The 144,179-nt window shown below is 37.4% G+C and overlaps 7 protein-coding genes across 9 annotated transcripts; 3 read left to right on the top strand and 4 right to left on the bottom strand.

The window, feature by feature from the left end:
- Nucleotides 1–7,903: 7,903 nt before the first annotated feature.
- LOC113066503 (fibrous sheath CABYR-binding protein-like) lies at nucleotides 7,904–13,469 on the bottom strand. Its single transcript, XM_026238371.1, has 4 exons — nucleotides 11,772–13,469; nucleotides 11,468–11,596; nucleotides 11,105–11,238; nucleotides 7,904–8,057 (listed from the first exon to the last, which is right to left on the bottom strand). The coding sequence occupies exons 1-4, from the start codon at nucleotides 13,374–13,376 to the stop codon at nucleotides 7,904–7,906; spliced, it is 2,022 nt and encodes a 673-aa protein (XP_026094156.1). The 5' UTR covers nucleotides 13,377–13,469.
- Nucleotides 13,470–26,648: 13,179 nt separating this feature from the next.
- LOC113066502 (fibrous sheath CABYR-binding protein-like) lies at nucleotides 26,649–32,692 on the bottom strand. The gene is made up of 6 exons (XM_026238370.1): nucleotides 31,026–32,692; nucleotides 30,697–30,825; nucleotides 30,352–30,469; nucleotides 27,474–27,545; nucleotides 26,917–27,154; nucleotides 26,649–26,769 (listed from the first exon to the last, which is right to left on the bottom strand). Exons 1-6 carry the CDS (start codon nucleotides 32,667–32,669, stop codon nucleotides 26,649–26,651), a joined length of 2,322 nt encoding a protein of 773 aa, XP_026094155.1. The 5' UTR covers nucleotides 32,670–32,692.
- Nucleotides 32,693–34,631: 1,939 nt separating this feature from the next.
- Nucleotides 34,632–40,302, bottom strand: lrrc56 (leucine rich repeat containing 56). 3 transcript variants are annotated; one of them, XM_026239704.1, is made up of 13 exons: nucleotides 39,912–40,302; nucleotides 39,636–39,783; nucleotides 39,478–39,565; nucleotides 39,220–39,280; nucleotides 38,769–38,865; nucleotides 38,428–38,625; nucleotides 37,969–38,320; nucleotides 36,980–37,044; nucleotides 36,747–36,889; nucleotides 35,652–35,821; nucleotides 35,322–35,571; nucleotides 35,101–35,234; nucleotides 34,632–35,003 (listed from the first exon to the last, which is right to left on the bottom strand). In XM_026239704.1, exons 2-12 carry the CDS (start codon nucleotides 39,759–39,761, stop codon nucleotides 35,111–35,113), a joined length of 1,674 nt encoding a protein of 557 aa, XP_026095489.1. In that variant the 5' UTR covers nucleotides 39,762–39,783; nucleotides 39,912–40,302; the 3' UTR covers nucleotides 34,632–35,003; nucleotides 35,101–35,110. The 3 variants fall into 3 exon arrangements, with proteins under 3 accessions (XP_026095489.1, XP_026095490.1, XP_026095488.1); XM_026239705.1 differs by having other exon boundaries at nucleotides 35,105–35,234; XM_026239703.1 differs by having other exon boundaries at nucleotides 34,632–35,234.
- A 1,353-nt stretch (nucleotides 40,303–41,655) lies between these two features.
- hrasa (HRas proto-oncogene, GTPase a) lies at nucleotides 41,656–66,457 on the top strand. Its single transcript, XM_026239702.1, has 6 exons — nucleotides 41,656–41,806; nucleotides 55,801–55,942; nucleotides 58,535–58,713; nucleotides 62,195–62,354; nucleotides 64,557–64,681; nucleotides 65,763–66,457. Exons 2-5 carry the CDS (start codon nucleotides 55,832–55,834, stop codon nucleotides 64,674–64,676), a joined length of 570 nt encoding a protein of 189 aa, XP_026095487.1. The 5' UTR covers nucleotides 41,656–41,806; nucleotides 55,801–55,831; the 3' UTR covers nucleotides 64,677–64,681; nucleotides 65,763–66,457.
- Nucleotides 66,458–67,305: 848 nt separating this feature from the next.
- Nucleotides 67,306–70,543, top strand: zgc:123278 (UEV domain-containing protein). The gene is made up of 6 exons (XM_026239701.1): nucleotides 67,306–67,874; nucleotides 67,996–68,083; nucleotides 69,113–69,178; nucleotides 69,301–69,464; nucleotides 69,579–69,669; nucleotides 70,023–70,543. Exons 1-6 carry the CDS (start codon nucleotides 67,830–67,832, stop codon nucleotides 70,121–70,123), a joined length of 555 nt encoding a protein of 184 aa, XP_026095486.1. The 5' UTR covers nucleotides 67,306–67,829; the 3' UTR covers nucleotides 70,124–70,543.
- A 77-nt stretch (nucleotides 70,544–70,620) lies between these two features.
- On the top strand, nucleotides 70,621–77,447 carry LOC113067300 (tumor susceptibility gene 101 protein-like). Its single transcript, XM_026239699.1, has 10 exons — nucleotides 70,621–70,932; nucleotides 71,798–71,885; nucleotides 71,964–72,029; nucleotides 72,107–72,270; nucleotides 72,428–72,554; nucleotides 73,725–73,782; nucleotides 73,941–74,035; nucleotides 76,735–76,937; nucleotides 77,011–77,250; nucleotides 77,358–77,447. The coding sequence occupies exons 1-10, from the start codon at nucleotides 70,891–70,893 to the stop codon at nucleotides 77,445–77,447; spliced, it is 1,173 nt and encodes a 390-aa protein (XP_026095484.1). The 5' UTR covers nucleotides 70,621–70,890.
- An 831-nt stretch (nucleotides 77,448–78,278) lies between these two features.
- On the bottom strand, nucleotides 78,279–85,568 carry LOC113067301 (L-lactate dehydrogenase A chain-like). Its single transcript, XM_026239700.1, has 8 exons — nucleotides 85,420–85,568; nucleotides 83,934–84,068; nucleotides 83,619–83,736; nucleotides 82,144–82,317; nucleotides 81,875–82,048; nucleotides 81,672–81,789; nucleotides 81,313–81,436; nucleotides 78,279–80,568 (listed from the first exon to the last, which is right to left on the bottom strand). Exons 2-8 carry the CDS (start codon nucleotides 84,060–84,062, stop codon nucleotides 80,404–80,406), a joined length of 1,002 nt encoding a protein of 333 aa, XP_026095485.1. The 5' UTR covers nucleotides 84,063–84,068; nucleotides 85,420–85,568; the 3' UTR covers nucleotides 78,279–80,403.
- Between the last annotated feature and the right edge of the window lie 58,611 nt (nucleotides 85,569–144,179).

The following is a 144,179-nucleotide window of genomic DNA, read 5'->3' as shown; positions in this document are numbered from 1 at the left end:
GACGTTACAAAACTTAACTCAGAACACGAAACTCTCAAACGGAAAAGAAAAGAAATAAAGTTTGACGAGACTAGGTTGTGTTCCTTCTCATAGTAGCAGCAGGCAGGCACGCTGGAACCGCGCTCAAAGAACCATGATGACTAACCACATGGCTAGATGCTACAAGCTAAAGCTAGGTAGCAAAGCTACAAGCTAAGAGCAGGCATGACTGATAGCACGAGCAAGGCTGGAACTAAAAGCAGACTAAAAGCAAGGCATGACTAAAAGCAAAATTTCATGGGGTCCAAAGTATTTAAAACTTCCTTGTTGGCCACCCCTCAAATGTTGCCTTGACCAATCAGATATGTTCTTTGGGTGGGTATCATAAATCATTTGTTTATCTTACCAAGCATGTGGTTCTTGCCTCACAGGGTCTAATTTTGGACATGATTCCTATAACATGATTATGATATATTTTACAAATAAATGATTGTCAGGACAATATCAAGCAAGAAAATGCGATTATTTGAATACTAGACATGACTAGGTATCCTATAGTTATCAAAAGACATACACAATAAGTGATTATACATGATAGTCAAATGTGTGGGTTACACGTAAATGAATATGGAGTTAAGCAATGGAATGATTCATTCATAAGTCTTTTTTGAGTTCATTCTGGTCCATATATAATGTATAAAAAGGGTTTCTTTGCCATTCTCTGGCAAAGGGACTTTTCTGTGAAGACAAAGGTTTAAAGCCCTTCCCCCTTAGGAATTTCAGTCTGGTTTCACTGGCTGGGGGGGGAAGTCAATGCAAGTATTTAACTTGATCTCCTGGGTTTACATGTGATGTCCAGCGTTGCATTCCAATCACGAACAATAAATTTGACAATCTCTTCTTCGAATTAAAATTGTCAATAATTGTTCTATTGGTGTTAATGTTGAAAGCTGTTGTGTGAACAAGTTGGTTGGTTGGTTATCTTGCTTGGTTCCTGTGGCACTAGAACTGATTTATGACTTCCTTGAGGAATTCAGCTCATGTTTCAATGCACACAGCTCTGATAGACTCTTTGATTTGTCTGATTTGACTCATTTCTGCTACAATTAACTGTACAGAAAGCAGCACGAGACAACTGTCAATGGCTGGAACATTAAGACAAACCTCAACAGACTGTGAACGTGGATCTGGCTTTATGATAATAGGTTAGATTGACATATGAAAGACAGTTTTTGGTTCATCACCTCTTTAAGGGCTGCTGGTATTTTCTTCTGCTTTCTGAAGGGATAGACGCCAGGCGACCTGCCAGTGGACGACAGAGGTGTATTACTGGGTAATTGGTCATCTAATATTAATAAACACACACACACACAAGAGTGTATCAATCAGAAACATACACATTCAACTCTATGGATTACATTATGTGGGCCTGGAGCAATATGAGGCTCGGAAAATTATGATAATTTAAATTTACAATTTTTGGGTTGAACTATCCCTTTAAGGATTAATGAATAGATAGGACAAAAATGAGCACCACATCCTATAAACTTAATATTATGGCATCTTACGGAAAGATTCTCTCCTGGCAGATAAAATAAAAGATGGTTCAACACTCTCAATGTTTAGCTCGTTCTGATACGCCTCCTGACTAGGTTTACTGACCTGAGGATAATACAGACAACGATAGAAAAGAAGACATTTTGAAATGTATGTAAATATGCAAAAATATGTTTAAAATGGAAAAACAAGCAGCTGTGACAATTTGAGCAATAAAAATCTCACCTCCATCTCAGCCAATGACAGTATGTTGTTCTGTTTGAAATTCCCCGCTGCTACTGGCATGGTATACAGAAGACTATCAGTCAACTGTTCACAAAGAAATAAGAAATACATTTTTCTCAAGCAAGAGAAACAAAAGGATATGTGAGGGTGGGTTTAAGTCAGAAAAGTCACTTATTTTAGGCTCAATATTAGGTTAAAACATAAAAACTAAAAACTAACAAATGTCACCATAGATTCAACAAACTAAAGAAATCAAACAAAAGCCAACATCACCATAAAATTTAAGAAATCTGAAAGTCAACATTGAAAAAACAATAAACATAAAATAAAACAACAAAACCAGACATAAAATCAACAAACAACCAAACAATAAACATTGAAAAAATCAACATAATAGGACCCATAGGAAAGAAAAATCAAAAGTGAGATCTCTTTAACATCTCAAATATTCAGACAGAAATGAGGTCAGCTTAAGATTGAATGGAGAGATGGAGTCTCCTACTTCTCAAACGTGCCTCCTGAGACAATAACTCTTTTAACAATCTCACATTTGTCTCATTTAAAGATTTAGAAGAGATCTCAACAACATCACACAGTGATCAGGTTTTTCTCCAACACTAAAGACTCAAGAGCTCTCACATTTGTCTCATTTGTCTCTCAACAAGTTTACAAAGTGTGCAAATGTTTCTTCCACCACATTCTCAGTTTTTAATCTTTTTTTTTCTAGAATATTTCTTAAGTCTCATTTGTGTCTACTTCAATTTCTCCCGAGGAATTTTAGGAGAAACATCTGAAATACTGTTGATACTGAAATGAGAAGTCTCTTGAGCTTAAGAAGAGTACTGAGCAATACTTTTTTCCCTATGGGAACAAATAAAACAAACAAACAAAACCAACAAGTCAACATAAAATCAACAAACAAAACAAAACCAAACAAAAATCAAACAAAAGCCAACATAAAACCATCAAAAAAACAAACACTAAACATAAAAACAAACAACAAAAGTCAACATAAAATCAACAAACAACAAAGACAATAAACAGTCAACAAACAAAGTCAACAAGTCAACATAAAAATCTATAAATAAAAAAGCAACAAAATCAAACAAACCCAACAAAAGTTAATTAAAAAAATAGTCAAATAAACCAAAAACAAACAGAAATCAAACAAAAGATATTATTTATATATCATGCAAAAGAAGACTGAGATTTACTGTGTGCATAATAACAAAAGATTCAAAACCATTTATATTTTTTACCTTCTGCATCTTTATAAGTCTGCCGATTCTTCATCTAGATTTTTCAAATAACCTAAAGAAAAATGATAAAGGCGTATATAAAAAAATCTGAATACTTATCGCTCGTCTGCAGATGTTTGGATGTTACTTGTCACTGAAAGTGTGTGAAAGTATGGCCGAGTATCAGTGATTTCCTGATTCGATTCTGATTCACAAGCTCACAGTTTTGATTCAAAGTCTGATTCACAAGCTCACACTTGCTTATGATATAAAGTCTTGCCCTCCCCTAGCAGCTCTATGGCAATGTGCTCAACCATCCAAGCCACCTTTATGAAAACACTGATTTTCTTCATGAACTCATGAGTGAATCCTCACTGGTCAGGAGAAGCTGATACTGAGGAATCCTCTGGATGGGTTTCAGCATGTCATGTTTCACTGCCAGGTTTGCACAGCATGGATGGCTCTGGATCATTGAGAAAGAGAAGAGAAAGACAGATGATGGCCAGAGGGGCATTTTTAGGGGAGATTTAAGAATGTAAAAATAAAACAAAAAACACCCCAACCCAAAATACTGTTCACATCACTGCAAAGGTTGTCATACACAAACGGGAGCATCTAGGTTACTACTGTAAAAAAAACAGGTTGGAGTGGTTCTGTTACGTCTTAAACTCTTGGACGGCTTTTGCAAACGCTGAGTTTTTTGAGTTCTTCTAGAAGGGCCACATTCTTGTCGAACTCACGAATGTACGTGGAGTACATTTTAAGATACGGGCCCTTCTTCACAAATATGTCCGCTACACTGCAGTGCTCATTCCTGTTTGAACAAAAGAACATAAAAATGCTCTCCGGTATCATTTATTTGCCTTCATGTTGTTCCAAAAGCTGCATGACGTTCTTTCATCCGTGGAACACATAAGAAGAGATTTAGAAGAATGAGCAGGTTGCTCTTTTCCAGAAACCGATCAGTTCAATTTGTGAAAGAATCGTAAAATTCAAGTCATCTGATTCACTGAAAAGACTCAAAAGAACAGTGAGGATGTCAAGATTTACAGTGAATAACGAGAAATTTCAGTATGTTTTTCCTTCAAAGCTATGATAATCCTTTAGAAATTAGGAAAACAGTGCAAGATTCATATGGAGTATTTTTGTGATATTTCATTTCGCATTTTGTTCCTTTTCGAAGTGTGAAAGCTGCAGTCTCTATCATTGTAACTGCAAGGAAAGGAGCGACTAGCACATTCTAGCAAGTGTCTTATTTTGTGTCAGAAGAAGGTCATACAAATGTGGAATGACGTGGCCGAGTAGATGTTAAAAGAATATTGATTTTTTAATATTTACATTATCAAACTCTCGAAGTGTTCAATCATAATGACTGGTCATATCTAGATTTCTGACCACTTGTGGAGAAAATGATGGATACAACTTTCCCCAAATATTATATTGGTCAATGATGTGATGTTTATATTTTGTACCATGTATTAAATTATTTTTAAAATGCAATTCAAACATATATTGACTCAAAACACCTGTTCTATAAAGACATTATTTTATTATTATTTAATAATAAAGTTTTTTTATTAAATAATTTATTTTTCATTTTACTTCGATACATTGATTTATTTATTTAAAATTTATATCTTTTTTTATGTTTACACCACATCACATTTATTACATTTAATATTTATATTTATAAAATATTTTCTTAAATATGGTAAATTGTTTCTAGAATATTTCCTTGAGTTTTCTTGAATATGAGCCAACATTAGTACAAAGATTACGGTTCTAAAACTTGACACATTTGTTTTAAGATGGATTTGTTGTCACTCTTAAATGTCACTGACAAATAAAGCAAATGTATTTGTCTAGCTTAGCAACTGCATTAGTATCAAACATAATTTTTCTATAGTTCTACAGTGGCATTTTCCCAAAAATTGTGACAGACCTACAAATGCACTGTAGCTACTGTTTTTCCAGTGTTTCAATATCAATAAGAAGGCATGCAGGCATCCAGTGAGCAACCCGTTCCTCCAGCTCTCTCAGCAGGTCACAGTTGAGCTCGTCCATTACTGGTTACCCCGTCTGACAGGAGGCCTTCAGCACCGTGTCACGGAAATCCTGCAGGGTAAAAGGAAGAGATATTAAAATATAGAAAACAAAACCATTATATTGGATGTTAATACAAAGACGTTTTACCATCAGTCACAGCAAAAGCTCTGATAATAACCTATGTCTTTGTTACTTAACACAATAATAGTATCATAATAGTTCAAATTAACTGGAGTTCAACAGACCCAGTTCCCTTTTTTTTTCTTAATGAATGGCCAGAATCTTCCGTATTAGTTCCCCTCACGCAGGAAAATCAAATGGGATTGGAACGACATGAAGGTGAGTAAATAAGGGTGAAGTCTTCCTTCATGAAAACAAACGGCTAAACTGGTTTTATTTCCTGCAAGTAAATATCCGTCAAGCTTTCCAACTCCAAAAATGCAACACAACGAAATGCATCATTCAAAATATGGGTAAACTGTGAATAATTAATTCCTTTATATTTACACACTGCATTTTCCCCTTTTTCTACACTTTTTCTAGAGTGTATATTTACATATATTTATAAGTTTTTTATTTGAATTCAGTGTTTATATTTTAAAATGTCCTTTCTTACAGTGTCACATGATCCTGTGAAGCTGATTTGCTTCTTATCATCTCATGTTAAATCACTTTTGATGTGTATTCATTTTCTAAAAACCATGGTTTTTAAATGTTTTGATTTTTTTCATGGTTCCTGGACGAATAGTTTATTATCTGAAAATGTATTCAGAGCATTTATTTGTAAAGCTTTTACTGTCACTTTTCATCGAGTTAATGTGTCGGTCCTAAAAAAAAATGATTTAACTATTTAAAAATAAAAATCTCTTTCCTAATGATCCCAAACAGTAAAGTGTGTTCATATAAACATAAGATATACATTTCATTGTAGCAGTTGTGTAGTAGTCAGAACGATAAAACTAAATGAAAAGCTAACTGAAAAAAGCAGCTTGCTACTTTGATGCTACCAAATTGCTATTTGATTTTTTAAAATGGCGACACAAATACTGAGAAACTAATAGATTCACTGCTACTGGCCAACACTATGAGCGTTTCCATTACAAATTAGCCCAAAACCTTGATAATATTTTATAATGTTTTTGCGATATATGGGCGTTTTTGCAAAATTGATGCGTTTCCATTGGACGTATTTTCAATTCGCAATTTCAATTTGCGCAATTTGAAGGATAATGGAAACACGACTGCCAACAAGTCTGATTTCATTATTAATGTATAAGAAGCAGATGAAGCATAAAAAAGCAGATTAAAAAAAAAGCCCATGTGTCTGATTTACTCACATTTCATGAAAAACCAGGGCTTTACATGAGACATTACGTAACAGCCCGCCTACAATAACCTGACTGTATCTGAATGAGCTCAAAAAGTCGTAGTGAACACTTACTACATGGAGGAGCTTCAGAACGCTCACAAATCTGGAATTAAACACAGAAGAACATTAAAGACAAATATAAAATACAAATATCAAAAATAATTATTTATCTGAACAAAACTAACATTTTCTCAGAAGACAAGATCTCATTAACAATGTGCGCAGCCTTGGTCTTCTTCGCTTCAGTCTAGTAAAAAATAAAATGTTACCATCAAAAATAACCATTTAGCTCTAATTTAAAAAAGCAGCTTTAGTATTGAAAGTGTTTTATATATATATAAAAAAAAATGTATATACTGATCTGTAATATTTCATTTGGGTTTTTTTTTTTTTTTGATAATTTAAGAGGTATTTCTAATAAAGTGCTCTTAACATTTCTTAACATCCTCTAAATGTGAATCGAGTACCTGTTTTTCTCTATTGATGGTGTTATCCTCGTCTTCTGAGCTGCCTTCATCTTCTTCTGAATGCGTTTCATCCACTTCCTGCACTTCTTCCAACACATTCCTGAAAAATTGCTAAATTTATGCATTTAGCAGACGCTTTTATTCAAAGCGACTTATATTGCATTGATGCTGACAATTTTTCCTAACTTGTTCCCTGGGATTCGAACCCCCAACCTTGCGCTTGTTAATGCAATGCTCTACCACTTGAGCTACAGGAACACTATAATGAGATCAAAAGGCCTCTCAGATCTCAAAGGTACGTGAGAGGAACCGAAAAGCTCCCATGAAATCTCTCTTCTTCCAGTCGTAACAGCTACAGAAGAAGAAGAGTCAATAGTAATGACTCAGAATCTGTAGTGTGAATTAGATGTAGGTCAAATGGGAAATCATTGTATTTTTACGTTTGTATATCAAACTAAAGTTTTGTTGGAGCTTTTAGACAGCAAGTATCTAATTATTGCAGTGTAAACAAGAAAAAGAGTCCTAAACCGAATTGGAGCGCCTGTCAAATTAACGTCCAGTCTTGATCAAATATGTTTCTTATTGATATTGTGGAAATGCCTTTTAAAAAACATTTTAGGATTTTTTATTTACATTTTTTCAGTTTCTAGTCTGTTTTCACAAAATACAGAATTTTGGCTCTAAGTTCAAACATGAATATAATTATGGGTTGATCTGCATTGGAAAATTTTGTATTATTGCATCCTAACCTTTCAAGAAACGGCTGCTCTTTGGCATCTCCTTAGTGTTCAGGGAACACATGAGCAACTTCATAAATACCTTCGTCCTCATATTTTGAAGACTGGCATTGGTATTTATTGGCATCCTGTGCCACAGCAGTGCTAAAAGGAGGCAGGTTTTCATATTGTGGGATATCTTCATATACATGTTCAGATTCACCAACATCTTCATCTCCATTCTGCTCGACTCCTAACATGTTCCCATTCACTGCTTGCCTCAGACATCAGTGCATCTGGACGTCCTCAGTGCAGTGGCAGTGGTTTCTGAGAGCAGATTTTGCTCTGGCTGTCCTCCGTGTCCACCAGCTGCTCATTCATAACTGGAGTGAAATCGACAGCTTGTCCACTCTTGACGGATAACTTGGGCTCCTTTTTGACACGGTCAAGGTCCATGATCCTGAGAAAGGAGGTCTTCTTGAGGCCATGGGGTTAATGATGAATTAACAGATGAATTAACATTAGACACAATGCAGTTTTGGTGTTTCCTAGTCGTTTGCATCTCAGAACCACTCTGATGTGTCTTCAGTGTGTTCTGGATGTTTTCTGAGGTTCTTCAGTTGGATGGGAATGATCACTATTGGATGAACTGTGTTCAGGGACACACTTTGAGGAATTAGGTGTCACTAAATCCTTCTGTTCTTCTGGTGTTCTCCACAGAGGTTTGGATGGGTTCCTTTGGGGTCCTTCGGTTTCGCCTGCCTTATAGTTATCAGGACTTTATTGACGAACATTTGGGCTGTTGTCCTTTGGTGAGCAATCGGCACAGTTTCGGTCAGTGTGTACACAGATGGGAATGATGTAATCCCACTCCAGCTTGTTGTTACCAGTGTGCACTTCATTTCTGAAATTTAGAGCTCCGACGTGCTTTGTGATGTCAGATTTTTGTTGTAAAACAGCTTGAAGTTTGGAGGGACATGGTTTTGGTGCCACATCAGGCTTCACTTTGCATCTAACAGCCGCTGAGGAAGGCTGGTACACACAGTTTTGAAGCAGGTGGATGTTCTGTGTGTTCGCCAAAGAACATTTCATTGAACAATTCTGAAATTAACCACTTCTTCTTAGCGTGAAGAACCTTTTGTGGAATGAAAATGCACTCATATATTTAAGAGTGCATCAATAATAAAATTATAGAATTAAAATCCAGTACAAGATTTAACATATGTTAAAAATATAGATGGAATATACTTTGGAAAGAATATACATTTTTAAATGAAGAATATATTTTTTGGAAGGATGATTTTTATCTAAGAGAGTAATGAAGATTATTAGTTTGACCACAGCGAGAATAAACAACTGCACTCAACAGTGCAAAGCGATCAGGAAATCTAGTTTGCCATTCATGTGTTTTTTTATTATTTATTTTTTATCTGAAACATAATGTTATATTTTGGCAGTGTTAGGGAAACTTACTTTTAAAAGTAATGCATTGCAATACCGTGATGCTTCATGAAAAAAGGAACTAATTGTGATACTTTTTTATGAAAGGAAATGCAAGTTATTTTCGCATTACCTTTCGTCAACTGGTCTGGGCTTGTTTATTTGTTTATGTTTTTTTAATAACAAAAAATTATTATAATAATAATTTTGCCAACTATAAGTGCCCTTTATTAACACCAAAAGTTAAATAAACAAGCTTTTGGTGCCTTTGCACCTCACTCCCATAAAATTAACTCATAAAATTAGGAATCATCGTAACATTAAACATTAAGAAGCTGATGAGGACTTGAACGTTGTTTTTTAAGCACCTTTAAGATGCTGTCATCTTCAGCTTCTGCTCTGATCTCTAACTACTGTACATGAAAAGTCCCCAGCTTTAATAAAACTAAGCAATATTCATATTGCATATTCTACTATTTAACTCTGTAAAAGTAAAAAAAAAAAAACATTTTAAAGATCCATCAAAAAATATTTAGTGATAAATAATTACAGCTATGATTTCTAAACTCTTACATCCATATCCACACTCCATAATCTCCGAAGCAGTGCTCGATCTGTGAATGAATCATCAGAGGATCTCAACTAATCGATTTTTACATTCAGATTCACAAACGGACTGCAAGATTCAATTATGTAAATAGACTCCTTGAATCAGCAACTCATGATTCATTGAACTGTCTCATGTTTAGTTCATAAAGAGTCTATCAGGAACCGACGACGAGAGTGAACATTTAGTGTTTAAAGCAAACCTGATGTGTGCTCTATTGTGATTTATTTGGCGGTTTAGATCATGAACACGGATGTCTGGTATCGGCTAGTGTTGTTTGTGAACGAATCATCTGAATCAAATAAAGGCCTAAATGCGTATAAGGCTATGGCCGTTGGCCGTTTAGATGTGTCCTCTATATTTAAAAACACTCATATCAGTTTGGACACTGATGATATAAACGCCCTTTTTTAATCTACAACAGAAATAGATGCATGTTACTGATGAATAAATTAAACGGTGGCGTCATCTAGTGACTGAGAAATGCAATGTCAGTTTCAACAAATGTCGAAAGTCTGTCATCAGAACATTTATATACCTGTACTGAAGTTTTTGTGCTATACATTTGGTATAGAAATACACACACACACACACACACACACACACACACACACACATAATAAACAAAATTTGTTCTCTTTGCACCATCCAAAAATATAAAAATGTTAAACCCGTGTTCTCACATGTACGGTTTAAGAAAGCCACCTCTTTAACTGTCTAAAACACTCTAAATCAGCAGTGATGTATGACCTACATAATTATGATAGTTAAAAATATATAGCCAGAATGCACTGTAAGTCGCTTTGGATAAAAGAGTCTGCTAAATGCATAAATTTAATTTAATTTAATTTAATAATTAACGTACATTTAATAAACAAATAAGTTATTATGTATCAGTTACCTTATGTAGCCACCAACAACCAAACCCTGAGCTCTAAAATATTAATCTTTTTCATCATATAAGATTATGTTCAAAACATTACTGTCATATGCTAAAAATATTAACATAAAGATTTCACAGGGCCTATTGTAAATCAGATGAAAGAGGTCTCTGTCAGCATCAAGCAGCAGAAACCAAAAAACCTGAAGCTGAACAAATGAAGGATCCGGGTCAAAGTTCAACATCCTTTCAAGAGAGAAGCTCTAAGAGCAGCTCTAAATCAAGCAGCTTTGAACAGACAAACTCAAAAGAGGAGATTTTACAAATGTTCCTGTGGGGTTTTGTGCATACAGTTTGCTGACTGAACAAACAGATTGTAAGTTTATTTTATAGTGTAATCTATAAAAAAAAAATAATAATAAATACATATTTAGAGACATATTGGCTTCAAGTGTTAATAGATGTGCTAAATCAATCAATCAATCAATCAATAATACAAAGTTTATAAGTTTATTTTTATTATGCATACAATCGTATTAAATATGCACAAACACAATATATTCAAATAATAAATAATTACAAATATTCCATTAAACATATGAATATGCCACATAAATGCTTTAAGCGGCTTGGTCCCAACTGCTGGCCTTTGATTTCGTTTGCCATGCGCTGCTTTTTTTCTGGAGGTGACTGCCGACCCACAGCTGCATGATCCTGTTGAAGAAACAGACATGATGATGAAACACTGAGCAGATTTAATGAGCCATTCTTAGAGAAAGTCTAAAGATATATTGCTTCTGTCATGAGGGGGGTTTATGAATCGAAAAGATATAATACTCATCCTAGATTAACTTACATATTGAAATATATGTTTAGAAAACTTTATCTTTAGCGTTTCAGTTTTTAAATATGTCTAAGTAAAAGAGAGAGAGAAGGGACTAACCATCATCAGGGTGAGCTGGGACCTGGGCTTTGGGGCTTGATGGTTCCCCAGTTTGAGCTTCAGCTGTACCTTTTCCATTTCCACACCCAGCTTTTTTTGTGGAGGCGGCTCACACACTTCGCCGTTGTTCTGTTGAAGGAACAGACATAGACATAATCATGTAAAGCTGGGCAGGTTTGAGGAATACTTCTTAAATATAACTATAACTAAATCTTTTTACAACATAGTATCTTAGGTGAAGGAAGAGTTTATATTTTAGAATAAATCTGAAAATAAGTAAAAACGAGAGATGGAAGGGACTTACTGCTGCTTTCTGCTGCCTCCGCTGTCTCTGCTGCTGTCTCCACTGCTCCCTGCGCTTCTTCTTCTGCTGCTCAGTCATTCTGGGATTTGATCCCTGTTGTGGGGAACTTTTGGTCACAAGTGCTCCCTGTAGGGTCCCAGAATGCACAGGCACCACGCTTGAGGTTCTGGAGGACATGGGTAATGCCTGGGTGGCAGAGACAGGAATGCTGTGATGCTCAGCAATTCTCCGTTTTCTTGTCTTCGTGGTTCTGGAGGGAACTGTCTCTACTTTCGGAGGCTCAGCGGGCACTGCCTCTGCCGGTGGAGACCTGGCAAACACTCCTGCTCCCTGTGGGGTCCCAACATAAACAGGGCTCCTGTCAGGTAAAGGTGCTTCCTGAGGGGACTTGAAAGGCATGGGATCACCCTGTACAGGACAGGCTTGAGGCTTCTGCTGCAGAAACTCCTTCCTCAGACGCTCAGGTATCTTGAGCCTTTGTCTCTCCGGGGTCTTGTTGGGTCCAGGTGCTCCCTTCTCAGAAGAGGCACAAGACGAAACCTGCAGCAGCTCCTGCCTCAGCGACTGAGGGGGTTTAAGGTTTTGTCTCTCTGGGGTCTTGTTGGGTGCAGGTGCTCCTTGAACAGAAGAGGCTCGAGCCGCCAGCTGCAGCAGCTCCTGTCTCAGCGGCTCAGGTATCTTCAGCCTTTGCTTCTCTTGGATCTTGTTGGGCTTCTGCTGCAGAAGCTCCTGTCTCAGCGGCTCAGGTATCTTTGGTTTTGGCACCTCTGGGGCAGGCATAGCTTCTCTCTGTAGAGACTTGGTGTGCATGGCTGTGTTTTGAGGAGACACTGTGGGCACTGGTGCTCTCTGTGGGGATCTAGCAGACACAGGTGATTCCAGTTCAGAAGCAGCCTTTAGCAGATGTTGCCTCAGATTCTCGGGGATCATGAGCTTTCCTCTTCGCTGAGAGCCAGTGGTCACAGGTGGTCTTTGCGGGGACCCAGCAGGTTCAGGTGCTACCTGAGGCTTCATCTCGGTCCACTTTCTTTGCTGTTGCTTCCCCTGCTTAGTGGTCTTCAGTATTTCATTAGTGAACTCAGATCCAGCAAACACAGGTGCTCCCTGAGGCTTCTTCTGCCTCCACAGCTCCTTGGTCTTCAGTGCTGCATCTGTAAAGCCTGAGCGTGGAGACTCAGCCTTCTTAGATTCATAGTTGAAGACCAGGGATGAGTTGTGGTCCCTCTTCTTGGTATTTGTAGGCACAGATGCACAGTGTTGGGACCTGGGAGGCACCGGTGCACCCTGTGTCTTCTTCTTCCTCCACAGCTCTTTGGTCTTCAGTGTTGCAGCTGGGAAGCTTGAGTGCAGGGACTCAGTCTTCTCACATTCATCACTGAAGACCACAGACTTGGGGCACAAAGTTTCTCCTGCCTCCATTGTTCCCCGCCACTGCACTGAGGTGAGGTCTCCATACTCAGGCTCTTCAGATATAGGAGAAGAAACCTCCATTATTGCCCACCAGCGGCCTGCGGCGAGGGCAGCGGTGAGCTCATCTGAGAGTTCAGGAGATGAGGACTGCACTGCGCTCTCGGAAAAACTGGGGAGGATGGTTGACAAACTCATGTTGATGTTCGATGTGAAGGTAAAAGATCCAAATATGTGAACAACACAATGACTTTGTCTTTCTATCTGTAAAATATGTGACAGAAAACAGAAAGGAAACAGTTGAGTTGAGTAAACATATAAGAGCCTGCAAGCTGGTTGTCTTGAGTGTTTTTTTTTTTTAAAGTGTATGTCCATCAGCTGAGTTTTTATCAATTTACCAACTAATGTGCATAACTCAAATGTTTATAATGAAAAAGCATATACCTTTTTTACATGCATATCTAATCATTGTAAGAGGTAATATTAAACTATCAAAGCTTTCAGTATCAGCTTTCAGAAATAATAGTAATCAAAGAGTGGTGGTAGGAGACTCTATATTTAATAGTAAATCAAGAATATTTGAGAATAGCATCTGTGTATAATTATCAACAATTCAATCATAAATTTAAAAATGCTGAAATCAGTTATTGCTTTGATCATTACTAATTTACATATCTGAAACTTTCCACACAGTCCTCCTCTGTGTCACATTCCCGTTTATTTAAACTCAGTGATTTTTCTCCAAGTTTTGAAAATATTGATAAAACTTTTGATGTCCAAATTATAAAGAGGATACTCACATCACTCGCCACAACTCGCTACAGAATGCCTGATTCGTCTGCACTCATATTTATAGAGGACTCACCGAACGTTCTAATGGAATGCAGCGATCATTATGACGTAAACAATGGACCATCCACTGATCTCATTGGTGGAAAATTGCCTTAAAACAACACATCTGCTTTAAATATTATTATTACCACACACACACACACAAAAGATACAATTTAAAATAGTCGCTAAAATTATTAACTGAATTTAAATATAAATATAATATTCATGCACCTTTATGAGCAGCAGCCAGTGAAGTTGTCATAGCAACCATTTTGATGGCCCCCTAAATCCCTCTGAAAGAAATATGTACGAAATACTGTTTATTTGTATAAAACATGATCAGATTTCAGTTCTCACTCATTTGTGTGCATTTCACAATCATTGCGTTCAGAACCATAGATTTAGGTTCAGATTTAAATCTGGTAATATCTTCAATCTAATATCTGTAATTTAATTATACATAAAATACTATATAAATCAAAATAGATATAAAATGTAACTAATGTTCAAAAGTTGTGTACTGATTTTTTTTTACTAACTCTTTTATGTTTATGCTGCCATTTTATACAATTTAATGCATCCTTGCAGAATAAAAGCATTATTTTTTATTTTGTTTTAATATTAATGGCTTCAAACTTTAAAATATATTATTCTTTATTATGACATAGAATATTCCAGATTACATAATTTGTATTACAATGTAATACTTGGCAAAAATGCCAACTTTAGTGGAAAACATCTGCTGTAAAGAAAAACAGAAGGTAGTGTAATAAGCTAGTACCAAAATTATGCATAATGTGTTAATAGTTCTGTATAAACCTTTTTTCATATTTAAAAGACAAACATAGGTTAATTGTAGAGTATGTTCTCATTGTCTTACATTACTGTTTATGTTTTAAAACGAAAGATGGAGGTTCCGGACCCTCCTACATGTATGGTTGAGCATCCAGGTTTTGAACCAAACTGCTTAAATCCATATACTTTACAAAATATCAATAATGTTTACAAAGACGATTATGGACCAGTGAGGCGCAGAACTGAAGAGGAGTGAGTATTTATTAAATTTTATTAAATTATGTTGTGTAAAATAATATAAATAAAAGACACACACACATATACACATATACATATACATATACATATACATATACATATACATATACATATACATATACATATACATATACACATACACATAAGACATGTTATTCAAAGACAAAAACTATCAATATATCAATTTTTATCAAACATATGTACACATCACATATACATGTTTCCAATACACCATTGGTTTTATTTACAATACTGAGGTTTTCTATTCCTGCCATAGGCGTTTCCGTTATCTGGCCTATCACAGTTTTGTCAGCTGGTGCTGGGGCTACCTAGGACGTAGTGTGAGGGTCGTCATCCCATCATGTGTTGTTAGCCGGATCCTCCTACAGTTTCCTGATCCAGCTGGACAGTATGTTGGGTTCTGGCCACCCCTCGACTCAATCGTGACACACGGTGGGCAATCACCTCTTGTTTGGAGGGTTTCTCAAACTGTGATGACAGAGAAGGTGGAATGGGGATTGTGTGCAGCTCTTCCGCATATGGTTTGGGTTCCACAAAGAGTTCATATCAGAAGACTCATAAATCATCGACATAAAAAAACAGAATACAGAGTCACTATGGTTTTACACTGATAATCTACCTGTGTTTTATAATTTACATTTGTGTAACATTCATGAATATCTTTTGTAAGCTTATATTTGATTATAGCTATTTATTTTTATATTATTGTTAATAAAATATTTTACAACTTACAGTGTGTTGGTTCTATTTTCACTGGCTTTGCTGTGCATTCCCCTTTTTTGGACTTTGGGAAAATGAACTTATACACATCCTGTCCTTCAGTTGTTGTTGCCTGCTCATGGTTAGCATTTCATTATAGTGCATTGCTGCAAGATACAGCCTGTAATCATTGCACAATCCATAAAATATGAAAAGATAAGTAGACTGTATTGTGGCAAATAAACAAACAAACAATTCTGAATAAGAGACAAATGTTCAATCAATGATTATAATGTTTTTTTTTCTTGCAAGAAAGGCTCACAGTCGCACAGTCAGTCAAGAGAATGTGGGAGGATCTCGATCTCTTTATATCTCTGCTTCTCTTGACATAGATAACATTGGGCCACAGGCAAGGCTCCGAACCAATTGAACCTTTTTCTGCCTTATTAGGAAAGAACATTATTTATTATAGGGAAAGATCATTAATGTTAATAAAATATTGACTAAAAAAAACAATTTCTAAACTATTGTTAGAAACAATGTTCATAAATATTACTGAATGTGAATATTACCTGCACAACATTCCTATGAAAGGGAAAATCACGTTCTTTGGGGCAAAACGCCATGCCTCCAGTGATGACGTCAACAGCTAAACCATTAGACTCCAGCTTATTGAGACAGCGCTTTAGTCCCTCCTTTTCCATATGATAACTGCCACCAACCTCGTTGCTCTGTTGTTGCTTACACAACATTTCAAATGTAAGAGTATAAACAATAACAGATTAAAGAAAGTGTAACAATTTTTTTAAAATGCTTGAATTACTTACCTGAACTAGTTGAAGATCAAGAATGTTGTTGATTTCCATGAGCATAATGGTGTAGCTGCCAAATTTTGCTGAGTGTCATTGGAAACATCATAACATATATAGAACATTACTGAGAACATCAGTATCATAATACTATAGGAAAACTCAAAAACTCTCAAATAAACCAGCGTCATTTTTTTAATACTCTAAACGTGTCAGCACACATTTCTCCAGCCACAGCAACATTTCCTCCCTCTTGCAGTCGTCTCATAAGATTAGGTTGATCTCGGTTCCACTTGTGTATTTTGGTAGGCTCAATGAAATTCCTGGCATGAATCCTAAAAGTTACGAAATGTATCATCTGGAGCTTCATGGCCTTGAAAATCTATGAACATAGAAATAACATTGCAGTACTGTAACAATGTTCTTTCATAGGAAGGAGTTGGGAACCGACAACCGACATGAATTTAATAAAATAAACACAAAACAGCGAAGTAGCCCCTCACGGATGACTGCCGCGCACAAACAAATCAAAACACAAAATAAAACCCAGACCTGTCCTCTCTCGTCCTTCGCTGTCGTCGCTCCTGTTTTATATCCCTCCATCTCCTCCGTGGGACTCGAGACCGGTGGGTCGAGCAGGTGTCACTCATTTCCAAATCTCTCCACCGGCCTCGCTGTGTTCCCACAGCTCTTGGCCCCGCCCCATTCGTCACAAGTACATACATACTGAACAACACAGTACTTTTTAGTGAATTTTATTGTAAATATAACACCTTCTCTAGTTGTTTAAAATATCCACCGGTAAAATACGTTGCAGCAGACAATAGCAGGTTTCCAAGTGGGGTACTTCCTACAATGGGCTGGCTCTGCCACTGTCTGTGGTAGTTACACTTTTCACAAAGCTGGGTGAATGCAACAAAAGTCCACCTTCTTCTGCTATGGACAACACAATTTGTCTTACAAATTTTACTGGACACAAACTCTCAAAGACAGCTTTCAAAAACTATGTATTTGTTATCAATGTGGTCGGGCTGTGGATCTATCCTAATGCAATATAAAAAGAATAAATATTAGGAAGTTGCTTTCATGTTTCATATATATATATATATATATATATATATATATATATATACATACATAATGTCTGTATTTCATACCTTTGCTCCTAGGGTTAGTTCACCCAAAAAGGAAAATTATGTCATTAATAACTCTAATGTTGTTCCAAACCAGTAAGACCTCCATTTATCTTCTGAACACAGTTTAAGATATTTTAGATTTAGTCCGAGAGCTTTCTGTCCCTCCATTGAAGCTGTGTGTACGGTCTACTGTCCATGTCCAGAAAGGTAAGAAAAACATCATCAAAGTAGTCCATGTGACATCAGAGGGTCAGTTAGAATATTATGAAGCATCGAAAATACACTTTGGTCCAAAAATAGCAAAAACTATGACTTTATTCAGCATTGTCTTCTCTTCCGGGTCTGTTTTGAGCGTGTTCACTGCAGTTTAGTGAATTCCGGTTCGCGAACGAATCATTCGATGTAACCGGATCTTTTTGAACCAGTTCACCAAATCGAACTGAATCGTTTTAAACGGTTCGCGTCTCCAATACGCATTAATCCACAAATGACTTAAGCTGTTAACTTTTTCCATGTCGGTAAAAGGAAATAAATCTGATACTCATCATCTACTCACAAATAAAGACATTTTCAATCAGACCAACATTATATTTCTGTCCCCTAGTTTTCAAAATCTAGGCTAAATGTGAAAAAATATTTAGTGATAAATAATTCCAGATATGATTTCCAAACTCTTACATCCATATCCCCACTCCACACTCCTCATCAGAGGATCTCAACTAATCGATTTTTACATTCAGATTCACAAACGGACTGCAAGATTCAATTATGTAAATAGACTCCTTGAATCAGCAACTTATGCTTCATTGAACTGTCTCATGTTTAGTTCATAAAGAGTCTATCAGGAACCGACGACGAGATGCAAATCTGATGTGAATGTGCTCTATTGTGATTTATTTGGAGGTTTAGATCACGAACACGGATGTCTGGTAGCCTATCGGCTATTGTTGTTTGTGAACGAATCATCTGAATCAAATAAATGCCTAAATGCATAAGGCTATGTGGCATTTTCAAACCTTGGGCATTTAGAGGTTGGCCTCTATATTTAAAGTCCGCATGAACCGGAAGTTGCAAACGACTTTTCTCCAGTGTTGTGACGTATTTTCAGAGAGAAACGGAATACTAAATGAGGAAAAATAGTGGGCGTGGCTTTATTTTCCAACTAGCACATGATTGGATCTAGAAAAGTAGGTGATTAATGACAGATACTGTATCTAATCTCACAAAACCCTTTTCGTGTTCTGTCCAATTTTTTAAGCATTCACGCGTGAAGTGCTTCGAGCACATCCGTGATCTCTCTCTCCTTCCTCAAAATGTAAAAATTCAAGCCATCTGGACCGTAACGAGGGAATATTAGGGAATGGAAAAAGTGTTTTGTGAGTGCCACAACCAAAAATGCACCTCCTCGCCATCTCAAACCTTTGTCATCAGGGAAGGGAGGGGAGGGGCATTTTCAGATTTTGATTAAATATTATGAAGTAAAAATTGTTGTTTTTTTTGACTTGCAAGGATCAATTTTTATTTCAGTTGGACTTTAAAAACGCTCATATCGGGTTGGACACTGATAATATAAAAGCCCTTTTTTATTCTACAACAGACATAGATGCAGCATCGATCCCCACCATAGACAGTAAAAGAAATGGACACAGCGACCCCATTGGAACTCAACTGAGACAATTGAAGCCCATTTTTAGCGTTTTTTAGCACTTCCGTTTCTGACACGCAGACTCAAACGAAGCTTGACGACGTCAGCAACCTGTCTGACAGATGTAAATGTTCTAGTAGCTGTGCGTGTAAACTGCCATCGTTAATCTTGCAGAGACGGCGAGCTTGAGCGGGGAGTTCTTTGTCGTGAGTGAGCAGGAGTAAGTATTCTGATTAATTATTTTGTATAGTATTTTAAAATGTAACGCCAGTACGCCATATTAAGTTAATTGCCTGCGAGCTTCTCCTCCTGTCTGTACGGTAATGCGACAGAGAGTCGAGTGGTTATTTACAAAAACTGTTTCTACGGGGCCATAATGTAACATAGAAGGTAATGGAGCCCTTTATACATTGTCGTGTTTCGTATAAGTGAAGTTCTGCTACAAGATGGCGACACGCAGCCGACTTCAACTTCCGGTCGACATCCTTGCTGCCTGATCCCCACCTAATGAATATTTTCTTGGTGATCCGTTTCAAAAGTTCAGAGTCGCTGAATCAATCTAAAATCCCTTTACTGAAGTTCCAACCTTAACCTGCTGAATCGTTTGAATCAGACATTTGGAAACAATCCATTTGAATAAAAAGATTCACGAAATGAATCTGGCTCTGTAACAATGTAAAGGAAGCACATGTGTTTGCCGTATCTTGAGGAAATCACAAAACATCTGTATTTGTTTCATGTGGTATTGGGTTTTTTCAGTGGAGTTTCAGGTTACATCATTACGCCAAAAGATGGTGACTGTCTTTATGAGCCAATGGGGAGTTACTGATGAATAAATTAAACTGTTGCGTCATCTAGTGACAGAGAAATGCAATGTCAGTTTCAGCAAAGGTACAAAGTGTATATATATATATATATATATATATATATATATACACTCACCTAAAGGATTATTAGGAACACCATACTAATACTGTGTTTGACCCCCTTTCGCCTTCAGAACTGCCTTAATTCTACGTGGCATTGATTCAACAAGTGCTGAAAGCATTATTTAGAAATGTTGGCCCATATTGATAGGATAGCATCTTGCAGTTGATGGAGATTTGTGGGATGCACATCCAGGACACGAAGCTCCCGTTCCACCACATCCCAAAGATGCTCTATTGGGTTGAGATCTGGTGACTGTGGGGGCCATCTGAGTAAAGTGAACTCATTGTCATGTTCAAGAAACCAGTCTGAAATGATTAGAGCTTTGTGACATGGTGCATTATCCTGCTGGAAGTAGCCATCATAGGATGGGTACATGGTGGTCATAAAGGGATGGACATGGTCAGTGTTGGGTAAGTTACTTCAAAAAAGTAATTAATAATTACATCTTCAATATTGTATTTAAAATACTTTTCTAATTTCTAAAAAAATACATATACTTCACATTATACAAGAGTATGACAGATAATGTTAAAAAGGATTTAAAACCAAAAATCTAGCAATTTGTATAAATATCAGATTACCTGAACAATGACATCAGGGAAAGATGCTGTCATCCTAAGCTCATTCTGCAGTGCCAGTGTCCTGGAATCTCGAGAGTTCTCCTTGCAGTATGTCTAGCGCTAGAGTGACTGGCTTCAGCACAATACAATATTCCTTTAAGAACAGATACTCCCGATCATTGAAGCATTTTTGTTACGTAACACAGAGACAGGATGTAATCGCAAGGCGTGTTTATTGACAAAAGCTCAAAAAGTCAGAAAGTATGACCAGTTCACAGGGTAACACAGGGGCGGACACAAGGCTGATGGCACGGTGACACAGGGACCTCGGTGGGCAACGGATGATGGTGCTTTCTTCAGTGATGATCCCTCGAATCCCGGTGAGTGTGCAGTCCTCGTGATGGTGAACGGTAATCCAGTGCTAGGTGAAGATCCAGGAACAACGACAACACAGGAAGACTCAGGCAGGAACTAGGAACACAGGAAACAGGTACGGGAGCACACCGGGGGGAAACAATGATCTGACAACATGAAACACCAGTTACTGAACTTATATAGGAGGCAAACAATTGAAACCAGCTGGCGCTGCTGATCATCGCTGATCAGTGACCACGCCCATAGACACACACATAACAACATGTTAGACGAGAGAGAGAGAGTGAATTCATGAACCGTGACAGTACCCCCTCCCCTACGAACGCCTCTTGGCGTTCCCTGACTGTCTTACCTGACGATTGTAATCATCGATCAGAGAGTGTTCCAGAATGTCTCTAGCAGGAACCCAACTTCTCTCCTCCGGACCGTAACCCTCCCAGTCCACCAGGTACTGAAATCCGCGTCCCCTCCTTCTCGAGTCCAGAATACGGTTAACCAAATAAGTGGGTTCCCCATCTACGAGACGGGGCGGGGGAGGAACCAGGACAGGCGGATTAATAGGTGCCCAAAACACGGGTTTGATCTTTGATACATGGAAGGCGGGGTGAATTCTCCTGTACGTGGGAGGAAGTTTGAGGCGGACTGCTACCGGACTAATGATCTTAGTGACAGGAAACAGGCCAATAAATTTGGGAGCAAGCTTATTAGAGACGGAGCGGAGAGGAATGTTCTTAGTAAAAAGCCACACTTTTTGACCAACAATGTATACGGGAGGCTTTGACCGGTGGCGATCGGCCTTGGCCTTGGTGCGCGCCCCCACTTGGAGAAGAGTCTCATGGGCTCTAGTCCAAGTGTGGTGACACCTCTGGACGAAGGCGTGAGCGGAGGGGACCACAACTTCGGATTCCGTACTGGCAAAAACTGGTGGCTGGTAACCTAAACTGCACTCAAATGGAGTAAGGCCCGTAGCTGACACTGGTAATGAGTTGTGTGCGTACTCCACCATAGAAAGTTGTTGGCTCCAAGAGGAAGGATTCTTGGAAACCAAACATCGCAATACTCTCTCCAGATCTTGGTTTGCCCTCTCTGATTGACCATTGCTTTGGTGATGAAACCCCGAAGAGAGACTAACCGTTGCCCCTAATAATCTACAGAACTTTTGCCAAAATTTGGACAGAAATTGGGGACCCCTGTCAGAGACCACATCCATCGGGAGGCCATGTAAACGAAAGACGTGATCTATGACAGCAACCGCTGTCTCCTTGGCTGAAGGTAATTTGGGCAAGGCGATAAAATGAGCCGACTTCGAGAACCGGTCCACGACCGCCAAAACGACAGTCTTGCCCTGGGAGGGCAGGAGGGCGGTAACAAAATCTAGAGCGATGTGTGACCAGGGTCTCGAAGGGACTGACAGCGGTTGTAGTAACACATCAGGGGGTCGGTTGGACGTCTTACCAGTGGCACAAACAGAGCAAGCCAAAACAAAACTACGAATATCACGAGCCATTAACAGCCACCAGAATCGTTGCTTAACCAAAAAACTGGTACGATTAACTCCTGGATGACAAGCTATACTGGAGCAATGACCCCACTGAATGACTTCAGACCGATACTCCTCAGGCACAAATAACCGGTTCGGTGGGCAATCGGGCGGAGGCGTTACCCCTTCTAAGGCCTTCATGACCTTTGATTCGAACTCCCATCTGAGAGTGGAGACCACTAATGTCTCGGGTAAAAGACACTCGGGAGTGGACGGGCGTTCAGAATGGTCAAAAACACGAGATAAAGAATCGGGTTTGATGTTTTTGGAACCCGGGCGGTACGAAAGAGAAAAGTCAAAACGGCCGAAAAAAAGTGCCCACCGAGCCTGCCTAGAGTTGAGTCTTTTAGCAGTTCTAATATATTCTAGGTTCTTATGATCGGTCCAAACAATAAAAGGTACCCCTGACCCTTCTAACCAGTGCTGCCATTCCTCCAGTGCTAACTTGACTGCCAACAACTCTCTGTTACCAATGTCATAATTGCGTTCGGCAGGTGATAAACGATGTGAAAAGAATACGCAAGGGTGAATCTTATAATCTGTGGAAGAACGTCGGGAAAGAACTGCTCCTACCCCCACCTCTGATGCATCGACCTCCACCACGAACTGACATGATGGATCAGGGGCAACGAGGATGGGAGCCAAAATGAAGCGACTCTTAAGTTTGGTAAATACAGCCTCCGCTGTATCGGACCAACTGAACGTCGTTCTGGGGGAGGTCAAGGCGGTCAGAGGAGCGACTAGTTGGCTGAAGTTACGAATAAAATGTCGATAAAAATTGGCGAATCCCAGAAACCTCTGTAGGGCCTTACGGGAATCTGGACTTGGCCAATCTATCACAGCCTTAACTTTGTCAGGATCCATACGCACTCCCTCAGACGAGACGATGTACCCTAAAAAGGGAACGGACTGTGCATGAAAAACTCATTTCTCCACCTTGACAAAAAGCCCATTCTCTAGCAACCTCTGAAGCACTCGTCTGACATGCTGAACGTGTTCCTGGAGAGAAGAGGAAAAGATCAATATGTCATCCAGGTAAACACATATGAATTGATCAACCATATCTCTCAGCACGTCATTAACGAGTGCTTGTAAGACCGCGGGCGAGTTGGATAGCCCGAGAGGCATAACCAAGTATTCAAAGTGCCCTCTGGGGGTATTAAATGCGGTCTTCCATTCATCTCCCTTCCTTATGCGAACCAAATGATAAGCGTTACGTGAATCCAATTTTGTGAAGATGGATACTCCCTGCAACCGTTCGAAAGCTGAAGACATCGACGGCAAAGGATAAGTATTCTTTATGGTGATGTTGTTCAACCCTTGATAATCAATGCACGGTCGCAGAGACCCATCCTTCTTCCCCACAAAAAAGAACCCCGCCCCTGCTGGAGATGAGGAAGGTCTAATGAATTTGGATGCTAGACAATCAGAAATATATTTCTCCATAACCTCCCTCTCTGGAACAGAAAGTGAATATAACTTGCCCTTAGGCGGAGACTCACCTGGAACTAAATCTATGGCACAGTCATAGGGACGATGAGGAGGAAGAGAAGCAGTGCGAGACTTACTGAACACTTCTCTCAGGTCCTGGTACTCTTTGGGCACGTTAGACAAATTCACCACCTCCTCACCTCCTGAACACAGACACAGGTACAGACGAACACGCAGACACTAGACATGACTTATGACAATTGTTACTCCACATGGAGATGGAATTGTGCCCCCAATCAACTCTGGGGTTGTCACGTGTGAACCAAGGATGTCCCAGAACAATGGGTGCCAGAGGTGAATGCATGAGATGAAATGTTATAGTTTCCGTGTGGTTGCCAGACGTGATGAGGGTGATGGGTTCAGTAGTATGTGTGATGTTAGGAAGCTGTTGTCCATTAAGAGCACTGACAGAAATCTGGTGTGTAAGGGGGGTGATAGGAACGTGGAGGTGGTGAGCCAATTCAACATCAATAAAATTACCTTCCACCCCTGAATCCAATAAGGCCCGGGTGTCATGAGTGTTGGTTGCCCACCTTAGTCTTACTGGAAGGAGAGTTGCTGATGATGGTGAGGATGAGGTCTTCCCGGTGGAGATCCCACCCGATAGTAGCCTCATTGTTACTACCGGGCTTGTTACAAAAAAATTAACTGACCCCGCTATTGTTGGGTTAATAACTTAGTACTCAGAAGCTAGATTTTAAACTATATTTATTGAATAAACTAGGGCTGTGCGATATGGACAAAAAAAAAAAAAAAAACTATCGCGATTTTTTTGATCAATTTTGCAATTGTGCTTTTACAGTAATAAATGCATTCAGGATTAATTTGAAACATATTTCCAAAAGAAAACCAATCAGAGCTTTATCAAAAAGTTGTAACATCTCTAGAACAGACATAAGTCAAAATTATCACTATAGTGAAGATGTAAAAAAATGTATAGACTTGTATACAGGGACTTTTTTTTCTTTTTTGCCATGCATTGTTCATAGAGCTCATTAATTGTAGCGGTGCCTCAGGTGTTTGCAGTGTGTATACAGTATGTGTATGCGGTCAGCAGTGAGAGCGCATAAATATAACGTGAAAGCACATTAAAATAATGCACGAGTGCGAATCTCTCTGTTCGCAGCAGATTTCCTTTGCTCTGTCACAAAACCGGTCGTGCTTGCTCAGATACACGCTGCTTTGCGAGGAGAGAGTGTGCACACTTAAAACGTGTCTCCTCTCACTAAAACTGCATCCTGTTCACTAACAAATTCACTCTATGCTCATGTGTTAGGCATGAATTATTTTCCACGTTTTTATTTCTAGCCTTTTACCGCAGTGCGAACGCTCTGATCCGTCAACATTGGCTCAGAGAAAAGGCGCATCACAGACAGTGTGTGAACCTGGAGTTAGGCATATGCGCACGCTCAAATCGTGATTTTAGGACGTTTTCTTTTAATCGCACAGCCCTAGAATGGACTGGAAATGAACAGAAAATAATTGGCGGCCCACCTGCAATACCACAGGTTGAAAACCACTGCTCTACATCTCTTCGGAGAGTGCCTGGAATGAGGCGCAGCATGGGTCTTGGTTCTCCCACACCGCCGTTCCCCAGAGAGCCGCCCTACCAGATAATAGCATCAGCATAAACGCCACCTTGGATAGCTCTTGGTTGAACATCTGAGGCTGTAGAGCAAAGTGCATAGAACATCGGGTAAGAAATCCTCTGCAAAATTCTGGTTCACCTGAATAACCTTTTGGTGTAGGCAGTATTTGTTCTCGCCGTGGCTGCGGCTCTGGAGGGGGGGTGGAATCGGCGGTGTGGGTGGCGCAGTGGAGACTCGTAGCTGTTGAATCTGCTGGGTGAGCTCGGACACCTGTGTCACAAGCGCTTGGACCGCCCTCCCTGTGACCGAGATGTTTTCCTCCTGAGTGTCCATTCTAGCGATACTTTGAGCCGCAAACTCGTTCCACGTGGAAGCGCCTGCTACATCCATGATGGTCAGTGAAGGCGCCAATCTCCGTAGATTGGGTTTCCCCTTGATAGAAGATCCGCGACTCTGTTTAGAAGGCCCAGAACATGAGTCGCGCGTAACGACAGGAAAACCCGTCTGCCCCACACTAAAATCTTGTAAGCTAGAGCGTGAAGTTTTGACGAGCGCACGCCGCCCTGACGGTTGATATAAGCTACTGTCATGGTATTGTTGCAGCGTATGAGCACATGATGTCCCTGCAGGCGAGGCAGAAAATGAGTCAGAGCTTTCCACACAACCATAAGCTCTAAATAATTTATGTGCGCTGAACGTAGTCTGCTCGGCCACAGACCGTTCACCGTTCTGCCCTCCTGAGTGGCGCCCCAGCCTGTTGAGGACACATCTGTCTGTCTTTCTGTCTTTCATATCATAACTGTCCCCAGAGGGGTTCCCTGTGCGTAAAAGTCTGTGATCTTCCAGTGGCGCAAGGCTGCCGAGCAGGCGCACATCACCATTACAGAGTGGCAAAGATCGCACGTCGGGCTGAAATGTAGTAACAAAACCTATTTCATGAACGCTCTCATTCTCAGGAGTCCCAGCGGTACAATCTGGATAGATGAAGCAATAGGACCCTGCAGCCTGAGGCATGTGCGATATTGTACTTGCGATATTGTACTTGCGATATTGTACCTCTCCTGGTCAGTGGCACTCTGTGGAGCTGGCCACTCAATGTTGAGGCGAGCGGCCGCTCGCTCACAAACTTCCAGGTGGATGGACTGAGGCAGGGCTGTGTGGCCGCTAGCCTGGGCAACCCCAGAGGGTGGGATGGCCTCCTCGTCCTCTGAGACCCCAAGAAAGGCCGCATCATCCTCACTGCCGGAACCGACTAGTTCGTTGTCGAGCATGAGGTTGCCGGCGAAGATGTCCTCTTCAGGGAATGCGGTATTGGGCTGGTCAGCCCAAACAAGTGAGGAGGAGCCCCGGGAGTCCCCCGGTAGCGCGTCGTCGACACAGTGCCCAGATCTGAGTCAGAAAAGGCGAGCTCGGCGCACTGGGTGGCTGCAACTTTAAGACGGCGTCGTAAAAACTTTTTGGGCAGCATGTGGCAATGACTGCAATTTTAAGGCCCAAGCAAACCACGCAGAACGAGTGAAGGTCTTTAGCAGCGATGAGTGCTCCACACGCGGCCGGGCAGGCCCATGATAGGCTATTCCTCGGAGAAGCGTTAGGTATAGAAAGCGACATACCGTAGAAGAAATCTGAAAAATCCGTGGTGGGCAGCCATGGGAGCAGGTGAAAAGACGAGAGCGTGGGCGGCCCTGAATACAGAACACAGCAGAAGGCTGAGAAGATGACAGTCACGTCTGGCGGAGGCTGATCAATCAATATGTCCTCCTGAAGACACGAAGTGAGCAGCGTAATCCAACCGAACTGTGTCAATGCAGAGATTGCAAGAAGCGAATGTCAACTGGGGAATAGCACTGCAGCCATTATTATACCCCTAGGTAAGGGGGCGGGGCCTTACCTGGCATTGGCTGTGCGCTTCTGTCTGTCTAGCCAGACTTGGTGCAATTGGATGCTTCTGCAGAGGTCAGGTACGGATGCCCTTCCCATAGGTGGATCTCGAACACGAGATGATGAAAGAGAACTTTTGTTATGGCTTGTCCAAATGTCGGCAGTCATGGAAATATATTCCAAACTCTCAAATGTGCTTTTTAGCTCAATTTACATGTCAGTTTAACACTTATCTAAGTGAGATGGAAGCACCGATAGTTTTTCCCCCCCTGGACATACTGTAGCTTACATTGTATCATAAATGTTCTTGTCTACCTGTGTCAAAAAATTTAAATAATTGGAATATTTCCATTTACTAAAACAGCCACTCACTTCTGCCGACATCTTCCACTTGAGACAACGTAACCAACTAACGTTAGCACGCCGCGAACTCGTCACGCGCAACTGCACCACAGCTAACGATTTTTAAGAGGCAGCGTTCACTTTTACCTTTGACAAAACATTTAGATTTTAAATTCAATATTGATTTATGCAAACCAAACTAATTTACAGTATGTAACGCAAGTACATTATAAGTAACTGTAATTAAATTACCGGTACCTTAAAATGAGAAGTAATTCCTTACTTTACCTTTTCAGTGGATAAGTATTTTAAATACAGTAACGCATTACTTTGTAACGCATTACACCCAACACTTGGTCAGAAACAATGCTCAGGAAGGCCGTGGCATTTAAACGATGCCCAATTGGCACTAAGAGGCCTAAAGTGTGCCAAGAAAACATCCCCCACACCATTACACCACCACCACCAGCCTGCACAGTGGTAACAAGGCATGATGGATCCATGTTCTCATTCTGTTTACGCCAAATTCTGACTCTACCATCTGAATGTCTCAACAGAAATCCAGACTCATCAGACCAGGCAACATTTTTCCAATCTTCAACTGTCCAATTTTGGAGAGGTTGTGCAAATTGTAGCCTCTTTTTCCTATTTGTAGTGGAGATGAGTGGTACCCGGCGGGGTCTTCTGCTGTTGTAGCCCATCCGCCTCAAGGTTGTGCGTGTGGTGGCTTCACAAATGCTCTGCTGCATACCTCGGTTGTAACGAGTGGTTATTTCAGTCAAAGTTGCTCTTCTATCAGCTTGAATCAGTCGGCCCATTCTCCTCTGACCTCTAGTATCAACAAGGCATTTTCGCCCACAGGACCACTGCATACTGGATGTTTTTCACTTTTCACACCATTCTTTATAAACCCTAGAAATGGTTGTGCGTGAAAATCCCAGTAACTGAGCAGATTGTGAAATACTCAGACCAGCCCGTCTGGCACCAATAACCATGCCACGCTCAAAATTGCTTAAATCACCTTTCTTTCCCATTCTGACATTCAGTTTGGAGATCAGGAGATTGTCTTGACCAGGAGCACACCCCTAATGCATTGAAGCAACTGCCATGTGATTGGTTGATTAGATAATTGCATTGATGAGAAATTGAACGTGTTTTCCTAATAATCCTTTAGGTGAGTGTGTGTATATCTATCTATCTATATATATAATAAACAAAATGAGTTCTCTTTGCACCATCCATAAATATGAAAATGTTCAACCCTTGTTCTCATATGTACTGTTTAGGAAAGCCACCTCTTTAAATGTCTAAAACACTCTAAATCAGCAGTGAAGATGTATGACCTACATAATTAACATGTACATATAATAAACAAATAAGTTATTATGTAGCAGTTACCTTATGTAGCCACCAACAACCAAACCCAGAGCTCTAAAATATGAATCTTTTTCAGAATATGCTCAAAATATTAACACAAAAATTTGACTGGGCCTATTGTAAATCAGATGAAAGAGGTCTCTGTCGCCATCAAGCAGCAGAAACCAAAAAAACTGAAGCTGAACAAATGAAGGATCCGGGTCAAAGTTCAACATCCTTTCAAGAGAGAAGCTCTAAGAGCAGCTCTATATCAAGCAGCTTTGAACAGACAAACTCAAAAGAGGAGATTTTACAAATGTTCCTGTGTTTTTTTTATGCATACAGTGGAAGCCAGTAGACAACAGGAGAGTTTGCTGATCGAACAAACAGATTGTAAGTAGGGGTGCATGATAAATATCGTCTGATTATTAATCCTTTGTGGATTCGCGGCTCTGTGTAAAAGCTGCTCTGTGAAATCAAGCACCTGATTCAATTCATGCGTATTAATTATTGGCCAATATTTATCGTGCACCCCTAACTGTAAGTTTATTTTTTAGTGTAATCTGTAAAAAAATATATATTAATAAATAATACATATTTACAGATTTATTTTAACTTTATGGTATATTGCATTATAATTATCCAAAGCAAATGACAAATCCAGTGAGAATTATATTAAAGACAAGTTTTGTTTTTTTGGATACTAAAGTCCCACTGATGGAAGTAAGGTAGAAAATGTCCCAGACATCCAAACATGTGATTTATATTAGCTTAAGGTGTTAGACGTGTGCTGTCTTTGAAAGATAGATGGATAGTTTATATTTTATTATATTTTTATTATGCATACAATCATTAAATATGCACAAACACAATATATTCAAATAATAAATATTTACAAATATTCCATTAAACATATGAATATGCTACATAAATGCTTTAAGCGGCTTGGTCCCAACTGCTGGCCTCTGATTTCGTTTGCCATGCGCTGCTTTTTTTCTGGAGGTGACTGCCGACCCACAGCTGCATGATCCTGTTGAAGAAACAGACATGATGATGAAACACTGAGCAGATTTAATGAGCCATTCTTAGAGAAAGTCTAAAGATATATTGCTTCTGTCATGAGCGGGGTTTATGAATGGAAAATATATAATACTCATCCCAGATTAACTTACATATTGAAATATATGTTTAGTTTATATATATGTTACGTTCAGTTTTTAAATATGTCTAAGTAAAAGAGAGAGAGAAGGGACTAACCATCATCAGGGTGAGCTGGGACCTGGGCTTTGGGGCTTGATGGTTCCCCAGTTTGAGCTTCAGCTGCACCTTTTCCATTTCCACACCCAGCTTTTTTTGTGGAGGCGGCTCACACACTTCAACGTTGTTCTGTTGAAGGAACAGACATAATCATGTAAAGCTGGGCAGGTTTGAGGAGTACTTTCTTAAATCTTTTTATCATTTTGAAATATAATGTAATACAAGTTCAGATAGAAGACATTGACAACATAGTATCTTAGGTGAAGGAAGGGTTTATATTTTAGAATAAATCTGAAAATAAGTAAAAACGAGAGATGGAAGGGACTTACTGCTGCTTTCTGCTGCCTCCGCTGTCTCTGCTGCTGTCTCCACTGCTCCCTGCGCTTCTTCTTCTGCTGCTCAGTCATTCTGGGATTTGATCCCTGTTGTGGGGAACTTTTGGTCACAAGTGCTCCCTGTAGGGTCCCAGAATGCACAGGCACCACGCTTGAGGTCCTGGAGGACATGGGTAATGCCTGGGTGGCAGAGACAGGAATGCTCTGATGCTCAGCAATTCTCCGTTTTCTTGTCTTCGTGGTTCTGGAGGGAACTGTCTCTACTTTCGGAGGCTCAGCGGGCACTGCCTCTGCCGGTGGAGACCTGGCAAACACTCCTGCTCCCTGTGGGGTCCCAACATAAACAGGGCTCCTGTCAGGTAAAGGTGCTTCCTGAGGGGACTTGAAAGGCATGGGATCACCCTGTACAGGACAGGCTTGAGGCTTCTGCTGCAGAAACTCCTTCCTCAGATGCTCAGGTATCTTGAGCTTTTGTCTCTCTGGGGTCTTGTTGGGTGCAGGTGCTCCTTGAACAGAAGAGGCTCGAGTCGACAGCTGCAGCAGCTCCTGTCTCAGCGGCTCAGGTATCTTCAGCCTTTGCTTCTCTTGGATCTTGTTGGGCTTCTGCTGCAGAAGCTCCTGTCTCAGCGGCTCAGGTATCTTCAGCCTTTGCTTCTCTTGGATCTTGTTGGGCTTCTGCTGCAGAAGCTCCTGTCTCAGCGGCTCAGGTATCTTCAGCCTTTGCTTCTCTTGGATCTTGTTGGGCTTCTGCTGCAGCAGCTCCTGTCTCAGCGGCTCAGGTATCTTTGGTTTTGGCACCTCTGGGGCAGGCATAGCTTCTCTCTGTAGAGACTTGGTGTGCATGGCTGTGTTTTGAGGAGATGCTGTGGGCACTGGTGCTCTCTGTGGGGATCTAGCAGACACAGGTGATTCCAGTTCAGAAGCAGCCTTTAGCAGATGTTGCCTCAGATTCTCGGGGATCATGAGCTTTCCTCTTTGCTGAGAGCCAGTGGTCACAGGTGGTCTTTGTGGGGACCCAGCAGGCTCAGGTGCTACCTGAGGCTTCATCTCGGTCCACTTTCTTTGCTGTTGCCTCCCCTGCTTAGTGGTCTTCAGTATTTCATTAGTGAACTCAGATCCAGCAAACACAGGTGCTCCCTGAGGCTTCTTCTGCCTCCAGAGCTCCTTGGTCTTCAGTGCTGCATCTGTAAAGCCTGAGCGCGGAGACTCAGCCTTCTTAGATTCATAGTTGAAGACCAGGGATGAGTTGTGGTCCCTCTTCTTGGTATTTGTAGGCACAGGTGCACCGTGTTGGGACCTGGGAGGCATCGGTGCACCCTGTGTCTTCTTCTTCCTCCACAGCTCTTTGGTCTTCAGTGTTGCAGCTGGGAAGCTTGAGTGCAGGGACTCAGTCTTCTCACATTCATCACTGAAGACCACAGACTTGGGGCACAAAGTTTCTCCTGCCTCCATTGTTCCCCGCCACTGCACTGAGGTGAGGTCTCCATACTCAGGCTCTTCAGATATAGGAGAAGAAACCTCCATTATTGCCCACCAGCGGCCTGCGGCGAGGGCAGCCGTGAGCTCATCTGAGAGTTCAGGAGATGAGGACTGCACTGCGCTCTCGGAAAAACTGGGGAGGAAGCTTGACAAACTCATGTTGATGTTCGATGTGAAGGTAAAAGAAGATCCACATATGTGAACAATACACTGACTTTGTCTTTCTATCTGTAAAATATGTGACAGAAAACAGAAAGGAAACAGTTGAGTTGAGTAAACATATAAGATTTTTTTTAAGTGTATGTCCAGAGGGGTTCCATCAGCTCAGTTTTTAATCAATTTGCCAACTAATGTGCATAACTCATATTCTTGTAATGTGTAAAAGTATATTCCCTTTTACATGCATATCTAATCATTGTAAGAGGTAAACTATCAAAGCTTTCAGTATCAGTTTTCAGAAATAATCATAATCAAAGAGTGGTGGAAAGAGACTGTATTTAATAGTAAATGTATAAAATGGATTTAGTCTGTATTTGGCAGCGCAAGATTTGTTCTGTTAATATAATATAGCCTACTGAAAATATTGTTGATGGAGATATTATATTATGTATGATTATCAACAATTCAATCATAAATTAAAAATGCTGAAATCAATTATTGCTTTGATCATTACTAATTTACATATCTGAAACTTTCCACACGGTCCTCCTCTGTGTAACATTCCCGTTTATTTATCTCGAGTGATTTTTCTCCAAGTTTTGAAAATATTGATAACTTTTGATGTCCAAATTATAAAGAGGATACTCACATCACTCGCCACAACTCGCTACAGAATGCCTGATTCGTCTGCACTCATATTTATAGAGGATCACCGAACGTTCTAATGGAATGCAGCGATCATTATGACGTAAACAATGGACCATCCACTGATCTCATTGGCGGAAAATTGTCTTAAAACAACACATCTGCTTTAAATATTACAATTACCACACACACACAAAATATACAATTTAAAATAGTAGTTAAAATTATTAACTGAATGTAAATATAAATATAATATTTATGCACCTTTATGAGCAGCAGCCAGAGCGTGAAGTTGTCATAGCAACCATTTTGATGGCCAGCTGAATCCCTTTGAAAGAAATATGTACTAAATAATGTTTATTTGTACAAAACATTATACGATTTCAGTTCTCACTCATTTGTGTGCATTTTACAATCATTATGTTCAGAACCATATATTTGGGTTCAGATTTCAATTTTTGCTTGCAATAAAACAATTTTTATCTGTTAATGACATACTCACTGTCATTAACACACTCAGTATGTCTTGTTAATCTTGTTAATCGTGTTGTTCGTTATCCGTAATCATATAATTATTTTATTTTAATGAAATGCACGTACCGTATTGTTTTTTCTTTAATATTTTGTACTTCAAATTATTCACATGTATATCAAAAAGCAAATAATTATACAAACACAAAACATGTTTTATACTTTTTTTGAATTATTGCAGCAGTTAATTGAGCAAAAGTACTTAAAATCCACTGATATGGAGCAGATTATAAAATCATATGTAATGTAGCCACTAGCTGCCTGTACAGACTGATGCCTGTTTGAACATATACAGGACTGTGTGATTACTGACTTTTATTAGGTTTTGCATTTTTATACACAGTATATTCAGAATTATCAAAGGGTGGTTTTTTTGCGAAAGTTAACACACACACACACACACACACAGAGAGATTTTATTTACAATTTTAAGACTGAGAAACGTATAATATCTCCAATCAAATATCTGTAATTTAATTATATATGAAATACTATATAAATCAAAATAAATATAAAATCTAACTAATGTTCAAAAGTTGGGGTCTGAATTGCATTTCTTTTTTTTTTTACTAACTCTTTTATGTTAAGGCTGCAATTTAATGCATCCTTGCATAATAAAAGCATTATTATTATTATTTTGTTTTAATATTAATGGCTTCAAACTTTTAAATATAGTGTAAATGTGATCTTTATTATGATATAAAATATTCCAGATTACATAATTTGTAAATATTACTTGTTGATGAAGTTTAAGATTCATTAAATATGCAAAAAAAAAAAAAACTGTTTTTCATCTCCACTTGACTTTATTAACAATTTTCCATCCTCCATTTGCCAAATATTAACAACATAAATCTGGATATGCACAGAAAGGTTAACAGACTCAATGATGTGGTGTTTGTCAGAACAACACTGTTATCAGACTCTCATCTGTGGAAGATCTTTCAGAGACGTGTGGAATAACAGTCCTGCACCTGCGTCTGCAAACACTGAACCTGTGAGAGCAGACATGATCCGTCACAGATGAAGCTGCGCTGCTGGAGATCCACCGCAGGAGAACAGAGTTCACCTGCGCCTGACATTATCATCAGTCTGTGTCAGTGATCACATGATCACATCTGTGCTGAGACTCTCCTGTCAATCAAACCTGAACTACTTCTGAAATAAAGCCGAGACAAACAGTGATTCAGTGACAACTTTAAAGTGTTTCTGAAAGTGTGTGGACCTGCAGTGAAGATGTATGATCTATTCTGACCCACAATGCATCACTTCAGAAGTCTCTGCAGTGCAGCTCTGGCTGTTTGTGGACGTCTGGGCGTCAGTTTTTCAGAGACTATTACTGGTTTATGTTGGGTGTCTGAGTGCTGAGGATCCTCAGAGGCTTCTGACCTGAATTAGGAGAATATTCTGTAGTTAGAAATGTGTTTAAGTAATAATTCACCCCAAATCAGCTTTGACAGGAAGGACAGGACGCACCATTGTGCTCTAAGAGGACTGCTGGAGGGTCTGTGAGGTTTGTGGATGATTTGAGGACACGCAGTCTGAGATCTTACAGTCATGATGCTCTCAGTCCCATGAGTCTCCTCTGATGCTCTGGCTTTATGAGCTCTGAGTCTCCGAGAGCGGATCTGTGTGATCCTCCGGCCAGCAGGGGGCGCTGCTGCGGCTCTGGGTGGAGGAGAGGGAGACATCGAACAGCCTGATGAAGAGCTGAGTCTCAGCGTCTCTGATAGAGAGAAGCACAAGATTCAATCATGAAGACACTCACGAGCATCATTTATAGACGAGAGAAAGAACCTGACGCACCTGTGGAGGGACACTGAACGGACCAATCAGGAGAGCTCGTGTCTCTAGTGATGTCATCGCTGCTGAAACTTTGGCTGTGACTGCCTTCATCATCATCTTCATCATCATCATCATCGCTGTGGTGGATCTTCATCACCTGAGACTGCTGCTCCTCAATCACCAGCAGACGTCTGTCAGAAGAAAAGCATGTGTTAACCGGAAGTGTGTGTGTGTGTGTGTGTGTGTATGTGTGTGTGTGTGTGTGTGTGTGTGTGTGCGCGTGTTTGAGATAGAGAGTATGTGAGTGTTTATGTGTTTGAGAGTGTCTGTGTGTATGTGTGTGTGTGAGTGTTTTATGTGTGTGTGTGTGTGTGTGTGTGTGAGTGTCTGTGTGTGTATGTGAATGTTTGAGTGTGTGTGTGTGTGAGCGTCTGTGTTTGTTTGTTTGTGTGAGTGTGTGTGTGTGTGTGTGTGTATATGTGTGTTTGAGAGACTGTGTGTGTGTGTGTGTGTGTGTGTGTGTGTGTGTGTGTGTGTGTGTGTTCGAGTGTGTGTGTTTGTGTGTGTGTGAGAGAGAGTGTGCTCTTGTTTTTGTGTCATATCAGGACACAACTGTGTATAATGACATGAGTATGACACAGGTATTACAAGGAGAGGGTGACTTATGAGGACATAACCCATGTCCCCATTTTTCAAAACACTTATAAATCATACAGAATTAGTTTTTTTGAGAAAGTAAAAATGCACAAAGTTTCCTGTGAGGGTTAGGGTTAGGGTTAGGTGTAGGGTTGGTGAATGGCGATAGAATACAGAGTTTGTACAGTATAAAAACCATTACGCCTATGGGATGAACCCACTTTTCACAAAAACAAACATGTGCGTGTGTGTGTGTTTGTGTGTGTGTGTGTGTGTGTGTGTGAGCGTCTGTGTTTGTTTGTGTGAGTGTGTGTGTGTTTGAGAGTGTGTGTGTGTGTGTGTGTGTGTGTGTGTGAGAGAGAGAGCGTCTGTGTTTGTTTGTGTGAGTGTGTGTGTGTGTGTGTGTGTGTGTGTGTGTGTGTGTGTCTGTGTGTGTGTGTGTGTGTGTGTGTGTGTGATATATGAGAGGGGGTTCAGTACTTGTTGTGTTCAATCCTCCAGCTTCTGAGTTGAGTAAAAACATCTCTGTGCTCGCGGCTGCTGCTCTCTTCAAGCTCAAGCGTGTGTTCAGGAGTGAAGCTGCTCCGTGTGCTGGGACGAGTTTGAGACACAGAGTTTTGGAGCTGGACAGATGGAAAGATTTTGTTTTCATGGGGTGATATATAATATAATATAGTAATATTTTTGATTCGGATCAGTTTGATGAGATTCACCTTTATCTTCTGTCTTCGAGCTCGAGCAGCTTGTAGTGGATTTCCACAGAGAACTCGACCGACACCTGAGCAGACGTCACACATTACTCCCCGACACACACAAACCACTAAAGATCTGATATTACTCTTAATACTGTCGTTATATATTTATACATTATTAATTATATTGATAACTGTAATGATTACTCATTTAAAATATAATAAAAATGATAATAATAATAATAGTAATGATAATGATACTGTAAATTATTAATAAAAACAAATCAAATCAATTCATTAATAATAACAATAATACATATTATTTTATTATTACTTTTTAAAAACTTGAAAAAAAAAAATTAGTTTTACTATTATATTATAAATGTCTTATCATAAGTAGTAATTATACACACACACACACACACACACACACACACACATATATATATATATATATATATATATATATATATATATATATATATATATATATATATAAAATTTCATACTAGGGGTATAACGGTTCACAAAATTTATGGTTCGGTTCGATACGATACACTGATGTCACGGTACGGTTCAGTACGTTTTAGATTCAGCAAAATGTAAAAACATCTCAACTTTTCAGAATGCCGCAAGCGCATATCATTATATATATATATATATATATATATATATATATATATATAATTAATTAGTCCAACGGACCGTTCGGTACATAATGCGTACCGCGTACTGAACCGAAAGCCTCGTACCAAACGGTTCAATACGAATATGCGTATCGTTACACCCCTATTTCATACTTATCTATAATTTCATTGTAAAAATGTGTATGTAATAAAAATTACAAATAATAATTTCATTTGTTCAGTTCAACTGTCGAATCATACTAATATTTATGGCTTTCTTTACTGCTTCATCTTTAAATCTCACTAAGTGATGTATTCTGTCTTCATTAGTGTGGAAGTGTCAGAACAGAAGTGCGTCTCGATCAGCAGAGGGCAGGAGTTTACCGTTCGTCAGATCACTGGCCTCGTGGTTCAGGACGGCGATGTCGGAGCGGGTCGATGCTGGTCTTGATCCGCTGCAGGAAGTGAGAGGTCTGGAGAGACTCGTGGAGGAGACCCTCAGATCTCCAGGTCTCTGCTTCTGAAACACCTCGAGTGCTGCTGAGTCCGTCTCCAGACGCTGCTGTCTGTCTGCATCTGTGAGCGAAGCGTCTCTGATGGATTCTCTGAGAAGAGTCCAGTCCTGCAGTGAAGCTCTGCAGCGTGGAGCTGTGTCCTCTTCAACAGGAACATCATCGAGGAAGATCAGCTGCGGGATCAGCTCTCGCACCGCGGCCCTGAAGCTGGAGCCCGAGTCCTGCAACAAACCACACGTGAGGAATCCATCTGAGTATGACTGTGTGTAACAAACCAAACTCATCATTAAAGAAGAAAAACAGAAGAAAGATGGTGATCTTCATGTACCTCAGAGGCTCCTGGAGCGCGGCGGGTGCACACAGGGTTTCCTTCCAGTGAAAGTGTCCTGAGCTTCACACAGCGGCCCAAATACCACAACTGAGCTGGATCTTCAACCTCGTTCTCCTCCAGATCCAGCAGCTCCAGATCCTCCAGCAAACTGACTGGACTCAGGTCCGAGACGCTGTTGAACGCCGCATACAGCTCCTGAGGAAGAAAACACTCATTCACTTTATTTAGACACTCTGTAGTTCATGAGGAGTGATAGAGAAATCTGTCTGATTTGAAAACACTTTGACATCAGGAAAACACCAGAGTTTGATCGGTTCAGTCGAAATGTTGTTGGACACCTTTAAGGAGGAAAGAGCAGAGATGCCCTCCAGGTCGGTCAGACCACATCGAGCCACACATAAGACCTGCAGGAGAGAGAGACTGGTTCCCAGATCCCTGAGGACACACGGACATCTGTCTGTTATTAGATTCAAAGCATCTTCTGTCAAATGTGTTCAGTAATCGATTCTGTTTGTTCTTGAGGTCTGCAACACAAGCTGTTCATGATGGCACCTGCGTAATTTGACTTTTATGAATTTGGATTGAAAATAATTTTGCTTTTTTTAAATCATGAGATATAAGTCCCCGTCCACTATCACTGAACAGAAAAGAGCAGCATTAATATTACACTAAATATCTTCTGTCGTGGTCCACAGAAGAGGGTTTGGAGCGAGTGACTGATCACACCTGTTCATTTTCGGGTGAACTATTATCTCTTTATGGATGTAATAAAGGTAAAGGAGCTCGTACCGCACAGATGAGAGCAGACTGTTGTTCATCTTCAGCTGTGTGAGTTTGGGCAAGTAGATTCCTGTGAGACGAGACAGAAAACACTTTTATGATTAATCATATTTCTGATGGAGATATCTCAGTCATAATCCAAACCACTTCAAATCACATCACTGTTCCTCACAATCAGAAAGTTACAGTTTAATGACACGCAAACATTTGGTTCTCTCAAATTAAACGAATATGAAGTGAATAAAGAGTAACTGTATTAAATCTGACCGAAGTTGTCCAGAGTCTCCTCTCGGGTGTCCACACACATCTCCAGTGACGTCACTTCGTGTAGATCCTCTGCTCCTGAGATGATTTTCTGCAGAAGAAAGAGAAACACTGTTTATCTGAGATGTGTGTGAAGATGTGCATGTGTTCGGGTCTCGTACCAGTTTCTCCGGAGACAGACTCTGATCGAGCAGCAGCTCTTCAGCAGCAGGTTTGGGGTTTAATAAAGCAGATCCATTGAACTCAGCTGAGCCCGCTCTCTTCTTCAGCGAGGACTCACGAGACATCTGCGAACTTCAATGAAAAACCCTGGAATAAAAGTTAACCGTTTTTGGAGTAATCGGCAAATTAAATAAATTTAATAGCCTAAGTAAGCTGTTCAAATGATATACTATATATTTACATTGTATCTGCGTACAGTTTCGTTCATTTATTACCTTTCGAAGCCAAATAACGTGATATTCAGTGTAGCATTTATCTTTTGCCTCATCGGTCAGCAAGCGGGACAGTTTGCATAGCAACGGAATCTACTTCCTGGATACTAAATACGGGGCCACCTGGGATTTGTAGTCCATTACAATAAGTGACGTTGTTTAAAATCATAAACATGTCTGTAGTAGACTAATGTTACATTCACGGTTACATTAGGACGTAAACAAGCGAAACATGTAAAGAATAGATTATTATTATTATTTATTTTTTTTATTTTTTTACATAAGTGTTCTTTATGTATTGTTTTGGCACCCTAAATAGTATACTGTGGAAACACCATGTAACAGTCTCTCCCTAAACAGTGCACATAAGCAACATCTGCAGAAAGAAAAAAAGCCTGGTCAGGAGACTTACTAATATTTGCTGATAGAATTTGATGATATGATAATGATGTGATCACATCATTAAGACTTGATTACTTGGATGTTTTAAAAACGCATCTGACTGTAATAACTAAATAAATGTATTTTTAATGGTTTGTTTTTTGAAGTGTTAGGGTCAGGGGACTCAACAGGCCCGTCTGCATTAATTTTGTGGCCAGCGTCATGCTGAAAGTTAATGTAGGCTATTTTTATTATTATAAAATGCTCAAAAGCATATCGCAAATAGGGATTGTGATTGTGTTTGTCATTTAAATGCAGTTGATACCACTGACACTCTTAACAGCATGAGAAACAAACTTTTATTCAAACTGTGCATGGGTTAAAACAAGCGAAAAGGGCTCCCACACATTGACTGAACCCGTTATCACGTCCGAGAACTCATGGAGTAAACCTTGATTAGCATTGGATGATATATATACTGTATTATTATGAAAACACCAGAGATGGCTTGTAGCACACAAATAAACCTTTAAAATATTGATTTAAAATCTTTAAATCAATAAAACTGCAAATATTGTATAAAATAATATCCTATGAAGCAAATTGTAATTTGTGGCCCTTCATGTTTTATGTGGTTTAAATGTGCCCCCCTTGGCCTCTGGACTTGAGTACCCTTGGGTTAGGCTTAAATTAAAAATTACTAAAATAAAAAAATAAATTAAAAACAAACAAAATTGCATTGAAATGGGCCAGCCTAAATATGCAACTTAAAACATAAATTAAATATATACGTTTAAAAAAAAAAAAAACGAATATATGAATATACCTGTAACAATAATACAAGTACCAAAATGTTAATGGATAGCAGTTTCCATGTGTTTAAAAGCAACATTTTAAATAATTCTACTTTTTTATTTAGATTTTTATTTATTTATTTAAAAAATAGGCCATAAGGACTCAGAAAACAGTAAAAAAAATAAATAAAAAATAATACATTTGAGACCCAGTTTAGTCATAAACTCCATTATGAGGTTTGCACTCCAAAAATAAATATTTTTTTACGTAACAAAATTTTTTCCAGAACGTTTAAATTGCTGTGTGCAATGCTGCAAAGATAAGGATCCGTGTTCTAGCGGTGTTGATCGTCCAATCCGATTGGTTGTTGTGTTTTAGTAGTTGGGACGAAGCCTTGTGATTGGCTGTCGATCAGACTCTCAGGCGCTAAACGAGCCACTTTTCTGGAATCGGCGAAAGATACCGAGCAACGTCACCAGGATCTACTTAATATTTATAAGCTGAGCTTCTGCCGCAGTAGGATTGGTGATTGGGATGAAGGGGCGTGGCTGCGGTGATGTGGGGCTGGGCGTAGGCTGTACTGCGCGCGCGCACACACACACATACACACTACAGCGGAGCACATTGTTCACCCTGGACTGTCTTCTACATCTAATGCAATTCAGGGAAATCTCGAAAGAATCGAAATCTCCTGAAGAGTGACTGTATCCGGGGAATCAGAGGTGAAGTGATATTTTTTTTGTTATTAAAGCATAAATCGTTTGATTGCAATGTAATATCGTAAGGATACCAAGTGGAGCGACTCATAGTTGAAAGTATTGCTCACCTAAAACACATATTTATATTAATTTACACACACAGTTGGACGATATTTATGGTGATTATTGGTGCATTTTTATAAATGCATGGATAATGTTTACATTTGTGTGAACGATCAGTCATCGATGGTCCTTATGGATTCCAGTAATGTCCAGTCATTTTAATAATCAGCGTTTTATTTTAAACTATTTGATGAAAAAGAAAAAAAAAAATAGAAATCATATAGTATTCATTTAATTAGTTTATATTGTAGTTACCCAAACCTGTTTAAGCATGTAAACACTGAATCAGTTTACATTGAACCAGACTCAGCAATCGATACGACGGACCGTTGCTTCTTTTCCCGCCAGCTTGCCGTTGACGGAAAATATTTCACGTCTAACACTAAATGTAAACATGTTGTCTGTTGTCTTATTTGTTAGGTTTTAGTGACATACATGTGACCGTTACGAGCCTCTCTGTATAGACTCGGGTGACGCCCCGTAGTACCGGACGAACCATTGCGAATTCTACTATGACGAAGACGAGCTCATGCATATTAAGTAGTCCTTCCCAAGTTTGCGTCGCAACGGTCCAATTGAGAAGGACCGTTTGCTGAATTCTAATTAGTATCCGCTGACGTCGCTTGATATCGTGCCAATGGCAAAGGCTCCGCTTATGAATATTAAGATTCCTCAACATAGTAGGATTTGATGAAGAGCAGTGCGGAAGTTAAATTGTCTGATTTAACGCAGGTCAATAAAGTTAAGGTCGCTTAAGTACAAAAGTTTGATATTTTACTGCGCCTGTTGTTGATTGTTACAGCGTGTTTTGTGGATTTTCACTGTTTACAAAGTGAAAGGAAACATATGTTCTCCTGAAGTCTTAAAGACTGTTTAAGAAGATGTGAGTAGGTGCTGTCACATTATGAGACTAGGTTTTATCAATTAAAGGGGTCATGTGATGTTGCTAAAAATAACATTATTTGGTCTATTGGGTGTAATGAAATGTTTATGCAGTTTAAGGTTCAAAAAACATTTTCCACGTACTGTACATTATTGTTTCTACTCTATGCCCCTCCTTTCTGAAACGCATAGATTTTTACAAAGCTCATCGATCTGAAAAGCGAGGTGTGCTCTGATTGGCCAGCTATCCACTGCGTTGTGATTGGCCGAATGCCTCAAGCATGTGACGGAAATGTTATGCCCCTCACTATACTGTGAAGCTGTGTCCCAGTCAGAACACCAGCATGATGAGATAAAACCAATAAAACCCATTACAAATGAGTCATTTGTTGCATCCAGTGGGGACATAATTATTGATTATAATGTAATCAAGCCACGTAATCATAAAACCATGTCTGCATTAGTGATTGGAGAAACGACAAACAACGAGCGCTACTCTACACTGCTCAAAATTTGCGTTTGAATCATCAGTGGCAAATCCTTTAAATATGTAAATGAACATAGTAACTCTTTGACAGGATGAAACAGTTGACAGAGCTGTTCACGAGCTGCGCATGGACTGCTAATAGCGCCGCGCTCTCGTGCTGCTGTGGAGGGAGGAACTTCTGTAAACAAGAAATATGAGTCAGTGGATTACGTGAACAAGAGTCGTGCTCGAACGAACTATCACTAGTGCAATTTCATGTAGCCTATATTAAATATTTGGAATATATATTTTCATATTTTATTAGGGTCTTTGATAAGGTTACAATACGAAAGTCTAAGTAGCAACGCATCTTCTGTGATGTCCCCAATACGCGGGTCGGGGTGGGTAAAGAAATTTTACTTTATTTTCGGGCTGGGGAGGGCCAAATAATGTCATAAAAGCGGGACCCGCGGGTTGGAAAAAAACCCGACCCGCGCATCACTAGGCTTCATTTGCGAGCACAAGTGATACTGTTGCTGCCGGTCCACAACTTAAGATAATGATAACATCGAAAGCTCAGCTGAACAGCTGATCATAGCTGATACTTCCTCGTCATTGTGGAAAGCACAGTTCATGGTTGCATAGCAATGACAGACGCCACGGGAGCTCAAGCACTTGTGAAAAGGAGAAAGCATTTTTAGGCGCGATATGTGAATCCCTTTAGAGGAGTAACAATAATGTACATTAGGTGGAATATAATGTTTTGTTTTTAACCTTAAATGGCATAAACACAATGCATTACACCAAATACACAAAATCATGTTCTTAAAAAATAAATAAATAGATAGAAAAATAATAAAAATGACAAGCACCTAGTAAAATTACAAAAACTTAAATCAAAAATAAATTCTAAAACATTATTACATACTAGAATCGTATATGAATAATGTTGAAAAAACTGTGGCTAAAGGAAAACCAGTTTATGCTTTTTAAAATTATTATTTATTTGAGACATATTGTTGTATTAATGAATTATTACCGTGCAAGTGGGACTGGACAGTTAATCAAATTTCTAATCGCGATTACAATCACGGATTTCACAATTATGTAATTGTTCAAAGTGTTATTCTGTGTGCTTCACATGTTTTTTTTTCTTGCTACAGGTTATCTTAAATGTTTTTCCATCATTTTAATTTTAGTTTTAGTATAACATCATAATACCTTTCATATGTTTTACTATTTTCTTATTTAAAGAAGAAACAACTCTTGTCAATGTTTAGTTGACATTTGAGGCTTAATACCATAGAAAAGCAATACAAGTTTTCACAATTCAATGTAAATTGTGATAATCGTAATTAATAATCGCAATTACAAATTCAAAGGAATAATTGACAACTATGATTCTTGTCATAATTGTGCAGCCCTACCGTGTACAGTAATGTATTTCCCATGCAATCAGACAAACATTGTCTTGAAGTGTCTGCAGGGCAGGGCAGCACATTTAGGCTAGACAGATGTAATGATCTGGCCAGGGCTGGTTATTTTGGGGGATGATGTCAGTCTGGATCTGTTATGGTTCCTCAGTGTTCGATTCCCTCGTCTCCCTTGTGAGATTCCTTTTACTGTCCGAGCCGAACTGGAAATCACTTAGTCCTAGTCCTGTTGTAGGGTTGAGGCTTAGGGAAAATTGATACCTCAGATTCTGTTGAGAACATTTTCTTGTTCCCTAACATAATCTTTATCATTGTAAGATTTTTAATGAATCTAATTATCGAGATCACAATTAGGCAAATCATTTTCATTTCAAGTCCTAGGTATTAAATGCATGTCAGTAAAGCTCAGAGCTGATAGTGTCAGTAAGTTTATCCTGGGCTTCCAGAGAGACTATAGGGTTTCATATTGGCCGCTCATGGTGACAGGGTGTATGTATGCGACTCTAAAGCCTTGGCAGATCCCAGAGCTGATGTCTAGTTCTTGCTTTCAGCCTTGCCTGTAGTTTTTCAATGATAAATCACGGCACTTGCTGACGAGAGTAATGTTGCTGCTTTCCTAAGCAATCACACTTACCACATTCACCTGCCAGATTACCAAACGGGGAAAATTCCTTACACTTCCATTAAAAGAGGATTTCCACCCATTTTTTCACTAAACCTGCCAGGTTAAACCAGTTAAGACCAGTGTTGGATATCGTTTACTAAAACTATGAAAAAAGATTTATTTTTAGGGCTGGGTACCGAACTTTGATGCCTTTATGGTTTCAAACGAAAAACTTCGATACTATGAGTATGAAAAAGTTATTTATCTTTCAGTTCCAAAAGCCAAGTGGCCATTTTTTTTTGCCAAGCGGCTGTGTCTGTGTGAGCTTGTAGCATACGTGCATGTAAGGACCTAAATTCGCCGTGATTGGCTGTCCACCACCACGTGACGTGACGGGACGGGGAGGATTTCTGAAGATACTCGCAGTCACACAACACAAGTGTAGTTGTTTTTTCTCAAAACGTTTCCGTTAAATACAATGCCAAAATGTCTAAAGTGTGGCTACACTTTATAAAACTGTTTTTCCCTCCCTCCCTGTGTAGTTTGGTCTACTCCATTGCGTATCTTGAAACACGCCCCCTTTCACGTCTTCTAAAAAACAGAGAGAGAGAGACAGATCCGGTACAGCGAACTTCTCTGAGCAGCAGGCCACTGTATTGAGAGTGAGGAGTCACGTGCCGATTTGGGTTGATTTGGGAGGGGTTTCAGAGCTCTCTAATTTTTGCGCATTATGTCGGCGGAACAGAGACGGATCTACGAATATGAGAAAGAAATGAAGAAAGTAAAGCAATGCAAAAAGATAAGGAGAAGGAAAGGGGACCTTACAGAAACAAGCTCACACCAAGCACAAAACAGCGGTATTTGGAGAAGCTCTCAGGCATCCAAAATATCGACCCATACGAGCTCCTTGCAGCGGAATGGCACAGAGACCTGGACCAATTACCTCCATGCACACATATGGACATTGTGAATTATCTTGTTTACGATGTAAATCACCTTGCATTCACACTGTAAATGGCTTTAATCTAACCAGGACATTTACATCTTGTAATCACACATTTAACTACCCTAGCTAACCCAGAACTGGTTTGTCAACTTTGCAACCTGGTACAGTATGTGTCATTGGGTTAAAATCTAATTATAATTAAACATACACAGCTTTACCCTACATCAAAACATGTTGGAAAAGTTTGTGTACATTGAACATCTCGTTACAATCTAGTGTTTACAAAACAGTCGCAGTTATTTAAGTTACTTTGTCATTTTGGTAAAGAAGTGTCTGCTAAATGCAGTGTAACTTCAACACGCTAAAACGCATGTGAATAAACTTACCTTGGCCAGTAAAACGCTGTTTTCACCACCTGGAGGCTTGTAGATGGCCAAGTCCTGCACCCAGCCACAGAAGAAAACCTCGTAACTTTCCAAAGACTTGTGGCTTTTAAACTCCTTAATTGTGTAGTAACTTACTCCAAAAACTAGATAATTTACAATGTCCATATATGTGTGTGCATGGAGGTATGGTCCAGGTTTTTGTGCCACTCCGCTGCAGGGAGATCGTATGGGTCGATATTTTGGATGTCTGAGAGCTTCTCCGATTACCGCTGTTTTGCGCTTAGTGTAACCTAAAAAAAAACTGTATTCCATTGTTCCTATGTTTTCCATATGTATCGTGTGAGGTACTGCAGCAGTTTTTAACGCAGCAGTAACTTCTAGGCATGGTAAAACAGTGCAGAATTGCGAGAACCTACTACCGAGTTAACCATACATGTAAACAATCATCTTTCGCCGGCGGTGTCCTGCCAACATGGCGGAGAGGGAGCTATTGAGGGGAGGGGCTCTGTGCTATGACGCTAACTCCTCACTCTCAATACGGTCACTTAGAACATAACTGACTGTGTTTACGAGGATACTTGCAGAGACAAGTATTTTGATATAATTGTGTGTGTATGTGTTCATTCAGAAGTTACGATACGCGAAAGATGAATTCATTCTCTGTTCGCACATTGTCTGAAATGCTGCTCGCAGCGTGTGCTTTGAATGAGTGAGCGCAAGCTGCGAACGCAAGCCAATTGTTTATTGTTTATCTATTATTGAACATCTTGAATGAATAAAGACTTCAAGTTAATCTGTAAAGCACATAATGCTATAAGAGTTTATAAACTTCTATTTCATGCATGACTCATGGATCTGCTAACTGAATGCAAAGTGTGAGTTCTAGAAGAATTTTTGTGTCTTGATGAGCATGTATCGCTCACTAGGTGTCGCTAAATGAACAGCTGCTGTTCTTTTTTTTTTTTTTTTTTTTTAAACGGAGGATCAGTTGCCCTATTGGTTAAAATCCCAAAACTGTTTACTTTAATATTAAATTAATAAATTACATCAAAACAGGGGCGTTTGCGTTATGATGTGGTGGTCCCAGTCCGCCCCTGAATGGCGCATCCCTATCCAAAAAGCACAACCAGTTTTATTAATAATGTTATCCTGAGTGTTAGGGGTTACCAAAATTTGTTTGAATTAAGGTGAAAAATAAAAGTTTTGTGTTTAATGTTTTTGTGTTGATGTTGAAATGGATTTTAAAACATATGGTATTGAAAAAAGTATCGTTAGGAACTGGTATCTAAACTGAGTTATCGAAATTGGCACAGGATCGAAAGATTTATAAACAATACCCAGCCCTATTTATTTTAGGGCTGCAGCTATCGATTCTTTTTGTAATCGATTAATCGGCTAAATTTTTTTTGGTGTGTTTTTAAACAACCAAAACAAATAATGAATAACGAAAATGATGTGGCTGTGAAATGATCAAGCATTTGGTTTATTATTTCTAAACAAAAAAAAAAAAACCAGGTATTGATTCCAACTCCAACATTTGGCTCTAAAACTAAGACTATTTTAGGCTATACTCTCTTGCAATTGAACGTGAATATGTTTACTACTTAAAAACATCGAAGCTACACATATCTAGTCAGACCGCATCAAAACATTGCTACAAATACAGTATTGGTTTAAAATCAGCGAACATCAATGTATAGGCTTAGGCTACGTTACCTTGTTTCAGCGTGAAACAGCATGGACTGGATGTTTTCGGGTTCAGATACTGAATCATTGAAGTCGTACTGCTGTGGAATGCCAGGTCTACTTTGCAGAAGACACATTGCACCTTGTTCTCTTCATTTTTAAGAATGTAATGATCCCAAATTTTAGACATTCTCTGCCGTTTATGGACATCTCCGCCATCACAGCAACTAAATTCAAAATGTGTCACGCGTTATGATGTGCTACCTGAACATTGAACAACAGTCCGTGTGAATCAGATCCCAGCACATATAGTGTTCGTCATAGGAATTTAACGAGGCTTCGAGGCAGAGTTTTTGCCTTGAGGAATTTTTGTAATCGAGTAACTCAATGAATCATTTCAGCCCTAATTTATTTATTGAAATAAAGCAGAAATAAAATAAATTTAGGGATGTAAGAATACACAGTGTGGTTCAGTACACAATGCTGATCTCAAGATACGATACCCTCATGATATCTGAATAGAAATATTCATACTTTTAGAAATACAGAATTGTGTTATACATGTATGCTTGCACTCGGTCTCTGACTACATATATTTATTACTTTTTTTTAAATATTGCATTTCACAAAAAATAAGAATAATTTTTTTTGTATTTTTAGTAATTAATTTAATGTCTGATTTTCTGGGTTTGTCAAATTTAATACACCATTACCTTATCTGATATTAAATTAACTCTAGGCGTTTCTCAATGTCAAGGATACTTCCTTGGCAGGACTGGTCACTTCCTTCAGAGGCTAGGCGAGACTCCTCTTTAGCATTTGGGGAACACGTGAATGGAACAGGCTAGCAAGTGCACGTAATTGCGTCATTACGTCAGTGAAAAGGTCTGTTTGAATAATGGTATCCTTAAATTGGACAACTTAACTAGTTATTTATAAAAGAAATGCCGATGACGCAACCAAGCTAACAATTGTTAAATGACAGGTCCTGTTCAGTTAACCATTTGTATAATTTACAATATCAGTATGGTAGTAATTTGTACTGGCATTTAAACATTAAACTTATATTTACTAGTTATAACAAATGTTTGGTAACGTAAATAAAAAACGTTAACGCTCCGACTCCACTAACGTTCGACATTTTTTTAATTTTTGAACAAGATAGCAAAGCTGCGCGCATAGGATTGTGGGTGATTTGAGAGCGCGAAGAGCGCGAAGGATACACATATGCATCCTTTCCTGTGTATGGGATATTTTTCGAAAGAAGGACTCAGTCCTTGGTTGAAATTCCGAGGATCCTCGTCATTGGAACAGTCCTTCGACGGATGTCGATGACGTAGCATCCTCGAAATACTGGCTTCTGAGGATCCTTCCTTGACATTGAGAAACACCTCCTGTCTTAACTTGCTTTTTGTTTGAACCATACATGATACATATTGTTGCATATTTTTTGCTTTAATAAGTTGTGACAAGATATATTGTTACTAGTGGTCGACCGATATAGTTTTTTTTTTTTTTTTCACAGCTGATGCCGATATCTTGGAAAGCAGGGTGGCTGATATAAATTTACTTATTTCAAACAATATTTAAGAAATTAAAAATAATTAGAAATTGGATTAAAAAATAAAAGTGTAAAATAAACATACTTTATATGACAATGTATTTTCACAAATAAACAAGTATTTCATAAAAAGTCAACACTGTAACCAACATAGCACTAAGTAATTTGGGAAGTTTGTGTGCATTGGGATACACTAGACGCTGGCTGCAAAAGGGAGTCAGTCCCATAGACTCCCCATGTTAAAATGGCCAACTTTACAGCAGAAAATTTTTTTACAGCCAGGTAGAAAAAAAGATTTTGGTCTATATAGCTAATTTTGCCCTTCATGACAACTTTGAGGGGGGTGAATTTTTTTTATAACTCGGCCTCTTTAATTATATTAACCCTTAAAGTGCTGCATAATTAAGGGCGTGGCCACTTGAGTGACAGGTGGATTGCTGCTACTGTCACTGCCGTCGAGCTAAGTGGGCGTGGCTTGAGCAACCAGCTCCCGCCTCTTTGCCCAATTTCGATTATTCAGGAGTGACGTGTGGTGACACGCTGCCAAGATGGCGACAGCTGGCTCCGCCCACTTTTAGCTTCAAAACACTACACACTACATCCATGTTTTTTTATACAGTCTATGATTTAATATACATTCAAAGATTTTTCAAATTATGTAGATGTGTATTTGCTAAATGCTGACAGCAAACGAGACATGTCTGCTTTTCTATTACTAATAATATAAAAGCAATTGTTATATTACTTATTTGTATACATGTAATACCTTTGTTTAACCGTTTTGCCAGATTTTTAGACCGACTTCTATCTGTATTAGACAGAACTGTTAATGACGACAGTGAACAAGCGGGAGGATGTGAGAACTGAGTGAAAAATGCCAAATATTCGTATATTGGTTGACCACTAATTGTTAAAGGTTATGACAAACACCCGCTTACCCCCTTTGAAAGGTTTGGAGGAGCAAGCACATTTTTTAATATAACTGAGATTGGATTATTTTGAAAGAAGAAAGTCACACACATCTAGGATGCTTCGAGGGTGAGTAGAAATGGATGAACATTCATTCTTGGGTCTAAAATACTCTGGAAAAAAACACTTGTGTCAGGTTTAGAAACCGTACAGGACTACGGGACCTCATTGGGACTCTGTGAAAGCCCACGGTGCTTTGGCTCTGATTGTGAGTCTTGGAGAGCGTGGGATGGAGATTCCCTGATGGGACCTGCAGTCTTCTCTCTACTGATCCAATGTTCATCCCAAAAAACATGTCGCTCTGACAGAAGGTCCTAATCAAACTTTCATTGCCCTCTTTGTGTGTGTGTGTTACTCTTTCATCCTCCCCTCTCTGTGCCCCAGTTTAGTTGGAAGGCTTATTCAAATCATGGCCTAAATTTGGCCAAACATTGTTCATCCATGTTAAACTGAAACCGAAAGGGATGCTGTCACTCACCACAGGTTTTATAAAACTATTTATGAACATCAGCAGACATGATATGCTTTTCTGAGAATGACTATTGGACTTTAATTTAACTAGATGGTAAATCATTTTTTTTTTACACAAATTATGACATATTTACTTTATTAATAACAGTTTATTAGAGCATGCTATTTTAATTGAAATATTATTTTTTGTAGTCATTTCATTGAATTGTAATCAAATGTAATGTAAAGGTAACAGTGAAACAACTTTTCTTGTGATGTAACCAAATGCATGAGGGTATAACAAAAAATATTTATTTTTTATATATATATATATATATATATATATATATATATATATATATATATATATATATATAGAATACTTTGCGCAATTCACTCAAATTAAGATTTCCTGAAGTCCCATGCCATGATCAAGTGTATTTTAGTATATTTTTTTTAATTTGAATCAACTTTTAATTTATTTTATTTAAATATCTGAAGATTTTCTGCCTTTCATGTTCATTTTAGTTAAAGTTCTAGTTATTATTATTATTATTATTTTTATTATTTCATTTTTATTATAATTTTTTGTTGTCTTTAAGCATTTTTTTTTTTCAGTTTTATTTAATATAATTTTTTTTTTTTATTTTTTTTTTTTTTAGTTTATTTCAAATAACCCTGGTCCCACCCAACATTATTTCCAGGTGAATATTCTGTTTCACTCAGAAATATGTCTCATTATGAAAGGTAAGTTTAATGTGAATGTTGTCTCACTTATTTAAAACCATTTTTTTTTTTTTTTTTTACTATTTTTATATTATTATTATTTTATATTATATATATTACTACTTAAATCTTACATTTTTCTGTTGCATTTTCCCCAGTGCTTTGTTTGGCTTTCAAGGATTTAAGGCAGTCATACATAATGAATGAACTCCCTGCCCTTTGCCTTTAATAGCTCAGTCGTGTGTGTGTGTGTGTGTTTGTAGAGTTACTCATTAATCATCCAGTACTCACAGATACACTGTTCTGGACATAAGTCTCAGTCTCAATAGTACCAAGAAATGTAGTGTTTTCATGAACCATTAATGCTGCAGACGCACCTCTGCCGATCCTGAGCTGTGCTTACAGTCCAGTGAAGACAAATAGATATCTAATAATAAAACTCCACTCCCTGGCCCTAATATAGTCTGTCTGGTGATGTGCTGTTTTAGATGCTCACCACTGTTGTGTGTTAAAGTGCACCTTGTAGTGTGTTATGTGACATGAGGCAGGGTCGACGACGAATAAGTGTGTCCACAATAAAGAAAAAAACTAATTTAAACACATGTACAAAGTTTTTAGACTACAATTTTTTTATGATTAACGATATTTGTTATACTACATAATAACAACCTTAAAAAAACATAATTGAAAATAGTTTGATCTTTTTATTTTTTAGCTTAATTAAATGTGCAGAATGCCACGACCCGCACTCAATAAGTATGAGGATATTTATGAATAACGTTCATGAAGTCATCATTAACTCATTTACCTGAATGGCTTTATTTCCTCTGTGGAACAAAAACAAATATATTTTAAGAATGTTTTTTTTCTTCTACCCCACTGACTTTCACAGAAGAAAAAGTCATAACGGTTTGGAATGACATGGGGGTGAAGTAATTGAGTGAACTGTCCCTTTAAGAGATTGCAATGTGTGTTAAGAGTTTCATTTTCAACAAATGTAATTTGTGGCCCTGTTTTATAAAATGTTAGTTAAATCGAGGCAACATTGTACTAATTTGGTCTCCTTGTTTAGTAAAATTAGGGCTACAATTTTACTAGAATAAGGGTATGAATGGAAAAATTGTGGGAATGTATGCTTGATTTTTGACTTAACCCCCCCCCCCCCCAACTCTCGCATGTCATGTGGGGCAGAAATAACTAACTAAAACAAGTCACATTACGAAATAGTAGACACTGATTTGCATTTCTCAGGAGCTGATTCTTCTTTGGAAACCCAGTTGTGATGAAACCACAGGACACCACACAAAACAACATCAACCACCCGAAACCTACCAGCCATAACAAAATAACCAATGAGGGACGCTTGCTGGATCACATTTAGAGTTAATGTCGTTTTAGACCATGTTGAAACTTGAACCGAAACTCACCAAATGATCATTTTTCAGATTAAAGCTCAGTGCACTGCAAGCTCGGGTCTTATTTCAAGTGCCAGAATGCTTTTCATATTTCATAGTTTATCTTCCTTGCAGTTCTGTGCGGGTTTGGTCACTGAATACTAAACAGTGAAACATGAAAAAGCATTCCAGATTTCTGTAGGAGAGATTCTCCAAGTCTCTTGGTCTTGGTGTTTACACGACACCATTTTCAACAAAAAACTGAATCATTTTTATGTCTTTTGGCCATTCTTTTATACAAAATCAGCGTATTCCTACAAAAAATTAACCATAGTTTCCCTGACAGCACACGCACATCACAGAGACGTCTATTTGACATCTGCATTACATCTACAAGACATATTTTTTGGTGTTCGCTCATCTGATAGAGAAAGTCCTATAGACGTATTGCAGATGTTTAGAAGATGTCTTAAAGATGTTTATGATTTTAGAATATATGTTATTTGTATTATGTTTGAATGTGTGTTATTTTGTAGTTATTTTTAGTAAAATCATTGTTAATTAGGGCAGGATGATATGGATAGAAATCATGTGAAAGTAAAAATCATAACAACCTCATCTTTATAGGTTAATATGAAAATATTCTGACTGTTTGAGTTGGTAGATTATTAAAATTAACTGTTGGTCATCTATAGTATCACACAATTAGATCATGATAACTAAAGGTAAAACCACACATATCACTGCAATACTATGGTAAAATGTAACTGTGGGGGGATAAATACATATGCACAATATGCAAAAATGCTATAGCTAGATAACAATCTTTACTCCTTTAATACATTTAATACATGTCTACATTAATAATAAAATAAAATTCCATATTAAAATCTGACGTTTCTGCCACAATACCATGGTGCTGTTAGTGTTCCTACAGTAAATCCATGGAAAAGCCTTCTAATGGGATTCTGTTTTGTACTGCTTTTGGCGTGTAGACATTGTATTGAACATTTAAAATAAATTGTGATCAATTATTGTAAACGTGTTATCACCAAGCCCTAATTTCCATAAGGTTTGAGTGGCCTGAAACGGATTTCAAAGTACAAGCTTTTGTAAAGTATATCATTATCGTCTCCATGTAAGCTACAAAATCATTGATTTGTGAAAACTCTGATGTTATGCGCATGTGTAATACGTGATCAGTCTATAGGAATACACATGTGGGCAGATGTTAATATTTCTGTACATAAGTGACATCGCCAATTACTGGCCTGGTTTGCATAAAGCGGCATAAAACGTTTTTAGTCTTTTTCAATTTGGAAAATTGTGAACAGGGATCATTTTGACAACATTGTTGTCTATACGTAAAACTTTTTATACGTAAAAGAGTTTTTCATATTTAGTACATGATTGTCTTGTAAACGTACCTTCATGCACTCCTTAAGACTGAGCCGAACTGTAGTTCTGACCACAAAAGATCGCGATACTGTTTGCGAATGTTCGTTGCAACTATGGTTTCGTAAAACATCAAATCATTTAGCTTTGTTTCCAAAGAGGGGACTTGCAATAGTTGGCTAACAATGGCTGTAGGAAACATCCTAGATTGGCTGGTAAGCTTATAACGATTTCACACTGTACGATTTTAGCTCCGATTTTTACTTGCCGACAGGTTTTGTGAAAACGTAGACAATGCCAAAATCATTGGCAAATCGGTACATACAGGTAACAATCACACAGTGTAAAGGATCAAAGACGCGATCTGAGATGATCACAGACACCCATGAAATATTTTGCATTCTTAATAGTATCTGGACCTGTCTGCGACTCAAAATCCTGCTGTGCGAAATGAGTTCTGACTGAAAAATAAACAACAGTGATCCAGTGACTTTAAAAATCGTGCAGTGTTAACTTGGCATTGGTGAACCAGTACACAAGACAAAAAAATTGGTGCGCTGCGTTGTTTATCATTTGTATATTCACAGTCCTTTATGAGTGACCCATACAAACTGCTGCCACCTACTGGTATGGAGAGGAGTTTCCTCTCACGCAGGTGCAGAATGTACATGCATTGTTCACTGTAGTCTTTGTGTTGTGTTCAAACATATCTATTTGTCCGAGATGTAGGTGACTTCAATCGGACTTCGTCGCTGCTAGTTCTTTAAAGTCGGCTTGCTGTATCTGGTCCTTAATATTGATGAATAACCACAGAAGAGGCACCAAAATGAACCAGCTTGTAATAATCTGCAGGCTTTAGTTAAAATGTAAAATATTTAGTCAAATAGTCAACGATTTGGAAGTGAGACCGTAAGACTTTAGACATCTCATTTGCTAATTTCAACAAAGCAGTGCTGGAGGTTTGTCTGTATTGATGGTGCTGCTGGTTTCTCCTCAGGTGTGGAGAGAGGTTGAAGAGGAGTGAAGGAATGACTGAATATAAGCTGGTGGTGGTGGGCGCTGGAGGCGTGGGCAAGAGCGCTCTCACCATCCAACTCATCCAGAACCACTTTGTGGATGAATACGACCCCACTATAGAGGTAATGTTTGTGTGTTCATTGAGTGATCTCAGCCAGTAATATATATGGTTTATCAGCTATATATAAAATATCATCAGGCCCCTGCGGAAGATATCAGTACATAATCAATAACTGCACTTTGTGTTTGTGTTTTCAACTGCAGCTGTTAGATAATAAGTGATTTTTTTTTTTGCCAATTTCTATTTACCGCTTTTGTTGACTGTAATTGAACAAATCACGAAATATGATCATACTAATGATAATTAGAAACTGTAACATCATACAAATAGTATAGTTGTCTATCGTATATCATTGGGAAGGTCAGCAATGCTGTAGCAGCTAGTTAGAGTATTTTTTGTCCATACAGTGGTAGTTAATGGGTCTAATATTCAGTGAAATATCTTCTTTATTCTAGCTAAATTATTGTATTGGATTATTAATAGCTATACATTGAGTCATCATCTTTTTTTCCCATTTGGTGACGGATGGCAGCTGGGATTAATGTGCAGTGCTGCCACCTACTGTGTTGGAGTGTCAACCAGATTTCTTACTGGTGTAATATTAACATGACATCAGTATTTTACTTTTTAAATCCCATGGTAATTATCGGCAATATTGCAACTCCCCTCATCCACAATATGTCATGCTTTCTTGTAGAAATATCTTGTCAAGATAATTTTTTTTTTAACTCTTTACAATAGGCTTTTATTCATTAACATTGCTGTATTGCAGTAGTTAGCATGAATGATCTACTTCTGAAGCATTTATTCATCTTCATTTAAATTTTAACTTTGTCAAAATTCATCAAATATCTATTTATATTATTTAATGGAACTGAGGTAATATGAACTAACCATGAACAGTTGTATTTGTATTGGCTAAGATTAACAAAGATTAATAAATACTGTAAAAATTGAATTGTTTATTGTTAGTTAATGCATTAACTAATGGAAATTTATTGTAAAGAGTTACAGAGATTTCAGAGGTCAGTATAATACTGATAACTTTCACAATGCCAATGAACAAACTTTCTTCATTTAATGAAAGCAATGAAATGTAGCCTACATTGTGTTTCTCATTAAGGTAATCATTGCCTATAATTAAAGGAATGGTTCACCAAAAAACATTCAAATTTGCTGAAAATGTACCCCCCCTTAGGCCATCCAAGATGTAGATGAGTTTGTTTCTTCATCAGATTTGGAGAAATGTATCATTGCATCACTTGTTCAGCAGTGGATCCTCTGCAGTGAATGGGTGCCATCAGAATGAGAGTCCAAACAGCTGATAAAAACATCACAATAATCCTCAAGTAATCCACTCCAGTCCAGTCCATCAGTTAATGTAGTGAAGAGAAAACCTGCAATCCATCTGGGCGTTTTTAACTTCAAACCATTTTTTCAAACCAGTCCTCTCTTCATAATATTGCTTACTCCATTAAAAAATTCACCTTGCCTGAACCAGGAGAGAAATCTGCACAGATCAAGCACCGTTTGCAAGCAAAACGGACAATTCAAAACAATTCTGCACTACTATATCAATGGATTTTGATGTGAAGGGACATCAGTGGATGGCCTTTTTCACTGGAAGAAGTGTTATAAATGGATTGTGGACTCATATTTTGGCCGGAAGCAAAGTTTAACAAAGTTAAAATGCCTTAATGATGGATTGATGGAGGCTTTTCGCTTCACATGGTGTGGTGTGGATTACTTGAGGATTATTGTGATGTTCTTATCAGCTGTTTGGACTCTCATTCTGACGGTACCCATTCACTGCAGAGGATCCACTGGTGAGCAAGTGATGCTAAATTTCTCCAAATAATGGCCTGAGAGAGAGTAAATTTTCAGCAAATTTTCATTTTAGGGTGAACTATTCCTATATGTTAGTTAAGGTTGCAAAGGGGTCGACTGGAAAATTTCTGGAGACTTTACAAAAATCCCTGGAATATCCAAAAAAAAAAAAAACCTGGAAAGTTTTCAAAATTTCTGGAATGTTTTAGGAAATTTACCGGAAATGTTCCACCTTTTTATAAGCCTAATGTTAGTTAACTAATGGAACCTTGTGCTTGATTTGACTCTGGTACATCCTTAGTTTTCTTGTACTGTACATTATGCTTCATTATATTGACCAGTGGTCCCTCTCTTCACTATATCTCACATCAGCACTGGGCAATGAATCAAATCTGACCCTAGCATTCATTCATTCAGTCTGTGTGTTTCTTAGCACACTCAGAGTCAAATAAACCGCACAAGTTTTGTGTGTGCGCTTCCACACGTCCCTCACGCTCTCTCTGTCCTCTTTTCCCGCCACACCCATCTCTGGACAAACAATGATCTTTTTATGGCCGAGTCGCTGTGCGCTAACACACACGAGCACAGAGATGCGTGTTTATGTGTCAGGACACAACTCAACCTTCTCTACTGCCCGTTTGCTGCTTTGATCCACGTCGTTTTTTGTCCCCAAAGTCCTTTATTCGGCACATTATAAGAAAAGCAATTTTAAAGACATCATATCATGTCCATGTGTGTGAAATAACTAACGATTGTTGGCTGTTGGGTAAGAAATAAACAAGAAACGGTGAGTTTGGCGTTGATTTGGCTGGGCGTCTCTCTCCAGGACTCCTACAGGAAGCAGGTGGTGATTGACGGAGAGACGTGTCTCCTGGACATCTTAGACACTGCAGGTCAGGAGGAGTACAGCGCCATGAGGGACCAGTACATGAGGACAGGAGAGGGCTTCCTCTGTGTCTTCGCCATCAATAACACCAAGTCCTTTGAGGACATTCATCAATACAGGTGTGTGTGTGTGTGTGTGTGTGTGTGTTTGAAAATCAGCTGTCTAGCCCTCAAAATAACTCTTCAATAACCCTCACTGTCCAACCCACATTTAAACCATAAATGTTTTAGACATGTTTTAGTGTTATTCAGGCCAAGAGCTGAAGGTGTCGTGTTCAACTGTAAATCACAGAAAGTGGCGTCTAGCGTGAGCCGAAATCACGTTAGCATTGATTCTGATGCCCACTATCAGCTCTTAGTGTTATTTATCAGCACGTTTGATGAAACAACAGAAACACAACTTGGATTACCCCCGTCGGATCCTTAAATTGCATTATGACTGAGCATCTGTCACAAAATATTCAGTAGTTGTGCCTGAAAGGACGGCAGAAAGAGAGATGGGGGATGAAATCGATCACTCATTTAGACTAAAGGAGAGCGGGAGAGAGAGAGAGGGAGAGAGAGAGCTTTCAAGGACATGAAAGGAGAAGGGAAAAAAATATAACTGGATTATATCAATCCATTTGTTGTTTGTGGGTAATGGATTTTTAATACATGAAGTAGTACAGTACAAGACGGGAACAGTAATGCACTGTTTAATATCAGCCGTAGGTGGCAGTTCAGTACAATAATCAGTTTGCATCATATACACTATCAGTCAAAAGTTTAGAATAAGGCACAAATTAAACACAAAATAATCATATAAGAATGATTTCTGAAGGATCATGTGACACTGAAGATTAGGGGTGTGTAACGAATCAGCTCAAAGGGGAAATATGAACAATCAATCAGACCAATGAGTAATCATAAATATTTAGATCCGCTGTAAGTTTTTACTTGACCTCTCAGTGTCAGCTATCTGTCAATTCTAAGAACATTCATTTCCTGGTTAAGGAAAATAACTTTCAACATATAATATACACTCTCATTTAGATCATGAAAATACGAACTCATAGATACCAAACATCATATAGATGAAGTTATATTAACTAGTGATCAATCATAAGCATATATAAAACATAAATTACACAAAACACAATATACATGAACAGTAACAGCATACACAATGCCCTAAAGTATATGTGAATTCATTCAAAGAAAGGTTTTTCTATGGATTAATTAGGGAAGAGTCCATTTTTATGTGCATTATGTGTCTGTTTCTGAGAGACTTGAGTGAAGAGTTGCTTGGACACATTTTTGGCCGTGGTTAACTTAGTGTTATCAGATATTGGGCCTTTGGATTCTGTCCATTTTGAGGTGAAAGCTTCCTTTTGGGGGAACGGTCCATAGACCCTTTGGTTAGATGAGGAGGCGTTAGATATTATTTGTTAAATGTAACAAACATTTGTGTGTCTGATCGATCCAAATGCCACAGGTGTAAGAAAGTATCGATACACGGGAGTATCGCGATATTTTGTTTGCCGATACTGTATCGATTCTCAAAAATGGAATATCGATATTTGAAAAAATAAAATAAAAATCAAACAAGATTCATGGCAGTTGTTTCGTTTTGAGTTCACATACTGACCGTTAGTTGGCAGTCTTCATCGATGAGAGTAACGGGAAATACTAGCATTCGAGCACGCCACTAATGTTAGCATTAATATTGCTATTCGCTGCTAGTAATGGAGGATGAAAGAATTGTCCCTGTTCCTGATTCAGTGTACAAAGCTGAAGTGTGCCGTCATTTGGGTTTTTTAGTAACGTCCTATGCTGGACTTTGGCGAGCGCCCCCCCCCCGGTGTGTGAAGAGGGGCTTGCGCGGGGCAGGTCAAGGTGGGCTGTAGGGTCGCCCCGCGGCTGCAGCTTTCTTTAATTTTGGGGGCGTTTTGTGCAGTTGGTGTGGTGCTTGCTTCGCGGTTTCTTTGATTCTACGCAGACCATAAATACAAAATGAAAAACCTGTGAAATCCACATGGAAAGGTTCAACATCTGTATTTATTTTATTGTTTTACAATTGTTTTGTTTTCTTTAGGAATCCTGTTAGCACTTTTTTATTGGTATTAAGCAGATGTAATTTTTTAGCTTAGAAACTATTGCAGTAGATAACAAATATCTGATGGGCGTCCTCTTAGCAGCCAGTAAGAAGGCAATCACTCGCAAATGGTTGCAACAAGAGAGACCGACATTAGATGACTGGATAGATGTGACTATAGAGATTTAAATGATGGAAAAGATTACCTTTTTTGTTAACTTAAAGAGAGATGTTTTTCTGGAAAAGTGGAGGAATTGGGTTGCATATGTATCCGAAAGAAGATCAGATTTTGCTTCTATACTTAAATAGATCAAGATTAATATATAATATATATGGTAAAAATATATGTTTGTATGTGTATGTAATAATCATTTCCATAAGTTATTTGAGAATAGAATAAGTCATCTGAGGTTGTCAAGGATTGAGTTTAAATAAGACACATGTTTTTTCCCTGGATGTATATAGTTTCTATTTTTATTTTTATTTATTTATTTTCTTTTTTTTTCATTATTGTTTTTTTTTATTTTTTTTTATTTATTTTTTTATTTTTTTGTTCTACTTATAAAAAAATCGTAAAAAAGGAAAATAAATTATATTTTGATTATTTGATTATTTGATTATTTGATTATATATTGTCAGATTCTTGGCAGTACACCGCCCTACTGAAGACTGGAGTAATGATGCTGAAAATTCAGCTTTAATCACAGGAATAAATAACATTTTACAATCTATGTTTAAAAAGAAGATTTAGAAAATTATTCTGTGTAGAGACTTATGTGTCTGGATGATATATTGTCGTCTGATTCATTTTACATTTATGCAGACACTTTTGATACAAATTGATGTAGATTTTACCAGTTTAAAAATTAGCTGGGATTCGAACCCATGACCTTGGCGGTGCTAGCGCAATGATCTATAGCTTCAGAAACACATGAAAGATGGCAGACTGACCATCATAGAACCACAAGACGCATGGATGACTCAACCCACAACTGATTTCAGTAGAATGTGGTGTTAGCTTGTTAGCTATGCTAACTACATGATAAATGCTAAAATTTCAAAATTATTTACCAAACTCATATTTCAATAATATATTGCAAATCAGGTCTCAAATTTGACATAAATGGTGTCATATATGTTGTTTTTACCTTCAAATTATGCATCGATGCGTGTGGAGTGTAGAGCAAAAGATGAGCAAAAGTTTTGTCGTCTGCTTTTTTTGTTGCCTTCTCATGCAATCTGAAACTTCCTGTGTCCCACTTCTGAAGTTATAATTATTAAATAAGTTATATTTATAATCCTCTTCATCAAACTGACCTCATCAGAGAAAGAGTGCCTTTCACGAGCGAATACAAATGTGTTTGATTAAAGATTAAAGAGACATGGAGTAACTTGAACTGATTAATTTTTTCAACTCAAGATTAGCAGTGTTTGTTAAAAGAGTCAATAATGAAATCATGTTTTTCCACATTTTGTCTGGGATCCAATGTCTGGGTGTGTTTGACCTTGTCTTGTGTTGGTGCTCAGGGAACAGATCAAGCGGGTGAAGGACTCGGATGACGTGCCCATGGTGCTGGTGGGTAACAAGTGTGACCTCCCGACCCGGACGGTGGACACACGGCAAGCGCAGGAGCTCGCCCGCAGCTACGGGATCCCCTTCATCGAGACCTCCGCCAAAACACGACAGGTCAGTCAGTGGGAGGATATCTGTCAGGCTTTTAAAGATAAGAGTTATGTATTTATTTATTTATTTAGTCATTTACGTCATTTGATTTCTTTCTTTCTTTCTTTATTTATTTATTAGAGCAAAACTAGTCAGTGTCCAACATCAAAATTTCTAAAAGTATACTCATCTGAGTAAAATATATACAAAATAACTGAACCACCTACAATACAGTATTTTTTTTTTGTATTTTATGTTTTGCTTTGCCTTCCTTTCTTTTCTTTTAGCTGTGTTTTATGTTTTTTAGTTTTTGCTTTTATTTTTTTTATTTTTTTTATTTTATTTTTTTTTTGCTTTGCTTTTGTGTTTTTTATTATTATTTTTAATTATTTATTTATATAGTCATTTATTTCATTTTATTTATTTTATTTGTTTTGTGTGCTTTTTTGCTTTGTGTTTTAGTTTTTTTTGCTTTGTTTTGTGTTTTTTATTATTATTTTTATTTATTTAATCATTTATTTATTTGTCATTTTATTTAATTATTGCTTTGTTTTGTGTGCTTTTTTGCTTTTGTGTTTTAGTTTTTTGCTTTGTTTTGTGACTTAATTATTTTTATTTATTTATTTATTTATTTATTGCTATTTGATTTTGTTTTGTGCAGAAAAATACTAATACTAAATACAAAAAATAAAAATAAAAATACTCATGATTTATTAAAATCGGTAATCGATGCAAATATTTCAAGCCTTCTGAATTCCTACCACAGCTTTGTGTGATAAATGCACTGAAATTAGGGCCATTATTCAGTGAAAATCTCAACAAATGCAGATACAGTTTTCACAGTCAGCAGTTATGCTAAACTTCATTTTAGCTAAAATGTTTGTTCACGTGTTTTCGGGCCTATTCACACGTCCAGTGTTCTTGCATTAAAATCAGTTGGCATTAATAATAATAATAATAATAACAATAATAATAATAATAAACACTTTTTATTTTTATTTTATTTTACAGCACAGTATTGATAGAAGAAACAAAGCTTTTTAAAACTTTAAATCAGTTGAACCAGTTGCTTTACAAAATGATTTATGTTTTCGCTCTAAACACCACATGCTGGTGTAAAAACATTGTTTACAAACAAATCATCTAATACCATTTACTACGAAGTGTCTGTACAATGTGTTATTAGTTTGAAGGGCTTTTTTTATGGAGATTTTGTCTAAACAGGCCAATAAGAGTCTTTTAACTTCTCTTTCGTTTTAATATATTTCATAAATGTCTCATTAAAAGTGTCTACACATGTATAAATTTGATCTGAGATCAGGTAAATACCACAGACACTGGGTTCACAGAGATCCTCGCGCCGAACCACTGAAATATATATATATATATATATATATATATATATATATATATATATATATATATATATATTAAATCTAATCAATGATTCTGAAAAATAAAACTAACATTTTATTAACATTGAGGTACTATTTTTTTTTATATTTTGAATTTTTTTAATTTATTTTTATTTTTTTTGCTTTTTTAGTTTTAAATATTATTATTATTAAAATTGTAATAGAATAAAAATGAGAAATGTTGCTTTCGCAGTTAGCTGACATAAAATTTTAATTCATTTTTTTTAATTTTTTTATTTAACATTTTATTGTAGGTAACGTTATTTTATGGAAAAATTATTCACATTTTTATTTATTTATTTGATATAGTTCTAGTTAACTATAATAATCCTGCCTCAAACTAGAAATAACACGCATTGCAAAACAATATTTTTGTGAAGGAGACAAGTTGTGCATTTAATTGTGTCATTTTGTCTGAATGTAAAGTCTCATATTTAAAAAGATGTGTGTGAAATGAAGTACTGTGCATAAGTGCTGATTGTTTCTTGAAGATTTTACAGTTTGTAGCTTTTCAAGGACAACATTTATGATGGATCTATACCTTGGCTTTCTGAGTCTAGAGTCACTCACTCAGGCTGTATTGAATAACACTGCAGGAAATGACTCACTGCCGCTTTGTGTTTTCCCCATCTGATGAGAACTGTGAGAAAAAGACACCCAGTAATTTACCACACATTACTCTAGTATGTCTGTCACTTTCGTGTGTTGTCATCACCAGTGCTATTCACAGACCTGTTACACATCTGTGAGATGTGAGAAGTTTCTGGGATCTGTTGATAGCATGCGCACTGGTTGTGTGGTGTGTGTGCAGGGTGTGGAGGATGCGTTTTACACGCTGGTGCGAGAGATCCGTCAGCACAAGATGAGGAAGCTGAACCCGCCGGACGAGAGCGGACAGGACTGCATGAGCTGCCGCTGCGTCGTGTCCTGATCCAGGTGCCAGAACACACCTCACGACAGGACACAACACACAGAAGGACTGTGTGAAACTGCACAACACTAAATAAACCGCAAATCACCAGTAGAAATTACAGAACTGATGAGAAATGCTGATTGCATGGTGGGATTTGTGTACACCACCGTTCATGCTTTTATGTTTTTTAAAGTCTCTTCTGCTCAACAAGCCTGCATTCATTTGATCAAAAACACAGTAAAAACTGTAATAATGTCAAATATTATTACAATTTAACTGTTTTCTACTTGAATGCATGTTAAAAATGTAATTTATTCCGTGATGCAAAGCTGCATTTTCAGCATCATTACTGATTTGCTGCTCAAGAAACATTTCTGTGTATTATTGGACAAATAGACAGTTCAAAAGAGCCTATTTAATGCCTCCTTGCTGAAGAAATGTATACTTTTATTAAAAATAAAACATTTTACTGACCAGAAACTTTTTTTTATTGGTAGTATACTTCACCTCAAAAATTATATACATTTTAAAATATATATAACATTTTTAAATATTAATTATATTATTCTATTTATGTGTTAATTGAAATTAATTAAAATTAAATATTCGTAACAACAACAACAACAATAATAATTATTATTATTATTATATAGTCATTGGGGAAAAAATGGTTTTCCTTTTTTTTGTCTTTAACATGACTATAATACACACACACACACATATATATGTGTGTGTGTGTGTGTGTGTGTTTATGTATTAATAATAAAATAATAAATAATAACAATAATAATAATATAATTATACAGAAATTGGTATGACAATAACCAACACAATGTTAATAAACATATTAATGAATACGTTCATATTGTAAATATTAACATATGTTTTTACATTATAATTGTGTTTTTTGTACTGACTTTAATCTATTAATAATAATAATAAAAATAAAAAAACAGTCACATTATGATATTTTTTTTTACCATTTCGTTAATGAGAATTGATAACGAAATGCCACAAATTTTAATGGTACAAAAATCCAAAACATAATATTTCTTTTCGTTTGCAGTGATCTGCAGTAATCACTTCCTGTTTTCTGGTCCTCAGCTGACAGGTGTGTGTTGGGAGGAGTTTACCCACAGTTCCGTGCGGCAGACTGGACCAGAGAGGGAAGACATAGCGTCTCATCATCTGAACGCGACTTTTTAACAAAAAGCGAGTGAGGCCTCCTGCGTAACAGACATTTGCGACAGGAAGCGGTCTTGCGTTGACCCCTGGATGACCTCTCTGGACGTCCACGTCTGCCTGATAAACACCACTAATGACTTACTCCTTTCTCTTCTTTATTTGTAACCCCAGTCTGCTAACGCTGGGCGCCTCTGTGGATTTCTGCTAAATTATTGTTCTTGAAGTCTCAACACTGGTTTTAAACGGACTCGGCACGTCACACGACCTCAGCGTCACACACAAACCTTCCTCAGCTCCGACGGAAAAGACTGGACACTAGTGACCTCATCCCACGACCCCCGTCCCGCCTCAGTCGCACCTCATGGAAAGCATATATGTATGTACATTGTATGTCGAAAAGAGCGGTAACCGTGTAGAAATAATCAGGAGTGTTTTTTGTTTAACGTGCAGGTTGTCTTAACATAACGTTTGTGAGTAGGGCTTTGTGGAAATCAAACGGGAGCATTAGTTCTGTGTGCTGGTAAATGTGTATGTTATAAACGAACGTTACCTTTAGAAAATTAAACGGGCTGACTGAATTTTCCTAAATAAAAACTGTTAAGTTGTTTGAGGAAGCTTTGTGTTTGTTTGGAAATTCTGTCTGTGGAAATCTTACAATATTTAAAAGATATTTCCTAGCAGTTACATCAATATACTTCCGAAAAAAATACAATAAAATGGTGTTGTAGAAACATAAGTGGGTTTGGGGCGAGAAAAGCACCCCGGTATGGCTGTAAAGTCTAATGTATTATTTAATCATTAATAATATGGGCATTGAAATAAATGCAATTGTCAGATTTTTTAAATCTCTTTTGCTCACTAAGGCTGCCTTTATTTGTTAAAAAATGCAGTAAAATCAATAATATGGTGAAATATTTTTACAATTTAAAATAACTGCCTTGTGTGTAAATTTCTGTTAACTTATAATTTATTTCTGTGATGCAAAGATGAATTTTCAGCATCATTACTCCAGTCTTCAGTGTCACACGATCCTTCAGAAATCATAATAATATGCTGATTTGATGATCAATTTATCAATTATTATTGGTGTTCAGTTATTAATGATAGTTATTATTATGCGTGCGGAAATTAAAAAAAAAATCTGTATCCTTTGATGAATAGAAAGTTCAACTTAGCATTTATTTGAAATGGAAATCTTTTGTTACACTATTAATGTCTTTACCGTCGCTTTTAATTAATTTAATGCATCCTGTTTAAAATCTTATATTAAACTTTTAATTTGGTTTCCATAAATAATATTAATAAGTAATGTTTATTATTATGATTTCTGAAGGATCGTTTGACACTGAAAACTAGAGTAATCATGCTGAAAATACAGCTTTGATCACAGAAATAAATTATAATTTAACAGATATTCATTAATTTTAAATTCTAATAATATTTCACAATATTACTACATTTTAAAAAAAGTAATTGAAGCCTTGATGAAATTTTTTAAAATGGTATTTATTCCAAACTTTTGACCAGTTGTGTGTGTGTGTGTGTGTGTGTGTGTTAATTACACCATTAATCACTAGTAACATTAAAAAACACTTGTTAGTAGCAGAACTGTACATTATACAGTATATAGAGCATCAAGGCAGCTCTTCATGAGTTTCTATGTTTTCGACAGCAGTTTATTTATCAGTGTAAGTGTGTTTGTGTGGCTGTACATCATTCATTAACCTGAATAAATACTTCCTTCCACGCTTTTGTTGTCTTACAGATAGACAGTAATGTTTCTGTGCTGTTTATTTGTACTGATTGACCTTTAGTTCGTAGATCACAGTTCATCACTGTAAATCTCACTATTGGCTCTTCCTGACAATAACATGGTTTATTGGGCTGAAGCGAGGACTCTTAAGAACTTCACACTCTTCCTGTTGTGATAGTCTTCAGGAGCGACAGCACACTTCCTCTGGGTCGGCTTGTGTTTCATCTGAAGTCATGACAGTTACACCAGTTCGTGATCTGAAGAGGGTCTTACCCAGGGTACAGTTTGTCTTACAATTTGTCTTCCATAAGTTTTATTTATATATATGAAGTCATTATGACGTGTCGCAGGTGAGTGTGTGCTGAAGACGTGTGTGTGTGTGTGTGTTTGTGTTTTCAGACGTATTGTCACAGGAGAGAGGTTCTGTCAGAGATCTCTACAGTTTTGTCTCAGCATCAGTCCCTTCAGCCAGTGCTGGATAGATTTGGTGAGCAGTTCAGTTAATACAGAGCGATTTTCATCTGTCAGCATTCTATAAAAACTCTTTAGATTTACTAATGTTTTATTTGGCTGTTAAACATTAAATAATATGCAAAATTCTAAATATCCAACTTCCTGTTTTGAAGCCAAGCTGTTTTAAAGGTTGATGATCTAAAAGATCTACAAAAAACATCTTATTCTCAATGCTCTGGTGCTTAAAATAATATTGATAATAATATAATATTAATTTAGTTCTTCACAAAATAACTGTATAATAATACAAATAACAAAATGAGTTTATTAAAGTAATACAAAATTATTACTTTTAGCACTTAATAAGCTTTTATTAACTTAAATGTATTGTAATAAGTGGCTTCATATTTAGTAGCCTGTTATTTGTTGATATGTATATTTCATGTAAATATAATAATTTCATTTACAAGTCATGTGGTTATAAATCAGTGAAAGAAAATAAATCAGAGAAAAATCAGAGAAAGAAAGGTTATAAATCAGAGAAAGAAAACAAAATGTTCTATATATAGAATATAAAATAAATAATTTTACACACACACACAAACTTGTATTTTACAATTAGGCATTAAAACTTAGACCCAAATAACAATGTTTTGGAGCTTTAAATAAATACATATAATTATATAATAATTTTAAAATAATTAAATAAAATATTAATACAATATTTTAAATAAATGTGGAAAATATTTTAAAGTAATATCAAATTTTGTTGTACTTTTACACTGGCAATAAAGAATATGACTTTTTATTTTATGTAATTAAGAAATTACTTCATAGAAACTTACTGAAATACATTACATTTAGTACGATTTGATGATATTAAATAAGTTAACAGCGCTTCATCAGTTATTTTATATGAAGAAAGGTTTACAGTGACATTCTAATGTTTTACAAAGAACCACTAACTCTTTTAAAAGTGTTTGTTAAAAATATGTTCACAGTGCACAGAATTTACTTTTCTTTAAGGAAATCAGTTTGTATTTTTCTTGTGATTTCTTCACAGTCTTCAATGATGGCACAGCGAGGACCTTGGTCGGTTTGACTGGAACAATTAAGGTGTTTTATGAAGGTAAGTTTCACCATAAAGATAACTGGACTTTACTTTGGTTTCACGGTTAAGAAAAAAGAGATTATTATTGCATACGTTTCAAGAATGCAGCAATCAAAACATTTCTACATGTTGTGGTTCAGGGAAACGCTACAATATTCCGGTGAGTTTGTGGCTAAAGGAAAGTTATCCGCGCAGTGCGCCCATCTGCTATGTGAAGCCCACGCCGGAGATGGTGATCGTGGCCAGCAGACACGTCAACAGCAGTGGAGAGATCCTGATGCCTTACCTGGACGAGTGGACACATGTGAGTCTACTGCCTGAGCAGGCTACAATGGGTTTGACCTGCCTCAATACAAAGCATTTACAATTTTCTGTATTTTCATGAAATGATTTGCATTTTTTTTTTTTTTTTTTACAGATGCAGTGTGATCTGCACAGCTTGATTCAGGTTATGAAGGTCGTGTTTAGTGAAGTTCCTCCTCTACGTATCTGTCTTTACCCAAAAGACTGTGAGTATAGTTTGGTTATTCATTCCCATAATCTCTTCATATCATATATTTTCATGTAGAGCAGCTTCACTCCTGAATCCCTTCTTCTGTCCTAATTACTTCAAGGAAACAGGTAAACAGGCAGTTGACCTAGTTTAGGTGAACCAAAATATGATAAGGTGTCCAAAGGTTGATGTGGTTTTATGTTTTGATTTTATGTTTTAATAATTAGCATTCTGCACCGACACTACAGCAACAGAAAAACATGGCATTTAAATAAGGCTGCCATATTGTTTTGCAGTCTTAAAGAAAATGCATCTGTGTACTTGTGTGGATGTTAAGGTAAAATGACAATTAATGTTTCTGTTCATCAGGTTCTGCTTATCACAAACCCTCAGTTGAGGAAATCTCACATGTGATGCTGGACAGAGAGGACGATCTTCCTTTCTCCGAACATAATGAAACCATCTGTTAGTTTGCTAGATATATCTGCAGTGTGATTTTGTACACATGTGTTGTTGTTAAAGTAGACATTTGCATGAAACTGTAAATATTTGTTTAATAATAATGAATGTTAAATTTAAGCAGCATGAATGTTAATACTCAAATAAATTTGATCTACATTTAATGTAAGTATACACGTTTGTGAAGCAAGGTTTTCCTAGTGATTCATGCTCAGTTCAATGTTTTTTTCTTCCTCATGTATTCATATTGACCTATAAAAACACCTACCTAGATATGTAAATATGCAGTTATTTACAGTGGGATATCACAACGAAATTCACTCAAATTCTACGAACATGAAGTTTTATTAAAAATAAACTATTTAAAAAAAATAGGATACATATGTATTTTGTTATAATATATTATGAATTGTGATGACGTGAATTAAATATGTTCAAAGAAACCACTTGTCAGACTTTTATTTTGAAAAACGCCCAGAACACTCCCGCCGGAAGTGAAACTGCTCGCGCGGCTTGCATTGTTTATCTTCCTCGAGATGAATGCTGGTCGATTTCACCTGTATTTATTATTTTCTCATTAAGTAATTATTATTCGGAGCGTGTTAATGAGTTATTAAGGCGTTTAGAGTGTGTTTGTGTCGGACAGCAGGCGTTAATACGAGTATTTCAGGCTCTGTTGGATTCTTGTGGCCTGAGCTCAGAAACTCGTTTATTTCACATTTATTCCGTTTTTTTTATCTGCTGTTTAGTGTGTTTATTTATATTTGTGTAGTAAGTCATGGCTGTTGTCAACGAAGGAGCTCTTAAAAAGATGCTGAAGGTCAGTATTTTGTTTATTCTTGAATGTGAAAAGTTTGTTAAATTAATAGGGTAAGAATATGATGGATGTTTAATATTATTGTGTTAAAATGGGAAATAATCTCATATCTACTGTATTTGACAGGTTATTCGCGTTCTTATAAGATTGTTGTCATGCTGGAATTGATTGGTTTCATATGTTTTGAAGTCAAAATAGGTCATATTTAATAATAACTTTCGTTAATAATAACATTAGCAAACGCGTTTAGACATATTATAACGATTAAATATTTCATGAATTGTGATCAGACTTGTGAAAACATAAGACATTAAAAATTAAGAATTATTCATACAAAATACAATCTAGCATCAATATTTTTGTGTAGAATTTCTCATTCTTGTTAATGAGATAATAATAAATTATAAAGTGCCTTAAAGTTGATATTATACATTTAGTGTTATATTAATATTATACATTTTCAAAATATATGAGTGAAATGTAGTATTTATTAATATTTAGAATTGGTATATTTATTATTATATCATTGTAATTTTTATTTAAGTATTTGTTTATTTTGTCTGTTTATGATTTCTTTTTTTCTTTTTTTTAGTACTTTTAAGTTTAGTTTTGAAATAGTTGCCATGATGGAATTTGCTGATATCATATTGTGTTACTTTTTGAAAGTCAAAATAATTATATTAATGTTTCATAATAACTTTTAATATCTTAAGCAAACTTTTTTTTTTTTTATCGTTGAATGCACATTTAAATATTTTGATAGCCGATACAATACATTTTCAGACATTTCTTTGTGATAAAGCTTTATAGTGTAGACACATTAGTTTGTGGGCTTATTTATATATATGTATTATTTTCTATATTTCAGCAATACAAATACAGAGATCTCACTGTGCGGGAGATAACGAACGTCATCTCTCAGTACAAAGACCTCAAACCTGTTATGGATGCGTACGGTAAGATCCTCTCATCCCGAGTCTCTGGTAACTCGATTCTTGTCAGATTTCCGTGAATAACCGATGTTTCCTTCACAGTGTTTAATGACGGCTCCTCCAGAGACCTGATGAGCCTCACAGGAACGGTTCCAGTCAGTTATAGAGGTGGGTTAGAGAACTGTTTACAGTGTAAAGATGACCCAACATTATATCATATAACCACGTATGTTTTCCCGTTTCAGGGAATGTGTATAATATTCCCGTGTGCTTGTGGCTGCTGGATACGTATCCCTACAACCCTCCCATATGTTTTGTGAAGCCCACCAGTGCGATGATGATCAAGACCGGCAAACACATCGACGCCAACGGCAAGATCTACCTGCCCTACCTGCACGAGTGGAAACATGTACGACTCCATGCGTCACAGCAAATTATTTCATTCTGTTGTCTAATATAACATAAAAAACAACATGTATTATGCTCTTTAAAAACACTTTGGTATGCGATATGAGGAAGCTGGAACAGGTCCGATTTCTCACTTTTCTTTGGTCTTGGCCCGTCAGCCTCAGTCGGATCTGTACGGGCTCATCCAGGTCATGATCGTGGTGTTTGGTGAGGAGCCGCCCGTGTTCTCCAGACCCACCACACAACCTCCGTACCAGGCCTTCCAAGCAGCCGGACCCCCGAACCGTGAGCACCGCTTCTGTGCATCTCGCAATACAATCGACAAAGTAGTTATGTTTATAAAGAGAATGAAACTTTAAAGCTGCAGTAGTTCACTTTTATAAAAATGTGTTTTTTGCATATTTGTTAAACCTGTCATTATGTCCTGACACTAGAATATGAGACAGATAATCTGTGAAAAAAATCAAGCTCCTCTGGCTCCTCCCAGTCGTCCTATTGCCATTTGCAGAAACTCCATCGCTCCCGGTAAAAAATAACCAATCAGAGCTGCGCTCCGTAACTTTGTTTGTGTTCAAAATGTAGAAAAATGAACATAATAAGCGAGTACACCATGAATCCATTTTCCAAACTGTGTTTTTGGCTTGTCCTGAATCACTAGGGTGCGTCTATAATAAGTGTTTATATTCTGACTATTTTAGATTGCTTCGGGGGTACCGCGGCGGAGTAACCCAGTACCTTTGTGATTCTTCATAGACATAAACAGAGAGAAGTAGTTCCGGCTACGATGTTCTTCCGCAAGACGCAAGCAGTTCTGTTTATTAACCGCTAGAGCGTCAAAAGTTCCCTACCGCAGCTTTAAGCATCGAAATATTTTGTTGATTTGTTTTTTATGTAAACATCAATGTTATTTTAGTATTACTTATTTAATGTTATGATAATTATTAATACGTTTAATTAGCTTTTCATTTTGCCTTTTAATTTTCTTTAAATTCAAGTAATTTTGTGTTTAGTAATTTTTATATGGCTTTTGTCATATTTATATTTAGTTTTTCTTTGTTTTATTTCAGTTTTAGTTTCTGCTTCAACTTCGACCTTATACTTATTATTTATTTCAGTTATATTCAGTTAAATTTAAGTTTCAATAAAACATTTTTTTAAGTGTAATATTTATGTTTTATTATTTTATCCAGTTCAGTTGTAATTAATAACAACACACAAACACACACAAAATAGACTTTAAAAAAAAAAAATCTTATTTTTTTATTTTGTTTTTGGCAATAGTACACAGGCAATTCTTGACTTGGGAATATATTTATGCAACTTAATTATTTAGCTCAGATTGCTCGTATATAAAATAAGTTTTACACTATCATTCCCAGTTAATGCCAGTTTTAAACAGCAGAGGTCTCCCAGCACCAGCACTGCATATGTATGTGTTTGTTTTGTGTCCTCCAGAGTCCTATATGCCAGGAATGCCAGCAGTATCTCCCTACGGGCCAAACCCAAACCCCTGGTAATGACTCCTTCAGTCTGGTCAAAGATCATGCAACAGTCTAATCAACATTTAATAAACCTGTTAAAATCATTAGAATTTTTTCCAACACTTGAAATCCTGTGTTGTAATTACAGAGCATGATTAACTGGTTATGTAATGATTTGTGTCCACTTCAGTGGTTATCCCGGTTACCCTTACCCAGGAGGCAATGCTTATCCTGCCACAGGAGGTCCAGCACATTACACTTCCCAGACTCCCGTCACTGCTGTGGGTGAGTTGGCATGTTTGCCTTTGGCTTGGTTTTATTGCTAAACGACATCATATACAGTTATGCTGTAAATCACTGTAATCCTGGTTTAAGAAACGTGGATTCCATTTTCAGTTTCAGGTAGTTTTCAGACGTCATTTTTCAGATTTGTTCTCAGCCTTTTCCATCTGAATTAATTTTATCTGAATCTGTATTGATGTGAATTTGCAATGTTATGTCTAAATCTTAGTTCATCCGTGTCCGAGTTCATTTGAAGCAGCAACACTTATGTTTAAAAAGGGGTAGATGTAAATTGGCATTAAATCTGAACCTAGGTTAATCTGAATCATGAGTAGCTGAAATGAAGAAGATTCTGAATTCATTTGAACTGGCAACATTCAGTCAGAATATGTGTTCATCTGAATTGGTAACACAGAGGTGTAATCACAGTTCAACCAGACTGCTAGCATTCATTGTAAATCTGCGTTAATCTGAATTGGTAGCATTTGCTCTGAATTTGAATGAGCAACATTTAGTCTTAATCGGTGTTAAATGAGTTTGTCTGAATTAAAAGCATTCTAAGATTATCTGAATCTGAGTCACAGTTAAACTGAACTGCTAGAATTCATTTTGATTCGTTTGTCAACAATTCAAGTTGATCTAAATTGACTGCATTGAGTATGGATAATCTAAATGAACAAACGTTGGGTCTTAATGTAATGTCTTAATCTGAATTGACAACACTGAATTGGAATCATAGCAATTGTTAGCATCCAGTTTGAATCTGAATTCATTTGATTCAGCAAGATTCAGTCTGAACCTGAGGTCATCTAAAATTGTAGAATTTGATCAGCTTTGATATTTGCAACATTTAATCTGAGTCTGAGATCATCTAAATTTGCTGCATTCAGTATGAATGTAAGTCTTAATTAGCAACATTCTGTCCAAATCTGAGTTGATCTGAATCACCAGCACTGAATATGAATCAGAGCTGAATTGACTTGGTAGCATTCAGTTTGAATCTGAATTCATTTTAATTAGCAATGTTCAATCTGTATCTGTTAATCTGAATTTATAACAACTACACTGAATTTAAGTGAGTATCATTCAGTATGAATATGTGAGTTGATCTGAACCGGCAACACTGAATCTGAATCTTGGAATTCTGCAGTCATTTGAATTGGCAAAATTCAGTCTGAATCTGAGTTTATCTAAATTTGTAGCATTTACTCAGAAATTATATTAGGAGCAGTCAATCTGAATTCATCTAAATTTGCTGCATTGAATATGAGTCAATCTTAATTGGCAATATTCTGTCTAAATCTTAGTTGATCTGAATTGACAGCACTGAATATGAATCAGAGCAGAATTGAATTGGTAGCATTCAGTTAAAATCTGAATTCACCTGAATTATCAACATTAAACCCGAAACTGTGTTACTCTGTATTGACAAACATTATACCTGAATATAGAACACTGAACCGTTCAGACTGAATCTGAATTAATTAGAATTGGCTGCATTTATTCTAAATTTGGCTTAATGTGAATCAGTGGCTTTTACTCTGAATTTGAATAAGCAGCATTCAATCTTCATGTGAGTTCATCTGAATTGGCGTCTTTTGGTGAGAATATGAGTTAATCTGGATTAACAACATTCTGTATGAACTGGATTTAATCTGAATTGGAAATGTATTGCAGTCTTGAAAGTCTAGATCTTAAATAAGAAATCATATTGGACAAGACACAGATTTCCCTGAATGATGAGACACATAGCTTCATAAAAGTACCCAGTAGAACACACTTCACCCTTCATTTTCACTCTACACATCGGTCTGTGGTCTTCAGCCTGGCTGTGTGCCTGCTTTACAGAGACCTGGTCGGACTGCTCTGAAAGGTTGGGCCTATAACTAGATTCTGAGCTGCTAGAGGTCAGAGTACTTCATCCAGTTCATCACGTTTGACAGAGAGGGTGCTGCGTATATTTAGAGAGACAGGGAACTTTCCTCCTTAGGTTTGAACCATGGCATTAAATACACTGCTTTATGAGTGTTTCTGTATGGCTGATGCATATGGTTTCTTATTCACCAGTCATTGTAGGTTTTTCAATAGGAATTTCTCAATAGTAAAAGCAAAGTTGTTGGGCAGTATTATGTATAATAAATATATTTATGCGTGCATGGTATATATTTTAATGATAACAAACATGCACAAAATTGTTGCAAAATGGCTTGGCGATACATATTGAGTGTGAATGTTGATTTGTGTATTTGCTCTATTTAAATTTATTTTTTACAATAGAGTAAAAATATAAATATATTTATTTTAAATATTTATATATGTATATTTATCAATTTAAATATATTTTTAAATGCATGAAAATATTTTCAAATATGTCTTTTTTTTTAATGTAGCCTGTTTTTTAAATTACATTATACAATTGTTAAAATCATCAAGGTTGAATGAAGAATTATATTTAATCATTTTAAATACTGTTATAACAGTATGTGCATAATAAACAAAAACTGCAGCATTTCTCACACACATGTTTTAATAAATCTTTTTAATACATGGAAATTCCAGTTAGGGATATCCAGGAACATTTCTAAGTTTGAATTGTTTAATTTCAACCAAACTGAATTGAACTCATGTTCATGTACCATCTTGCTGGCAATTCCCCAAATCAAATCAGTGGCAATAAATTGGTGTCTGTCTTCTCCTTACAGGTCCAAGTCGTGATGGCACCATCGGTGAGGACACCATCCGAGCATCGCTGATCTCAGCCGTGAGCGATAAACTGCGCTGGAGAATGAAGGAGGAGATGGACCGAGCACAAGCCGAGCTGGACGCGCTGAAGAGAACTGAAGAAGACCTGAAGAAAGGACACCAGAAGCTGGAAGACATGGTGTCCCGTCTGGACCAGGAAGTGGTATGAACGTTTGCAATTACTCTATAGGTTCTGCATTCGAGATCAGAAACGTGACTTTTTGTGGAACCCCCAGGCTGAGGTGGACCGAAACATCGAGCTCCTCAAGAGGAAGGACGAGGAACTGAGCGAAGCTCTGGAGAAGATGGAGAACCAGTCGGAAAACAATGACATTGACGACGTGATCATCCCAACAGCCCCGCTCTACAAACAGATCCTGAACCTGTACGCAGAGGAGAACGCCATAGAGGACACCATCTTTTACCTGGGAGAAGCCCTTCGGAGAGGAGTCATCGACCTGGAGGTCTTCCTCAAGGTCTGTTCGCCCCCTAGATCTCTCTCTTCAGAGAACAATGCAACTTTTGCCTCAACCTTGGCATTTAATGCGCTTTTCTTCCCCGTTTGTCTCATTTTTGTCCTCAGCACGTGCGTCTGCTGTCCCGAAAACAGTTCCAGCTGCGAGCGCTCATGCAGAAAGCGCGAAAGACGGCCGGACTGAGTGACCTTTACTGACCCTGCGCTCCAGCTCTGATCACTAGTCTCTCCGTGGCATGTCATCATATTTTACTTCTGTGAGAGTTTTAGCTACTGTAACCGGTTGACTTTATTTTCTTGATTTGGAAAAGGCGAAATCAGGTACAATATTTGAAAGCTATAAGGAAAAACTAGACCTGAGCATTAGAAGTAGAAGAGATGTCTTAGACTTCATGTTTCTTCTTTCATTTGAGCTTCTCGTGTTAAACTGGCAGGCGTTTGGGTCTTTGGCTTTAGATACTACTGTTATTAACCGTACAGAGTCAACTTTTCTGCAAGAAGTATATGAAAATATTGCTCCCGAATGTGGATAGCAACTCCTGTTTTCATTCAGACACTTGTTTCAAAGTGTTGTCATACTCCTATAACTATGTGAATCTCACAGAAAAATTCACCTCAAAATAAATACGTATATTTTCTGCATGAAAAATGTAGCTTACATAGTGTAAAATATTACGTAGATTTTGGTAAAACATTTGGAAACAAATTAAATGCATTTACTCCACAAATGTCACATTAAAGTAATAAGAAAAAAGTCAGTACTGTAATGCAGTACTTAAAATAATCCAGTCCAAACATTTTGGATAATATATATATATATATATATATATATATATATATATATATATATATATATATATATATATATACATTTCTGTGAGATTCATTCAGTGACGACTTATGGTTCCATATTTCAATTTTATTTCATTTATTATTTCTCATTGCATTTGGGAACTATTTCCAGATTTATTGTAATGTTCTCACAACTGTACACAATCATTTCACTGTACACAAAGTTTGGTTTGTGACTAATAATGTTTGAAAACTGAAAAGCTATAAACTGTTGCACTGTATTTTTTTTTTTTTTTACTTTTTATTCTTCCAAATGTAAAAAAAGAAAAAAGAAATGTTGCATTTCAGTCAATTGTCTTAATGCACTTTTTGGATGTGAATTAGATTTTTAAGACTCGAGTTGAGTTTCTTAGTGAGACTTTACCCCCTCATCTGCTAATATTTGTTCCTATTTGCACCAGGTTGTAGATTATGATGTCGGGCAGATCAATAAAAGAACATGATCTTAAATCGTGATCGACTTGTGAATGGTCATGGATTCATATCAGTGCATGTATAAAAAACGGTCAGGTGCCATTGTGCTAACCTGTGTTTGATCTTGAGCTATTGAACCTTAGCCTGGCCTGATATTGATGCTATATAACTTAATGCACCTGAAATGCTCTAGTTAACTTTAGACCGTCCAACCTTGTCCAATAAACCAGTTTATTTCTGAGACTGATAACATGACAGCTTTTATTATAAGTCACACTGTTTATTCAGTCACACGCTTCAAGTAACCGTCACGGTGTCTCGCCACTTAGCTGAGAGTTTCATTGCGCTGATGAACCAACACTGATATAAATAAAAACACACTGAAAACAGCATTTTGTTTCCAGCAGATACATAAGGTATACACAAATTACAAATGATGGATTCTCTAAACAGTAAGATTTCAACACTTTGATATACCATAATTTACAATGAATTTCTAAAAGGTTTAATCCCAAGATAATAGATGTAAAAGTGCTTTTTCTGGTTGGCAAAACTTGTGCACTTGTGGTTGTCTTGAGTAAAAAATCAGTAACTTGGTTTATTCAATGTGTTTACATGCGCAATCTTGAGATGTTTATGATGCTAAAATGCCTTAAACAGTGTTGTGCTCGTTAAGTGATTTCTTCGCAGAATGTTGTAATTAGGATTTTGTCATGATGTTAAATGGACCATAAGTATGTAACATGTACTGAACAAATTCCTTCAAATAATTCTTAATTCATTATGCAAATTGTTGCATTAAATTTAGACAACATTTTAAAATGGTTTACTCACATTCAGTGTAACAAATCAAAATTAAAAACGAATCGAAGGTAATTAAATGCATTAATTCAATATCATTCGTTAAACCATTCTCAGATTTCCTGTAGAAATTCAAAATTGTTTGTAAAACCATTCCAAGGTAGTTCAACATGACAATTCAAAAATTCTCCTAAAACCGTTTTTGCATTAGTTGTCATTTAATGTAACTGAAAATGTAAAACAGTTCCAAGTTAAACTGTTGCTTCAAATTCAATGCGAAAATTCAAAGTCATTCTTGAGTTAACTGTTGTGTTTAAATGTAGTAATTGTTCATAAAACCATTCTAAGATAAAATTGTTGCTTTAAATTCAATGTGACATTTCAAAATTGTTCAGAACTCCATACTTTTAAAACAGTTGCAAATTAAATTGTTGGAACGAATTCAATGCAAAAATTAAATATAATTTGCTAAACCGTTTTTGCATTGTTGCATTTAATTTAGAAATTAAAAATTGTACGTGAAAAAAATTCTAAGGTAATTCATTGAATTTCAATGCAAAAAGTTTTGCATGAAAAGTTTTGACTAATTTACATGGATTTTGTTCTGCCTATTTCACAAATAAGGACTATTGTGCTCATGTCTTTTAATAATTTGATGTCAAATCCTGCCTTAAAAAAAAAAATCCTGGTTTCTGAGCTTATTTTTAAACTTTTATTATTTTGTTGTACATGTAAATACCATGAAGTTTCATAAAATTGATATTTTGTAGCTTTGGTTTTACGTGTTGTTCTTGCTTGAAATGATCAATTTTGTGATACAGGACTTAAGTACGGAATGCTAGCTGACCGCAGAAATTAAAATAAGAATCTCAAATTGCACATCATTTTGTTCACGAGTGCTTTTTTCTTGAATATACAATAGTACGCACACAGACACAAACTTTTACAAAGTTTATGATCTTTGTCAGGACAACCAGAATAAACTTTATCCTATACAGCTAAAATTTAAATAAGATCTTACAATCTGAAGGTCTGAGACTGGGTTTGTAATTTGTGACACTGGCTACATTTTGGAGGAAACCGCGCTTCACAAGGTCAGCTCCTTCTGAACGGCCCACAGGGTCTCAGCGCTCTTCTTCAGCTGTTTCTCCTCGTCTGACTTCAGGGTCATCTGGACAATATCTGTCAAGCCACTGTTACCCAGGAGGCACGGCACGCTGAGGAAGACCTCTTCATTCACACCATGCATTCCCTGTGAACATGCAACAAGTGACAGATAATGGTGTTCTGTAGGATTTTAACAGCTCAGTTCCAAAATAGACAAGCTAATCACCTAGCCAACAATTTTTGACAACACAGGCCTTATTAGATACCTCATTTTGGCCTAATATAAAGCAGCACCACATGTACCTTCTGAAGTTCAATCCCAGAAACCACTGGGACCAACTGAGAAGCATTTCATCCAAAATGGTGGACAGACGAATTCAGAATTGAATGAAACAATGAATTGTGCAATGTGCAAAACTTGGTTGGTTTGAAAACAACCTGCAATGGCTTCAGATAGTTTTCCATTAGCATGTTGCTACGCTAATGATGTAGATGCCTCAATAATTGCATTCTCTAATGCTCTTTGTGTGATGAACACTATTTGTGGCACACAAGAAGTTATTCAGATTGGGTAAAGAGTACACAAGATTGTTAGCGTAGCAAAATGCTAACGATTTAAAATACTGAAACCAACTGTGAAAGTTTAAGTTTATGTTGCATACAAGTTGGTGTCCATGAAGAGCTTCTCAACTTCCTCACTTGGACTTGGAGCAGGATGTTGCCTATATAGTAATTAGTTTGTGGTTTTAAAATGGAATTTACTATTATTATTATTATTATATAGTATGTGCATATTTATGTTTTGACTCTCCATGCTAGAAAAATTATGGTTCACAATATTTGGTTAATGAATATGGTTGGTCTTCAGAAATAAACAAGAGGGTCTAACCTTGACCAAAGCTGAAACTGGATGACACCTGCGTAGGTTCCTCAAGATGCTTTCACACAGGTTAGCTACAGACATACCAATAGCCCAGGAAGTGTAGCCCTTCAGCTTAATAACCTCATACGCACTGCCAATACAAACCAGATTTATGTTAAACACAGATAAACAACCACGAGTCCAGACTAAATACATTTACACAAGGACTTGATTTATAGACTCTCTAATGGTAACAGAGTACACATCTATCAGAGATCATATACAAATAAAGAGAAACGACTCTTGACCCTTGGCCTCTCTCCCTAAAACCCTTCTTTGTCATTCTAAACCACTTATGAATGTCTAGTTGGTTACAAATTATTCACCTGTCAACCACCATCTTGTGGACGCTCTTCCAGTCCTCCTTGTCTTTATCTGTTCCCATGTCAGGGTTAAGACTCTGGAGGGACACTCCAGCCACATTGACTCCGCTCCACACAGGAACTACAGAAGCAAGAGAAAGAAGCAAGAGGTGTTCATTGTGCTCTTGAAGCACATCTGTGCTCCCAGTCATCTTTGCAGTCCTCACCGCTGGAGTCTCCATGTTCTCCAATGACCCAAGCATGGCAGCTAGATGGGTGAATGCCCAGCTTCTCTCCCATCAGCTGACGGAAACGAGCGGAGTCCAGGTTTGTGCCGCTGCCGATCACACGGTTCCTGGGCAAACCGCTCAGCTTCCAGGCCACGTAGGTCAAGATGTCAACTGAAGAGAAGACGACATCCGTTTACGGTCAACTGAGGCTACATGACGTCAACGGAAAACTATGAGCACAAAAGAATGGCCCAGGAATGACATACCTGGGTTTGAGACCACCAGAAGGATGCAGTTGGGGCTGTACTTGATGATGTTGGGGATGATGAACTTGAAGATGTTGACGTTCCTCTGGACGAGGTTCAGGCGGCTCTCGCCCTCCTGCTGACGTGCTCCAGCGGTCACAACGACCACTTTGGAGTTTGCAGTCACGCTGTAGTCTGGAAAATCACATGGAATGATCAATTTTGGAAAGATATAAGATCTAAGACCGAAGACTAAATAATTGCAAACATTGGTTTAGACAGGGATGCCCATTCCTGTTCCTGAAAATCTACCTCCCTGCAGAGTTCAGCTCCAACCCTGATCAAACACATCCGAACCAGCTATTAAAATCTCCAGGAGCCCTTGATAATTACAGAAAGGTGTGTTGGATCATTGTTGGAGCTGAACTCTGCAGGCAAGCTGATCTCCAGGAACAGGATTGGTCACCCCTGGTCTAGACGCTAGGTCTTCAACCCTGCTCCTAGAGACCCTCTGTCCTACAAAGTTTATTTCCAGCCTGCTTCAGCACACCTAGCCTGTGATGTTTCGAGTAATCCTGGAGACTGTGATTAGATGGTTCAGGTGTTTGATTAGGGTTGCAGCTGTACTCTGCTGGACAGTTGGACCCAGGAGCAGGGTTGAAGACCTAGGGTTTAGACTTCATAAAATGGTCTTTTTTGCATTTCACGTCATGAGCGCTTGTGGGAGTTGCTGTGTAGGAAGAGTTCTTCAGATTAGTTGCTCTGTAAATAAGAGCTCAATCCAATGCGACCAATATCTTTGTGCGTTTGCACTTTGTTAGCTTAGCAACATGTTAACGTAGGATCTACTGGAGCCAAATGTTTTAGAACCAGCTTTTTAGATGAATGAGCATGTTACATTCGATGGCAAAACCTGTTGCAGAGGTTCAGATCACTCTGATTGACTTCAGTTTAGTGAACCAGTATACAAGAAGAAAAACGGAAGAAACAAAAGTCAAGAGCTCTTCTCATTTTCTCATGCAGCTTTAAGGTTTTTACATCCATAGTTTTAAATCTTACGGTTTTCCTTTTGAAATCACAAATACAAACCGCTGCCACCTGCTGGTATGGAGTTGTTTTCGCTCACGCAGGCACAGAACATAAGTGCTAGTTGGCCATAGACTTTGCAGTGTGTTCAAAGCTAAACTTTTTGGCCCAGATGCTACTTCTTTGATGTCAGTGTGGTGTGTCTGGGCACTTTTGTTAAGTAAAGAAAAGAAAAGAAATCTTTCCTTTTCAAAATGTTTTATATATCTAATAAATATACAGTTCCTTTAAAAATTGCTGATTGCTGATTTCAATTTTAATATTTTACTTCTGTTATTTAAATGGTAAACTATTCTGTAATTACATTACATATTTCAGACTCAGGGTTACCTCACTAGTACATTTATTACCACACAGCACCAATTTTTTCCCGCTCACATTTTTTGTAATAGTAGGTTATGAAATCTGACCTTTATCCGCCACTATCTTGTGCGTCTTGAGAAAGAGGCTTCCATGCTGCAGGTCCATAGCCTCTCCTTTCAGCTTATCTTCCATCACGTCCACTAGGGCGAGTTCATCAGTCAGACCCTGCACGAACACATGCACGCACTTCAACACTCCTCTACTGATAATACAATCCTCTCCACCTCTGGGAAATGTTGAGTTCATGATTTAATTTTATTGCCCATTCACCTCAACTGGTTTAATTCAGAGCAGAATTGAAGTTACACTATATTTGAGTGTTGTTGTGTTATATAATGTGTTCTTCGATGTGACTCACTGACCTTGAGCAGGATGCTGACGGCGGCGGCCATCCCAACCATCCCTACACCCACCACGGTCACCTTGTTAGTGGACCCCGTGGCCTCCTCTTTGCTCACATGAGTGATGAGTTTCTCCTTTGTAGAGGCCATCTTCAACTACAGGTGAATTCAGAATCTCATCAGTTAGGATGCATTTTAAATGCATCATTAATATACTTACAGAATCGATGCTTTTCAAGAAAGAAAGGACTGAATGGCTTCTTAGAGGACCACATTTTGAAATTAACAGCACTTAATTTGCAGAACTCACCTTAAAATCCTCTCATTGATCTGTAGTCGTTTAAAATCACTAGAAAACTAAACATTTTAATTGCGTTTACACTTGAGAGACCTTGTAGAACATGCACTGATGAACTGATTAAATTTGCATTTCTTAATTTTATTTTTAACCAATAATTTTGAATATTTTAGAGTTGAAGTTGGTTTTGTATTGTTGGATAAATACATATATAAATAATAATATATACAAAATAAAATAAAAGTATTTTATTCTGAGACTTTGCCATGGAATTATTTAGTTTAGTGACCTGGTGTATACACTATAGACATATTTAATAATGATTATAATAATAAACACGAAAATAAGTACAATTAACGAATTCTAAATGTTAAATTAATCTATAATATAATCTCAACTATATTATAAAATAACACTGATTCTAGTCGATTCTCGTTATTTTATCACAGTAATTAAGTCATTTTAAGGAGGCTGGGGTTAAGATGACGCAAATTCAACTCATTTCGAGACCGTGGATGTGTAAATTGTGTAAACATGCTGAATGAAATACCAACTCATCTTGCGCAAAAAAAAAAAAAAAAAAAAAAAAAAAATTGCTAAACTTATGTTCTCATGCGGACGACCCCAAATGCACCCATAATCACAAGTCCCAGACCTCTTTGCAGTCCAGAAAACAAGAAGTACAGACTTCTTGAAGCACGTAGGCTTCAGTGACGCACCACACGAATGATCCACCAAGATTCACATGCTCCGACTAAAGAAATGCATTTGCTTAAAAGGTAAATACCTGATCGTAATGTTTATCTTGAAACAAGCATCAACAGGTCGTGTTTGAATTCAAAGGAGTGAAATCCGTCTAATTATTAGTATTTTTTATGATGTGCGTCATCGTCACATCACAGCTAAACTACCATTTCAGTGAGGATGCAACACAATATACTAATGGTAGAATATATATATATATATATATATATATATATATATAATTAATATTATATATATATATATATATATATATATATATATATATATATATATATATATATATATATATATATATATGACTATATATGTATATGACTATAGCTTTTTATATATATATATATGACTATATATATATATATATATATATATATATATATGACTATAGCTTTTTATTTTTCATTTAATGCGTTTTAAACTACTACCTAGCGCCAGCTAGTGTCTTACCTGTATGTAGCTGTGATTCTGCAGTGGTTTTCAGTGTAGTCTGGCAGGAATGTTTCCGCACCTGTGCTGAGAGGAAGAGGATCCGCGCAGCTTTATAGAGACTTAGGTCTCTGCAGAGCAAAAGTGGGCGTTTATCACCATGTGGGTGGTTTCAAACTGCTGGGTGTTTCTGAATCATGCAATCTAAATGATCCCCCTTACCCAACCCCACACCTAAACCTAACGTCACTATTACATCAACCAATCAGGTATCATGGTGTAAAAAACACCTTGATCTTGTTACTCCCATTACTTTCCTGCAGAGAACTAAGGCTTGTTCGACTTCATGCAGTTTTGCGCAAACCGATCGTCGGCTGACTTGAAGCAGTGCATGCCGGTTAGAAATTTTGTCCGACTTGATACAGCGCTGACGCCACGTGACTGTGACGTGTGCCGTCAAAGTACCACGAGAGCGATTCGAGAGTAGCCGTAGAACTCAGCCAGCGCAGCTTCTGAAGAGCGGCTGCACAGATTCTGATGACGACACAACTGATCCACGATTGGCTGGATTCACTGATGACACAGATGACGTGCGTTTCAAGTTTATTGCGAGTCGGCTTCAGTTTCAGAAATTCTCATATGGACTTTTAAAACAGTTCAATACGTTTTTATGTCGTCTTCATCTTATAAATCATATTTATTAAATATTGTTTTACTGTATTTACTTTATTGTTAATATAAAGTTTGTGTATGTTTATTTTGCATGACTTTCTTTTTTATACAGACCTTTTACAGTATTCAGCAGCATAACCTATTCAAATGAGCATTTTTAAGAACTAAAATGTTAATCTTAAAAGCATACAATCTAATGTGGTCATAAATGTATGCTCCTATACAAATGATACATAATACATTATTTTCCTCCATTTGTTTGGTTTCTTCATATTCTTTAGTTTATTTTGCTGTGTTTATACTTCACCTGCATGTGGTTAGCAAACTGCTAACAACTTGCTGTAACTTCAACTTAACAACATTCAAGACCCTTCCAAAACACCACTTATACACACATTAAACGCGATCAAGTAAGCAATCGCCACGTGATCTGCCATGACTGACGTAATTGCAGCAAACTACGGGAGCCACAACGTGTCCGGCTTCATATCTCCGTTTTCAGCTCCTCCCCACCTGTACGCGGCTACTCTCGCCGATCGGTTGCATCCAGCCGCAGCCGATGTCGAACACACCTCTATACTTGGGCTTTATAAAGAGAGGAACGCCACACGTCACGTGCTTAATTTGCATATGAATCAAATGGGCGTAGCTTCGCATCTCGTGGCGGAAGTCACGTCCATCAGGGGAAGCGTCATGGTATCTACTTAAGAACCTTACAACGTGTTTAATGTCTCAAATGAACTACCCACAAAACATTTATTGCATGATGTTGCATGTTTAATGCGAGTATTCTTGTTATTCTTGTATTTATTTGTTTGTAAACTAAAAAACATAGCTAACAAAAATATGTTGGAAGAACGTAATGCTAACGTTCCCATTAAGTTATAAAAACGTCATTTATGAACTGTTAAAAACGTTCGGTTTTAAAAAAAGTTTTAGAAACGCTTTGTCTTGGTTGTGAGAACATTATTTAGTTTTGATTGAAACAAGTAGTAAAATAAAAAATAAATCAATAAAACAAATAAAAGGTTAGATGGAAGTCCAACTAAAATGTTACAGGAAAAAAATATATCTTATAAAAATATAATAACTTAAATATATAATTTAACAAATTAAAAATCCTAGACTGGTTTACTGTTTTTAACTTTAGCCCTGTAGTTTCCATTTTTCCCTTTGTATTTTATGTATCTCATAATATTGCAGACTACTGAAGCCATGAATCTAATTATTATTATTATTATTATTATTATTATTATTATTATTATTATTATCATTATTATTATCATTATTATTTAATTTTCTTTGTGTGTGACATACAAATAGCAAACCTCACAATGAAATGTCTGTGAGTACAGTGTGTCCCTCGAGAGGAATGGGCCTCGTTTGAGGATGTGCTGTGTCATAGTGAGCTGGCGTGAGGGTTTCAGAAACACAGACTGCTCCAGGAAAACATGCACAGCAAAACTATTACTGGCAGTAGATTAGTGTTGTAACAGTACTGCAGAAACTGAATATCTTTTACCATACAGAATATCTTTTTTTATATATATATATACAGTAATTATCTAATACATGATGACAATTGAAATGTTAACCATCAGTTTTAGACTAAATAATGTGTAAAAAGTTGGCTAGCAGTCAATAGTCAATAGGCTAGCTGCTGGTTAACCTAATAACTGACAACATACTGATTATACTGATTATTATAAGTTGTAAAAAGCTCATTCTGTGCCGTTTTAAATATGTTTTGTAATGAAACTGCACAATCTTGTGGTGTGAAAAGTTCCTTTAGTATGTATGCTGTACGCTATATATTCATAAAGTGTTTTCATTTTTAGAGTTTCAGGTTCAGTCATGTTCTCTAATTAATAAATGTTCGATTCTCTCAGGGGAAGTGTTCATATAGCACTAGTGTTATTTATCTAAAGTCTGACAGGTCATGACAAGTTACATGGTATTGCATAATAGAGGAAAAAAGAGAAAGGAATGCCCTAAGGAATGCTTATGTATTTTGTCGTTCCCAAACTAGCGGTCTTTGGATTAATATTCCTTTAAGATTTATACTAATTTGGTAAATGAGAAATAAAAGAGCTTTACACACTTGAAATAGTCAAACAGTTGACGCAAGCCATTGACTTCCATATTATTTTCCCCATATAGAAGTCAATGGCTACCATCAACTGTTTGATTACCAACATTTCCCAAAAGAGCCAATCTTTTGTATTCAAACTCATACAGATTTGAAACAACTTGAGAGTGAATAAATTATAGATGGTCACCATTTTCATTTTTGGATGAACTGCCCTTTTAAGAACAATATGACTTTACTTTTAAATAGTATCTAGATAAAAGTTTATCCCCCGATGAACGTTTACAGAATATATAAATGACTACTAAATGACTAAATGCTATTTTGCATATTTGCTCGTATTTTATTTGAAGATATGTCTTAAAACCAACACTGTGAATACTAAACTGTAATTTTTTTTTTTTTACTCCGTTTCACTCAAATGAAAGCAAAGATCTAATTCTCCCAGGTTAATGTTCTTATTTGCATATTTGTAGAGTCCCTCCTGTTTACATCTAGCCTTGAGTGTCTTCGTATTATATAGAATTATGTTTTACTATAGAAACACATGTTTTTTGTGTGTGTGTGTTTTTGTAGAACGTGAAAAGATCTTGAGTTTGTGTTAAACAAGCTTAAATGTTGATTATTAGTAATTTAAGCCCCTTGCCATATTGCCATGTTTGTAGTCTTTTTCTAACACTTTTTTCATGTTCTTAGTTCTGAACCGAATCCTTTGCATAAGCACAATGGATTGTGGGTAATATTAGCCATTAAAGTGTGCACGGTTCCACACTTCAAAGATCATCCGGGGTCTTCTGAAATACTCTTTTCAACTTATATGCTTTGGGACACACATATTGTAATTAGGGCCGGGACTTTAACGCGTTAATTGAGATTAATTAATTACACAAAAAATAACGCGTTAACTAAGATTAATTAATTACAGAAAAAAAATTCCCGCATTTTTACGTATTTTTGCACCGCGGAACGTTTCTCACTGGATGAGTTTCGGCGGACCGATTATACTGGAGCACCAACTAGCGTTTGCAATCGCATATCACCGCAGCACATGATCGAACCTTAAGTATCACCTCAACGCAAAACATATAGCAGCTAGCGTGGACTTTACACTTTATGTTGAACTATATATTATTTTGTTGGTGCAACAGTTTATGTTGAACTCTTTATTGTTTTGGCCAAGGTTATTGAGAGTTGGACTTAGTATGTTATGGCCTCTGAAGCAACAGAGAGATGTTTTCTAATAGTCAGTGTTTCCAATGTTCTGAATGTAATTGACAGTATTGTGTATTACTTAAAAAACACTTTACAGAAAGTTCCAGCACCTATAAGCTTCCTGAATTTCTGAAATGTAATATTTCTAAATTGTTTCTAAATATGCTATTGCTACTCTTCATGGCAAAAATTGCACTGGTCTGCTAGACTTGGTTGAACAAAAATAAACAATATTTTGTTGCTTAAGCTTATGTATTCAGTCATTATTCAATGGTATACTATAAATCCATGTGAAAAAAAAATTACTTCTCACTGTTCTCAGGTCAAATATTTATCTGCGATTAAAATGCGATTAATTTCGATTAATTAATTACAAAGCCTCTAATTAATTAGATTAATTTTTTTTAATCCAGTCCCGGCCCTAATTGTAATCTCTCATACTATTTAGGATGGATGGTATAAACATTAGGATGCAGGGGCGCTGTTTGAACTTGTTTCTTTTGTACTTAATTCTGGTCATGTTAAAGGATTAGTTCACTTTCAGAATAAACATTTCCTGATAATTTATTCATGCCCATCTCATTTAAGATGTTCATATCTTTCTGTCTTCAGTCGCAAAGAAATGAAGGTTTTTGAGGAAACCTTCCAGGATTGTTCTCCATATAATGGACTTCAATGGTGGACAACGGGCCGAAAGTCCAAATCAGAGTTTAATTGCAACTTCAAACGGCTCTACAGGATACCAGACGAGGAATAAGAGGCTCATCTAACAAAATGATCAGTCATTGTCTTAAAAAAAAAAAATGATATACTTTTTAACCACAAATGCTCCTCTTGCACTAGCTTGACTTCACGCATTATGTAATCACGGTTTAAGGTTCACGTGTGACGTAGGCAGAAGTACCAAGTGTTTACAAGCGAACATGCAAAGAAAGTCAAACGTCCTTGACAAAAAAAGGACAAAACAACGTTTTTAGTCATTTTCACCGATCTGTGTGAACGGGGATCTTTTCGACAATGTTGTCATCTGTATGTGAAACTTCTCAAAAACACAAAGAAAAAAAAGGTTTGTTTTCAGTACATTGTTGTCATATAAACGTTCCCTAAACTAAGTGTAAAACACTTCTCTGGAGTTGAAAGCAGGGCTTAGAACGACGCGATTAAGCGCAGTGTGAAAAACCCTAAAAAAAGAAGTAGAAAAGAACACATAAAAAGCGACATAATTAAAAAACAAATAAATAAATAACAAACTTTAAAGAAGATACAGTTTTTAGTTTTGAATCCTGAGCTATTTTGCTATATAAAAAGTATATACAGACGTGTTAACCTTGGCATTTTCTCTGCTAACTCAAGAGAAAAGAATTCATTTGTTTCTCCACTGTTTACTCTCAATCCATCATGAAACATTCGTTCATGTCTTCGGGGTGAGCTGCCACTACATGGTTATTGCACAGAGTTTTGAGACTTTTTTTCGGCCGACGGCAACACAACAGTCATATTGACTTGGTTGAAGTGAGCAAATAATCACATCACAGCTTTCAGCAAGTCTCATTTCGATCTCCAAACTACGTTGGACCACACAGACGCTACACACACCGACATTTGTCATTAAATGTTGCCGTTCCATGTCACACTATCCTGCCAGCCTTCTTTCCTTCTGTGCTTTAACTTTCACCATCTCTCCATCAAGTAAGGCAAACTTTTCCCTCTCTACTTGTCTTTCAGATGTATAAAGCTCACAGCGGTTCATCATGTAATCTCCTCATAACTACAGCATTTCCAGTGAGGTTACTTTAAAGCCTAATTAACCCCAATGAGATGTTGATAAAGACTATCAGGCTCCACAGAGATGCACCATGGTAGGTCTGCTTGGGAAGTACTGTAATCTTCATGTCATCAGCTATTATGGCACCACAGGGGTTTGTGCCCTTATCAAAATTATTTTTTCCAGTCAGTTATGAAATCAATATTTATTCCTCTGGTTGGAATGAGGTGTAAATGAAAGCAGGTTTTGATTATCATCCACAATTGTTGCCCTTTGTGTCGCGCTGTGAGGTAACGGGACTCATATTTCTGTGTGAAATTGAAAATTACTGATAGAAATTCAGCTGGACACAAAATAAATTCATCTCTATTGACCTAAGTTTCCCTAACGTTAGCTTTTGGTACCAAATAATGACATTCTAGAATTAGGTTTTATATTTTTACAACTATAAAATAATGTTGTATGGAGGTTTCTTTTTTATTTTAAAAATAAAATAACTTATATGTAACAATTTTACTTAATGCCTATTTTTAGAGCTATGTTATGTAGAAAAGAAAGAACATTTTAAAAATGTCTTTTTTGGGAACGTTCTCGGAACCAGAATACAACGTTAACTGTAATAATTGTCCAATGAATGCCAAGTTGTAGATGAATCCAAGTGCAGTTTTATTTTACAGCGTGAAATCCAAACAAAAAACAAAGACCATCATGTCCTCCTAACAATCCTCATATCTACTGATTGGCTTTATCACTCTGTCTCCTCTCCATCAGTAAGCTGGTGTGTGGTGTGTGGTGGGCGTTCTGGTGCACTATGGCTGCCGTCACATCATCCAGGTGGATACTGCACACTGGTGGTGGATGAGGAGATACCCCATGACTATGTAAAGCACTTTGAGTGCCTAGAAAAGCGCTGTATAAATGTAATGAATTAAATTAATTAATTAATTAATTATGCGAGGGAACCAGCACCTCGGGAGGTTCTGCAGCAGAAGCCGCCACTTCTGGGGCTGATTATTGGATAGAAGAGGCCTCTGGGGCAGACTCATAGGTGCGAGAGGTCTCTACGGCAGACTTGTGGACAGGAGAGACCTATGGAGTGCAGTGTGCAGCCCCCACATTCAAAATGGTGACTGCCACCATGGGCAGCACAGCAGACAGTGGGATGCCCACCTCGCTTGAGAGCCTAGAGACAACTGGGATGCCAGCTGCTCACACTGATATCAGTGGTGTGTCAATCACACTGGCAATCAGTCTCATCCGTCCTGGCCCAAGCTCCGAATCCACAGGAGCTTGGGTACTATAGCATCCCCCCCCCCCCAAATTCTTAGGGGAAACTTGCATAGCATCCATGGCATGACAAGACTCTGGAAGAGAATTGTCAGAAAAAGATAAAATATCCAGTGAGTATGTAAGGACAAAAATGCCTTGTTGATGTCAGAGGTCAGATAAGAATGGGCAGACTGATCAGAGATGATAGAAAGGCAACAGTAACTCAAATGACCACTTGTCAAACCCTGAAGCAGATGGGCTACAGCAGCAGAAGACCACACCGGGTGAAACACATTGGCCGATCTGATGAGTCACGATTTCTGCTGTGAACTTCAGATGGTAGGGTCAGAATTTGGCATTTAGCATGGATTTATCCTCCCTTGTCTCAATGGTTCAGGCTGCTTCAAGCTGGATAAGCAGCATAAATCATCACAAAGCTCAAATCATCTCAGACTGGTTTCTTGAACATGAAAATGATTTCCCTTTACTCAAATGGCCACCACAGTCACCAGATCTCAATCCAATAGAGCATCTCTGGGATGTGGCAGAACGGGAGATTCACATCATGGATGAGCAGGTGACAAATTTGTGGCAAAATAAACACAAAACAGCTCAACAGCCCCTCGCGGACAACTATCACACACAAACAGAACCATAATTACAAAATAAAATCCAGGCCTGGTCCTTTCTCATCCAACACTGTTGAAACTCCTCCTTTTATCCTTCCGGAGCTCCTCCATGGGACTCGAGACCGGTGAGTGGCACAGGTGTTGCCTATTAACATTAACCCAACTGGCCTCGCTCCATTCCAACGGGTCTCGGCCCCGCCCCTCTCGTCACAGTAAACATTACAAATATGAGAAATGTTGCAATAAATAGTACTAAAAAATGACAACAAATTACAAAAAAACCATATTTCTATCTAAATTCAACACAACAAAATTGCTCAAACTTAAACTAAAATGAACATTGAAAATAATAGTAAAATATGTATGAAATACTGTGAGATCGGTGTAAAACGCCCACACATTGCATTTAAATAAACGTGTATTTTGATTGGTAATGACGTTATACGTCAATTCATGATGACAGACGCAACGCGATACTGTCATTATTTTTACGCCCGCTAGAGGGCGCTTAACTTTAAAACGTAAATATAGGTCGTAATAAATGCTTGCACAAACGACCTATATAGTCGTTTTTTGTTGGAGGACAGGCTCGATCCATCACATACACACAGTGATCGGTTGGGATTCACCCCTCTTAGGGACACAATTTAATGTACAGTAGAAAGCGAGACCTGGCGACCCCACGGTTAAGAGAGGAATCAGGGTTAATTGAGGTGGTTGGAGTGATAGTGTTTTTCCCTGAGGGGTGAGATGGTAAAACCACACCAGCACTCTGTCTCTGTCACTGACACTTGTGGGTGGTAAAGGTCAGGTTTGGCCAGTTTGTCTCTCTGTCTGGCCTTTCCTCTTACTTTCCTTCACCTTTGTCATCCCTCTGATCGTCCTCCTTCTCTCCTGTGACCTTCTCTCCATCCCACCATCCTTTTCATTCAAACTCCATTTCACAGATGACAGACGCCTGTGTGCGGCGGGAGGCTGGACCCACTATTTTAACTCTAATCAGATTTTATGACCCTCGGGGGGAAATGTTAGTGACCCCCTGCCAACATGACATTCTCTCTGCTGTCAGTGGGTGTTGGATCTTTTTATGGACACTAGTAGTCTAGCTGTGTGTGTAGTTGTTCAGTTTTAAGTACTGTTATAGTGGTGCATCAGTGGTATTAGATGGTAATAACACTGTATTGATACTGTATGTGCTGTGGTACTAAAATAACCATGTTATTGTAAAGTTTTATTGTAAAGTTTCTTTAATAATAATAATAAAATAAGGTTGTAGCAAGGTACTCTGTAAGTGTATTCTATTGCCATAGACATACAAAAACCAGTGGTGTTACTGTGGTGCACATCCAAAGAAACATGGTATAATTGTGATATATGTACTAAAATATAGTAACATGGTGCTATTTCCAGGATTTATGATACTTTTAATATAGTGTAAAAAAAAACAACATGGTATTGATGTCCAAAAAATTGTTACCATGCGCATATGCAAAAAACATGGTATGACCATGCTGAATGTCCCCCAAACCCCCAAACAAAACAAAAACATGGCATTACTTTGATGCATGTGTCGAAATGGTATTACCATGGTAATATCATAGTACCATTTCCAGAAACCAAAGTTTTACTATGGTACATGTCCAAAAATTATATCATTATGTTGCATTCATTGTTGTATTACTAGGGTAAATATCCAAAACAAAATGGTTTTACCTGGTAAAAAAAAAAAAAAGATATAACTAGTGTGCTTATGCAAACAATCTGGTATTAGCATGGTACTTATCCAAAACAGCATGGTATTACCATGGTAAATGTAAAAAAAAAAAAAAAAAAAATTAACAGCAACAACCAAAAAACATGCCACTACTTATTATATAAAAAAATTATAATATATAAAAAATGAATTATATATAAAAAAAGATATTACCATTGTGCACATGCACAATTATTTGTGTATTTTGTATTATTACGGTAAATACCCAAAAAACAACATGGTATTTCCATTATGCATATTGTAAAGTGCCATGGTAACATTTGCAAAAGCATCATCATTTTTTCCAAGGTACATACAAACACATGGTACCATGGTACTACTATGCTTTTTATATACAATACTAGAACTATGGTATTTTTTTTTGTAAGTCTATGTCTACATACATTTACATATGTCTATTTTGTATATCATGTATTTGCAACAGAAATGTCCATACTGTGGTATATATCAAAGTACTATATTCATTGTGGGTTTAACTTTTTAATATATTTCTCAAAACCTTAATGAATAATCCTTTTTAGTAATACAATGTTACTAAAAAATTCTTCAGTAGCATGGTATTTCCATCGGATTCCACTCCATTTGATGGTACCACCACAGGACTGTGTGCACTGCCTGCTGTGTTTTTGTGCAGTGTTTTAGTCAGTGTGTGTGTGGTGTGTGAAGAGCCGTTCGGTTATGATGGGTCACAGACAGCCCAGCGAGAGTCTGTCCAAACCACTGCTCTCAGTCCATCTCTGTGTGAGTCTGAAGCAGCAGTAATCAGTCCCGCTCTGTGGTCTGACCGCCCCGTACTTACAGCGGCTGTCGTCGGCCTTCCCCTTATCATCCATTTTCTCTCCTCCTTCATCGACCTCCATAGGAATCCCTCACTTCACGTAAAATAAAAAACTAACTGTGTGCTGCTGTGTTTTTTTTAAATATAAAATGTAAGTTGCTAACAAGCTACTATTGCTACTTGCTGACGAACTAGCCTGCAAAGTTTGTATGATTTGTCAAGCTTGTAAAAGTTTTTCTTTTAACAAAACCTTCATGCTTTCCTTAGTTTATCACAGACCTTATTATACACATAAAACCAGTATTTAAAAAATCACATAGTAAAATCCTGAGGGAAACCATGGCTAGAAAATGTTAATTCTCTTTTTAGGACTAGCTACAAACTGAACGGCTCTACTGTAATCAACCTTTGTAGTTTCAGCAGCCAGATAAGCGATTAAAGCATTTAAACTTCCTTTTAACTTTCTTTTGATCCAGAAAATCTGATGTTCAAATGCACCCAGAGATGATCAAGAATAATCATTCCCAATTCAGAGATGAACAGCATGTGCAGTGTTAGAAGAAAAGCCTTCGATTTGGTCACAGCTTGAACTGTAAGACATGAAAATGTCTTCTTGAAGGCTTACACTGGGCTTTATCAATTGCATACTGCGCGGGACTGAATCCAAGAACAATTAATATCAAATACTTCCTTCCAAATGACCCACGTGAAAGACTAAATAAGGGAACTACGCCATAGAAGGCACTTCACACTATACTGAAACACCACACATTCCTTTCCTTTTCAAGACACTTGGAAACATATATGCAAAGAAAAGTTAGGCTGAGCTGTCAATCAACAGTGCTAACCAATCAGGATTTAGATGTGGTGAAGAAGGCGGGTCTAAGGTGTTGAGAAACGAGTCCGAGTAATAGTTTGCGGGGCGATTAGCGACTAATTATATGACTCAAGTTGATTTTATTGCAGTGTTTTCAAGTTGTTTTCCTCAGTGTAGTACACAACCTGCAATTATTCAGACACAGCAAAGCTAATTATCTGAACCACCCCCAAATTTTCAGTTTGACTGCAAACAATGCTAGTGTCTTAACGTTTGCATATCAAGATGATGGCTGCTTCTGAGCATCTTCACTTTCCTACTATATAAGCCAAAAACAGTATGTGTTTCTGGCTTACTATATATATATTCACAGTATTAATCTGTAAGTTGAAAGACCTGCTATCCCATGAGGCCACAGGAGAAGATCTGTGAATGGCAGTAAAACTACGCAACTGATGCTGGTAGGTCACATGCCAATGACAACATGGCAAATCTACTGTAGTACATCTGAATAACTGGCATACTACTCACTTTTAGAATATATAGAATGTACTTTTTTAATGTTGGTGAAGTACTTCAAACAGAAGTACCTACTCAGAGAGAACGCAATTTTTGATCCAGTTACTTGAATTAGTCACACTGCTGTGAACATAAATGATAGCTCAAATTGTGCAGCTTGTTGAACAGGTTTCCCTACTGAAAAAAAAAAACAGCATATGCTGGTTAGGTATGTTTTGATGCTGAAAAACTGGTCATTTGCTGGTTTATGCTGGTCCTTTTGCTGGTTTATGCTGGTCCTTTGCTGGTTTATGTTGGTCATGTGTTGGCAACGGACCAGCATAAACCAGTAAACGACCAGCATAGACAAGCAAACGACCAGCATAAACCAGCAAATGAACAGCATAGACCAGCAAAATGACCAGCACAAACCAGAAAAGGACCAGCATAAACCAACAAAAGGACCAGCAAAAGGACCAGCACATGACCAGCATAAACTAGCAAAGGACCAGTATAAACCCGCACATGACCAGCATAGACCAGTATAAACCAGCAAAAGGACCAGCACATGACCAGAATAAACCAGCAAAAGGACCAGCAAAAACCAGCAAAAGGACCAGCATAAACCAGCAAAAGGACCAGCATAAACCAGTAAAAGGACCAGCATAAACCAGCAAAAGGACCAGCAAAAACCAGCAAAAGGACCAGCACATGACCAGAATAAACCAGCAAAAGGACCAGCAAAAACCAGCAAAAGGACCAGCATAAACCAGCAAAAGGACCAGCATAAACCAATAAAAGGACCAGCATAAACCAGCAAAAGGACCAGCATAAACAACCAAAAGGACCAGCAAAAACCAGCAAAAGGACCAGCACATGACCAGAATAAACCAGCAAAAGGACCAGCAAAAACCAGCAAAATGACCAGCATAAACCAGTAAAAGGACCAGCATAAACCAGCAAAGGACCAGCATAAACCACCAAAAGGACCAGCATAAAACAGCAAAAGGACCAGCATAAACCAGCAAAAGGACCAGCATAAACCAGCAAATGAACAGCATAGACCAGCAAAGGACTAGCATAATCCAGCATCCCAGCGTCAATACATACCTAACCAGCAAATACTGTTTTTTAACAGGGTTGTTATCATTTTCTAATTTGTATAACATTTTTCTGTTAAAATAGTGAGTGTCTACATAGTGAACACTAAAAACACTACCAATCAGAACTGCAAAAAAGACCACTAGCAAAAATGTTAGCATTGTTAGCATGGGCAAACACATTTTTTATTTCAGAAAATGTATAAATCAAGTTTCTTGATATACTTCAAATGTTCATCATGAATAAAGTTCAAAACTATCCACAATGCTTTGTTTTAAACTAACAAAAAGTATAAGGTTACTACCATGTTATTTTTGACATGATAAAATGCTAATATCACGATTATTGTACATGTACCGTGGCAATACCATGGTATTATTGGAAGTATCTTGGAAATACCAAGTTAATAACATGCTACTGACTCTGGTATTCATTCATTACCAATATGTCGTTGTATTACCACCTTCTAGCATGGTACCATTACTTTACTTTTAAGTAAGAGTACATATTCTGTGTTTTTTAAGTGAGGTTTTGATACACAAACTTGATGTGTGAAATCCAAGAACCAAAATTAAAATACAATGACCTTTATATGCCCAGTAGGTGGCGGCATGCTGTTGCATTTGCACTTGTCCATGTAAAGACAATGAATGTATGTTTGTGTTTTCAGCAGTGTATATTCAAGCTGGTGTGTGTGTGTGTGTGTGTTTGTGTGAGATGCTATGTGTTGCTTCAAGGCACAATAAAGCTGCAACGAAGGCGGCCAATGTTTTGGTAGTCTGTACGATCAATCATTCTACCAGGGCACGCGGCTGAAACATATCATGTGTCACATTTGTTCACATTTGGCCTGTCCGTTCAGCCTTTGCCTCTACAAACACACTGTCACACACAAATTCAGTTAAACCTGACCCAACAATGGATAATAAACAAACCTGCGGCTAAATTGACATGCCACATAAATCAGTTTCTGTTCACTAATCTAATAACATGACATGAAAAGGAACAAGCTCTGAAGCTCCAGCTGCGGTTGAGTTCCTTCAGAAATACTGAAACATGAGCCGACGCTCTTTACAATATGGGAAATGCCAACAAAATATAATAATCCTTTACAAGCAAGCCACTTCCTAAAATATTAAGGCTACTGAATATGCCAAAGAACAATTTATACAGTGTGTTGTGTGTAAATGATTGGGTTTTATTTGTCATTGTATTAATTTTACAACAAAATAAATTAAAATGTTATCTGGAAAATGTTTACTTTGCATTAGGATTCAGCATTACAACATGTATGTAAAATTTACTATTATTTATGAATTTAAATAACTTTGTATACATAAAAAAATAAAGATTATTTATCTACATTAGATAAGGATAAGAAAGGTGCATTAAAAATGAAACGTATATGTAAATTAATAATATAAAATAATAATATTGATAATTACATTTAACAATAAAAACAAATATTAAAAAGCTAATAAAAATAAATAAAATTATTGATATTATATACATATACATACACACAAATGAAATTACTTAAATTAATTAATAATAGAAAATAATAATAATAATAATGATATTATTATATTCAAAAATTATAATAAATGTATTAAACAAGCTAATGATAAACTATATGAACACACACACACATACACACACAGTTATATTAAGCTTTTCTTTTGTCATTTAAATTTTTTATTATTTATATTCTCTCAAAAACAATTGTTCATGAATCCCTGTTTGAAAACTCCTGCCTTCGATCATTTCATGCTGCATTTCAAATATTATTTCAGCATAACAAAAGGATCTCTGGAAAACAAACGTCCGAAACATGAAGTGTGAACATTGTCTGTAATGTTCCTGTTCACCAGCTCTGGCATCACAGGTATATATTTCATCACCCTCAGTTTTCTTTTCTCCTGTAAATGACTCCTATCAGAGTTCACCACAGGCAGCAGTGACAGTAACGTCTGATTCATGCAGCACTTTCATTAGAAACAGAGAACCACCCTGCAATTCTCCTTCCTTCTGCCCGTGTTCTCATGCTGTTCAAAGATGTTGTTCACTCATTTCTCCCCAATTATCCTCTATTTTTTATTGTTTGGGAAAATTGATCTTTGAGAGTTTGTGAAGCTTTGAACAGAACTTCAACAAATTCGACATGTTACGGATGTTAAAGACAACAAACTCTAACGCTGCTAATGTTTTCACACTTAATTCAGATTCTGAAAGCGTCAAATCTTTCAAGCATGTACAGTATATAACAGAAAAAGTCTTTGGGCAAACAAGTGTGTTTCAGGCCAGCTGTGATCACGAGAGGTGCAGCAGACTCCAGCTCCTAAACGCTTACAGATGGGCTATAACGGGCTTCCCTGTCTGCCGCTGATCCGTCAATTAATCACACTCTGCCTCTGCTCACACTGATCCTGGACCAGCTTCCTCTGCCTGAATTCAAGCCGCAGCATGTCTAATATAACCGTGCAACTGATCTAGGATCAGCGTGAGGAGATGAAAAGCAGTTTTATGTCAAAAAAAAAGTACACTGCTTTACAAGTTATGCTGTGTTGGAAAGTTGATTCATTTAAGTGAATAATTTCATCTTAAATGGTTCTACAGTAGATTAAGAGATAGACAGACTAATTAATGCATTGATTGGTCCTAAGCAGCTCTCTCTCATAAAGAGATTGGAAAGTTTGATTCATTCTAGTGAGTCAGTTTGTTCTAAACTATTTACCTCTTGTTAAGTTGGAATGTTAAATTCATCTTAAACGGTTGATTCTATCATGTGTGGAGTTTGAAACTCCATTTTATTCTATTGAATCAGTTCTTCCTGAATTGGTTCTTTGTCTCATGTAGAGCTGGACATTTTGATTCATTCTTTGACCCAAAAAGTTCTCATTTTGTAGAGTTGGATTGCCTGATTCAGTTCATTCTGAACTGCTCTCTCTCTAAAATCTAGAGCTTAAAAATCTGACACATTTGGTTCTTTCATGCAGAGTTGGAAAGTCGTATTCATTCTATTGAATCAGTTCGACCTAAACCATTCTCTTTCTGTTAGAATTGAAAAGCCTGATCCATTTGAGTAAATTGGTTCATCCCAAGAGGTTGTTTCTCTCATGTGTGGAGTTGGAAGGTTTGATTCATTCTGTTGAATTGGTTCATCATTAATGATTCTTTCTCTCATGTAAAGCTGAAAATTCGGATTCATCCTATATGGGTCTCTTTGTAGAGTTGGAAAATTCAATTAATTCTGCTGATTTGGTCCATCCTAAAATGCAGTTTCTCTCATATGTGCAGTTGGATGAATCAGTTCATCCTCAACAGATCTCTCACTTAACAGATTTGGCAAATCGAGTTCGTTCCGATGAATCTGTTTCATTCCAGTGAATCATTTCATCCCAAAAGGTTGTTTCTTTCATGTGTGGAGTTGGAAAGTTTGATTCATGCTGTCAAACCAGTTCATCTTAATTTTTTCTTTGTCTGATTCATTCCAATGAATAAACACATCTAAACAAGTCCTCTCTCGTATATGTACCAAAAGGTGGAAAATTTAATTAATTCAAATGAATCAGTCTGTCTAAAACGTAGTTGAACAGATTCATTAAAAAAAGGTCTCTGTTCCGTCTAAATGAATTACCATTTGTGTGTAATTGTGGTCTTCCTCCATATGTAACTTAGAATTGATGATAATCAAGTGTATAGTAATTCTCATTTCCACGCTCCTGATACTGTAGCTATGAATTGTGTTTATCAAAGGAAAACTGCATACTTTTTCAAACTAACTTTATTCTGCATTCTGATGTTTTTGCATCCCACAGACGCAATATATAAAAACTAATTTATTCAAAAACAGAGACTGGTTTTGTAACATCATGAGAAAGTTTCATGTTTAAAAAGAAACTCCCCTCTAACTTTCTACTAGTTTCCCTAACATTTTCATCACTGTGGAATATAATACCAAATAAAATGCAATTTATGAACGCAAGATCCAAACCAGCACATATCAAATCACAGCTGTGAGTGATAGCGAACGTTTGGAAGTTAGTTTATTTTACAGACAACAGGCATTTCATCATAAACTTCTGAAATGCGAGGCAGTTTAGCGGACGTTCCCATGTAGCATCATGCCAAGTCATTTCCTGCCCTTCAGATCTACAAATGCCTTCCCCAGTTTCACCCTTTCTATCTGATATGTACATCTGCATCTCATTAGCATAAATCTGTATTATATTCCCGTCTCGCCCGGTTGCTCACACACGGACGACGGGGCAATTGTAAATCAAAGGTACGGAGGACGCTATTTACCGAGTTTATTTGGTTTGCGGCCGTCAGCATGTAAACAGTAAACGGCATAGCCGCTCGCTGCGCCTCCTGATTAATTTCACGGCCGTTGTGATGCAGGGGAGCAAGGGACGCACTGGCAAGCTTGATTAGACACAACGTGCGCAGATGTTCCTCAAAGCTTCAGACGGAGATCCTCACTGAGACTCTGATGATTTCCTGGATGAGTTTCTGGATCAGCTTCTCTCGTTGATCTTGGACCAACATTTATGCACATAAACAGTTATAACCTTATTACTAACCTTAGCCAAAGTATGAACTCAAGAACACTAACATTAGAAGTAATCATCCTCATTCTTTTCAAACAGTGTTTAACCTTCTGACATTTAACAGTGTTAAAACATGAATGATAACAATGGTGCAGATCATAACAAACATTACAGCAGTGATCTTTGAATTAGAATAGTGCATCAAAAAGTTTTCCGTACCCACACCTTATCCCTCGTCTGGAAACAAGGGGTGCAAGCACTCCACTATGCTTCAGTGTACGTTTTAATTTTGTGTTGCAGTCGTATAACCCTGTGGCGAACAGTGATGTAAGTGTGTGGAGGCGCAGGAGCAGATGGCAAAGCAGACAGCTCTGGGCAAATTTGCCATCCATAAAGCAGCTAAAAAATGGTGAAGACCCAGTTGCAGCATGTGGGGTGGCACGGTACACCTGCGAGAAGTCGGTTACAGCAGACTTCGATGGCTGATGTTGCTGAATGGCCATTTGGACCGTCTGTCTGAGCACATGGTTGAACCGCTCTATAGCACTGTTAGCTGCCGGGTAGTAAAGAGAGGAACGGTGGTGTCCATTATTTCTTCCTTCTAGAAAATCAACGAAACCAGCCGGTGTAAATTTAACAGTTATAATTGACTATGCTCAATGGATTGCCATGACGGCTAAAAACTGATGACGGAAATGAAAGCACAGAATCTGTGGAGAGTAAAGGAGACCTCATGCCATTTGGTATTGTAATCAACTAAGGTTATAGCAAATCTGCAGTCGAACACAGCAGCGCCAAATGACCGGACGATATCCACAGCCACTTTCTGCCATGCTCCTTCTGGCAGAGGCACTGGTTGGAGAGGAGCAGGACGTGACTTGGCAGTTTTGACAGCAACGGACAGCATTATGAACCTGAGCATCTGGCCACCAGTAGAGATCTCGAAGGCAATGCTTGGTTCTCACCTCTCCCTGGTGTCCTACGCGTGCTAGGGAGATCAGCACAGATTGAAGAGCAGTAGGTGCATTTAGCCGTGAGCCACAAACCCTAGTTTGTAATAGGGTTGCATCATCAACCAAAGCTGGCTTAAGCAGTATCAACTGCAGGAGGAATGGTTTGGGGCCCTGACAGGTAATCAGCTGGGGCATTTTGAGAGTCTGAACATATTCCACATCAGAATTAAATGACCACAGTTTGTTCAACTCCATCTGGGCTGACCTGAGACAGAATGGCTCCCAGACCGTAGTCAGAAACGTTTTTAGAGACACTGTGTGTAGTGTGGGGTTGAATAATGCCACAGCAGGACTGTTTCCTAGTAGCCATTTTGCCAAGTAAGACATGTTCCTGGATCATCATCTTTCGTTGATCCTGGATCAACATTATTGTCCACAAATATAGACTAAACCCAATCCCCACCCCTAAACCTAACCCTACCCATAACTTATTCCTAAAATCAGTGTGAAATGATGGCTGATTAACAAGAGTCTAGAAGCACCTAACCCTAATCGTAAGCCTAAAACAGATACTTCCTAAAAAGTTAAATCTCAATTCTGATTGGTTGATTGGAACGTTGTTCCAGGATCGACAAAGATGTTGATCCAGGAAGATGTTGTACTCGGTGAAATCATGGTCACCTTGTTTGACTATGGTCAAACTGTGTTCAGTCTCTTTTGACCAGCTGAATCCATTTGGGTTTTGCAGGCATGCGTGAACTGGAGCTACTGTGGTTGCAAAATCAGGTATACATTAACTGTACCACAATGTAAGTCCAAGGAAATTGCACGAAGAAGATGCATCAGAGTGTGCTGGAGCATTGAGTATCGCCTGTACACGTGACCCCTCAGGAAGAAGACCTTCCGCTGACACAGTAAAGCCTAAGAACAACAGGCGAAACATAAGTGACACTTGTCTTTATTGAGCTGCAGGCCAGCGTCTTCCAGTTGTTGTTAGACAGCTTGGAGTATCATGTCATGTGTGCGCATGTCACATCCTTGTAAAATAATGTCATCCAGATGATTTTTAACCCCTGACAAGCCAGTTGAGACAATCTACAATCTGTATCAGGCATCTGTAGGCAGTACCTGACTGTCTTCAATCCTCACACAGTGCAGACATAAGGTCCCTTCCCATGAGTGGTGTCCCTTTGTCCACGATGAAGAATGTAGCAGGGACAGAGTGGACATGTAAGGACACAATAACAGGAATATGGCCCTTTGAATATGTCACCAGTCTGGCTGAGGATTGCAACAGCGCAGTGTTACTGAAATAGCGTGCATAAGTAATTTGAGGCAAGATAGATCCAGTTTCGACCACCAAATCCACAACACAAGTCTGCGAGTCAGAAGTAGATATAGTCACTGTGCTTGTAAATGCTGGGAGTACGGACTGAATAGTGTGTGTACAGTACAGTAACTTCTGGTAACTCAATCTCACGGACTTCGCGCGTAGTTGATTGCGTGGATCGGCACATTTTAGCGTAATGTCCAACCTTTTTACACTTCCTGCAAATTGCATGTGTGGGCCGGGCAGTTTGCAGCGTTAGCTAAACACAACGCTATGAACATGAACACAACAGATTGGTGGAATGTTGTTCCAGGAAGTTCAAATAATAAGCTGTGCTCGATACCACATATATTGCAAAAAAGCAGTGTTTGTGGGGTGTAGCATGTCTGAATTGACTACCCTGTGAGGCCACAGGTGAGGAGTTGAAGTAAAGGCCACGTGACAAACCCAGAATAGCAGATGTAGTACATCTGAATTTATTCATACTACACACATACTACAGTACATACTTTTAATGTCAGCAAAGGATGTTTCTGATCCTATTCAGACAGTGTGTGTTTGTTTTGGGTTTACCAAAATGGACCTGAGGAGCAGGTCTTCAGGAGAACATCAAGTTCTCTCTTGAGGCCAACCAGCAGGAACTGATTTTGTTCCTGATATTCAGTTTCAAGCATTACTGGTCTTGATGTGTCTCAGATTCCACGATACAGCTGATGAAGTGTCTGTATAACACTGCAGGCACTGAGTGTGTCCGGATGTGTAATGTAGTGCTGTGAAGAGTCAGAGTTGGGTGCTTCACACTCAGGGAGGCGTGTCATTGGCTCTCACACTGCTCTGAGGTCAACACAGTCTGCTCAGTGAACACAGCGTTTGAACCTTTCTGAGCAGCTCACTGAGAGACCACAACCTGCTTCTGTCTACGTGTTACATGAGTGAGATCAAAGCAGGGAAAAATAAACTGTGAAAAGTTATGAATAATAAAACAGCAGTCAAAATGTGATGATTTTGGATGATTTTAAAATAATCATTGTGATTATATAAAAAAATTTATATCCTTAACTTTTATAATATAATTTATTTGTATATTTATATACAATTAAACATAAATTAACTAAGAACATATAATGAATATTCACAGAATCAATAAATATTTATTATATTATTATTGTAATATTTATTATTATTATTATACATGTATTTATTTTTTTATTTTTTTATGTAGAATTCCTCATTTATTTTGTTCTTAAATACTTTTTTATATTTGGTCTAACAGTGGGGAAATTATTGTAAAATTAATAATTAAATATACAATTATATAAATTTATATCAAAATTATATATAGCTAATCTTGATGATTTTACGGCTGTATCGCTGCAGATCAGCCTCCGCGCGCCAAATTACCAAACCCACTACGACAGAGGCGCATCTCATTAATATGCATCAGGGTTGCTGGCGTCACACGCTTATCCTCCCAATGGCTTCTTTAAATTTCATGTACGTTAAAGCAACTCGCTTAATGTTAACCATGACGATAGATACATTCTAAAATCAATAAATATAATAAGTATTCAAATAATTTATGAATAAAGTTTTCATTTAATAAAAAAGTAGGCTACTGAAATTGTGGCAAACTAGGTGTAAAATGCATTAGCCAAACTGCTATTATTATTAATATCATATTATACACTTTGATTTATCTAACACACACAATTCCTCATTTTATTAATTATTTAAAAAATGATTTTTAATATTAATTCCAACCTGCTGACGTCGCTTGCGGACTATCCAATGGCGAAGGCGCAGCTCATGAATATTAATAAGCGTGCCCTCGCCGTAGTAGCGTCGGCGGATTCGCGCACCGGCCCCTCCACACAGAGCAGCCGCACCGGCGGACACAAGCTGTGCAGGTCCCCGCGATGCCAGTCGGATCTTAAGCCGCCCGGTTCACCCCGTGAGAAGGAAAGGAGAGGACACATTAAAAGAGCCCTGTCCCCACCTCAACCGCAGACTCTCGGTCCGAAACGGGCAGGAGAAACAAAAGCAGACATCGTTAAATTGGAGTAAAGCGCGTCCTCCAGCGCAGCGCAGCTATAAGAGGATTGCTGTATCCCAAGAACTGCAACGCCGCCCGAAGTGTGTTTAGACGGGGAAAATGTCATTGTCTGGGAAAGAAAACAGCACTACCCCTCATGCCAATTACGTGGGACCGTACCGCTTAGAAAAGACCCTCGGGAAAGGACAGACAGGTTTGCGCTTTCAGGTTTTTCAGCTGTATGATGTTCTGCGTTGTGATCTCCATCAGAGAGTCTGTGTCCGGTGGGCTGATACTGTGTGTTTGGTTACATTGTGATGTGCAGATGCATGTGTCATTGTCTCGGTGTTCAGTAAGATTGTAACAAATAGTCTCTGCACCCTTCAGCAGCTCTGCTCGGGTGTGTAGATGCAGCACGGGGTCTGAACGCGCGCTTAGGAACTTGTGCGCTCGAGTTTGACGTGATGCACTGATGCAGGAACACCAAGAGCTTGATAACTTGAACTTTTCTGAGAAGAGCTGCAGGCAGGGTCTCGCCACCATTCACACCTTCGGCCCTTCAGCAGCACGTGGCCATAAGGTTTACAGGTGTGCGATGGCAACATCTGAATCTAATCCGTTCACAAATTACCGCTATATTTTTTGGTTTTGACATTATGCAGTTTGACGAATTTATATATATAATCCAGCTTTTATTCTTATTATTTTTTATATATATATTTTTTTATTTGCAAATGTACTATTAAATAATAAAATAAGATATTAAATCATATTTACAGCATGTATTATTTAAAAGTAAAAGTATTTATTTGTGTTTAATATGACTAACTTAAATTTTTAAATGCTTCTGTATAAAATCACATAAATATGAGCATGCATGTATTGTAAATGTGAAGTGAGCATGTGTCTGATGGCAGGAGGAACCACCAAATCACTGCAAGGAGAAAGTGATGCAACACTTTACTGCTGTTTCGGCCCATCTGCCATCCCTGAAGATTACAGTAGCGCTGATTTTCTTACAACCTCTCCACCAGAAGATGCTTAGTGCATGTTTTCGGGAAGATGATTGTGTGGATGTGTTGGGTTGGCTGTCTGTTTTTCTAGATATTCGCTGATGATTGGTGGTATTTTATATGTGGTCTGATTGCTTATGGACCATGGTGGTTTGATCAGTGGTGTTTCTGTCATAGTTCTGCTATTAATGGGAACACAAGGTTGTATGTTATCTGATAGTATGAGATCAGGCAGTCAGATCATAGTTCATAGTTCAGAGCCTTTAATCGCAGTCGTTATTTTCATTTATGGATCTTTTCAATTCGGTAACAAGCATTTAGACATTTTAGCCACATTTCAAATCTATGAATTTCATGCCAATTGGATACAAAATATAAAAGTTTACTGGCGTTTGCACAAGCGCTGCTTTAAAGCGAAACATTTTGAAACCATAAAGTAATAGATGAACTAAAAAGTGCAGATGAACAAGATTTGACTGTTTGTGGTTGAACTTGAGAAGACCTGACTTTATACATCCACTAAAAATAATGATGGAGTTTCATTGAAAGACATTGCTGATCTAGCTCAGAAAAGTGAAGTTAGTTCTGAGAAAAACTTAACAAATGAGGTTCAATCTGTTCATTTTAGAGAACCACAATATTTAACATGAACTTACAAAGAAAAAAAAGCAATCTCTCTTAGAATGGAAGATGGACAAAGATAAAAAACATATATATATATTGCTCATTTATCTTTAGTTAATAATAGTTAAAGCATTAAAGGAACAGTTCACCTCAAAATGACATTTTTCTGAAATGTATCATTGCATCACTTGTTCACCATTGGATGCTCATCAGTGAATGGGTGCCGTCAGAATGAATGAGAATGAGAGTCCAAACAGCTGATAAAAACATCACAGTAATCCACACCACTGCATGTCTTGTGAAGAGAAACGCTGCATGTTTTTACAAAACGAATCCATCATTAAGAGGCTTTTAACTTCAAAGTGTGTCCATAATACATAATTCTGTTCATAAATCTCATCTGAATCAGGAGAGAAATCTGCACCAATAAAGCACAGTTTACATGCAAAACAGTTCTAAACTAATATGTGGGTGGATTTTGATGTGGGAGGACAATAGAAGAAGGACCTTTTCACCGGAGGAAGCGTTATTATGGATTTTGGCCAGAATGTTTGAAATGAAAACACCTTAATAACGGATTTGTTTCTTACAAACTCACAACTTTCGGCTTCACAGGATGGTGACTGATGGACTGAAATGGTGTGGATTACTTGTGATGATTGTTTTGTGAGGTTTGGACTCTCGTTCCGACGGCACCCATTCACTGCAGAGCATCCACTGGTGAACAGGTGATGCAATGCTACATTTCTCCAAATCCGTTCCCATGAAGAAACCGATCTACCCCTCGGATGGCCTGAGGGTGAACCATTTCTCTAAATAAAGAGAAGTTTGGTGTAATCCGATGACTTTCAGAGACTGTAAAGCGATCTCCGTCTAATCCGCGCACATGCACAGGCGACAGCTCCTCATAGATCACACAGTAGCATGTCAGCTACAGCTCTCCTTTGTGTTCGTCTGCATGTCTGCCACCTGTCTGCCTAATCAGATCATTTGTGACGCATCTAATGCACCTGACTGCTCCCATCATGCCTCTCTCCTCTGATATCTGATGGCGAAGCTAAGTCCTGCTTAACTCACTATCCAGGTGTCATCCAAGAGTCAGAAGACGACTGGCCAGTGACTGCTGGCTTCTGATGCCAGCTCTGTCTTGTTTCTAGTGTAAAGCAGAAGAGTCTGGGGCAGTGCTATATTCATTATGTGATTAGCGTGTGTGTGTGTGTGTGTGTGTTGTAATCCCTCATGGTAAGTGTCTGGCTCACACATGCGTTCACGCCGGAGCAGGCGTAGACGGGAGGAGGTGAAGTAAAGCCGAAGAGCCTCTGGTTTCTTGTTGCTAGGGAGTTCCTTAATGTGGCTTATTTTAACTGCAGCTTCTACTTGTATAAAGAGCATCCTTTCATATCTTCTGCTGTCGTGTTGTGTGGAGCTGGGATCGTGTGATTTTGCTACAATGGCGCAGGTTCATTACAAGTTCCCCATTTCCTCTTCCCTGCGCTGATCTAATACAGGACGCCCGCTGCAGGTTTATGGAAGATGCTTATCAAGAGCGGTTGAGAGCAAAGACATGCTCAGACTGTGTTTGTGGACACTTTTAATCATTCACCACATTGGGAATAACACGTATAATTGATGTGTAAGATTTGAAATAAAATGTATTTTTAAAAGAAATATTATCTTATTACCGTATTTTCCGGACTATACGTCACACTTTTTTCATAGTTTGGCTGGTCCTGCGACTTATAGTCAGGTGCGACTTATTTATCAAAATTAATTTGACATTAACCAAGAGAAATGAACCAAGAGAAACCATTACCGTCTCCAGCCGCGAGAGGGCGCTCTATACCGTTAGGTGCTCCTGTGGTCTACACTGAAAACATAGAGCGCCCTCTGGTGGCTGTAGACGGTAATGTTTTCTCTTGGTTCTTGGTTCTAAATAAATGCGACTTATAGTCCAGTGCGACTTATGTTTTTTCCTCGTCATGACGTATTTTTTTGACTGATGCGACTTATGCTCAGGTGCAACTTATAGTCCGAAAAATACGGTATTAATAATACATGTAATTATAAATGGTACATTTTAATTTAATATTCAGCTTAATATATATATTTGTTTTTGTATTTTAGAAGAAATAGTGACATTTTATAACAGTTTTTTGATCATCTAAAGGTCTCTATATGTAATTGTACTAGTTTTTTTCTGGCTTTGTGTGTTATTGGTATCAGTCTTGGCTTTATTGTTGGATTTTTTTGATCAGTTTTTAACAGTTTGCACAGCAGCAAGGCACAATGAGGCGATCCGGGTGTTTGTTCTCCTTATCACTGAACTCTTCCGATTCGACAGAGCAATTGTGCTTTTAACATCCTCCTTTGTGTATTTGGTGGGCAAAAGGTTTATCATCCATGATCAAAAATCATGATATCGGACACCCTATCCCAGACTATATTCCATACACAGATAATGTACAGGGAATAGCATATGTATGTCATATTACAGAATTTGTATGAGGTTTATATTAGTATGCAATTTTGATCATATACCATTTCTACACTGCAAATCAGCAACCACTTCATTGAATATAACAGAAGCATTCTCTTAAATAATCACAACCTCTTCACCAAATGTGCCCCTGTACCTAATGTGACAAAGATGACCGGCTAATCACAAGCCTGTTTCTGACCTGCAGCGAGTGAATGAGTGTTTTCCATCAGCTGCAGAGAATGCTTGATGTTGATGTTTTTGTCAGAGGTGATAGCAGTGTCTTTCTGAATGATAGATATGAAGTGCTGACTGAGAACCGTTTGTCAAGATCTTCATTCATCATTTATGCAGCGTCTCATATAACGGTTAAAACAACCGTTCACCTCAAAACTCAAATCTGAACTTCTGTGGCTTTCTTTCTTTTTCTGGACAATGGAAGTGGATGGAAATCACTACAAAACTATCTTGCACACACATTATTGGGTGAATAAATAAAGTCACACAAGCTTTGAATAAGTAGAATTTTAGGTGCGCTGTCTCTTTAAATCTGCTTTTCGTGTTGTGTAAGTTGGGTTTGTCGGGCAGGTTTTATTGAGCTCTGTTTGGGGTGTAACCCAGTGTATCGGAGGCTGCTGTTTTGTCGTCAGGTTTCTGACAAGTGGAAAAGCCCTGAAATTGTCACCGAGTGATGGGGCCGCTACGCTCAATTTTCCTTCAATTCCAAATGCTATCAGAGATTTTCTCCCGTCGACTGTTGCTCTGCGCTGTCTCTCTGTTTACACGCACGATACATTGTCAAGCAAATTTGATAAACCACATTATCAGGCTCGCTGTGTGCCGTTTAACATAGAATCGTGTGATTTTGATTGATTCTGAAACATATCCAGAGTTGGATGCTCTTCTTTCTACTTTGTAGAAATGCTGTTCTTTTGAAATTCCTATTCATCAAAGAATCCTGAAAAATAAAACTTTCCACAAAAAGTTGTTTCTTGAGCAGCAAATCAGTATATTAGACTGATTTCTGAAGACTGGAGGAATGATGCTGAAAATACAGCTGGGGATCACAGAAATAAATGTTACTAAATTTAAATGGAAAACACTAATTTAAATTGTAGTAATATTTAGCAAAATTACAGATCTTATATTTTTATTAAATATAAACAGCCTTGATATGCTTAAGAGAAGTGTTGAACAGTAGTATGGCTGCAGTTTAATTAATTAAAAATTAAGTTAAATATAAATAAATAATAAAAAAATGCATGGACATAATAAAATAACCATAATTGCAAACAACATAAAATTTTAAGTAACTAATTTATGCCTTTTTTGTTGACTTTCATAGAACAAAACTGCAGTTTTGTTTGGTAAAATTATGCATATGTGGCTTGAGTAGAACAAATATTTTACTGTTATTGCTCAGGAACAGGAAGCCATTGCTTTGAAAGTTCCTCTCCTTCTTCTAAAGTGAATGCTAGTGTATTCTATTTAGCATCTGTGGCTCTCTGATGATTTAAGCAGGATTTTGTGCCTCTGAGTTGGAGATACTGGAATCTAATTGCTGCTCATTTTGTGGTCAGATAGTCAGGTGTTATGGTGGGTGCTGAGTAGCTTGGAGGGTTATTAGACTCTATTCTGTGCTCTTTTGTGAGCAGTCAGTGGCTGTGTTAGGAATGGAGTACTGGTTTAACACTTACCCAGTACTGCACAATAGTGGAGAGCAGGGCAGTTTCTCACACTAACATAACATTTTATTTTACTCCAGTTAATATCCAATGAATTAATATTTTTTATTTAACCCATTATTGACCAGAAAATTAGATTCAGTTAATTGAAAACCAATTTTGTGAAAACATGCCCCGATAGATTCAGGTTGTCACAATGGAACATGCCATTGAACAATGTATTATAGACGTTTTTTAGTAAAACAGTTGTGAAACATATAATAATTTATGAAACACCGAAATACCTTAAACATGGTTTTGGCAATAAATGTGTAATTAGTACAATCTTGTTTTTTGAAAAATTCTGACTTGAAACCTGCCTTTTAACAAACAAAACCATGACTAAAATAAAGAAATCTCATCTACCTCAGCCATCAAGACCTGTCCCGGTGAGCCTGATTGCACCTAATCTGCCTTCCATTTCAGTTAAACGCCTTCCGTTTCCGCTAAACTCCTTCCGTTTCCGCTAAACTCCTCCCGTTTCCGCCATACGCCTTCCGTTTCCACTTAACGTCTTCCGTTTCCACTATACGTCTTCCGTTTCCACTATACGCCTTCCGTTTCCACTATACGCCTTCCGTTTCCACTATACGCCTTCCGTTTCTGCCATACGCCTTCTGTTTCCACTATACTCCTTTTGTTTCCACTATACTCCTTCCGTTTCCACTATACTCCTTTTGTTTCCACTATACTCCTTCTGTTTCCACTATACTCCTTCCGTTTCCACTATACTCCTTTTGTTTCCACTATACTCCTTCCGTTTCCACTATACTCCTTTTGTTTCCACTATACTCCTTCTGTTTCCACTATACTCCTTCCGTTTCCACTATACTCCTTCCGTTTTCACTATACTCCTTTTGTTTCCACTATTCTCCTTTTGTTTCCACTATACTCCTTTTGTTTCCACTATACTCCTTCTGTTTCCACTATACTCCTTTTGTTTCCACTATACTCCTTTTGTTTCCACTATACTCCTTTTGTTTCCACTATACTCCTACCTTTTCCACTAAACGCCTTCCGTTTCCACTGTACTGCTTCCGTTTCCACTATACGCCTTCCGTTTCCACTATACGCCTTCCGTTTCCACTATACGCCTTCCGTTTCCAGTATACGCCTTCCGTTTATACGCCTTCCGTTTCCACTATACGCCTTCCGTTTCCAGTATACTCCTTCCGTTTATACGCCTTCCGTTTCCACTATACGCCTTCCGTTTCCACTATACGCCTTCCGTTTCCACTATACGCCTTCCGTTTCCACTAAACGCCTTCCGTTTCCACTGTACTGCTTCCGTTTCCACTATACGCCTTCCGTTTCCACTATACGCCTTCCGTTTCCACTATACGCCTTCCGTTTCCACTATACGCCTTCCGTTTCCAGTATACGCCTTCCGTTTATACGCCTTCCGTTTCCACTATACGCCTTCCGTTTCCAGTATACTCCTTCCGTTTATACGCCTTCCGTTTCCACTATACGCCTTCCGTTTCCACTATACGCCTTCCGTTTCCGCTAAACTCCTCCCGTTTCCGCCATACGCCTTCCGTTTCCACTTAACGTCTTCCGTTTCCACTATACGCCTTCCGTTTCCACTATACGCCTTCCGTTTCCACTATACGCCTTCCGTTTCCACTATACTTCTTCTTCCGTTTCCACTATACTTCTTCTTCTGTTTCCGCTAAACGCCTTCTGTTTCCGCTAAATGCCTTCCGTTTCCGCTAAACGCCTTCCGTTTCCGCTAAACGCCTTCCGTTTCCGCTAAACTCCTCCCGTTTCCGCCATACGCCTTCCGTTTCCACTTAACGTCTTCCGTTTCCACTATACGCCTTCCATTTCCGCTATACGCCTCCACTAGTTGCCTTCCCTTTCCACTATTCGCCTCCACTAGTTGCCTTCTGTTTCCACTATACTCCTTCCGTTTCATCTAATCACCTTCCGTTTCCACTATACTCTCTCTCGTACATACATACACACATACATACATTCTTCTCTTACATACATACATTCTATATATGTATGTGTGTATATGTATGTGAAAGGAGAATGTATGAGTGTGTAAGAGTAGAAATGTATGCATGCCATGTGTAATTACTGCAGGTCAACCGGGTCTAATAGACATTCATACTGCATATAGCAAGATTAATAAGAAGAGCACTTTAGAAGACTATTCTGAACATTTGCCAAATTATTATTATTATTTTTTTTTTTTTTCACTGGAAACGGTCGGATACGATGAGGAGTATTGGAACATTGAGCAGAATGAAGAAGATGGATGCATCTATAAAGATGATTGATTGAATTGAATCCAGATTCATATTTATCTTCAGGCAACACAAGTGCGTTTTTGCATAGATGTGTCTGGAGCAGTTGCCTGAAAAGCATGCACACTGATGACTAACACAGATCGCCAGTGTTTGGTGACATCACCATCTCTCGCTAATGTGCGACATGGGTTGCTATGGCAACTTTGGCAAAGGTGGATGGCACACTTTTGTGTCTGTATTTTTTATTTTTTGCCTGCGTATGCACACACGGCCTGCAGTGCTTGCCCACGGTCCACTCGTGATGGCAGAAATCACCTTTAACAGGGCGGAAAAGAGCGATTCACTGAGGTTTTTAATAATTTCATACACGGCGATTAAATTGGCTGGCTACTAATGGCTTCTCTCAGTAGGGTGAACAGACCTCTCCCACATAATAACATTCAATTACTACAACCTCTCCCCACGAGCTCCATCCTCATCACCGCCTCACACTTCCAGACCAGGTTCTGAGGGCTTGCAGTTTTTTGGGTGTTTTGAATTGCGAACTCATTTTGTATCCTCATACAAACATTCTTATTATTGACAGATGAAGGATGTTTAAAAATATTTAGCGTTATTTTTGAAAAAAATAAATAAAATTGGTGTTTTCTATATATATATATATATATATATATATATATATATATATATATATATATATATATATATATATATATATATATATATATATATATATATATATATATATATATATACACACATGATGGGTGTAGGTTATTCTTAAGATTTTAATTTAAAAAAGTGTTTTTATTTAAACTTTAATAACTCCGAAACAACTTTTTTTTCAATGACATCATCAAGATCTAATTTTAGCCCCTCCCTCCAGAATGTTCACGATCCAGTCAATTCTTGATGGATAAAAGTCCCGTCCTATTTTTTCCTCATTACATATTGATTTACTCTAAAATACATTGCATTACAGAAGTAAAAGTACAGGGTTGCAAATGTTATTTATGATCCCTCAAAAGCTTGGTAAGGTCACATTTCACCATTAAAATACAAGAAAAAATATTATTTGCACAAAGAAAACTGTAATATGCCCCTGTGGTTTATTTTTTGAGTTGTTTGGTTTTATTAGTTTTGCATTATGGTAATGAGGAATGGAGGGAAATGTCACAAATAATTTAATCTCAAAATAATAATAATAAAAAATTCCTTTTGGAAAGAAAATTAAGGATAAATTGTAATATGACTGGGAGTGCTATTTATTTATTTATTAACACATTCAAATACATTTATTAACTTTTTTTTATTTTTATCAAATTTAAAAAAAAATTCACATTATGGTTATAAGGAATGAGGAATTAAGGAAGATGTACAAAATTGTCATAAAAGTACTGTCGCAATATCACAAATAGGTCTCCAATGAGGCGGATCTTTTCCAGGAAATTTTGGAAACTTTCCAGGATTTTTTTGTAAACTTTAAGAATTTGTTTTGAAAGTTTTTGGTAATTTACTAGAAATTTACCTTACCACCTAATCACAAATAATTTAACCAAAAAATCACAGGTAAACAAAAATGTTTTTTATCTTTTATTAAATACAGATTTTTTTTTAATCCAAATACAAAAATTAAAATACCAAGATGGATATCGCAAATCGGCCAGAAAATACTGAGATAATGATTTTTTGCCCATATCGCCAGCTCTATTCAGATGTAAAATATTCTAATATTTTGTTTAAAGTAGAGATAACCTCATAAGGTTAATGTTAACAAAATGTTAATGATCCTAAATGTAGGCTTAATTTTCTTTTTAAGCAAAATATAATTTCTTATACCATTCTTTTGGTTTTGGGGTAAAATTTGACCCACACATGTTCCTGACCTGCTTTGTGAGATTTGCCCTAGTCTGGATTTAATAAATTGTGCTCCATAATGACAGCGACATGACAGAAAACAAGAAAGCAAGTGTTTAAATGTGCGCAGAGCGATGAGCTTCTGTCTTGTAACGGGCACGGTGAGGTTTTACTGTCTATTAGACGGGTCGGCCTCATTAAATGAGAAGACACTAGCGTCAGCGGTAATGGTACATTTCTCTCTCTCACACACTCACACTCTCAGTGACTCATCCTCTTCAAATTGCACAGCATCCAGACCCTAAAACATATCCAACAGTTTAAACGTTTACTTTGAGTCTTTGTGTAAAAAGGGCCATTTAAGGCCAAAATTGGCTTAGCACAGACCATCTAATGGTGGTTTTTATGGAAATGCTGTAATTGCATGCGTAATCTGCTCTCTCAGTTAGCTATTTTGATATAAATTACGTAGATGTTTGGAAAATCGAGATTGTAGTCATTTTGTGTCATTTCAGTTGATTTGTTAAAAGACTTCCAAATGTGCCTTTAAACAACAGTAAACTGAAGCATTGCATCTTTATAAAGATAGGTGCAGAAAGATTTTATGCCATGCATGCATGCATATATATATATATATATATATAAAATAAGCATTTCTTTACATGATGTCAAGATTTGATCTACTTTCACTGACATTCAAACTGAAGAGTTGAACACCTCAAAGTGCTTGAATGCACTATTAAGAGCTCTCTTCACCTCTCGCCCCTTGACACGTCATTTTGGTCAAATACTTTGAGTAACACAGATGTCTATAAGTTGCCATTCTGACTCCTCATACTTGATTTTTCATGTACTGTTCTCTGCTGGTTTAGCGGTCAAGACCTCTGCTGTACAAACTGCCGGCGGTGAATATTCATCCATAAATCACAGAATAAATGTCACCATCGTGATGGTCTTTAATGGATGCAGCACTGATCTTTACTTTCACTCTCATACTGAAAAACTTGCCATATGAATGTAACAGTATCTTTGGAAAGTTGGAGTGTTTCTGTTCAGACGGTCTGGTAAGATTGTTGTTGTGTATGTGTTGCATCAGGAAGGCTTGTGTGCACTCGTTTTTGCAAATTAATAATGTTTTACACATAAATATTCATTGAAATGATGTCGACCCCCTAATGTGCGCTGCAATCCTGAGATCACATGACCAACTGTGCCATGTTTACTTCATAAAACACTTTCAAAGTGCTTTACAAACTGTAAACATAAAAAAGGACTATTTTAGTGATTTTGTTTAGTTAAAACCGAATAATTGAAATACGTTTTACCTCAGACTCCTGCAAAGCCTCGAACGACTACATTTGCTGCAACATCTGATGAATTCACAGTGGAAACCAGCAAAGAACTTGGAAACGGAAAGAGTCCACCTGTTTCCACACAGTCATTAATATCGTCTCTGTGGACGGCTGAGATTTATTGCGAGGGGCTGAGAGTTTTAATCGACTGGCCGCGTCCTCGGGAGCTGCTGGGAGGCCGATAATCACCTTCAGTCTCGTAATATCCCCATGAGTGTCCTTAACGCGGTTACTGCTCCTCGCTCCTCTCAGAAACACTTAAACCTGCCGTAAAAGCAAAGAGCTGCCACAAAACCAATTAAAGAACACATATTGTGCATATTGACATATCTGTGATGGTCATAAATGACAAAAGATTACACTAACGTTCAGAAATACCCTTCTGTTTAGTAGTGAGGGTTTTCCTCACAGTTTGTGTTTTGTTGTTACTTGGGTACATTTAAAAAAAATATATATATTTTCCATAGTTGTAAATAAAAGAGAGATTATTGGAGTATGTTTTACAAGAAAATACTATTTCGGTCTTTCTAGTTCAAAATTCAATGTGTTACTTGCGGTTTCTTTGTGGCCTGATTATTTCTGAAATTTATTATGAATTTCTACATGAAAATTGTTTCAAAGTAAATCCAACACCTGTTTTTTTTTGTGTCTGTCCACAGTAAAATCTCATTTGGGCAGATTTTTGCCACATAATACATTCAACATTATATCAGCAGTCAGTTCTCAGCTCCACTCACAGCTGACCATCTTCTCTCCTCTTCTTCTTTTACAGAATATGATGCATCTAAACTTATACTCTCCAGCCACCCTACCACCTGTCCCCTCTCATCTTTCCTCTGCACTTCTGCTTTCACTCACACATATCATCCACACATCTCTTCTCACAGGCATTTCCCCCACTGAATTCAAGAGGCTCAAGTAACCCCACTGCTTAAAGAAACCTACGCTAGATACCACACTTGTTGAACGCTACAGGCCTGTGCCTCTCCTCCCGTTCATAGCAAAATCAATTGAACGCACCGTCTTCTTTCCTCTAACAGAACAGCCAGCTGGTCAATAAGCGATCTGAAAAGCGTCTGAAAGCGCCTTACTGTCGGTCAGTGAAGCGCTATGGAGTCCAAATCTTCACTTCTCTTTCTGCTGATCTGCTGCATTCGACACTGTTATTCATCAAATCCTTCTGTCCACCCTCTCATCAATGGGCATTACCAGAAAGGCACTACGTTGGTTTGAGTTTTACCTCACAGGTAGGTCCTTCAGGGTTTCTTGGGGAGGAGAGGTATCCAAATCACATCAACTGGTCAATGGGGTTCCTCAGGGATCAGTTCTTGGACCCCTCCTCTTCTCTATATTCACTACATCGCTGGGACCCATCATTTAGGCACGTGGTTTTTCCTACCATTGCTATGCTGATGAAACCAGATGATCCAGTGGTTCCTGCTCTGATCTCAGGATGAAAGAACATCACCTGCAGCTCAACCTGGCAAAGACGGATCTTCCCAGCCACTGCATCAGCACAGCATGAGTTTACCATCCAACTGGGCTCCTCAACGGAAATCCCATCATGTTCGGCCAGGAGTCTTGGGGTGATCCTTGATGATCAGCTGACGTTCATGTAGATTTGCACTTCTCAACATCCAAGAAGATCAGACCCTTCCTAACAGGGCATGCAACACAGCTTCTCATTTCTAGGCTGGGTTATTACAATGCTCTTCTGGCTGGACTCAACATGTGCAATCAGATATCTGCAAGTCATTCAGAATCAGAATGCAGAAGCACATCTTGTTTTCAATGAGCCCAAGAGAGCCCATGTCACACCGCTTCTCATCTATCTGCACTGGCTTCCAGTCGGGGCATGCATTAAGTTCAAGACATTGGTGCTTGCTTTCAGATCTGTCACAGGCTTCGCACCCTACCTCTGCTCTCTCTCCTATGCATCTACATCCGCTCCAGAAGCCTGTGGTCCGTAAACAAGGGGCAGCTCGTGGTCTCATCACAGAGAGATTGTTAACAATCTTCAAAAAACTGGAATGTTAATGAGACTCGCTTCCTGTTTTCTGTCCCTCCATCTTAGTTGAGTTGAAGTGCTTATGTCATTGCAAAAAATATCGAGAGGCAGCAATGCAAAAATTCTCTTTGAAGTGGAGACTAAAGCTCTCGCTCTTCTCCAGCCCGAGGGCTTGTATCCTCACATGCTCCGTCAAAGCTAAGCGCATCAATCACGTTTGCTCGTAGTCATCTAGAGAGAAGCCAAGCGGCTTCAAAGTTCATTTCCTATGCCTCATAATACAGAAAGAAACGCTTGCTTCTCCAATCATTACTCAGCACAGCTCATGCTTTCTTGCTGATTTGAGTCAGTGGTCAAAGAGCGAATGAGGTGAAAACAGACGTCGTTTATTCACACTGTGCATTTTTTGGAAATACGGTGCTTATTACATCGCAGTTGTTTGAAGCTTGATTTCATTTCAAACTTTTTACTCCGTTTACACCACATGACATTTTAGAGTCATTTAAATTGAGTAATTTCATGATAATGGTATAATGGTATTTTTCAAAATGAAACCAATATGAACGTGAGTGGTCAGAGCAAATTAATTTCTGCTGGGAAAACAGACACTGTTTATTCACACAGTCTGATTTTGGAAATATTATACTTGTTACACTGCAGCTGTTTGTTTTAGGAGTAGACCCTTATTGTAAGCATATATTGGAGGAATTTAATTTGATTATTATTTTAATATAAAAATAATATATAAAAATAAGTTAAATCATGAATTTATTTATTATTATTATTATTATTATTATTAATGCATATTTAATTATTAATTAATTAATATTTATTTTTTAATATATGTATTATTTTCATAATACACTATTTGTTTTATGGTTAGTTCTATTGTGTGTGTGTGTGTATATATATATATATATATATATTAAATAATAATAATAATTATTATTATTATTTTTATTGTTATTTTTCATTTATATTTAGCATTTATACATTTATTATTATTATTATTATTATTATTAATATAAATACTAATCAAACCACAAAAACAAATAAAAATAAAGTATTAAAATTAAAGTATTCAAATATTAAATTTAAATTAAATATTCAATTAAATAGAATTAAATGCAAAATAAATATTTGTATTGTATTATTAATTCATGAATTTATTATTATTATTACAATAAATGCAAATACCTATTTTAAATATGTATTTTTTGTATATTATATATTGGACTTTAATTTTATTTTTGTTATTTGTATTGTGTTTTAATAATAACAACAACAACAACAATAACAACAATAATAATTATAATTATTTTTATTATTATATAATCATTTAATTAAAACAAACAAACAACCAATTGTTCATTCGTACATATGGACAGGCTTCTCTCCTTTAAATGCAATGAAGCTGGTTTGAGAGGAACTCTTGCTGTAAATAGAGAAGGGGTTCAGTATTTACAGATGCTAGAGGTTCTGTATGTTCTACCTGTGTCGCTGACGGCTGTTTCTATGGCGACTACTGTTCAAACATGCATTTTTTTGGTGTTCAATCAAGCCTTAGAAGAAAACGCCATCTATTTTACACGCTATATTACCACTGGGTTGACCTGTTTGACACAAATTCCCCGAGGAATCATTCCTGGACACTGGATGAAAGCTGCACAAACTGTATTTCTGATGATGTTTAATGGATTCGTGTTGCCTGAAATATGGGTAAGAATTACTGGCACACATTAAACCGCAATTGGTAGGCTGTGCATTACTAATATTTTTAATTAGATAAAGGTTAAAGGTACCAACTTGAAAACAAGTTCAGTTAAGTTTTAAGTTCTTATGTTTTTACACATATTTGTCACTGACGTTTGAAAACAGTCTTTGACGTCCAGTTTCCAGAGTCAAGCCTAATTCTGCTTCTGCAAGCTCTGGATCTTTAAAATGGAGATTGGCAGAGTTTGTGCCACTGCAGACTCGGTCTGGAACAGCTGATGTACCTCTGAGAGTTAAACCGTATTTCCTACACACCCTTTGATGTGCAAGTCTCTGAATTACTCACTTTCTCTGGAAGAGATAGAGGAAATGAGAGAGAGCGACATGTAGAAAAGTGAAAGACTTCCTCCATCCTCGCTATCTTTAGAAGAGACACCTGTTACCTTTCTGACTTTCACCTTCTTTTACTCTGAGACTTTCACAGAGACCTGTTGCACCACAGCAGTTTTGTCCTAAGTGGTTAAAGATTGGGAAGTGCATTTATTTGACAGTAAAATTCTGTTATGTTCTCAACACAGTTGCTCATTATTAATTTTTTCCTCTCTCTTTGGAGTGTTACAAGCTCTTGGTTCATAGGGAAGATCTGTGAAGTTGCATAGACTAAAGTCTCAAATCCAAAGATCAAAGTTAAGACTCTGCCACGCCCCCTAAAACAGCTCACTCAAACACGCCCCCACATGTCTACATCACTATGTGCAAATATTTGCATAATGCCGCCCACATGTTGACGCAAAGAAAGAAGTCTCCAGGTGTCTTAACCGTCCGTGGCTTGTGTACTGCAAACACATACGAGCTTCATCCCTGTGTCTGTCACAGCACTCTGTTCTTCTTTCGGGCTTGAACTGATGGTAAAACTAAGGACATTATTAATTGTCTTTACATTTATCTTGAAAGAAGAAGCTTGCGATTATGGAAAGGGGTGTTATATTTCCGTCTAGTGCTTGCAGGGTTCAGCCAATCACAATGCACTGGGTCAGTTGGCCAATCAGAGCAGACTGCGCTTGTCGAAGGAGGGACTTTGTAGAAAACGACACGTTTGAGAGAGAGTGCATGGAGGACCCACAATAATTTTGAAATAGTTGAAAAATAATGTGTTTTTTTTTTTTTACATTAAAGCATGTCAACATATTCTGTTACACCAAATACACAAAATAATGATCTTTAAAAAAGCATCATATGACCCCTTTTAAAACTAAACTGCAAAAATGGCTCATTCAGGTGATCATGTTATAATATCACCGCCCATTAAGTAAATCCTCATTTACACACAAGTCTTCAAGCTCCAGTAGTGAAAACAGCTTCTTCATTTGTAAAGTTTCACTAGACTTCACACTCCATTCACTTCTACACGTCAGTGCAGCAGGTTTCTTTTTAGTTGTCATGAAGGCATATTTTACCTCTGAATCTGTCTTCAGGAGAGTTCAATCTAGATTTACCTTTTAACCCTTTAACTGTCATCGTATACGGGACACCATTTACTTCACTATATTACAATCAAATCTAATCTAATCTTGACAAACTATATATCGTTGGGAAGGTCTAAGACTCCCGAATATATATTTTTATGTTGTTTGTTAAAAATTATGTAGGAAAAGTAATAGATTAATTTATGACAAGAGTACACCCTCAAAAATCTACATTTTAACAGGAGTTTTGACCTTTGTTTAAAAAAAAGACGACTTTGTTGCCTTTTTCTCTATCACATTTTGGAAATCATCAGAAATTATATATCGACTGAAAACTTCTCAAAATTCATCCTTTAAAACCCATTTTAAAATCAGACATTCCATTACCATGTAAATGGTACATCAATATCATGTTACAAAATGTTTTCATTCATGAATTATAAAAATTTAAGTTTTGATCGTTCACTAGTCAATGTCAATGTTCAAAAATGTGAGTGACAGTTAAGGGGTTTTAAATTAACATAAATTAAAGACAAAAATACTACCAATAACGTATTAATATTATATAAATACTATTTTAATTTATTGATTTTTACATTTTAGTTTTTATTATTATTATTTTTATTATTATATGAATGTATTTATTTATTATTTAATATTAATAGTAACAATAACCACATATATTTAGTATTATTATTATTATTCTTATCATCATCATCATCATCATCATCAAATTTATTAAGTTATATTAATTTGTTTTTTAATTTGTTAATTTAATTTGTAAATAATAGTAAAATAAGTTTAATTTTTGTTTTCATTTTAAAATTGTTTAGTTATTTATTTGAGAAAAAGTTGCTGTTGTTGTAAATTAATACAATAAAATGTTTATTTGTATAATACTAATACTAAAATATTATTATTACATGTTTATTTCTTATTTAATAGTAATAGTAGTAACAACAATATAATATTGTCATCATCATAATTATTTATTTAGTTATATTCATTTATTTTCTAAATAATAGTTGTTACTTTAAATAAATACAATATTTTTTGTTTACAAATAATTGATTAATATTATTATTTTGTTATTTTAGAATAATCATTGCTGTTGTTATTATAAATACAATAAAAATATTTGTGTATAATTTATTATTATTATGATTATTATACAAATGATATGTAAATACAGTAAAATGTATTATATGAATATAATATTATGTATATATTATTATACATGTTTTTCTTAATATCTTATAATTTAATTTATTATATTAATATAATATTATGTATATATTATTATACATGTTTTTCTTAATTATATCTTTTTTCTTATAAATTTGGTTTGAATATTTTACTTAAATATGTTCTTGACAGGTTTATGTGAAGAAAATGTTAGCTACATAAGTGTTTAGCAGTCTACAGTGTTACATTGCATGTCACTGCAAACCAGAAAGATAGAAAACAGCAATAAGATGCAGTACGGAGAGAAAGACTGAAACACAGACAGAGGGAGAGAGACATCAAACATGGACAGAAGACAGTAACACAGAGGGCAGGAACACAAGGGACAGGTCAGAGAGGTAGAATCGAGAACAAAGAGAGATGTACAGGCCTGATAAGAGAGGAAGAGATGAGAGGGAACAAAAAGCTTGTGGATGAGCGGATTAAACCCTGCTGCTGTTAGTAATGGACGAGCTTGTTGGTCGTGAGGCAGCAGATGGCTGGCCTGTGCTCTCTGGAGGTTATGTAACCAGACACACCCCCTCTCATCCTGCACACACAACTAGTTTTGCTCTCTCTTACATGCTTTTTCTTGCCTTGCTGAGCTGCATGTGAGCAAAAAACCCTCCACACTCCACATGCAACATTAAGCAGAACTGCCATTTCAGCATTTGGTCAGCACACCTCCATGCTTTTAATGGAGAAATATAATGAATTGTTGACATTCAAAGCTAGAGCCACTGCCCCTTTGCCCTCATTGTCTGAGGTGCCCCTCTTGAACTTGAACCCCCCAGCCTCCCCACCCCCCGCTGAATGTGATTGGCTCCCTCGGTTCCCTATCAGCACCACTGGATCAGAGCGTTGTCAATCACTGCCACTGATTCGCTGCCCATCATTGGCAATGTAACGTTTTTTACCAAGCCAGAGAAGCTACTGGAATCTGAATCTGTCAATCGCTGGCAGTGATGTGTTCTTCAAATGACTCGACCACAGACAACATCTCTGTTCATATGGTACATTAACACTCACTAATATATACTTTCGTGTGACTGATCAAGTTATTATATGTAGGTAGTATGAGTAACAAAAAGTGTTCCCGATTTTACACCAATAATAATTCTAAAACTGACACTTCAACTCAACCTTTAAATGTCAACTTTTACAAAAAGTAGTCACTAATGGTCTAAATACTATATGTCCAAATACATAATCTAAAACAAGTAATTGTTGAAAACAATGTTTACAGCAATTAGGGAATACATAGCCCTGTTTATATATTTATGCAGCCATGTAGCAAGGTGAAATCATTTTGCTTAATTTAGAGTAAATATTTATTAAACATTTAGTACCAAAAATCCACTTAAATAATATAAAATAAATATGATTGAACCTGACTAGTACCGGGGTTTGATCCCCTTTTGCATTCAGAAGTGCCTTAATTCTTCATGGCATAAATTCAGTAACGTGTTGGAAACATTTCTCAGAGAATTTGGTTCATTTTGATATGATTGCATCACGCAGTTGTTGCAGATTTGTCGCCTGCTCATCCATGATGTGACTCTCCCGCTCCACCACATCCCAAAGCTGCTCTATTGGGTTGAGATCTGGGGACTGTGGAGTACGGGTGGGCGATATAGCCTCAAAATTATATCACAATATTTCAAGAATGTTTCCAATAATGATATTTATGATGTAGAAAAAAAAACATGGAACAACGTTTTATTGGTGATTGCGGCTGAGAGGCAGCAGCATTTATTAGTGCAAACAAAATAAATGGCCTTTTCCATCCTTTTCCAATGAGCTACTGTCATCGATGACACACTACCCAATTTGAAGGGTACTTCTATTGTCATGGCTCCGGAGCAGGTTTTACTGGTGGGCCCTGTTTGAAATTGTGCAAATAGCACAAATATACAAATTAAACAATGTTTAAGTGTTTTCAGGTTTGTAGGTGTCCAGGCTTGGCCACTTAAAGAAATAATACATCCAATATAATGATACACATACCATTTCTTTCTCAACTGTTTACTTTCACTTAAGACATAACCAACCATTTTCTCGAGGATACTCGTAAAGACCAGTATTTTGACAATTTTGTATGTATTTGTCATTTCAAGAGCAAGAAGAGACCAAACTCAATTGGGTGCTTAATGGCTGTAGACACGGCTCTCTGCATGCACACAGTACGCACTGGACAGCGCATGGGTGCTGAATTAATCTTTTCAAATGCGCCGTTCAGGATTTAAATATTGCCTAAAAAATCCAAAGCAGTTTGACCAATAGCATGAATGTATTGCACATAATCGACCAATCGTGGGGCTGCGCGTGAGAAGGTGAGATCTATAGGGAATGATCAAAGTGATGTAAATATGTGCACGTTTGTTTGTTTGTTCGTTTGACTTAAAGCGTCGCTGCGCACCGATCAAAAAAGACAACAAATTAGTCACAAGAGCGATACAGTATTTACACAAGCGCGTAATTTATAGTTTATCCTCATCATACAGATCAACCCTGCAATTGTGTGTTTGTACATTGTTTTACACACCTACAGGCAATGGCGTGACGAACCCTCGTTCACTCCCATATATGGAAATTATATTACATGCACCTTTCTACTTCTGGTCAGGTAAACCTAAAAGCGGTTCCCTCCAGATCCATTAGTCGACTAGTAGTTCAGACGACCCGTAACTAGTCAGTTTTAACAGTACTTTTGTACTTCCGAAACCACTAATAGATGCCATATTTGACTTGAAGTGAGGGACTCAAGTTTTCTGAACCGTTGTGTACATGGATATTGTAGCATTTAAATCACAACCTTGAACTGATCTCTAAATGGGCCACGTCTATCATACGAGAGGACAAAAAACAACAACCCGAAATGAGGACGAAAACAACACATGACACCTACGTGCCTGTGCAGGAGTGTTTCGGCTTCAATACGTAATGCTTTGATCAGGGAAGTCGAGCTTTGATCCGTCACTTTCGGCTGGTGTCTGACAGTTGTTTGTACGGCGTGTGGGACGGATCTGCGGTTCTCCTTTTGTTCTCGGATGCAGGTCAGAGTAAACAAGTAAACAAATAGACAATATTAACACTGTAACAGCGCTAGCTCCATCCCGACGGAGGCCAGGAGGAAGACATCGCCGAGCGCAGCAATTACTCTGGAGAAAGTGTGGTGGGCGAATCGATATGTTTCTCAGTGAAAGTGCTGAGACATCTTTTCAAGCCTGTCCTGCTCCACAGCCTCAGGCGCTGCTGTGTTTCCTCTGGCTCTAACGAAGGCTGCGGTCCCGGCGTAAACCCTCAAGGCTGGGGGTTGAAGGGGGCCCGTGATCAGAGGGTTTGGGGACAGTTGGGACAGGCTGATGGGTGTTGTAATTGGCCTCTCGGTGCGGTTGAAATGGAGGAGGGTGAGAATGGGGTCTCAGGGGACCAATGGAGAACAGGCTAACTGGCAGGTGGCTGCTGGGGAAGGTCACAAAAGGTCAACTTGCTTTCCATGGGTGGCTGAATAAAAAAAAAAGATGTTTTGTATTTTTGCATCATCTAAAACCTTGGTTTGGTGGATCAGGCAGTGTGTCCGTGTGCTCTTGCTGATTAGCTCGGTAGGAGACTCTTGTTAGTGGAGTTTACATACTTTGGCAGATGAGAAGGAAGTAGGTGACTTTGTTTCTGAACACGAACAAAGATTTTTAACTCAAACCGTTGCAGTCTGTCGGTCTTATAATGGAAGTGGATGGGAATCACGCACAAACAAAACCCAAATGAAACCCTGTGGCTCGTGACAATTCATTGATCTGCAAAGACACGAAACGATCTGTCTGAGCAAGAAACTGAACAGTATTTATATAATGTTTTAACCTCTGATTCACTGCAATATCTGATGTCCTGAGTGCAATCGCGTCATCTTATTTCTCTACAGCGGATCGCAGACTTATAAGTGCATTACCAACACCTATCTCTCAACTGGACCACTGACACTCCTGACTGAGATTGCAGATAGAGTCTCGACGGAAAATATACGTTTTTGTATTCTTTTAGCAAAAAAACTAAAACTATTCTAGGTCATTGAAGAATCACTGGTTACATTTTATTGTAGGGCATCTGGACCTACTAGTATTTGTTTTCTGGGGGTTGATTTTGGCTGGTTTGGGAGTCAGAGTCTGATTTACTGTTTCCTGCTCATACACACTCGTCTCGTCCAGCCTGTCTGCTCTCTCTCTGGCCTTTGGGATTGTGTGTATGCTGTCATTCTCACAGGGATGAAATCTTTACATCGTACCGTCCGTGTGTGTCTGATCGAGAGAGACTGAGCTCATGTGACGCTGAGCGGTCAGGAAGAGCCGTCGGACGATGCTCTCTGTGAATGACTGCTGTATGAAGAGCTGAAGCCTGTCAGATACTGTATCAAACCGAAAAACAAACCACCACATATCGATCTGGTGACATTTATCGGAGTCAATCTGTCAAAACTGTGACTGGTTATTTTGCGATGCGGCTAATTATTTATTTTTAATAAAAAGGTCAAGAAAAATAAATATTTATTTGATATATTCTTAGAATTATTTTTTATTTAAATTTACGCTACTGTTTAACAGTTTGAGGTCATGAGACTTTTTTGTTTTGGAAATGAGGATGTTATTTTTAACGACATTAAATTGATCAAAGGGGGCAGTAAAGACATTTATAATGATTATTTTTTTAAACTTTATATTAGTAAAAAAAATCATCACAGTTCAAATAGAATTGCAGCACAGCTGTTTTCAACATTGATAATAAGTTAATTATTAGCAGCAAATCAGATTGATTTCTGAAGGATCATGTGACACTGAAGACTGGAGGAAAGATGCTGAAAATACAGCTTTGAGCACAGGAATAAATTACATTTGAACACAAATTCAAATAAAAAACACAATATTACTGATTTCACAGAATTTTTGGTCACATAAATGCAGGGTTTGTGAGCATAAAAAAACTTATTTAATTATTTAAGTTAAGAAATTATTTTGACATTGATCCTTAATAATGTATAACATTAAAGAATTACAGGAATGATCATGAAATTATTACGGTGTAATTTTGCATTACATTAATGATGATTTTGCAGGAAAATATATTTAATTTGTCATGCACTGTAAAAAAACTGTAAAAAAACCCTGATATTTAGTGACACAGACAATGACATGGTGTTATGTCAAGTTATCCAGTAAATTTCTGTTAATCCTTAAACGTACCTCAGTGAAGTGCATAATTCAAAACAGTTGTGACAATGCAAAAATACCTTGTGTTTAATTTTTGCAAACTAGAATTGGTCATTTCTTGTTATTATGTTCGGGTCAGTCGGTCTGTTTCTCAGGTCCTCTCTCGCTGTGGTTTTAGCGGTGGTTTTCCGTCACACTCAGCTCTGTGAAGTCTGCTGCTGTGGACAGTGTGTTAGCTGAGATCTGAGGCTTCAGTGCAGCTGCTGTTCAATGTGTTTAACCCACCGTTTAATAAAGCTACTGAAGCCAGACCTGCTGTATATATCTCATTTATATTTGCTGTAGGATTTTGATGGTTCGGTTCCCTCCTTTTGGATTTCCTAACAATGTGAGCATGCTGTAGCTGGTTACTGGATCTCAATCCGCTTATTTAATTCCTGCGTTTCCACAGTGTATTGCTGTTGAAGTCGTGCGGTGGTATTTGGACGATGTTTTTGCTCTCAAACATGTTCATTCGCTGTCGGTGGAGGTTTTGGGGGGGGTTTCTGGGTTCCTCTGGGATTACAGAAACACGTCTTTCTCTGGTGTTGGGTGTGCGATTGAAAGCCCGAGGCTCCGCAAACCAAACACACACATTCTTGGGCTCCGTCTTTCACAGATCCAGCTGTACGCTTATGAAACATCATGAAATTTCATACGCTGAGACGTGCACCCAAATTGATGTTCTTGATTGCAGTAGACTAATGATGAGAAATTAATGTGATATGTTTCCCTCAGCAAAAAAAGATGTGCTTTTTATATTTTTATGGAATATGTGAAAAGTTGCACCGCATGACAGCTTCAGGCAGTTCAGCTCAGAGAAACCAAACGAAGATTAAATTATCATGTACTTTTTTTCTGAGCAAAAATGAGTAATGAAACCGTGTTTCTCTCATTCCTCATACTTTTCATACGTGTGTCTGTCTACCATCCATTTACTTTAAAAAAAAAAATTGCAGATTTTGATTTATTTTTAACTTTTTTATATATTTAATAATTTATTTGTGTAATGCATTTTTCTACAATATGTAAATGTATTTTTTTATGTTATTTTTCTATACAGTGTTGTACATTTTACAAAATATATATTTAAAATAATTTTACTAAACTATTTTTTATACAATTAAATTTGTATACATTTTACATTATACATTTCAATTCATATATAACTATTTTGTATAATGTAAATCATAAAAGCTAATTTTACGATTTAGAATCATTTAATTGTAGAATGCATTTTTTCTATAATATAAAAATGTAAATCAATTTCTTACATTTTAATATAATTAAATGTTTGTAGATGCTACATTTACATTTTAAATGATGTATCTTTGTACAATATTAAATACAAATCTTTTTTAATAACATTTCAATAAAAAATGTATAAATTTAGGGTTAAGTTAAATGTTATCGTACTTACATAATTTATAATAATTTCATTATATAAAATGTTTTGTATACTATTAAATATTTAAATTATATGTATATAAAAATTTAAATCTAAAAGAGTTTTATGGGTTGTTCTGACATTTGTTTCCCTTTTTTTATGTATGTGTCATATTCTCATGCATAGATGGGCCCTTGTACACTGGAGGAAAAATAATATTATAAAAAAAAATTATCTTCTCATTTTGTCATCTGCAAGGTGGAACATATAATCCAGATTTCTCCAAAAACCTTGACTGAGTTTCATGGCTAATTCCCGCCTAAAATCAGTCCTGCAGTGGTTTTGACAGCGGGGCCACATCCGTAAGCAGGCAGAGATAAATACGGCATGGTGTTTGTTTGAATTCATCTTACCATCTTATGATCCTGCCACTGGAAATGTGCTTTTAATGCATGACATAAAAAAAAAAAATAGCTTTGTAATTCCTGACGAAAACAAAGTCTTTGATCATTGTGAAAGAATATGGAGAGAAAAAAACACAGGATGATTTTGGTTCTGGTTTGAGGAAAGCATATCTAGAACTTGAGGCGAAAACTCAGCAGGAGCCAGACTTGGAGAAGAAAGGGCAAACAATACGCTTTGAAGTTAATGAATCGAAGGAGCAGTGCAAGAGAAATAGCAGCCGGAGTAAAAGGCTACGCTTAGGAATACAGTAGGAACCCACTTTTAGGGACTTCATTTTGATTTGCTTAATAACCGTAAAATTTGGCAATTGTATTCTGACAGTGAAACTGGAGAGCTTGAGAATTCAATGATGTCGATGAGTAGAAATAGAATAGAAACCTCACACCGGCGCTTTAATCCGAATCTGATTATCAGACGTGTCATAGCATTGAGCCTTAACATTGCTGGCACAGTCAGGGTTGAGTTAACATTGAAAATCATTTTTCCGCCAGATCTAAGTCATGTGGTGCGACCAATGAAGGCATGTGCGCAGCCGTGCTCAGGGATGTTATATTGTACAAAGAACCTCAGAAAACTGTATGAAATCCATTTGATTTTATCCCCTTCCCAATTATTTCCATTTGATTTTTTTTTTCTTCTGGATTCTGTTTTTAAGAGTTTAAATAGATTTTATAATCCAAAATCCAATTTTATATATATATAATTGAATTTGGATTATAAAATACAGTATCAATAGAGCCCATTTAAAGTGTGTTTTTATTTGTTAATTTATTCAGAAAATATATTTTAAAAAAATCTGGATTCTCGGTTTTAAAACGTTTAAAATCTTCAAAAATGCATTTGAACGTAGGTGAACGTAGAATGAAATTTGAACAAATAATTTCATTTTTTTTTTGTGGCAAATAAAGTGCTGCACAACAGATGTTTACTGTTTAAAATAAAACAAACAGATATGTGATATTCCTACAAAATAAGGCTTTTATAAACTCTTTTAATCGAACATTTACTTTAGTACTTCAAGTTAGACTTAAATTGAAGGTGAAGTTAAATAAAAGTTAAGTTGAAGTTTTATAAAACATTTTTTAGTTAATCTGATTTTAAGTAATGAAAATATTTTATGTAGAAAAATATTTAATAATTGTATTTTATTTCAAATGTTTTGTTTGAGTTAACGGTAATAACCCAGATACCATGCTGTGATTTGATTATGTGTACAGCACCACTTTTGGTTTATTTATCCACATTTTGCCAAATTCTGTGACATTCTGTAAATTGCATTTTTATGACTGGATTCATGATATTTGTATATCTGTAGAAATAGCTAAACAAAATAATAATAATAATAATAATACTTTGAACTTATGCGAAAACCCCTTTTATAATAGTCTAATGCTTTGAGAGAAAATATGCTATTAATTTTTATTTGATGGTTGCACCATGTGACATTTTTCTTTTCTTTATCTTTGCACTTTTTACTTGTCATTAACTCAAACAGCATGTGCTGTTTGTTGGTTTGTATTATTCCCACTGAAGAAATAAGGACTTTGAGGAGACTGAAACCGTTTTGGCAGATGAGAGACCCAAAGCCGGGTTCCTGATGTGAAGAGCACCTCCAGCGGTATCTGTTATCATGATCGTCCTCTTGGCCTCCGGCTCCTTTAGTGAGCTTGATGAAGGCAGATGCCTTATCACTGTAATCTGACCTAACCAATGAAGCTGATATCATCCCAGCAGTTTAAATCTACTACCAGATGACCAGACAAAATAAACTCAAAATATTAGGACTGGGAGTAAGTGATTGTGATAAAGGCCCCTTGGTCGGATTTTTAAATTATAATGGAAACCTGTTGTGAGAGAAGCACCAAACCACCAATTCCTCTGGCTGTTGTGAAGTCCTCTATTGAAAAGCAACCTGTCCTCCAACCAATACGCTTGTATAGGTCGTTTGTCCAAATCCCTGAAATACGACCCATCAGATCATATACTACAATTGCGCCCCATAGGCAAAAGGTCGTTTTCATATTAATGTTTTGTACTCTTTTATTTGCCCTCTGCTTTGCATTTCGTATAGCTCAGTTATTAGATTATTGCATTATACCTTGATATGTAATCATGCTATTGTGGGTTCGATCCCAGGCATGAACGTGCACGAAAATGTATATACTCAATAAATCATAATTTAGCATGATTTCTGTGAGGGTTAGGTTTAGGGGTGGGGTTAGGTGTGGTCATTTGAACGAATAAGCCACCTACAGTAGTAAAATATGTAGGAAATACTGTGAGATCGGTGTAAAACGGCCACACATTGCATTTAAATAAACGTGCGTTTTGATTGGTAATGACGTTATACGTCAATTCATGACGACAGACGCAACGCGATACTGTCATTATTTTTACGCCCGCTAGAGGGCGCTTAACTTTAAAACGTAAATATAGTTCGTAATAAGGTGCTTGCACAAACGACCTATATGGTTGTTTTTTGTTGGAGGACAGTCTCTTCAAAAGCGTTCTTCTGATAGACAAATCTTGTTTTTGGGTCCCACTTTATATTAAATGGCCTTAATTGCTATGTACTTACATTTAAAGTAATCATTTGGTACATTGCACTTATTGTATACATAATTGTACTTATATTTTAAAAATACTTGCATGTAATTACATCTGTAATTACATTTATAATTACACTGTACATTTATGTAATTACATAGTAGTGAAGGCCACTTAACATAAAGCGGGACCTATTTTTGTAAAATAACCTGTAAAAAAGCTAGAGATAAAGGTTTTGTAAAACTATTATTCATGGTTAAGCATTTCTATTGGACTGTACATAGAAACAAATATTCTGTACAGCATCACCAATGATCTGAATCACGGGCAAATGACTCTGAGTCGTTTCTTCTTAAATTTCAAAAAGACTCAAAAACTTGTTTGAATGATTCCAACAAATCCTTTTCTGAATGAACTCACTGAAACAAAATTAATATGTGGCAATTTTTTACATAAAGAGCAGGTCATGTTTTTTTTTTTTTTAAGTGTCCTAATATTTCTATGGAGTCCCCTATAGCAGGTTAAAATGCATCTAAGGTCAGAAAACACTGTAAAATTCCCAGAATATACATTTATACATAGAGTGATTTGTCCATGATTTCAAAACGGTTCACTCAATTCAGTTCTGAGTGAAATAAACCCCTCCCTTCCACAAGCGTACTCTGCTCTGATTGGTCAGCTGGCCAAGCCTGTTGTGATTGGCACAAAGAGGAGCACGTGAGCAAGTTAGCGAGTTAGCAAGCACTATCATCTGTGTTGCCATGTCTCCGGTTGTTTTTGATGTTGCTGGTTGTAGAGACGCCAATAACATCATATTTAAGCACTGGAATGCAAATTTACCAGGGGAACCCTGACTGAAATCATATGTTGTATACCCCAGAATGTGATTTTTAAAGGGGGACCACCTTCAAAACATGATTAAACTAGTTTTGAGTAGCAATTGTTTAGGTATTGTTGTGACAACCTCACAACCCTACCATGCAACTTAAAACAATAATATAGTGCTCCAATCAAAATCAGTTCTTAAAATAACACAAAAACATTTTGTTTAACACTTATGCAAGCAAATCGTGCCCACAGCTAAAGTTTAGCTGCTAAATTGTAAACACTTAACAAACAATACAGTTTGAAAAACAAAATTATGTCTACTGTAATGTCTGAAGACAAAAGACGTTCAGTGTCATGGGAGGGAGTGTCTACATGAATATTTAAATCTCCAAGTATTATAATGTTAACAGAAATTGTGCAGAGTGTTGTAAATGGATCGTGCATCATTGATAAGAAACTGAGTTTTGTTTAGGGGGGCGATAGATGTGACGTATTGTCATGGGGAAAGGGGATTTTAAATGCTGTGAATATAATGTGGTCGCCGCAGAAGTCCAAGTTCTTTGATAACTGCAATGCACGTTGGAATGGTGCGGTTGTTGAGAGTCAGCCACTTTGGAAAGTAAGGCTACGTTCACACTGCAGGCTGAAATGACCCAATTCCGATTTTTTCAAATGTGACCCAGGCCACTTGGGTATGTGGTCCTGAATCAGATATGTATCCGATCTTTTGAAATGCGACCTCCGTCTGAACGGCCAGGCCACATGTATCCGACCTGTACGTCATTGATACGCTACAAACGTCATAATTCTGCGTTGAAGTAGGTGGGAACGAGAAGATAAACCACAACCATGGCGGACGATGCTGCTGAGACCAGTCAATGGAAGGGAAGGGAGGTCACAGATTTAATTAATATTTGGGGTGACCGCTCTATTCAGGCCAAACTCGAGGGCTCTTATCGGAACCGGGCAGTTTGAGAAAACATTTCCAGCGAAATGGCCGAGCGTGGTTACAGACGATCCTGGCACCAATGCCAGCGAAAAATAAAAAGCCTCAGAGCCAAATACAAACTTCCATATTTAACGTTAGCTACTTCCGCAAACAACGAGTGACGTCGTTCACCGTTGAGTACACTTCTGCGCATGCAGGTCACTTCTGAGTCATTTCACATTCACACAGGAGATCACAAAATGTCGCATTTAATTGGAAATGTGAACGGCCTTGCAAAAAAAATCTAATTTTTTCAAAAAATCGGAATTGAGCATTAAGCCCTGCAGTCTGAACGTAGCCTAATACTTGAGCTTCATGCCGATCGCCAAAAATCTTGCAGTAGCAATGCTAAATGAATATCCAGGTGTTCTCCCACTGATAGCAAAAATTGACCAACAATCAACTGATGTTGGAGGGGATAACAGTAGGTGAGTAGACAGTCTTCAATGGGAAACAATACATGCAAAAAACGGTTAAAAATACATAAAACTATTAAAACAAAGAAATTGTTACAGCGGAGAAGTGGCGAATTAAGAATGCCAGCTTCATTTACAGCCGATCCAGCCAACCACAACTAAGATAGACCTACATATAACTCTATACATAAAGCATGTATCTTGGGTTTTATGTAGAAATATCTGCGTATGGTGAATGAAACTAAGTTTGTTTGAAACCAACAAAATGTTTGTTGAACTTGAAGATTCCAGCAGCAACAGCTTCACATTTAATATATTAAATGCAAGAAACATGGCAAAAATGTGACAATTTTAATGTAAAACACAGCTTAACACCTGCTCAGTCGTACCACACAACATCTAACTAGTGCTGATTAGCATTATTTGTTTTCCATTTCACACAAAGTCGAACTTTTACTGCGTAAAATATAACACATAAACCAAAAAGCCTTCATCAGCATTCATTTCACCCCATTACCGTTCCCTGTTTCCCCCTCCGCATTCAAAACCCCTTGATATGTCAGCTATTACCAGGCTAATTTGAGAATGCTAGATCGTGAATGTGAGAGAGGCCTAGCATTCAATGGTGCTTTCAAACGAGTAAATCGCTCCACTGCAGCATCTCGCGGTTCCCTCAGTCAGCCTGGAAAGCGGAGCTTTGCCTTGCTCTAGGAAGAGCGATTTAGGATGAAACATTGGAAATTAAGCATGTGTAATCCATCATGCCAAGTGAAGTATTAAAAGATTCATTAGGCAGTTAATCAGTGGAGTCCTGACGGATGAGCCCAGGGGTGCTCTAGGTCACTGGGGGGTCTTTATTGTGTTGGCTTTCCTCTTGAGTGCAATCTGATCGGTTGACCTTGTCTAGCAAAATGAAGAGCAATGAAAGGGCATTACTATGCTACTTACTTAACTCTTACTGTTGTTAGACTTCAATGTGCTACTACACACATGAATGATACCAATGATACAAATCATGTGGCTCATTTACGAGAGTTACTGTGCTGTTACTTTTCTAAGCAATCACACTTTGCGATTTTGTTTCTTCTTTTTTTCTTTTTTGCATGGTGGACAATAAACTGGTGAATTACTTGCATTAGAGAAGGGACCAGAATATCATTGTGTCTTGTGGGGTGGGCTTATTTAACTGTAAGGAACCAAGTCGCAGATGCAAAATATAAAACAAAATATATAATTGCGAGAAACAATAGATGCAATTGTGAAAAACAAAGTTGCAGTTGCGCGAACCAAAAGTCACAATTGCAGGAAACATAAGTAATAGCAAGAAATGAAGTAGCAATTATGGGAATTATGTTTTTTTTTTGTCTAAAAACAATGTTGCACTTGGCGAGACTTGAAATTTAAATTATGTGACAAAGTTTGAATAACAAACAATGTCACAGCTGTGACATATAGTTGCAATTATGCGAAATAAACATGCAACAGCAAGAATTACATTTCAGTGCATGAGATATAAAGTTGCAGATACAAGAAACAGTTGCGGTTCTGAGAAACAAAGTTGCAATTCCGCAATAAATTCTCGACTGCTAGTCTTATAGCCACACTTGCAAGACTTTAAGATTTAATTATGTGACAAAGTCACAGTGACAAAATATAAATTCACAACTATGATATATATATATATATCGTAGTTGTGAATTTATATATATATATATATATATATATATACACACACACAGTAGCAGTTTATTTCATTTTAACAATTGAAGGGTTCAAACAGGCTAATATCACCCTGAGATATCACTATGATTCCCACTTGTTCTGTATCAACACATCTGCTGATAAAATGCATTTTCCTTTGATTGTTTTATGTTGGTTGTGAGTGCTAGCAAGATTAAATTTAGATATATATATAAGATTACTGAGAGCCACTTCAGATTATTATATGCAACTGTCTCGCAGTCTTTTATGGGTTTCTCTCTCTCTCTCTCTCTCTCTCACACACACACACACACACACACACACACACACACACACTATTAGTTCTGCCGATTCTCAGGTCTTGATGAACCCAATTTTTCTCCTCTTAAAAGTCTTTCAGAAGCATACTGTACACCTCATAAGAAGAAAGACGCATCGAGAGAGTGTGTGCTAATTCACTGATGAGACGGGGCATGTTTCGCAAGACCTTTTGGGAAATCACATCCAAACTCCACAGGCAAGAACTGGCAAGCCTGGGGGCAAAGGCACAATCTGATTTCACTGAGAGCTCACGTTGCCAGTTCTCTCTCAAATAAACCTCTATGGGAGCCAACAGCGATGATGGTGATGATGACGATTATGGTGGGGAGAGTGAGTTTGGCAATGTGCTTTGTCAGGGAAAGTTAACCTGCTAAGTGAAGCACAACTAACATGTAAGGGATGTTGGTAGTGTTAGACAGAAATATTGTCTGACTAATAGGAATGCATCAATCCGATACTCAAGATCGGCATCGGCTCCGATACTGGCATTTTCAGACGATACCGATCCAAATCCAATATTGTGCGTATACTATTGTGTTATTGTTGAGCCCCACGAAAAGCACAAAAACATTATAACCAGTTAAGCCAGTTCACCAAATCGGACCGAATCATTTGAAATGTTTCACGTCTCCAGTAAGCATAAATTATTAACTTTTTTTAACGTGGCTGTGACTCCCTCCGAGTCGAAATAAACCAATATATCCCGGAGTAATTCATTTACTCAAACATTACACTGACTGAACTGCTGTGAAGGGAGTACTGAAGATGAACACGAGCAGAGCAGCATGTGTTGTGCTAACTTTTGCTTGCGCACTGTGACTCTGTGTTGTTTCAAGCTCTTCATTCTGCACACAGGATGCGAATAAGTGCTCTGTGCTTCTCTATACTGGCGCCTTTAGTATAATAATACTTTCCTGCACAATCAAAGATTATTAATACTTTCTTATTCTGTCCTATCTTATCACATGTTGCTGCCTTTATTACTGTGCAATACTGTTAAAAGAAACTTATTCTAGATGTCTATATAAATGTATATACTTGTTTTTCATTAATATATTTTACAACACAATATAAAGAGCCATTCACTTTTATATGCACATAAAATATTTCACGAGATTTTATAACATTTTTGTGCACCCTTGATTTTTCTAGAGCATCTTTTGCTGCTGAACTAACCTAGTTTAAAATAGTATTTTTTTGTCATAGATTGTGATTATATATGTTTTCATTTGTTATTTTTCATTCAAATGAGGTTGTCTATATGTAGTAGATTGTGTTTAATTGTATTATTGTATTATTGGTATGTGTTTTAAGTATTAAGCAGTGTGCTCAAACCCAGACAAAGTTAACAGATACTAAGAATATTGTATTAATTTAATCGTTTTTTTTTTTTAACTGTCCCTATCATGCCATTTTAAATATTGTCTTTCATGCAGACTGTAATGTAGCTGTTTGTGAATGTAAACTATCTGCAAATTTGTGAAGCCAACGATGCATGGCAAATAAAGTTACTCTATTTCTCTCTCAAAAAAGAAAAGAAAAAAAGAATCAATTTTGAATCACCTAAACGTAGTTTGCTCAGTACCCAGTTTATTTGGATCAAATTGCTCCTCTGAAATTCGACTTAAAAGTATGATTAATAATTGATGTTCAAGCAATTGTTAAAAATACACTTAATTCACTATAAAATAGGTGCCTGATGCTCAACTAATGCTACACCTTTGCTTGGCATTCTGATACAGTTCCCACACGTGCACCTAATAAATTATAACAATGACTGTGCTATTACGTCTTATAACTACCACAAACTAAGTTGACACTTACCACCGAGAAACCTACTGGAGGGATAGTCTCTCACAAACACTGGTGGATTTCACAATGTGTCTGTCTCTATATATTCACTCCTGACTCACATATTTACATTTGCATTCCAGAGCTTTTCATATCTGCTTCTAATTGTGTAAATTTATTCACTGTCATTTTGGCCACTGGACAAACAGTTATGCTTTCAGATTTAAACTGAGCTCAATACATAATATGTGTCCAAACATAATTATATTTTATCCCATGTTCCCATATGTCTGGACAAACATGACCAGAGACTGTGTGTTTCAAAGCCTGAATTAATCTATGAATATCTCTGTTTGTTAACGTGGGCAGGATTGTTTATCCAAATCCTAATTTGTTTGGAAAACTCAATATTTACAACATTATAACCTCTTGTTTGATAAGTACAAACACCGTTCAGATTTGATCATATTGTCATCTAGGTTGTTCCTTTTGTAGATACCTGGTCCAAGATAAGTGACAACCTCTAAATGTAATTCCTTTACAGATTTGTAGGGCAGCGCTGCTGGATTCATTTAAAGAAAAACAATGTTTGTCTTGTAAAAACTGGCGGTGTCTTTAAAACAACTTTCCTTTTAGATGATATCATCATGAGTAGTCAATTGTCAGATCACTAATTTAGTCTTTGGTCAGTTGCTGGAGAGCATTTTATTCCTCTGCTGCTACTTTGATCAGGACTTGGCTCCCAGGGACCGACTGGAGGTTCTGGCAGCTGGTATTTTTTTACCCTAGAGGAAGTGCGTCCAATGTGGTCCACTTTGCAGGTTATTCTGGCCTAGAATCACCCACTTAGACAGGAAGAGACTGCCCAAATGACATAAAAAGTGACCCATCATTAGTCATTTTAGGTGTGTTTACATGCAATATTACCTCAATAATAGACCTTAATAATCTGTACTACAAATTAAACTCAAAATATCTTTCAGATCTGATGCTACTATCCTTGTAAACTTGGACACATCTGGTGAATATTTTATCTTCAAAAAGTGCTTAGTGTATCGTTCCCAACTGTATTTTGATACAGACTGGTGCATCCACTAAAACTATTGTAAAAGGTTAATATGGGTTTCAAGGTCAGGGAATCTTTATGACCAGTAGCTAGGTCAGGGAATCTTTATGAATAGTAACTTTATGAGTGTAAAATGCAGCATTGTTATTCGGTGTGAAATTTTTCATCCTTAACATGAATTAGCAAAGCTTCTGGATCTTCTTTTTATGTACTGCTGAAGCGAGGAATCTTAATCTTTTATAATTCCCACTGTCACTGGTATTAACTCTAAAAAAGCTCTGATCTCTCCACAGAGGCATGAATTAAATTAGACTTTTCATTAGTAAGGAAGGGTAGCGATAATACAAGGAAATAATTTAAGTCAATAATTGAGAAAAAATAATGTAATATAGGGTATACATAATACCAAATTTCCAAAATACCAAAGAAAATGATACGTGAAATTATAGACTGAAAAATACAGATAAGATTGGAGTGCCGTTTCATGTTGACTTGGCTATATAGATGCGTACTGCATCTGTACATACACTTCCAGGAAATTCTTACTGTTGGAGTTTAGCAAATATTTTGTTTCCAAGGTTTTTCTTCTTTCTTGGTGATAAAGATACAAATTTGGAAACAGTCCCACAGCACAGTTGCCGTCTTCTGTGGGTCTGGCTCCAGGTGGGAGTGGGTTTGAGATGATAATAAAAGTAGGAAATCTGTTTTCGCCCATCCATGCAGAGCACTTTCTTCCTGGGCTGCTGCTCGGGTCAGGGTTTGGCTCACAGGGACTGACTGGAGGTTCTGGCAGCTGGTATATGCACCCCTGGGGAAGTGTACCACTCTTGGACTCCAGTCACTTATGGGAACAGGGTATTCCTGGAAGCCTTCACACTGACTTGAAGAAAACCTGTTTCCAATCATACACTGATCTCAAGAGTTTTCTGCCCGCTCACGTACTAGTGCACTTTTATGCTGATTATGAACCAAATCATTTTCAAATCCTGATTGCCTAAATGTAACCATAAAAAACAATTAAAAAAAATAATTGAAGCAATTATGCCTGACTTTATTGTATTACTTTAGGAGTCACTAGCAATTGCAACAGTTAAATTGAGTCAAGAAGTGCAATGTTGAAATATTTGACATTTGCTATGTGATGCTGTGTGTTTGCTCATCTGCCTATAATTCATTTTTATATGCAAAATTTGAAAGGATGTCCTGCACGAAGAGCGCTGTCCAAGGTGCTGAAAATGAGGAAGTTCAACCTGCCACAGGAGCTGCTGAAACATCACTGAGTCTGTCCTGTGGTCATTTATAACTTTCTGGCTTTGGTTTAGCTACCAAATCACACATCAAGATAATACAACGCACAGTCAGGTCTGCTGAGAGGATTACTGGCTACCCCTGCCCAACCACCTCCAGACTGAGCAATAAAGCTCTTTCTGTTGTCTTCTGACTTCTGAAAATAGTTACAAATTGCCATCAGATTGGATTTACAGCAAATAGTGTAATACATTTGGTTTGTAATTTGGGAACTTTGTAGTTGTTTTTGTAAATTGGTGACTAATTCATATGAATTTTTATGCTTTGTTTTGTAGAAAACCATCAGTGAGGTGTAAGCAGATTATACGATAATTGGAATGAAATTGTACGAATTCATACATATTCAACATGCGAATGATGTTTTTAATTTGGTCATTGGAAGAAATGGTTTGAAATGATGTATGTGGATGAGTAAATAATGACAACTTTTTTTTTGGGGGGGGGGGGTGAACTTTCCTTTTCAGAGAGTAAAGCAGCAGACAACGTTTGGTCTTTACAAGAACGGGGTTTGAAATTACAGAAACATGCAATTTTAAGAACCTTAATTTTTGGATGAACTATCGATTTCAGAGAGTAAAGCAGCAGACATGAAATCAAATCTGACCCCATTTACTGAGCACTAAAATGGTTCAGTGTTTTCAGCAGGAATTATTTGTAGGAGAAGTTAAAGTTTATGACCTCTTGGTTGACCTGACTCGAGGCCAACTAGCTAAAACACCTCCTTTCCCAACCCCATGCACTTATGTTGGTTTAATCTCTCTCTGGCTCTATTCCCATCGTACTAATCCTGCCTTTTCTCTCTTGCAAATGTCAGTCCGTATCTCTCACTGTTCATCTGTTCCCTGGACAATGCCTATCTCCTCTGCTTGCATGCGTTCAGTGGCAGGGCAGATACTAATGAGGCTGCCCAAGAGAAGCATAAGAGAATAGATCTGTCTCCTTATTCTTTTCCTTTGACAGCCTTTGTGTGTTCAGGCCTCAAGGCCGGATCTGACATAAACCCACTCAGCGGTTCTCCAGCGAACTGTATGTCTTAGGGACTTTATCTTACACCTGCTGTCTGTGGGTTGTTACTATCAAACTCCACCTGGAAAACCTGTTTTTTTTTTTTTTTTAGGATAGTTCAAAAATTTTAATTCTGACTTAATTTACTCACCCTCAACTTGGATCGTAAACTAATAAGATTCTATTTCTTCTGCAGACAATGGAAGTCAATGGGATACAAAAATGACAAGCTCTGAAAAGGACATACTAAAGGTAGTGCACACATCAGTCACTTCAAACCCCATTGGTTCTTGTGTGTCATGCGACAAAACATCACAACACAATGCACCAGTGAGTTTTGATGTCATTGTTGTGATGCAATATTTGATTTGGACTCTATATACACTAGGGGTGTAACGGTACACAAAAATCACGGTTCGGTACGTACCTCGGTTTTAAAGTCACGGTTCGGTTCATTTTCGGTACAGTAAGGGAAAGAAATTCAAACATTAAATTGCAGGTTGTTTATTACTTTAAACTTTTTTAACAATTTGT

The sequence above is a fragment of the Carassius auratus genome, chromosome 50, assembly GCF_003368295.1.
Source record: "Carassius auratus strain Wakin chromosome 50, ASM336829v1, whole genome shotgun sequence".
Lineage (NCBI taxonomy): Eukaryota > Metazoa > Chordata > Actinopteri > Cypriniformes > Cyprinidae > Carassius > Carassius auratus.
Note: the sequence above shows the minus strand (reverse complement) of the source record. Positions and strands in the feature narration are given on the sequence as shown.

Coding starts and splice junctions, on each gene's coding strand:
- zgc:123278 (XM_026239701.1), top strand. CDS start 67,830: ATGACAGTTACACCAGTTCGTGATCTGAAGAGGGTCTTACCCAGG. Junction 67,875..67,995: donor TGAAGAGGGTCTTACCCAGG/GTACAGTTTGTC, acceptor TTGTGTTTTCAG/ACGTATTGTCACAGGAGAGA. Junction 69,179..69,300: donor AATTAAGGTGTTTTATGAAG/GTAAGTTTCACC, acceptor GTTGTGGTTCAG/GGAAACGCTACAATATTCCG.
- lrrc56 (XM_026239703.1), bottom strand. CDS start 39,761: ATGTCTCGTGAGTCCTCGCTGAAGAAGAGAGCGGGCTCAGCTGAGTTC. Junction 38,866..39,219: donor AGTCTGCTCTCATCTGTGCG/GTACGAGCTCCT, acceptor GTGTGTCCTCAG/GGATCTGGGAACCAGTCTCT. Junction 35,572..35,651: donor CGTTCAGTGTCCCTCCACAG/GTGCGTCAGGTT, acceptor TCTCTCTATCAG/AGACGCTGAGACTCAGCTCT.
- hrasa (XM_026239702.1), top strand. CDS start 55,832: ATGACTGAATATAAGCTGGTGGTGGTGGGCGCTGGAGGCGTGGGCAAG. Junction 55,943..58,534: donor AATACGACCCCACTATAGAG/GTAATGTTTGTG, acceptor GTCTCTCTCCAG/GACTCCTACAGGAAGCAGGT. Junction 62,355..64,556: donor CCTCCGCCAAAACACGACAG/GTCAGTCAGTGG, acceptor GTGTGTGTGCAG/GGTGTGGAGGATGCGTTTTA.
- LOC113067301 (XM_026239700.1), bottom strand. CDS start 84,062: ATGGCCTCTACAAAGGAGAAACTCATCACTCATGTGAGCAAAGAGGAG. Junction 81,790..81,874: donor AGAACATGGAGACTCCAGCG/GTGAGGACTGCA, acceptor TTGCTTCTGTAG/TTCCTGTGTGGAGCGGAGTC. Junction 80,569..81,312: donor CAGTTTCAGCTTTGGTCAAG/GTTAGACCCTCT, acceptor GCATGTTCACAG/GGAATGCATGGTGTGAATGA.
- LOC113066503 (XM_026238371.1), bottom strand. CDS start 13,376: ATGAGTTTGTCAACCATCCTCCCCAGTTTTTCCGAGAGCGCAGTGCAG. Junction 11,597..11,771: donor GGAGGCAGCAGAAAGCAGCA/GTAAGTCCCTTC, acceptor TTCCTTCAACAG/AACAACGGCGAAGTGTGTGA. Junction 8,058..11,104: donor ATATGTTTAATGGAATATTT/GTAATTATTTAT, acceptor CTCCTTTCTCAG/GATCATGGACCTTGACCGTG.
- LOC113067300 (XM_026239699.1), top strand. CDS start 70,891: ATGGCTGTTGTCAACGAAGGAGCTCTTAAAAAGATGCTGAAG. Junction 72,030..72,106: donor GGTTCCAGTCAGTTATAGAG/GTGGGTTAGAGA, acceptor TTCCCGTTTCAG/GGAATGTGTATAATATTCCC. Junction 77,251..77,357: donor ACCTGGAGGTCTTCCTCAAG/GTCTGTTCGCCC, acceptor TTTTGTCCTCAG/CACGTGCGTCTGCTGTCCCG.
- LOC113066502 (XM_026238370.1), bottom strand. CDS start 32,669: ATGAGTTTGTCAAGCTTCCTCCCCAGTTTTTCCGAGAGCGCAGTGCAG. Junction 30,826..31,025: donor GGAGGCAGCAGAAAGCAGCA/GTAAGTCCCTTC, acceptor TTCCTTCAACAG/AACAACGTTGAAGTGTGTGA. Junction 30,470..30,696: donor CCCAGCTCACCCTGATGATG/GTTAGTCCCTTC, acceptor TTTCTTCAACAG/GATCATGCAGCTGTGGGTCG.